Source organism: Vombatus ursinus, unplaced genomic scaffold (assembly GCF_900497805.2).
Source record: "Vombatus ursinus unplaced genomic scaffold, bare-nosed wombat genome assembly UNPS02014973.1, whole genome shotgun sequence".
Classification (NCBI taxonomy): domain Eukaryota; kingdom Metazoa; phylum Chordata; class Mammalia; order Diprotodontia; family Vombatidae; genus Vombatus; species Vombatus ursinus.
The window spans coordinates 475,013-619,191 of record NW_020954751.1 but is presented as its reverse complement, the minus strand read 5'-3'; the positions used below and the strand labels follow the sequence as shown (position 1 = coordinate 619,191).

The 144,179-nt window shown below is 38.0% G+C and overlaps 1 protein-coding gene across 3 annotated transcripts; it reads left to right on the top strand.

Moving 5' to 3' along the window:
* The first annotated feature begins 26,441 nt into the window (after positions 1-26,441).
* LOC114030626 (transmembrane protein 65-like) lies at positions 26,442-75,535 on the top strand. Of its 3 annotated transcripts, XM_027845481.1 has the most exons (8): positions 26,442-26,874; positions 52,878-52,973; positions 54,464-54,508; positions 61,072-61,139; positions 65,079-65,133; positions 68,949-68,991; positions 73,068-73,173; positions 74,238-75,535. In XM_027845481.1, exons 1-8 carry the CDS (start codon positions 26,556-26,558, stop codon positions 74,337-74,339), a joined length of 834 nt encoding a protein of 277 aa, XP_027701282.1. In that variant the 5' UTR covers positions 26,442-26,555; the 3' UTR covers positions 74,340-75,535. The 3 variants fall into 3 exon arrangements, with proteins under 3 accessions (XP_027701282.1, XP_027701284.1, XP_027701283.1); XM_027845482.1 differs by lacking the exon at positions 52,878-52,973 and having other exon boundaries at positions 26,444-26,874; XM_027845483.1 differs by lacking the exons at positions 52,878-52,973; positions 54,464-54,508 and having other exon boundaries at positions 26,443-26,874.
* The last annotated feature ends 68,644 nt before the right edge of the window (positions 75,536-144,179 follow it).

Genomic DNA, 144,179 nt, shown 5'->3' with positions numbered 1-144,179 from the left:
CAAGACAGACAGAGAGCCAAGGAGCAAGAGCATTCCAGGCAGGTGCTCTTCTAGTCTTTCCCTCATTTTTTAAAATAAAGTTGTTTGTACCTCCAGCTTGATATGCAAATTATGTGATACAATTAAAACCATCTTGAGTTGTCACATCAAAGCTCAAGTGCATTCTAATTTCTTATCTTTATATCTCAAATAGTTTCAGACTTTTTTAGTTCACTCTCTTAGACCATCTGGTGTAGTTTTAATGGTAATCTATCTAGTTAGATGGAATCAGAGATAGTGGAATGCCAGGACCCAAAGAGCATTTGTTAATGGCCTAAAGTCAACTTGGAGGGAGGCTTCTCCTCAAATGCTCCAGAGATCTTGGTTCAGCTGGCTATTTAACATTTTTATCAGTGATTTGAATAAAGCTATAGACACTTAAACAATTTGCAAAGAACACATGATTGAGAGGAATACCTAACAGGGTATGCTTTAGGAATTTGCTCAGCTAGAGTTGAGCCAAGTCTAATGAAATGAAACATAATTTGAATAAATGTAAATTCTTACATTTGGATTCAAACAGAATACCATACAATACAAGAAGGGAAAAGCTTGGCCAGAGACTTTAGTGCACTTCAAGCTCTCCAGCGTGTCCTCCGTTCAATCTTTTCTCCACCCAGCTGCCCAACTGACATTCTTATAACACAGATCTAACCATATCACTGCTGCCTCCTGCTCAAAAAATCTTTGGGGGCTCCCTGTTGCCCCTGGGATGAACTATAGAGACCTCAACCTAGCATGAAAAGCCCTTTATACTCTGGTTCCCACCTATCTTTCCAATCATCTTTAATATTACTCCCCTTCTTGTGCTTTCTGTCCATGACCTTCCATCTCATGCTTTATACATATGGTCCTCCATGACTGCACAGCCGGCCCTCTCCCCTCCATCACATAGAATCCCTAGCATCCTTCAAAGCATAGCTCAGGTGCTTCTTCCTACATGAGACCTTCCCTGAACCCTCCAGTTATTAGCAATCTCTAGTAATTGGACTTCATTTTTTTTATTATTTTATATAATATGTATTTACTTGCGTATATATTGTATCCCCACTTTACAACTCAGGAAACTGAAGCAGAGGTTAAGTGACTCACCCAGGGTCACATAAGCTAGTAAGTGTCTGAGGCTGGATTTGAACTGAGGTCTTCCTAACTCAGGTTCAGAGTGATGACCAGGGGGCTTCTAGCTGTCTAGATTATGGACCTGATTATGCCTGTCTTATTATTACTAGCATGTACTATTGCAATCCTGTCGGTTGGTCTACCTGCCACAAGTCTCTCCCCACTTCAGTCCGTCCTCTACTCAGTTGTCAAAGTGATCTTCCTGAAGCACAGGGCACCCAGAGGAGGGCTTTGACTTCTCATCACATGAGGATGAATGGAAGGAGTTTAGTCTGGAGAAGAGGAGACCAGGATCAAGTGGGACCCGGTAAGTATCTCCAAATATTTGAAGGTATGTCAGGTGGAGGAGGAATTAGGCAGTGCAAAGTAGTAGACAGTGTTAAACTTGGAGTCATGAAATCTGGAGTATGAATCCTGGCTCTGCACTGAAATGTGTGTCCTTGGGCAAATCACTTAACCTCTCCTGGCCTCAGTTTCCTCATCTGTAAAATGGGTGGCTTGGACCAGCTTCCCTCAGAGGTCCTTTCTAACTCTAGATCTGTAATCCTCTTTGACTACAGCGGGCAGAACCAGTAGTGATTTGTGGGAGTTGCAAAGAAGTAAATTTAATTTTACTATTAGGAATAGCTTCCTAATAGACATGTCCGATTATTGAAGCCTTTCCTGACTCCCCCCGCCCCGCCCCAGCTAGAAGGCCAGCTTGGCCTCCCAAATCACCTTGTATTTAACTACTCTGTAGATATTTGTACTTGCTCTCTGGACTTTGTCCCCATTTCCCAGATGCTTTCTTACCGTGAAAGTGCCATCACCACCTAGGGGTTGGTCACCCTGGAAGTTCCAACAGCACTGTCAGGATCCCCATGGCAAGACCATCCCTCTCCTTTTCCTATTAGGAGATGCCCTGCTTTCCAGAGGCAAGGCCCAGCAAGCAAGCTGTGTCCTGAGCTTGGCATAACAATAATCCTTTGTGGCTTGCCCTCTGCATGAACTCAGCCACAGCAAAATTCCAGAATTATTTCACACCAGCACCAGGTGATCCCTGATCTTGGACAAGCACCTGTAGTACCCATGTTCCGGTCACGAAGTCCTGCCATGAATCAAACTTGTTTCATTGTTGCTGTTACCCCTCCATTGTCAGGGCTACAGCTCACTGCATGGCCATTGGTGTAAGTATTGAGATTTGTCCACATTAAAGTGGGTCACCTAACTGGGGGGTAGTGTGGAAATAGGGGCTGACACATAGTTTCCTTCCTCCAGCAGAATAAAGAAAACTTTTTACTTATAACCACTGTTAGTTATTTGGTTTTATTTTATTTTATTTTTAGAGTTAACTCTGGTTTAGATAACCTGTGTGAGCTTTCTCTCTGTCCCTCACTCTCTCTCTGTCTCTCTCTCACTCTCTCTCTCTGTCTCTGTCTCTGTCTCTCTCTGTCTCTCTCACTCTCTGTCTCTGTCTCTCTGTCTCTCTGTCTCTCTCTCTCTGTCTCTCTCACTCTCTCTCTGTCTCTCTCTCTCTCTCTCTGTCTCTCTCTCTTTCTCTTTTAGCATAACAGCAGTTGCAGAGCTGCTGTGGCTCTTTGGTCGTTTGGTCAGAGTTGACAGCACCTGGACCCTGGAAGTTCGGTCAGTACCTAGGGACTTCTCACTCTTCACCCTTGCAGTCTTATTCTCCCATTGATGAGTTCCTCCCCAAGCCTCCATTTGGGTAATGCAAAGTCCTCTCCTTGGTTGTAACTCTCTGGACTTTGAAATCATGCTCCTGCATGGGTCCGTTCACCCCACTGGCCCTGCATTTCAGGTCATTTTTATATTTTGTCTACCCCATTAGAATATCATCTCCTTGAGAACAGAGATTGTCTCTCTTTGTTTGTTTTTGCATCCCCAGAGCTCAGCACAGTGCCTGGCCCAGACTAAGTGCTGCCTGCCAATTATCTGTTGCCGTGAGGGACTCTTTAATTCTTTATACTCAGTGTCCCCAGCACTAAGCGTATTGCCTGGCACACAATAGGCACTTAATAAATGCTTGTTGATTGATTGATTGACGTGTTCCAATCTTCAAGTAAAGAATGACCCCTTGATTATATTATGGTAGGGATTCCTTTCAGGTATGAGTTGTTCTAATTCATCAGCTAGGAAGAGAGTTAAAAGAGATAAGTGAAAAATCCAGGGAAAAAAGAGAATCCAAGAGGAAGACATTCTCAGTCATGCCAAATGTTACAGAGAGGTCAAGAAGAATGAAGATTGAGGACATTGGGTTTTTTTTTTTTGAAACAATTAAGAGCTAGTTGGTGGAAGGCAACATAGTACAGTTGGAAGAAACTCTGGCTCTGGAGCTACAGCACCTGCATTCAATTCCTTCCTTTGATCCTTACTACCTGTGTCCTAGGGTAAGTCATTCAACGCCTCCGGGCCTCAGTTTCCTCATCTGTAAAATGAGGGGCTTGCACTAGATGGCTTCTGAAATTCCATAGGATCTTATGGATAATCTTAGGAGAGCTCTCCCTAATATCACTCCCATCTACTTTTCTAGTCTTTTTTCATATTACTTCCCTTCACACATGGTCTGGCAGACACACTGGCCAGCTAGCTATTCCCCATATCGACCATTCTTTCTGCCATTGTCTCTTTGCATAGGTGGTTATATTACATAAAATCCCTAGCTTCCCTCAAAGCAGAGCTTAGATACTACTTCCTACAGGAGGCCTTTCCTGATTGCCCCAGGTGTTAGTAATGTCTCCTTGAAATTCCTTTGTATGACATTGTATACACTTTATACTTACTTATGTATGTGTTGCATGCTACCCCTTCCCTTCCCCCATATACTTTCATTGAGGGCAGGAACTATTTCTATTTTTGTCTTTGCATCTATATCCAGAGCTTAGCAGAGGGTCTTGCAATAGTGGGCATTAAGTAAATATTTGTTGAATTGAATTGCAAGTCATTTTACCTTTTCAGTTTACCAGTCACAAAATGGGAGAATTAGATTAGATGGTTTTCAAGGTCTCTTCTGGGTCTAATTCTCCTAGTTTTAATGAAATCCAAAGCTTCCGATTTGATTTTGTAGAAAAGTCACTTTTAAGGGACAATGAGTTCTATTAGCAAAAATGCTTTAGTCATCCAACTGAAAGAAAAAAAAAAAAATCAATAGTTTTTGCTAATGCCCTGACAAAAGCCAATATCTGCATGGGTGTTTATTATACCAGTATCCAGTGACCCCAGGTCTTTCTCAGTAAGGACTCATAGCTGCCAAAACACAGATTATTTTTTCTCTGAGTTCATCCCCTTTCATCACAATGATTTTTTATTTAATCTATTTGCTTATTATCATTTTCACAGCAAATGCAATACTGGAGTTAAGATATATGAAAAGGACTTTTGTTTTATTTTAGTTAACTTTAGTATTAAAGGAAACACTCTTGGTGCATTGGAAAGAGTAGTGAGCAGTCATAAAAATTTTCTCTGTGAAGCATCTCTCATACCTCCCCTTCTTGCCTCTGATATTGCCGTCACCATGGTGCAGGCCCTCATCACCTCACCCCTGGACTGTTGCAGTAGCCTGTGGCTTGGTCCCTACCGAAAGTCTCACCACTCCAGCCCATCCTCCATTCAGTTGTCATGTTCATCCTCCTGAAGTTCAGATCACTCCTTTATTCAATAAACTTTAGTGGCTGCCTATTAACCTCCAGGAGAAAATATAAGCTCCTCCTACTGTCCAAAGCCCTTTATAAACTTTCTCCTCCTTTGCAGTCTTCTTATACCTTACACCTTCGCCGCCCCCAAACTCCAACATACTCTTCAATCCAATGGACAATGGTCTTCTGACTGTTCCTCAAAAAGAATACTCATCTCTATCCTCCAAGTATTTTACCTGCCTATGCCCCATATCTGGAATGCTATCTCTCCTCATCTCCAACTCCTCCCTCCCTGGGTTCCTTTGAGTCCTAGCTAGAATCCTACTTTCTGCAAGTTGCCTTTCCTGATCTCTCTTAATTCTAGGGCCTTCCTTCTTTTAATTATCTCCAATTTATCTTGTATACATATTTTGTTTGCAATTAATTTGTTTTCATGTTATCTCCCCCGTTAGATTGTGAACTCATTAAGAGTAGAGACTGTCTTTTGTCTTTCATTGTATCCCCAGTGCTTGATTTTGGTTTGTTTTTCCTTTTTGGTTTGTTTTTTTTTTTTGTTGTTGTTGTTTTAGGCAATTGGGGTTAAGTGACTTGCCCAGGGTCACACAGTTAGTAAGTGTCAAGTGTTTGGTCTGAGGCCGGATTTGAACTCAGGTCCTCCTGACTTTAGGGCTGCTGCTCTATCCACTGCACCACCTAGCTTCCCCCTCCCCAGTGCTTGGTAACAGTGCCTGCCACATAGTGTTTAATAAATGTTTATTGACTGACTAAATCACTCTTGTCCTGGCTCTGTATGAGGCCTTAAGTAAGTCACAATCTCTTTTGGCTTCAGATTTATCATTTGAAAAATTGAGGTGAAAATACTTACTTACTACCTTGTGGTAAGGATCAGATGAATCATGTATGTGAAGTGCTTTGTAAATGTAAAGTAATTATATGAGGTAAGTTATCATTACAAAGTCCTATTCCCATGTCTCATCATGGTATTGGGGGTGAGCCTAAATTATGGAAGGCTTTGCCAGTAGAGGACCAGGTCTGGTATTTTCTACTATGTAGGAAAGCTTTGAATATGTATGACCCTAGAAATAGGCTGAGTCTTTTCTCTGAAGTGTAGCTAAATGCAGAGATGCTCATCACCAATAGAGGGGGCCACTCGATGATGAATTCTTTGTCTATGGTAATCTGTGAAAGAAAGACAAATAACCTCAGTCTTGTTCAGTCTCATTTTTGCCTCTGTAATGATAGTGGCAAAATGGTGAACACAGGGCTAAGAATCACACAGCTTTTAGAATATCTATAATAATGAACTTAGCTATTAGTTTAGTGTATGTGAGATCCTCGTTCAATGACCAATAATTGGTCAATCAACATATATTAAGTACTTGCTATGTGCTAGGCACTATGCTAAGCAGCAAGTGAACATTCTCCTTAGGGAACAGAATCACATCAATCTTGACTTTCTCACTATAGATGAAATCAGAAGACAAAAGAACGTTGCAGCTAAATATCTCACAGGTTTTCCTTGTGGACGTAAACAAATCAATTGGTGAAGTTGGTTTTATTGTGCATCCACAAGCAAAATGAAACACCATTTCATGGCACATTTGGTCATCTTGTGCCCATGACACATGTGTGGTACTCCTTCTGGGAGCTACTCCCTCAACCTGAACTTGAAGGTTGGGTACTCTCTCCTGTGGGGTGCAGAAAGACCATCCCACATCCAAAATATTCTGTGGGTCTGTACTCCTAAAATTATAGTCCATGAGCATCCACCAGTGCATTTACCTTTAATAGCCATCCAGTTGATATAATTAGCTCAAAGCAAAGGTATTTACAGTAATAGCATAGCATAAACAATAGAAACCAAATGTACCTCCCCCCGTAAACCCGATGTGTACTCTCTGATAAATTTGTATACTCTGGGGGAGAAGAATAGACACACGAAGAATTCACTAGTAGGGAGGCACACACATGGGAAACATGGTTAAATGGAACTGGAATGCTAATCACTAGTGGCTAACAAAGTGGGGAAATTATACCTGAAAGAGGGCCCATTTCAATTGTATCAGGGGAAAAATATCCTGTAACCCCTTAAGAATAGCTTACACCCCTGAAAAGTCAATGCATCCAGCCTCACTGTGGTGGGTTAAGTCCAGATAGAGTACTAATAATAAGATAATGAATTTTGGGCTGTAAAAGACCTTAGAGGCCAATCCAATCCCTTCATTTTGTAGATAAGGAAACTGAGGTTAAGAGAAGTTAAGTGATTTGTCCAAGGTCACGCAGGTAGTATCTGAAAGGCAGGGTTTGAACTTAGATCTTCCTGACTCTAAGCCCAGCTATTATACCAGCAGTGGATACACTGATGGTGCCTGCCTTTGCTGGGCTTCAATTTCTTCCTCTCTAAAAGAAGGGAGATGGACCACATGATTTCTAAAGTCCCTATTTTCATACTGAAAATGCTACAATAAGCAATTGATATGTACACAATTAAGCATTTATGTATATGTGTATACAATTAATATACTATACCAGTATCAGAGGGTACTATGCTTGGTACTGTTACATCTCATAGAACAACAATTTCCATCAGTCAGAACACTGATTTTTTCTGGAGATCACAAATTGGAAAATTCTGGTTAGATGGTTGGTTGACAGAGTTCTACAGTGGCAGGAACATTTAAGAGTCAAAAGACTGAGGTCTGCGTCTTGTCTCAGCCACTTACTAGATATGTGACCTTAGGCATGTCAATTTACTTCAGTTTATATGAGTATAATAATGCATCCAGATCTAGCTTCAAGGATTGTTGGGTGAAGCAAATGAGAAAATACAGGTGAGGTGCTTTGTAACTTGTGTTATATATATGGAAGTTATCATTTTACCCATTGCCACTTCTATTTTGCCTCAAGTAATATACTGTTCAGACATATAATGATTCTTGTACATTCAAAGGCCCCAGAGGCAATAGCAAGGGGAGAAATTATTCAGGCTGCTTAAGAAGGGCAATGATATGAAAAAAATTCAAGCAGGAAATTAAGTCATTACTTGTGAAGCTATTCTATCAACAGGTAATTTATCCAGAGAAGTTGTCACTAGTGCTCTCCAGAGGAAAATTTGATTTAGTGTTTTGAAATTAATTCAGGGGATTAGCCTCCATAACTTATCGCCCAGGTGAAAAATCAATATTTCCTAGAAGAACCTTAATACAATGTTACTGTAACATGGAAGGCACCCTATATTCTAGGAATGCTATGTCAGTGGTTCAAAGGCTCTGGCCAGTCCTGTCAAGGTGCAAAATCTTTAAGTATGGATCTTGTGACAGTTAATATGTCTGTAATTTAAGAATCAGCCTAGCCAGATTTGGAGAAGTTCATCACTGAAGGCTGGCCATCAGTGGGCAATACTGAGGGATGAGTCATGAAGACCATTTACTATGGCATAGAGATATGGGTTTGGATTCTGGCTCCACCACATACTAGTTGTGTGGCCTTGAACAAGTCACCTCACTTCTCTGAGCCTCACTTTCCTCATCTGCAAAATGAGGGCAATCATCCTTGGAAAAGCGGGGATGTTTAGCCTGGAGAAGATAAGACTCAGGAGGAATATTACAGTTATTTCCAAGTATTTGAAGAGCTGTAACATGGAAGGGGGATTAGACTTACTCTGTTTGTCCCTAGAAGACAAAGAGTAATGGGTGGAAACTGCAAAGATATAAATTTAGGCCTGGTGTCGGGAAAAACTTCCTCCTTAAAGCAGAATGGGCTTTTTTGGAGATCATGGTTTTCCCTCATCAGAGGTCTTCCACCAGAGAGCAGATGATCACTTATTGGGCATGTTGTTGTGAGGGTTTGTTTTGGAGAATGAGTCAGATCTGGTGGCTGTTGGATTGTCTCATTCTTTCTATTTGTGTTCCCAGCAGCTAGCACAATGTCTGTATAAGGTACTTAATAAATACTTATTGCTTCATTGTTGATTCATTCTAACTTTGAAATTCTAATTCTGTTGCCTTGGCTACTTCAGGATTGTTGAGAGGCTCATATTAGGTGATACATGTAAAAGGCTTTGAATCAAAAAGTGCTATATGGATGTCATTATTATAATAAATATAATAATAATAACAATGATGATGATGATGATGATGTTGGGGGGTAGGGAATAGGGGAATTTAAGCAAGTTAGGGAAGACAGGCATTTTCTTTCGTGGATATAGTAGGTTCACTCCAAAATTAGCAGTCTTTGTGTGTCTCTTGCCCTTGGGAATATGGGGCAGTCATAAAGCTGAGAGATGAGAAGTGGGTATCAGAGAAAAAGAAAATTAGCTAGGAAAATAGTTTCATGTTAGAGAAAATAACTGAGTCACTTATTTGATATTACTTGCTATCTCCCTTTCATTTCAGGGGTAAAACATGGTTTTGATTAGTCTATGTCTGGTTAGCTTTCACAGTACAAGCAGACCTTGAAATTCATGTTGTAAAGTGGATTGTATTTTCCCAAAGAGAAAGATGTTCCTGACCAAGGACCTGGCACCAAACAAATCAACGACTGACCTCATTTCTTTTCACTTCAATGGATCCTTGATCTCACTGATGTAACTATTCCTTCCATAGGTACAGATTGTGATCCATACATGCTTTCTTATTCTGTATGATTTTTGCCCATGTACATGGACAAGAATATGTGACAAAAGCATTCATTAGGTTTATAATAATGATGACATTTGTATAGTACTTTATGATTATAATACTTTTGATGTAAACCATCTAATTCAAGGCTCACTTCAACCCTATGAGGAAGCAAGGTATGTATTACCCCCATTTTATAGGTGAAGAAACTGAGGCTCAAAAAATTAAAATGACTTGCCCAAGAATGCATTATAAAAGCAAAAATATAACCATAGACTTCTATGATCAATTAAGTTGCCATGCCATCCTAGAATTTAGAAGGGCTTTTGGGATATAACTTTAATCGATCAGGCTAGAAAAGTTTAAACTGAAGCTATCTTATTTTCTTCATAAATTTCCTGGAGCTAGCAGAGTGATTCATTTCAGTAATGTCTGACTCTTTGTGACCCCATTTGGGATTTTCTTGGCAAAGATATTGGAGCGGTTTGCCATTTCCTAGGTGGCATAGTGGATAGAATGCTGAGCCTGAAATCAAGAAGATGAGTTCAGATTTGACCTCAGACTTACTAGCCTGCATGACCCTTGGCAAGTCACTTAACCCTGTTTGCCTCAGTTTCCCCATCTGTAAAATAAATTGGAGAAGAAAATGACAAACCACTGCAGTATCTTTGTCAATGGGACCACAAAGAATTAGACATGATTCAACAACAACAACAAACAGAGCCATTCAAAACAACTGCATTAATTTTATAGAGTCTTGGAAAAAAATTAGCCAACACAGCACCTGAATATTGGAAAGCCTCAGTTAGGATTACAGTTGTGATGGCTTGGGAAGGCAGATGATTTTCTTAACTCAGTACTTTATCTCCTTTCTACCCCTGAGCTTTTTTTTTTTTATTTTTTTAGGCAATTGGGGTTAAGTGACTTGCCCAGGGTCACACAGCTAGTAAATGTCAAGTGTTTGGTCTACCTTGCCACCTAGCTGCCCCTATGAGCTTCTGAAAAGATAAAGAGAGACCGAAGAGAAAGGCAACATGGGGTAGTTTATAAAGCACTGGACTTGGTGTTAGAGTACCTGTGTCCCAGTCTCAACTCTTCAATAATTACTCTATGGAGTTTAGGCAAATGACAAATTCTCTAAACCTAAGCTTTCTCAGGTATTAAATGGGAAGAATAATACTTATAATATAATTATATATGTTATATACATTATATATACATTATATAATAATACTACTTTAGAGAGTTGTGGAACAAATGAGTATGGAAATGTAAAACATTTTTTAAACCTTAAAATGCTATGTGAATTATATAAACGTAAACACATCATTATAAAAAAAAGCATGTAGAGGCGTGGGGGGGGGGGGGGGGTAGGGTAGGAAAGGGCAATTGTGCGGCTTTTTCTCAGTGATGGTAGCAGTAGAAAAACACTGCCTTGGAATCAGGAGAGCTGGATCCCTTCCCGGCATAGAGCAAGGCTTTCTCATTTTTCTGGCAAGATCATTGCTGACTACTGATACTTTCTAGCTATTTGTATGGTGGTGTCAGGAAGAAGAAGGAGTCCTCTCCCTCCCATAGCTCTAGCCAGAGTATTGGATTCATGTCACTAATTTCATTATATTTGTCATCATGCAAGTCCCTCTTGGCCTAGAGAAGATGTGATCCACAACTAAGTCATATGTCCTAGATCAAGGAGGTAGCCCTTTTGTTTGGAATAGATTTGGACCTTGTCTGTGGCCCCTCCCCTTCCTTCCAAAATGACTTCCTGATTGACAGAACCTGAAATGAAGGTGGAATGTGGCCTCATCCTTGGGAGAAGCTGAGGAGTGACCTTGGATCCTAGCTGGAAGGAAGCTAGGAACTTGTCACCTAGTTTGACTGAAAGTGGGAGTTAGGGCTTAGCACAGATCTGAAGTATTTGCTCTTGACCCCTTTGCTCTCTGTTTTTCTGGCTGCTGACAGGAGAGTGTCCCTCCAGTATTGCTTCAGTTTTATCTTTTTTTTTCTTTTCTGTTCCCTTCTGGCTGGTAGTGGGAGAAACAGCCCCTGGGATTTTTCTCTGGGCCTTTTCTCTCCTGGATGGTCACAAAAAGAGGGAGCAGCAAAGCTTGACTTTGCCCTCTGTCCTGGATCTACTTCAAACTTTGCATCACTTTCTCTCCTTTTTTCCCCTGCCCCCTCTCCTCAACTTCCCCCTTTCATTTTCTATAACGTTTTAGAATGTCTGCGTGGATTTGCCCAACTAGGTCTGGTAAAGGAATAATTCTTTGACTTTTATCTTTAAGATTATTGCTAGGGATTCCATTTTCATTATATAGAAATCATTTGGATAGATTTGCAGGATTGTTAGGCTGATAATTTCAATTCATAGATCATATACGTGGCAGTTCTGTTTTGTCAACCAGACAGGAACTGGCCTCTAACCTGTGAGTGGCCAGAGCCGAACAAAGCAGGCCAGAGACAGAAGGGTCAGCAGTTAAACAGAAATTTAATTTCAAAGTAAGGAAAAAAGACTTACAAGCATGGACACATATACCAGAGCCCCGCCCCTATTGGGGAGACTGAGGCAGTATGGGGAGATCTCAATTGTTATAGCCCCGACAGTGAGAGGTAACAGTAACAATGAGACAAGTTTGATGCATAGCAGGGCTTCATGACTGGAACATACATACTACAGGTGCTTGTCCAAGCTCAGAGACCACCTGAGGCTGATGTGAAACAATACTGGGATTTTGCTGTGCCTGAGAGCATCCAGAGGGTGAGTGAAAAGGATTGTTGTTATGCCAAGCTCAAAGCACAGACTGCTTGCTGGACCGTAGCCATGGAAAACAGGGTGTCTCCTAATATCTTGACAACTTACATTAGATTTGTATGCTTCTTACTGATTTGGTGACTTCCCCTATAGTCTGTGTGCTGAGAGTTCCCATGAAATCTCTTTCTTGAGCAAAACTGGGGCTTGTGGGAGCAGAGAGGCTTCATTGGAAAGAATACTGTCTGTGGGGTCAGAGGGTCTGGGTTCAAAGACTACCTCTAATCAGTGCTTAGTATTGTATGACCTCAGGCATGTCACTTACCCTTTGTGCCCATCATCTGTTACATACACCATTGGACTAGAGAACCTTTGTCATGCTTCCAGGAAACTCTAGATCTGTGATTTTGTCTGATTTTATGACCCCAGAAGTGACAGCCTCCAACATATCTGGGGGAATAGAAGGCTTATTAATTACCGGTGGAAGTTGGGGGTTAGCATTTGAGCAGGCTCATTAATAAAGGGACAAAGTCTTCAAACCTGTTCCTTATCTATAAAATGGGGATAATGATTCTTATACTATCTCACAGGGTTATTATGTATAAAGTTCTTTGTAAGTTTTAAAATGTTATCTAAATGTGCATTTTAACTTTTTATGAGATGCATTTATGGTGGCTTTTTTTTTTTTCACCAGCTTACAGTGGTTCCTCTTTATTCCACTTCCACTGTCCAATGTGAGTCACTGCCCGGCTCCCGGCAGTGGGAGCTTCATATGAATGGGTAAAAAGCTTCCAGAAGAAGAGAACAATGTAACTCTGCTAAAATAGTGTCATCCATGTGAAAGACTCTAGGATGCTGCTTCTGGGAGAATGTAGGACTAGAGCCTTCTACAGTAGCCCTCCACATGGTTAGGAGCAGCCTTTTTCCATTGCCTGCTTAGAAGTACAAGTTTCCTCGAAGGACTTGAGTCAGCACCAGCTGAGACCTTTGTGGTATTCCTATCAGAGGAAGGAGGTGACTCCTTCACCAATATCATGTAAAAAGGGGAGTGAAGCTTACAGCTGCCTCCTTTCTCTATAGACCCACTCCCCCCAGGTCATGAGGCTCCTAAATTTGGCCTTTTCATTTATTCTTTTCCATTCTAGGCATAGGGAATGGAATCTCTGAACTGGCCCAGGAACTCGGGGCATGGTTATCTCGTAGTCCAGGAACCAAGGCTAGCTGTTTCAGCCAGAACAGCAGCAAGGCTCTGAGGAGCAAGAGTTCTAGGACTCTAGTTCAGCAGATACCATTGCTTATGCTGACTTTGGACATGAACTTGGTGGGACTAATGCTATGAAGAAATTGAGCTATGAACCTCATATCATGCAGCCCCTCTGTTACTCCTTCCCCCAAAGCAGTTAGGTGGTACAGTGGATAAAGTACTGGACTTGGACACCAGAAGATCTAAGATCAAATCCTGTCTCAGACACTTACTACTTGTATTATCCTGGGCATCACTTAACCTATTGACCTCAGTTTTTGCATCTATAAAAATGGGGATAATAATAGACCTTAACTCCTAGGATTGTGAAGATCAGAAATATTTAAAAATCATATTGCAAACTTTAAAAGTGCCATATAAATGCTGTTATTATTATATAGGGAGATTATACTCCAAGGTGTTGGGAGAAATTTCTGTCCATTTGTTCTTACTCTATGTGAACATGAGACCAGAGTGTTAGTCTGGGCCCTTACAAATGAGAACATAGCTAGGGGAGTGGGGTGGCTTGAGCTGATGGCAGTGAAGAGACTTCCCAACCCCTTCAAGGTACCTGAGAACCCTGGGGTGTGGGGGGTGTTGTAAAATGTAACAGACCTGAGAGTGACCCAGAGGGAGGCCAGTCAACCATGTACAACAGTATAGTTACTTAGTATGCAACTTTGAATGAATGAGTGGACTCAGGGCACATGAAGTAGCAAAAAGTAGGGACTGCCTGTTCTCTAAGATGAATTTTCTGTTGTTTGTCATTATCCAGGAACAGTGATGGAGCCACACAGTTGGATTTTCCTTTCTTGCTGTAGAATTTATCTGGATGCTTCAGTGTTTTAAGGTATTTTGACCACACATTATACTTGCTTATTTGAAAAATCACCACTGTTCATTTCATGATCTTGGGGCAGATACAGTAGTAATCACACCCTTGGCACTGCACACTGCTGAAGATGTGTGTGTGTAGGGGCTGGGGGTTGTGACTTTATGCAGATTCTGAGAAAGATTCTAATCGGAACTTTTGAGTTATGCTGAACAATTCTGTCTACTCTGTGGTAAGATCAAGGTGACTGATATTTCTTGGTTTCTTCTGATTATGGTTCTAGATAAACTGTCTACTTGCATCTGCTTTGTGGAAAGCTATGCTCAGAATGCTTCTTGGAATTTTTCTGCTCCAAATGTGTATATGTAAGAAGCCTGTCATTTTTACTTAGACGATCTCATGCTTTTGATGCAAGCACAGCCAAGAGAATGGAGGACTCAGAAGGATATACCTGTCCCTGACCTTTTGATAATATCATCATCAGTGTCCAACTATTTGCTGTAAGGTTTATTGTATATGGTTCTTTTAAGAGTATTAGCAGTTTGAGGCAGGGTCCACTTCAGGAGACACACAAAACTCTGAGGAACTGAAAACATAGATACCAGAAAGTCGTGCAGGTAATGATCCTTACCAGAACCACATTGTTCTGCAATATTGAGCACTTAACTGACTTTTTTCCTGTCCTTCCTTGTTAACACAGTTCATTATCAGTAGAGGGGCCACTTTAGGAATACCACTCCAGAAGCTCTGCTTTTTAAAACTGGCTATAGGCAAACAGTCACAGAAGGGAAGGGAGTAAAATGTCATTGTTGGAATTATCACAACAGCTGTGGCCTTCTTGCCCCCACAGAACAACTGCCCTAACTTTGAGACTGGAAACAGTAGAGACAGATTTTAGGTACTATTAATGGAAAGGTAGTATGTTGGAAAGATCCACAAGAGTCAGGAGATCTGGGTTGTAGTCCCAGCTCTGCTATTTACCAGTTGTATTGGCTTGGTTAAGTCATTGAGCCTTTTTGAGACTTGGTTTCCTAATTGGTTAAAAGAAGGGTTGGACCACATGACTTGTGAGGTTTTTTTCAAGTTCTTATATTCTTTGATTTTATGTTTCACTTTTGTCTTTGTATTTCCAAAGGTTAGCACAGTGCCTGGTAAGGCTGTAGGTGCTTAATAAATGTTGTTGGTTGATTGATTCAAAGCTGATTCTGCAATTGCTCTCCATGTGATTACTATAAAATGTTCTAAAACCAAATGATTTGAAATGACATACAGCTATTTTGACTTGCTTCTTATGAAGTTCATACTATATCTGACGTAGTCAGCATTTAACACTTATACAAATATCTTTACATGTATCTCATTTGAGCCTCACAACGGCATTATGAAGTGGGTGCAATTATTATTCCAATATTATAGATGAAAAAACTGAGGTTAAGAGACTTACCTATGGTTATACAACAAGTCAGGGTCTGAGGCAGGATCCATACTCAGATCTTCCTGTTGCCAGGCTGATTACTTGATTCACCATATACTGCCTGTGTACTTTATTTTTTGAAAGAGAACTATTGCATATATTCTTTAATTTCCTGTCATTTGTGATTTGAATATAGCTAAAGAAGAGATCAATTTAAATTATGCCAAAAAAGTCAAAAGGAAACCAGTCATCCTGTTACATGTTTTGTGTATTTATTTCAAAATCTTGAAATACCTATTAGATACTTTAAGCCCTACATGATGTCATACATCTAAATTAATGCCAGCTAAAAGATATAGTGTTTGATGGGCCCTTAAGATTTTGACCTCCTGAAGAGAACATTTATGTCTCTGTAAGCCATAGGTGCCAGGTTTACTATTAATCATCCCTTTGTCTCTGGATGCAGTATTTACTTAAATGGATTATATACCTCATTTTAATTAGCTCACATTCATGAACCAAAATGAAAAGCAGTATGTAAATGCTCTAAATGATAGTGTATATGATGAAAATGTTTCTGATGTATTTATTCGATTTTTCTTTTAAAAACTGAAATCTCTTTACTGATAGCTTGTTTTTTCACCACATTTATTTTTGAATACATCTCTTCCCTGTTACTCCATCCAACAAATCATCATCTGTAACAAAGAATAAAAAAAGAAAGAGGTAAAAAAGTTCATTGGGACTAACCAATACATGAGCCAAGTCTGAGAAAATGTGGCATATTTCCTTCTTGTGGCCTGCCCCGCCTCTGCCCTTGCCCCCACCTCTGCAATGAAGGGAAAGAGGTACATCTTCTCAATTGCCAAGCTTGATCTCATCTTCCAAATGTCATTCTTGTGCATCTTCCTTCCCTGTGAGGCTGGAGTTCCCGGTAATATTTTCATCCATGGGATTCTACCTAGATTTCCTCCAAATCCTTTGACTTCACCTTTCCCAAAATCTAGGGTGCATGTCAGACTATGGTGAATTTCTTTTCATCCTATCTGCCCATGTGCAGTTTCCTACACTTCTCTAGAGAAGGAGGGATGAAGTAGAAGCCCCCTGGGGAAAACTTATTAGGGAGTGAGGAAACTGCATCTATTTGTGTATGGGACAGAGAATGATTTTACTATTTGATTGTCTAGGTTATTATTTACATTGATAAACTATCTTAAATACTTTAAAAATGTATATATGTGCCTCTTTTATGGTCTGATAATAGTTTGTATTGGATGGGGGTTTGGGCCTTGATTTGCAACCTAACTATTCAAAATAGCCTCAATGATCTTAGGAAAGTAGCAAAGGGCCCTTCAGCAATAAGTCTTGGAAATGTGAGTACCAGTTGCTACAAAAGAATGAATATTCCAGATCCAAGCTGTTCAATGAAGAAAGGGGCTGCATTGGGAAGTAGTGAATTTCTTTGTCACTGGAGGCATTAAGGGCAAAATTATATCATATAGGGGATTCATGTATTAGGCAGGGATTTGGATTAGATACCAGCCAAGTTTTTTCTCAATTCATTGTTTCTAAGTGAATCCTAGGTTGGACCTCAAAAGATAGATCACCCAGAAAACACAAAAGAGTTATTGTCCTACACACCTCACTAGGTTTTTGTAAGTGTATCTTCTTCCTGCCCAACCCTCTGGACAGTCTGTGACATTGTGTACATGTAGGGAGATGTGACTCTTGATTGGCTGAGAGACTTCTGGGAGAGAGAAGCTTGTGAAGGAAGGAGAAATGGCATGTTGAATGGCAAACAAGAGGCCCATGGGACTTCCAGTTTGTGGGGAAAAACTAGCACCACAACATGTCTTATGATTCCCAGCACCTGAACCTCCACAGACCACTAAGAGGGAACCCATTGAGTGACATGGTCCTCTCCCAAGGTGAGCTGAGATTTCATCTCACTTGAGGTCCAATAACACAGTAACTCTTGTATATTCAGTTGTCTAAACCAATCTGTTTGGTTTTCCTGGTTGATTTGATAAATGTGTTTGCTTAATCTCTTTAATCATCTTTTGTGCAACAAGGATGTAGTGGGAGGAAAATTCACTTTAGAACCTGCATCTGAAAGACCTATTATGATGTTTTCTTTAATGAAACCAGTGTGGTCAGCAAATTTGAAGTCAAGGAACCTGTATTTGAATCCTGCCACAGCCATCTACTACCTAAGTAGTAAGTGGGTAAGTAAGTGATAAGTAAGTGGGTAAGAAATTTAATCTCTCTAGGACTCAGTGCTCATCAACAAAGTGAAGGGAGATTGAACTAAACAATATCTAAAGTACCTACTAGCTCAAAGTCTATGATTCCATGATCCCAAATACTATATAGCCAGTACATGTCCAAATTTGTGTAATGAAGCTACTCATGAAAGACTTTTAAAAAAAGGGTGTAAGTTTTGAGCTGTGTTTGGAAAGTTAAAGGGAGAGAAATCATTCTAGTCATGGAGAATGACAAAGGTGAGAGATGGAAAAATATTAGAAGTAAAGATATGTTCAGATGATAAGGCTCACATAGCAGATTTGGTTGACTAGAGTAGAAATTGGATTAAGAAGTGTATCAAGTATGGGGTTGTTTTTTGTGAACTTTGGGGGTCATCTCCTGTGTTGAGTTGGATTAATTTGACTTTTGAGGTTTCCATGAACCCTGTTAGTATTGGTTAAATTTCCTTATTTGTCTTTGGATAGGAAGGGAAAATTGGCTAAATAATTACTGGTAATACAGGTGGAGCATGAAAAACTTGAGTGAGCTTGCCTTTGGAAGAATGTACTAATGAGCTTGAGCTAGAGCCCTGGTGGATGAATTCCTATACTGTAAATTCTATGAAAGTGGGGATCCTGTTTTATCTAAACTTGACGTCCAGATAACTTTATCAGGCGAGAATACATATGTTGAATCAAGGAAAAGGCATTAAGCTAGATAGGACAGGTCCTTTATCAATTGGAAGGAATGCAAACCACTGAATGAATAATAATATCTAGCATTTATATACTGCTTTAAGGTTTTCAATGCAACTTAACATATGTTATCTCATTTGATTGTTCTAACCACTACCCTGTGAGGTAAGTGCTATTATTAACCCCATTTCATAGATGAGGAAACTGAGGTTGAAACAGATTGCCAAGGGTCACAAAGTTTAAGGCTGATTTGAATTCGGTTCTTCCTGACTCCAAGTCCAGCACTCTATCTGCTGTGCCATCTAGCTGCCTTTATGAAATGAAGTGTCGGGAAGTATAGAGATTAGCTCACTCATGCCTCTGGAGGTTCTTGATAAAATAGCCACAAATCAGTTTAGAAGCCTCCATTCCAGTGGCTGGTCAGACTGAGGAGAGCAGGTTCAGCCAAGCAAAGTCTCTGTCTCCTCCCTGCCCTCTTGATCAGAGTATGACCTTGTGACTTTAAAGGTCAGAGGATTCTAGACTTCCTTTATGCAGCCTAGTTGGTTGATTGGTTTCCTTCGTTCTCGAAGAGGACCAAAATGACATCACTGTGCTATGGTCAAATTTCAGTGTGTCCAACTGTGGCTGATCAGACCAATATGAGCTTGGAATGCTGTACCATAGGTTGGGCACAAATAGTCTGTGTGAACATTTGGGGTGGATTCTCTAAATTTGTGTATCCTGCATTTCCTTTGAGTTGTTTCAATTCTGCTTTGCTCATAGAAGACAGCACCTTCTCTGATGTGGGCATGCCATACTGAGCGACACTGTGCCAGTGTCTCCCATTTCACACAATCAGTTCCAAAGTTCTTAAGAGAGACCTTAAGAGTGTCCTTGTATCGCTTCTTCTGACCACCATGTGAGTGCTCGACCTGTGTGAGCTCTCCATAAAGTAGTCTTTTTGGCAAGCATACTGTTTTAGCATATGTTTTGCATTTGAACAGTGTCGTCAGCCCATGGGAATTGTGCTCTCTGAAGCAGAGACCACCACACCATCCATATGTGGGACCATTGCTTTCAATGCTGTGGATGAGTTCACTTCCCTTGGCAGTGTGCTTTCCTGGGATGTACACATTGATGATGAGGTTGACACCAGAGCTAGCTCAGTGTTTGGGAGGCTCTGAAGGAAAGTATGGGAGAGAAGAGGTATTGGACTGACTACCAAACTGAAGGTTGACAGAGCCGTTGTGCTGACCTCATGTTGTATGCCTGTGAAACCTGGACAGTACACCAGCGCCATGCCAGGAAACTGAATCGCTTCCATTTGAATGGTCTTAGGAAGATTCTGAAGATCACCTGCAAGATGAGATACCAGGCACCGAGGTCCTTTCTCGAACTAAACTGCCAAGCATTTAAACTCTGCTTCAGAGAACGCGACCACTCCGATAGGCATCCTAGTAGTACCCCTGGGATAGCAGTGGCTGATGGCAACTAGACATACAAAGGAAAGTCGGCGTCAGTACTCTAAAAGAAGCCCTGCAGAAAACTAGACCATATTGAAGATTACACAAAAGGAGACAAAAGATTTCCATACACCAGGGACTATGAATCACCTCTTTGCCACATATGCTGTCTAAATTCAAGTGCACTTTCTTCTGGACTCTAGATATGCATGAGCACTTTACAGATGGGGAAATTTGGGTCCAAAAACATAAAATGATTTGCATGAGGTCATCCTACTTGACTTTCCTCCAATTGTTATCGTTTCCCAAGCCTAGAGAATGGTTTAAAGCAACAGCAATAGGAATAGCAATACAGTTTTTCTGCTCCAGGCAGAGCACTGGATTTGGAGTCAAGAGAGTTTTGAATCCTGGGCTTTGGCACATAACAGCTATGTGACTGTGGACTTAATCTTTCTGAGACGCCATTTCCTCACCTGTAAAATAGGAATTTTTTTATTTTTTATTTTTTATTTGTTTTTAGGGCAGCTAGGTGGTGAAGTGGATAGAATACTGGCCCTGGAGTCAAGAAGACTTGAGTTGAAATCAGGCTCAGACACTCACTAGCTATGTGACCCTAGGTAAGTCACTGAACCCTGTTTGTCTCAGTTTCTTCTTCTGTAAAATGAGCTAGAGAAGGAAATGGCAAACAACTGCAGTATCTTTGCCAAGAAAACCCCAAATGGGATCATTAAGAGTCCCACACAACTGAAATGACCAAACAACAATAAAATAGGATTATTCTTAGAAATGGTAGGCGCTTGGAGAGCATCAAATACGTCACAAAAAAATGAAATAGATTACATTTGGACAGGAAAAGACTTGCTATTAATGTGAGATGACTGAATCTGCTATCTGTGTATAGTTAGATCATTGATTTTTCAAAGATAAGATCAGAACTAGTAAAAAAATGTGAGAGATATACAGCATCATAGAAAAACCTAAATCTTGCATTATTTTTAAAAATTGATGATAAAAAATGAGAAATGGACAAAAGAAATCACATTGGCAGCAATAATTTTCTATAATGGTTTAACCAATTTACATAAATTGATTGCCACAACAAAGAGACTAAAAGAGTCTAGAAAGAGCCTTAGTCAGAAAACATCTGACTTGCTTACCAAATGGAGAGAGATGGTTGCCAAAGGCAACACCAAGTTAGAAAATAAACTTGTATGTAGAATCTTACAAAGAAGGTTGATGGATGATTATGAGCAATACTATCTCATAAAGCAGAGAAGAAGGCAGTAGAGGCTAAAACCAGTTTAAATAAAACTTGGCAAGACAGTAGTTTAATCAAAACCATCCCAAGGGCATTTAAGGACAAAAATATAAAGAGGACAATGAAGAGGAGATATGTGTTAGATGAAAGATAAATTTGGGGGCATTATGAGGGACCAAAAAGCAAAGTATCTGAAGGGATCCAAATCAAACAATATTGGACCTAATTAGTACCAAAAACATGACTAAGAGAACACCATTGACCTGCTGTCCCATCTGTGTAAAATATTTATGAGAAATATCTATATATCAATTGAAGGCATCCTTGAGGAGGGTATTTAGGTATTTATTAAGGAATAAACAGTCTTTTACAAGCGATATTCAACAAATAGGCCACATCTTTATCATTTCATAATTGGCTGGAAGACATAGAGGATGCACTGTCCCACTGTGTTTATTGTTTGTTGATAATGAAAAATTGGAAGACAAATACATCTGCTGCACATTTAGATACAGAGTGGCCTGGATAGGCCTCTGGTGCTTTGGCAGTATCATCCTAAGCCTCAAATGTGGCAACCCTAATCCATGCAAAGGGATGCAATGGTTCAGTCCAGAAAAGTGAAACATCACTTTTTAGGCTTTTTCTTTTTTTTTGGGTGAGGTAGTTAGGGTTAAGTGACTTGCCCAGTGTCAACACAGCTAGGAATTGTCAAGTGTCTAAGGCCAGATTTGAACTCAGGTCTTCCTGACTTCAGGAAGTGGAGTGCTCTATCCACTGCACCACCTAGTTGTCCCTCCCCCACCCTTTGTTTTAAGAAATCACCTCTTACCCATCTAAGAAAATCATTCAAGATTTCTCGAAAGATATAACAACAGAAATAACCTTGTTTGACAAATCTCTGATCAGAAATATCAGGTGATGCATCAAACAAGGAAATGGATGCTCTCCAAAAGATCAATGATGAAGCCCTACACATGCTTTTATTTATAGGTGACAGTGTGCTGACTGCATCAATCTCAGGAACACTTCAGAGGCTTCTGGAATAGATATGTAATCACTCAATAGAATTTGGTTTGACCATCCACACAAGAAAAAAAGTGGACAAAGAACGTCTTTCCCAGAATATACTACCCTTTCCTATAGAGCAAGCTGGCCTAGCTGACATAGTGGGGCACCCTGAGGGAGTGACATAAGGCAGCATGTGCCAGTCAAGCCAAACCACTACCATCACCTTGACCACCATTTCAATTTGGACCTTGATTTAGACAACTTAAGACCCTGAACCCAAGAGGTTTGGGCACAGCAGTATACCCTAAACCACTAGACCTGATTTTAGCCCAGCTCCTGGAGTCATCATTAAGGGGGAGAAATCATTGTTTAGAAGGGGCTATCTTTCTCAACAGCACCAGTTACAGGCACTGACTAACTCTCATAAGATAAGCTCTGGTAGAGATGAAGCCCTGGTAGAGGAAATAACTATATGATCTGGCTAATATGGAAATATGTTTTTTGTGACTTCACATATATAATCACTATCTAGTTGCTTGCTTTCTCACAGAACAGGGAGGGGTGGGATGAAAGGAGGGAGAGAATTTGGAATTCAAAATTTTTAAAGATCAATGTTAAAAATTTTTTATATGTATGTAATTGGGAAATACTTAATGAAATAAAATATATTGAAAAAGAAAGGAAACTATGATCAGAAGAGAAGATAGCTAAGCTGGTCTCATGGAAGAAGATAAGGGATGATAGATAGACAGAGAAAGGGCTCCACTGGAATCCTTACAATGTAAGGAAAAGTGAGGAAGGCCTCCAGAATGTTAGATGGACATTCTCTGGTAGACTGATGCATATGGAGGAGTCACGCTCCAAACCAATGAGATCATAGGTCCATTTGAATGTTTAATCCTTGGACTATCTACTAAACATGCCTTTCCTGATTAAAGTGCTCCCCTCCTGTATTAGAATGCAATTCTCTGAGGGCAAGTACTGTTTCAATCTTCAGTTTGGCTCTCCAGTACCTAGTATAGGGACTGGCACATAGTAGGTGCTTAAAATTATGCCTGAATTGAATTCTTGTGATTAAAGTGCATTGCAAACCGTAAAGAACTATAGGAATGAGAGTTATTTACATTTGTCCTTATTTATCACCACAAAAAATCCAGCATCTAGGTGGTATAGTAGATAGAGTGCTGGGTATGGAATCAGGAGAAAAGACCTGAATTCAGATTTGGCCAGCTGTAAATTACTTAAAGCCGGGTAAGTCACTTAACCTGTCCGCCTCACTTTCTTCAACTATAAAATGGGGATAATAATTGCATCTACTTCTCAGAGCTGTTGTGAAGATAAAATGAGATAATTTGGTACACAGTATTTAATAAATGTTTGTTCCTGTCTCCTTATTAAAAAAGGCCTGAACTGTGAGTTATTTACATTACTCACAGCTAGTGAGTGTTGTGTGTCTGAGGCCACATTTGAACTCAGGTCCTCTTGACTCCAAGGCCAGAGCTCTATCCATTGTGCCACCTAGCTGCCCCCATTCAGTTTTTTTTTTTTTCACCTAACCTCTTTGAGCCTGTTTCCTCAGCTGTAAAACAGGAATGCTAATAATACCTCTAGTACCTATCTCATGGGGTTGTTGTGAAAATCAAATGAGGTAAGAAAGTGCTTTGCAAACCTTAAAGTGCTATAGAATTGTCAGGGTGTTTTGTTTTGTTTTTGTAATGGGGGTTGATCAAGGGAACTCTGAACCATCTGATGAATTCCCTTCTTCAGCCCTAAATTAAGAGAATGAGATTCAAAGGCATTATGGCCTTTGTAGGAAGGGGGCATTTCCCATGGGGTAAGCTGTTTGCCCTAGACCCTGGCTGAGAGACTTGAGCCCTAGCATACTAAGATGGATATTTCTGGAGTATCTTAAAGTTTGGGAAGTATCTCAGTTCAGTCTTACAAAAACTGGATAAGTACTACCGGCATTGTAACTGCCACTCCCTCCACCCCAACAGAGGTGAGGAAACTGGAGCTCAAAGAGGTTTACTTAACCTCCCTACTAGACTAGCACAAGGTCACACAATTAGTTGTGCCAGAGACGACAGATTGGAATCCAAGTCTAGCATGGATTGTATCCATTTTGCTATGTTGACCCTAAGCATAAGTAAGGGAAAATATTAAAATGGCTAGCATATAAAAGATTCAATGACACAACAGCAAACATAAGAATTCTGGGAAGCAAAATTGTAAAAGCTTAAATGGAAAACAGTTAAGTTGGTACAGAGTTATCAAGAATGAGATTGCAACAAATCTCAATAGCCCTGCATTTTGGCCAGAACTGACAAGCAGCTTAAAAAGGAATGACAGTTGAGTTCTAGGCTTTTCACTCATATCCAGGATAAGGATGATCATTATCAGAGGCATGACTTTAAACACATATGGCAGTGAGGGTCCAACCTAGGCAAAACTGTAGGGTAGGCGTTTTTGTTTAGAGCCCATTCACAACTCTCTTTCTGTATGCTGGTACCCTTCTCCTGGTGCTGACTTTCCCCTTCAATCCCAGGACCTCCAGGCTGCTCACTTGGATTATAAATGTGGAGCTAGAGAGGTCCTTAGACACCATCTTGTTCAATCCTCTCCTTTCATAAATGAAGAAACTGAATTCCAGGGGAAGTTAAGTGACCTGTCCAAGATCTTTGCCCAGAGCTCTCACAGTTCCCCCTTAAGCCTATTTCCTTCTTCCAAATTATCCTCTCCAACTGTCTCTAACCCCTCCCCAACACTGCCATTCCCACTGTACATCTCCTGAAGAAACTAAGTCACATTAAAGTTCAAATGTCTTAATCCTCTCAGGGGTATATGAAATTTTATACCCAGCTTGTTAAGGCAAAGCAATCTATCTTCAACAGTGCAATTTCAGAGGGGATATTTTTGGACAGAAGCTTGTCCTGTCCTCCGACTTATGCACAACCTTCAGAGAAGTATTAGAAATATGTATTTCTCTGTTTCCTTAGCTTTGAAAAGTTAGGGTCATAAAGCAGACAGCTATAGAAAGAAAAAAGCCTGCTTGTAAGAATTTGCTCGTTTGTGGGCCCATCGTGTGTCCTGCAGCTGTCTGTAGACTTTGGGGAACTGACTGAGGATTCCTGCTCCCAAACATTCCTCCAGGAAGGGTGGGGGGAGAATATGGTGTGGGCTGAGCCTCGCCCTCTTTGGAAGCATCCCGGGTGCCAGGGAGTGGTTAGACCTGCCCAGCCTCGCCCTGCTGACTTTGCAATGGACCGGGCTGCCAAGCAGGGGTGGGTGTCCAGGATGGGGTTGCACCAGAGGCCTGGCCGGGGCTCTACAGCCGCGGTGCAAAGCCACGGTCACCTGGGACAGCACTTGTACCGCCCGACCCCGCACTCTGGCCGGAGGTGGTGACAAGGCCGCACGCGGGCCGGGGCATTTCAGGACGATCCCCATTTTTAGGTATCCTCCCCCCCGCCGCGCACCTAGGGCAGCTGCTCCGGCCGGGCCGGGCAAAAGGCCCGAAGCCCTTTCTCCCCATTCCAGCCGCTTCGGGCGGGGGAGGGCGTCCTTCCGCAGCCCAGTCTCCTTGAGCTCCCGTGGGCCCTAGAGGCGCCTCGCGCCCCTCTGCCGGGGCTGCGCGCGCGCCCCTGGGGGGGGTAGGAGGAGGGAGAGAGGCAAAGAGCGTGCGCGACGGCAGAAGGGGGCGAGCGAGGCCCGGACGGGACCGGACCTGAGCGGCGGCAGGGCGCCTGCGCGGTAACGCCCTCCTCCGCTGCCCGCCCCTCTACTCCACTGTCCCAAAGCAGCCTCGGAGGGCGGCGGCTGCGGCGGCCCGGTGGAGTCGGCGCGGGTCCCTTGAAGACGTGGAGCCGCGTTGACTGAACGCTGAAATCTGGGAGGACGAGGAGGAGGAGCCGCGGCGGCGGGAGGGCGGTGTGCGGCTGACTCATCCCTCCCCGCGGCAGAGGAGACAGACAGACGGACACACACGCACAAATATACACACCGAACCGCCCTCCCGGCTCCGCTTAGCCCGCGCGCCCCGGCTCCGGTAGGGTCTGCTCGCCGCCGCGCCCGCCCGCAGACAAAAGTTGTGCCCGGAGGAGGAGCCGCCGCCCGCCGGTCCCGGGAGTGGATGGTGCCCGGCGCTCCGGCCGCCCGTCAGGAGGGCATCGGGGCGGGGTCGGGCTGAGCCCGGGTTGGAGTTCCTCCCCCGCGGCTCTCTCCCTCGGCCTCGCTCCTGACCCCCCTCCTATCCCCCAGCATGTCCCGGCTGTTGCTGCCCCTGCTGAGGAGCCGGACTGCGCACAGCCTGCGGCCCCTGCCGGACTGTCGCCCGCGCGGCTCGGCGGGGGCCCCGGCGCCGCTCCTCCGGCCGCCTCCCGCCTTGGCCGCCGCGGCCCCCGCCTGGGCCGCCGCGCCGCGCCCCTCCCGGGGGCTGGGCACCCACCCCAAGCGCGAGCCCATGGAGGCGCTGAACACGGCGCAGGGCGCCCGCGACTTCATCTACAGCCTGCACTCCACCGAGAGGAGCTGCCTGCTAAAGGAACTGCACCGCTTCGAGTCCATAGCCATAGCCCAAGGTAAGGGGCTGGAGCCGAGGGTCGGGGCGGCGCGCCCCCCGCCTCTCGGGCCCCGCCTTGGCCAGCCGCTTGTGTGCCGCCCGTGCGCCCGCTTCTCGCAGCTCCCGGGGCGGCGGGCGCGTCGCGGTCGGTGCCCCCTGCCCCTCCCGGGCCAGTGAGATAAGTGTGAAACCTGCCAGGCTGCGAGGGGCGTGACCGCCGGGATGCTCCCAGCTCCAGCCTGGGAGCCTCTGCCTTCCCGGGCCCTGGAACTCGGCCCGGCTTGGGAGTTTCTTTTTGGGGGGAGGGGGGCTGCTTTTCCCTCTCACCTCTCCAAACTCTGAACTTCAGCCCTTCCTCTTATTAGGGTAGGGTGTGTGGCAAGTCAGTCTTTTCCAGTTAGTGCTACCAAGTGCATGTACATTCTTGTAGACACTTAGCCCTTTTCAAGAAGTGGGGCATTGACCTAGCGTTTAAAGATATTCTCAGCCGCTTGTTTTTTTACAGTGCAACATATGTCAGTTTAAGCGGCTCAATGAAATGTTTGCTTTGAATGGATAGAAGGCAGCTCGTATGGATTTGGTTATGCACAAATTAAGCACCTATGTAAGCAACAATTTTCCGGAAGGGGGAAGAAAAAGTCAATAAATCAGAAGTTTCTTTGTATGGATTAGTGTTAGTACTAGTGCTCAGGAAAACCATAGCAGCCCAAATAAGTAAGTTGAAATAAATGACCCCAAACTCAAGTTAAGATTTTCTCTAAAATGGTGGCATATGCAGCGTTTATTTCATAGTTTGAGCTTAGGAAAAAAAAATCCAGGAAACTGAAATGATGACAGTGATGGGCAGCAGAGGCTGAGATGAATCAGTTTTTCAAAATGTTACTTAAACAGGAGAGAAGGAAGTGTTAATCCAAGAATATTAAATAGATATTAACTAAAATGTGTATCTTTTCCCCAGTAAAAATAGCACGTTTTTATTTGAGCAGTTCACACTTTAGGACACATTGATTTGGGATAGGGACTCTTTGCTGAAACCATTACAAAAGTATGACCCTGGCTCATTTGCAGAATGTTGTCTACCTTAACCAGGTGATACTAAATTGTTTTTACATGGTTTACCTGTGCTACTGCTCCTGGAATTTCACAGTTGTGCTTTTTACCTGCTTTTTTAGTGCAGGAATTTATAGTAGCTTGGGATCCCAGATGCTGTTTACATTCACCTGCATTGTACTATGGGTAACACCCTAAACTTAAATTATTAAACATTTAGAGCAACGTAATGCTGTGTGAGACCATTTAATTGTGTGCATGTGTGTATCTGGAATTTGTGTTACTATATAGAGACACACAGACTGAGCATTTTCAGTCATCAGCACATCAGATGTTTGCTATAAATCCTAATAGTTATGGCCATATTGTGGAATGCTATTTTTCTAAATTTCCTCCATAAACTCACATGAGGCCGTGGTTCTTTCCTGACTTCTAAGCAACCACTCTAAAACATTTATTCTGTGTATTTGCTTTGGAAATTAAGTCTGTTTTGAGATTGATGTAAGGGTCTTTGGATATAATTGTATGGCAACTCTTGAAAAACACTTTTTGCACAACTGAAAAGTTTATTTCTGTATTAAGAGTTTATAGGGAGACTCACATTTGAATGTGAGGACAGAAACTCTTATATTCATCCCCCATGGTGCCTTGCTGGTAGTGATGCTCAATAAATATTTGTTCGAATAGGACTGAACAATATACACAATGTTAATAATAAATGTAGTTCTTTTGCATAAAGGGCCTAAAACTTGCAGAGAGTGAGTTGTTGAGTTAACACCTATTTTGTATGGCCAATTCTGTGGATTTTTACTAAAATTAGTAATCAACATTGGACTTACAGAGAAATATTGGTAAGAATATAGGAAATGCAGTGTGGTAGGCAATGAAGTACAGTAAACTCTTGTGAAGAACCTCAGAAGCTAAATAGTGCTGTTTAATCAAGAAACTTTGCAGATGTTTATAATAATCACCGAGGATTCAATTATGTTCAGTGTAGTTTGTGTTCCATATTTTGTTGCATTCTAATCCAAATTGACAATTTGGTATAGCCTATTTAAATAGGATATTCAATTTATCATATTCACTAACTCTTATTGCTGCAGGAGAGTTTATATCTAAAATATGTATAGCTCATCCTGAATTACCTAATTCACACTGAAAAATGTTCTGTTTTTCTTTTATTTTTGACTTAGCAATCAGAACACTGAAATGCTGATCCTAGTTCTAGCTGTATAAATCCTCTCTTAAATATTTTAAGTATTGTAAGCTTGACTGCTAATAAAATAGGTTCATGTTTAGGATGGGCCCTTCATGAGTTTAGAAATCCTCCGTGTCCTTGAAAAGGAGACTTACATAGCTAAATGATGTACAGTAGAAGTGATGAGGAAGCATTACAGAAAGTAGAAATCATCACTGGTCAAGCTTCGCTATATGGTCTTCTGGAGAAATTTGAGTGTTTCTACTTAGTCATTTCATCTGTATATCAGCCATCCTATTGAGATAAAGCTTAAGAATCAATTTTCTTGTGAGTAAAGCAAAAAAAAAATTTTTTTTGTCTTTTGTATTTCTTTATGTAGTTCAAATTTGTTTACACATTGTGCCTTAAATAGTAAATAGTTTGAAAATTTGGGAATGTAATTTAGTTACTCAAAATTTATACAATACTATTTAATATATATTTTCTATTCTAGGAGATTTTCCCATTTTCTTAAATCTCTTGAATGTTGTGATATGTTCAGGCAGATTACTTAATATAATTCGGATATATACCTGTTTGATTTTAGTGCATAATTTTGTAAATAGATTTTGCTTTTAGTAGAAAAGCAAGGAATTCTATCTAAATGATAATTTGTGGTAAAAAAAAAATCTCTGAGAGTAAACATTTCTCCAAAAACTTTCATTTAATTTAGCTTAATAGTTGAAAATCAAAGGCAGAAAATGTAAAAAACTAGAATTCTTTAATGAGGTGAAGATATTGGGCAGTAATGGCTATTGCACAAACACATGCTTTGTGATCATATGTGACACTGAATTATTGACTTTTGGGTAGGTGCTAAATTGGGATCAGTGCTCTAGAATCAGTGTGGGTGAAATACTGAGGTACAAGAACACCAGACTTTTGGACCCTAGGAGGAATAGAGGGTGGCCAGGAAGACATCAGGATGATTTGAAAATGATTTTCATCTTTCCTGTTGTTACTACTCCCTGTTGTCTTGAGGTAGATCAAGGAGGTAGTGTTTTTCCAAAAGCCAGTTTTGGCTTGACCTTTTCTTGATTAGTCTTCCAGGCAACAATATAGTTTGAGAAGAGTATTATACCATAAAAGCCTCACGAGACATCTAGTTCAATATTTGCCTGAATATAAGCCTTCTCTACAGCATCCCTGATGCTAGTCATCCAGCCTTTTTCTTGAAGATCTCTAGTGCTAGTTGATAAGTTACAAATTTAAATGGAGTTGTTACAAGGTGATCTTTTCATTGCTTCCTCGATCACCCTGACATTTTCCTAATCTGAGCCGTATGAGTTTAGTTACTAAGTTGACGCATTTTGCCAGAGATAATCTATTTCTTTTCTGAGATACTCTGCTGGCTCTGTTTTTGGCAGTTTGATGTTTTGATTGCACAGCTGACATTATTGAAATAGCTTTTAGATATTTATCTTGTAGTATTAAAACTGCTGAATACATTCATACTGCTAATTAGAATTGTTTCTTCAGATGCTTCTGTAAATTTTGTCAAGATTCAGCTTTCATAGTATGGCAATTCAGTTTTCCAATTTATCCTGTGTATAGCTTGTTTGTACATAGTTTGTATGTTGTCTCCCTGTGAGCCTGTGAGCTCTTTGAGAGCAGGGCCTCTCTTTTACCTTTTTTTGTATCCCTGCTGTTTAGCACAGTTCCTGGCACATAGTAGATGCTTATAAATATTTATTGATTGACTGTTCATTTACAATTTTTAAAATTGTAAATAGCTGAAAAAATTGTAAAATGTTATCATTCATAAAGGATTTTATTTATGAGTTTGTCAATCCAGTAAGAATATCTTTATAGTTTTTTTTCTATAAAAGGCTTCTGTATAGGTGAAAGGGGTATGTTTGGCATTGGTTTTCTAATTTTCCCTTTTAACTCATACTTAAATATTTTATTACTTAAATAGAGGTTTAGACAACTGATAACTTATGAAGAGGTTACACACAGTAAGGGTACTGTGATTGGGTTATGATGGTTTCTTGGTTGATAAGGGTACAGGTATTAGGGAGAGATCTAGGTGTAAAAGCATTATTAAAACTTATTTCCATTGGGCATTTTTTCAAGTGCTTTCCCATTCATTATGATCTTTTATCCTCACAAAACTCTTATGAGATAGGTCCCTGAGACCCAAAAGTTAAATGGCTTGCCCAAATTATGTCTAGTCCCTTGCAAGCAAGTGACAGGCTAGGACTAGAATCTAAATCAACTTTGTCTCCGGTCCATGTGCTATTTTTATATTATACCACAAGGCCTTTTACTTTCTGCTATTTTATATAGAAGTATAGGAAAGTATGGTTCTACCAAATAAGGTGCCTGCTTCCTTGGAAACTGCCACTGACTCCCTGTATGTCTATCACCTAGGATCCTTTTCCAGCTCTAAATCTATGATTTGTTCCGTTTTTATGGCCTTCCCAGATCCCAAGTGACCAGGTAATAGGAAGGTCTCTTTGGGTCTCTAAAGTCAACTTCTATAGTCTCCTACCACTACCAACATCAGTCACTTTTCCTTGATACTGGTCATATAGGTACCCAGCTAAAGGCTGAATGTGTTAGTGGGGAAAAAAATATGAGACAGTCCTTCCTTTCACGTGACTTATACTGTGTCTGGAACTAGGAGACAGAGGTTAAACCAAACCTTATATACTAGATATACTTTCAGTTAATCAACAACGGCTTATTGATTACTACCTATGGTTCAGGCACTATACTAGGTGTTGGGGACAAAAGTACAAAGAATGAAACAGTCTCCACTTGCAAGAAACTTACATTCTAACGGAGAGAGATAGGTACATATATAAACATATACAGTACAAATATAAAGTTAATACAGGTAGCTGAATACAAGGTAGTATGGAAGGCAGGGCACTAGCTTTTGGAGGTGGGAGAGGTTATGGAAAAGTTTTCGCTTCATGCTTAAGATGGTGCTTAAGCTGCTTCTTAAAGGAGGTGGTGGAGGTTAGGAACCCATGCATTCCAAACCTGTGAGAAGACCAAGTGGTGCTTTTTTGGGGGGGGGGGGAAGAGTGGAGGTGAGGGTTTAGGTGTCACAGTGGCTTTTTCAGCCATTGTTTCCACTGAAGGGGAAGGGTCCTAGAGTAAGACACACTGTTTGCTGACTCAGCTGTAGTCTTAATTTGTCCTTTCTATTCTCCTATCTATATGGGCTCTTTGGATACTATTTACTACGTATAAAAATAGCTGACCAAATAAACCATAAAGTGCTTGATCTTATTTCATCTTTCATAAAAAGTAACTCTTCTGCAGAAAGGGTTAATTCACCCTTTGGGAGGAGTAGTAAAAGGAAGGCAGGGGGGAAGGGTGCCTCTTCTGGCAGTTTTTTTCCTCAGGCCAGTGTTGAATTTGGGTCACTGCAAGGATGATGGGGCCTTATTATCTTATTCCATTTATCCCAAACAGTGGCCCTGTCCTTTCTATGATTCTTCTCTCTCTTTTTTTTTTTTTTTTTTTAGGCAGTTGGGGTTAAGTGACTTGCCCAGGGTCACACAGCTAGTAAATGTCAAGTGTTTGGTCTGAGGCCAGATTTGAACTCGGTCCTCCTGACTTCGGTGCTCTAACCACTGTGCCACCTCGCTGCCCCAGAAGATTTTATATTTGATGCTGGAGGTAATTGAGAGCAATTAAAGTTTATTGAATAGGGAAATGGCATAGTCAGACCTGGGAAAGATCATCTTGAGAGCTGAGTGGTGGATGGACTGAAGTGGAAAGAGTCTTGAGGTTGGAGGACCAATTGGAAGGCCATTGGAATAGTGTAGGCATGAGCTGAAGAGGACTTAGACCAGTGTGGTCAGTGCTGTGTCAGAGGAGAGAAGGGGGTGTATATGAGAGATATTGCAAAGGCAGAAATGACAGGATTCAGCAATAGATTGAATATGTAGGTTGAATGAAAGTTGAGCCTGGGTGCCTGGAGAATGGTGTTGTCGACAGCAATGTGGAAGTTAGGAAGAAGGGAAAGGTTTTTTTGGGAGGGAGTAATGAGTTTTTTGGGTAAATAATAAGTTTTGCGTTTATAAGTTTAAGATGTTTATGGGTCATCCAATTTGGGATATCCACTATGTCATTTTAGTGCAAGATGGGTAAAATTTGGATTCAGTCAAAAGACCACACTTGAGGATTTAGAAGGCCACGAGTTCTCCACAGCTGGGCTAGACAAATAGATCTGAGAAGCATCTGTATAGAATTGATAATTCCATGGGAGTTGAGAATCCATGGGAACTGATGAGATCTCCAAACCAGACAGTGTAGAGGGAGAAGAGAAGAGGGCCCAGAACAGAACTTTAGGAGATACCCATCGTTAGAGGATGTGACCTAGATGACGATCCAGGAAAGGAGCCTGAGAAGGAAAAATAAGGAAGTATGGTTTTAGAGCCAGCCATACTGTTTGTTAGTTAACAAGCATTATTTGAGGTCTTCTTTACTGGTTTGTCTTCCTCTTTTCACTGCTGGAAGTGGATGTTCCTTAAACTGTCTTTAGCTCTCATTTCTTTCTCAATTCTTTTTCCTTGGCAGTCTTATGGCTTTAGTTATCACTTCTTTGTGTAGAATGTTTACATTCTCCTCATATACATATATCAAACCCCATTTCATCACCTAAGTTCCAGTGCTGCTAGACATGTTCACCTGCATTTCCAGTCAGCACCTCAGCCTTAGCTTTTGCCTGGACTCCATTGGAGGCAGGAAAGTCAAAAAAGAGATAAAACCATTATTTAGGAGAGTAGGAATGATAATAATAGATGACAAAAAGAAAGAATAAGTACTTATAATATGGTTCAGTTTTCTTGCCCAAGGAAAACAGTCTTTGGATTGGGAAAGAGTGAATGGTAATTGGGGAGCTGAAACCAAAGATAAATGTGGAGATGGTAAGAGAGTGCTTAGTGCTGTTAATTAAAGATCCCAGATCTCAGTATTGAAAGAATTGGTACCTGTGATTGGTGAGCTGCTATTAGTGATTTATGAAAACTCATGGATAATGGCAAATGTTCTTCAGGATAGTGCTTTACACCTAGCAGGTGCTTAATATATGTTTTTAAAAAATGATTAGACATGGATAAATACTCCAGTTTGAGGGAAAAGGTTGAGACTTTCATGCTGTGGATTGGTGAGCTTATCTTGCTTGGATTCCTGGAAGCAGAATATATTATTAAAGGAATTATTTCTGGGGAAACGGGGGTATTTTTTTTAAATAAATAATTTAACCCTTTGGTTCATATATTTTAGTGTTGTTTAACTAGACAGTAAACTTATTAAAGGCAGGTACCCTTTGTTATATATTGTATTTTTAGAACTCTGATGTGGTTCTCAATATCCTTTGGTTATTTTTGTCTCTTTCATTTCCTCTCATTGATCATTTCCAAATCAGTTAGCAAGTCTTGTTGATTCTACCTCCATAACATCTATTGCATCTATTTCCCTCCTATCTGTACCCACTGCTAGTACTGTGGTAGAGGCTCTCATTGGTACTTCCTTTGACTGTTGTAATAGTCCTTACAGGTTCTCCCAGCTCTCAACTCCTTTACCTCCTTCTCCCCATTTATGGTCCATTTTTCTACCACTGTCAGAGTAATTTTTCTTATTCATAGATTTGTAGATCTATCTGGTCATGTCTTTTCTCTGCTCATACATCTTTAGCGATGCCATATTGCCACAAAGAAAAGTTTAGACTTTCGGAAAGCCTCAAATTCAAGACCCTGTAGAATCTGGTGCCAACCCACTTTTTTTTTTTTTTTAACTTTTCTACTTAATAGTATTTTATTTTTTCCCAATTACATGTAAAAATAGTTTTCAGCATTCATTTTTATAAGATTTTGAGTTCCAAATTTTTCTGCCTCCCTCCCTCCCCCACCCCCCTCCCCAAGAAAGCAAGCAATCTGATATAGGTTATATATGTACAATCATATTAATCATATTTCCACATTACTCATGTTGTGAAAGAATAATCAGAACAAAGGGAGAAACCACTAGAAAGAAAAAAATCCCTGAAAATAGTATTCTTTGATCTGCATTCGGACTCCATAGTTTTTTCTCTGGATGTGGATAGCACCAACCCACTTTTCCAGCTTTTTTTTCATATTATCCTCTGGATGCCCTTTAATTCCAGCCCAACTGGACTATTCTTTACCCCTTGAACACACATAAATGCACTTATTTGTGTCTCCATACCTTTGCATACTCTGTTACCTATACCTGGATTGCCCTCACTCCCCTATTTTCACTTGTTGAATTCCAGGGCAAAAAAAATGCTACTTCTTTGATATCTTCTCATCTCTTCTCTGTCTGCCTCTCTCCCTCATTCTCTTCAGTTCAAAAACCTTTATTATGTTTCTGCTATATGGAAGGCATTTGTGTGCATTACGGACAAAAATATAAATAAAAGTGAAACAGTCTTAGTTCTCAACTGAGAAAATACAACATATAGACCAAAAAAATAAATATGAGATAATTTGAGGGGGCAGAGACTAATAGCTGTAGGAAGTAGGTATGTTTTCATGGGAGAACTGGAACCTAAGATGGAACATGAAAGAAGATAAGGATTCTGAAAGGTGGGAATAAGGAAAGAGCATGTTCCAGGAATGCACACGGAGAGGGGAGATGGAATGGTTGTTAAAGATGTTCTTCAGACTCTGCATAATTGAGGGCATATCTGATCTCATTGATGTAAGTTTCCCTCATAATAGAGCTGTTGTTCAGTCATGTTCAACTCTTGGTGACTCCCTTTGGGATTTTCTTGGCAAAGATAGTGGAGTGGTTTGTCATTTCCTTCTCCAGCTCATTTTACAGATGAGGAAACTGAGACAGGTTTGAGTGGCTTGCCCAGGGTCTCACAACTAGTAGGTGTCTGAGATCGGATTTGAACTCAGGTCTTCATTCCTACAGGGCTCTATCCACTGCACCACCTAGCTGCCCCTCATATAGAAATGCTGATATCTTATTTATTTATTTTAATGGAGTAAAGGAACAGAAAAAAAAAATCATGAATGGTATTATTATCTAGGAAAGGTGGTAAAGGACATAACTACTAAGTCATACACACCAATTTCTCAGCCTTATGAAATCTTTCAAAGGTAATTGACCTCGGTGAAATTATGATAAGAAAAGAAAGAGGTAGGCTTTTACAAATGACAGAACAGAAGCCTACACTGTCTCAGTTGCATGGCTAACTGAAAGGTGTAGAGAATATACAGTTCTGCTTTGTTGTGTTTTGATTTTTTGTGTAATTTAATTCATTACAAGTATGTAGCCTTAAAGCCTTCCTCAAATGCAAGGAGTGTCTTCTGCATATGTTAAGGTCATATGTAAGATTCCTTAATAAATGCTGCCAGAGAGAGCTGTTCAACTTCATGGGTTCTTAGCCTGGGGTCTGTGAACATATTTAAAGAAATATTTTGATAATTGTGTTTCAGTCTACTTGGTTCCTTTGTCGTTCTATGTATTTTATTTTATACATTTAAAAATTTATTCTGAGAAGAGATGCATAGACTTCACCAGATTGCCAAAGGGGTCCAATGACACAGAAAAGTTAAGAATCCCTGATTAACATATTATATAGAAGTGATCACCACATTTGTAGAGGATGTTTTGCACAGAATTCAAATGCAAGTCATATGCCCCAAAAATGGTGAAGTCTGTTACATTTCTGTTTGCAGATGACATTTTCCTGATTGCATTAAGCCCCAGAACAGTATTGGGCTTTGTTAGTGAGACTGGGTCTCCTCAGTAGATAAGTCTAACAACCCATATAGGAAAAAAAAACAAAAATCAAATGGATCACAAATCTCTACTGTCTAGATTATGATGTGCGCTTGGATGACTAGTTTATTGAATTAGTTCATAAGACTTCATTAACATTTTTTTTCCTTTAACCTCTTAGGGCATTTATCATATAATATTGCATATTATAGCTGTATTTTTTAGTTTCTTATGCCCTCTTAGACTTTGCTCTCCATGTGAACAGAGGCTTTGTTGTATCTAAACTTTACATGTACCCCCAGGTCTAGATATCACCCAAGGGCATGGTGTAGTAGTGGGTTGTATCCCTGATGAATCCTCATATCATTGGTTGAAGATGTATATGAGCTAATTTAGCAGTACTAATTTAGTAATTTAGCAGGATTCCGTTCCTGAGCCTTGTGAGTGGTATTGTCCCTTTTTGACAGCCACTGTTTGTCAGACACTTTAGTTTACTGAGCTGTTTAGATGAAACCTATCTTTGTTTTGAGGGGGGAGAAAGTCCATTCCTTTTTTACCTTTTCCCAAATATGAATATGTGTGGACAAAAATACGCATACTATGTTTTTAAAAAGATAGTATTTCTTTTTCTGAGTGTATTTGGTGTATTACATTTATTATTTTACTGCTAACAAGTAATGGTAATTCAGAGTAAAGGCAAATATTATGTGGCATATAAAAACTATTTGTTTTGAAAATATTTTTAGCATACAGATATCCCAAACCTGAGATTGCTCTTATGCAGCGAGTGAAGCAAGCGACATCAACTGAATCCCCTAATAGTTTTGGTATAGTAAACTTTTAATATTTAAGTTTGGCAGATGTTTGTGTATGGCAAAGCACAGTCTGACAGTTTTGTGCTTGTTTGGAAGAGAATGCTTTGGTAATGATAAAAAAGTTTGCATTTTGGTTTGTTTCCATTTTTAGATGTTTAATATTTACAATGTGTGTATATTGAGCTTTCATTTTAATTATCTAACTCATTTTGTGGATGATTGAAAAGCATAGTGCTTTTGCTGTTGCATGTTTCAATAATCTAAAGAGTCTACTTAGTTAAACAATCAAAACTATAAAAATTAGGTATACTTGGACTATGTTAAAACAGCAAAATTTTCAGGAAGAGAAACATTCATAAAAGCAACATCAAGAAATTGTTTATGCACCCATTATCAATGTAATGGGAAAAATAGAGCCTGAAAGAATTATGTTAAGGATATAATAAAAAATAATTAGTGTGATTTCATGAACAAAAAGGGCTAATTTAGCACAGTAAGCAAAATGCATAAGAAAGTCTTTTAATAGTTCAAGGAGTTAAACATTCAGAAAACTAAACTAACATTTAGGTGCAAATTTAACAGTGACCTAGGAGCTTAAAAATAAAGTTGGGCCTTAAGAAAAAAAAAAAGGCCAAGTAAAATTGAGATTAAAATGGAAAGTATAACTTCTGTGCTTAAATACTTTTCCCTAATGGGTTATTATTATTATTTTTTTTTACAACAGATATATCATTTCTTGGAAGCCTATTTATATGAGAAAGACTAATATTTTCAATATCTTTGTCCTTTATAATTGATTCTCCTACTCCTCACTGGAACTTTTTCTTCCTCAGACTTCTGTAATACTGTCTTCCCATTCTCTTAGCAAAAGATCCAGCCTCATGCTATACTGTGAAACCAGAAGCCACTTGCTTTGAGCCTTCTTTTCATCTAAAAACTCTTTTATGTTCTCTGTTTTCTCCTTTATTGTATTCTCTGAGTTTACTCTTCTCTTTCCATTATTAGTGCCTCTAAACCATTCCCTTCTATTTCCTCTGCTAGACTGCTTCCAAAATCATATCCTCCACCTAATCTTTAAGTTCTTCTTACTTGCTACTTATTTCTTGTTGCAGTCAGGAAACTGTACAGGTTTTCTTACTCTTAAATAAGCAAGTGAAAAATCCACTTTCATTTGACCTCCTGCTATTACCTCAAGCCACTAGCCAATGTCTCTCCTTTCACAGCCAGGATCCCTGGAGAAAGCTGTCTGTATTTTTTGCCTTTCAGTTCTTCTCTTTTTCACTTAGCTCTTTGCAGTCTGGCTTCTGACTTCATTTTTCAACTGAAATTGCTATCTTAAAAATTACCATTGATTTCTTAATTGCCAAATCTGAGGACTTTTTTTTTTTAATCTGCATCTTTCTTAACTTTGCAATATTTGACATTCTTTGCCACCCTCACCTCTTGGATACCATCTCCTCCCTCAATTTTTGTGACACTATTCTGTCTTGGTTCTCCTTCTACTTATATGACCTCTCCTCAGTTTCTTTGCTAGATCATTATACATATCCTGCCCTGTAAAAATGGACATCCTCCCAACCTTTGTCTTGGGTCTTCTTTTCTCTCTTTAGGCTCTCTCTCGGTGATCTTATCAACAACACTCGCTGGTTCAATAGTCATCTCTATGCAGATCTTTTCCAAATTTGTCAATCTGGCCCTGGTCTCTCTCCTGAGCTTTAGTCCTGCAATGCTTTAACTGGATGTCCAGTAGACATCTAAAACTCAACAGCTCCCATTATTCCCAACATATTTCATGGTTATACTTCAAATCCCTCTCTCTTCTAAACTTCTTTATTTATGTTGAGGGTACCATCACCTTTTTAGTAATCAGGTTCAGAACCTTGGAGGCCTCTTTGACTCTTTACCCTCATTCATCCACATTTCTAAGAATGCCAAAGTTTGATCATCTCTACCATCTGTTCCTTTCTTTCCACTCACACCATGAACACCCTAGTTCAGGCCCTTATTTCCTTTGTCTTGGACTTTGACAATATCCTTCCTGCTTGGTCTCCAGATCTCAAGTCTCTCACTCCTCAAATCCATTCAACACATGGGAGCCAAAATGATATTCTTAATATAGGTACGGCTAGTGGGCAGCTATGTGGCACAGTGGATAGGGTAGTGAGCCTGGCATCAGAAAGACTCATCTTCCTGAATTCAAATGTGGCCTCAGACATCTATTAGCTGTATGACTCTGGGCAAGGCACTTAACCCTGTTTGCCTTAGTTTCCTCATTTGTAAAATGAGTTGGAAAAGGAAATGGCAAGCCACTCCAGTATCTTTGCTAAGAAAACACCAAATGTCATTGAGAATCAGACACAACTAAACAACATCGTGACTGTGTCATTCCCTTCTTAGTGAACTCTAGTGACTCTCTATTACCTCTCAGATCATATACAAACTACTCTGGCATTTAAAGTCCTTTTCAACCTGACTGATTATACAATACTCTCATTTATTTATGGTTCAGCCAAACCAACTCATTTCCCTGAGTTCAGATCTGGCCTAGCTGTGTGATCCTGGGCAAGTCACTTCACCTTGTTTGCTTCTATTTCCTCATCTGTAAAATGAGCTGGAGAAGGAAATGGCAAACTACTGCAGTATATTTCCCAAGGAAACCCCAAATGGGGCCACGAAGAGGTGGATACGACTGAAACGATTGAACAACAACAAAACTGGCCTAACTGATTTTTCTCATAGATAATGTTCCCTCTCCAGTGTCTGTGCCTTTGTACAAATCATCTATCCTCTGTGCCTGAATTTAGCCCCTCACCTCCATCTTTTAGAATCTCCTAGCTCATCCTTTCAAACTCAATTCAGTTGTCACCTTCTACATGAGCCCTTGCCTGATTTCTCCCCTTCTTGTGCTGCTAGTTTCTTCCCTGTAAAGGAAAGCACGACTTTTCTGTTCATTTTATATTTGTGTTGTTTCCCCTTATAGAATCTAAGCTCTGTGAGGACAGGGATTGTTTTGTTTTCATCTTTGTATCCCAAATGTTTCACATCACCTAATAACATTTTTTTTTGATTGTAGGTCAGTAGGAGTTTTGTTGACCTAGGTTAAAAAAACAGTAAAACTATTTACAGGTGGTTTTTTTTTTTTAAGGATCTTTAAAAAGTGAAAAGGTAAAGTCTAGTTGCAAAAATAGAGTTACATAAGGTATAGTAGATTTCTTCAAAATATTCTGTTTAATTTTTGCATATAATACACTATATTTTTTCTAGTACCAATATAATACTAAATGATTTTTATGATCACATAAATTAAGTGGAATATATAAGTTGTATTTTAGTGCTAATGATTCCTTTTTAAGGCATTTGAATTGTTTTGTGATGAATTAGACTTCATATTTCTGTGGAGTCAGAATGTAGGAATCCTCATTGTTTACAGAAGAGGATTACAGTTTTACCTTATTCAAATGACTGAATTGTAGCAAAGTCTTTGATATACATTATATATATATATATAATATGTATAATAGATTTTTTTCAAAAAAGCCTTTGAATAAGCTTACACTTATTCCATCAAGTGTTGAGATCCCTTTATAATTTAAGCAAAACAAAACATACTGATGTTAGAAATACTTAAAGGAAAAGAGTTCATTGATCATGAAGTTTTGAACTTCAGTTCTTCCTGCTTATGCAGCAATTTCTATCCATAACTTTGTATTTTCATTAAACTTTATGTCTAGACAATGTTGTTTTGGGATATGCATTGTCCAATCTATCCAGTACAATTCAACAAACATTTATTAAGGGCCTGGCACTGCGCTAAGTGCTAGGGATACAATAATTAAAAGAAAGACAGTCCCTGCCCTCAAGGAACTCACAATCTGGTAGAAACAACACACAAAATGAGGCAGGAAAGCAGAGTGGAGGACGTGGGGGAGAGAGCCTGCGGTAACTGGTGAGGGGGCAGCAGCAGCATCTTGTTTGGTGGAGTTGAAACCAGGCAGAGCAGCCAGTACAGAGTGGCGAGAGACTTTTATCACTTAAGACATCATACAAATGAATTATGAGTTTTCATCTTTTGGACCAGTTGCTGGTACTTAAGGAAGCTTCCCAGTTATCATCTGATGTCTAGTTAATGGGTGATTAATTCCTTTTTTGGAAAGAAAGGATAAATTACAAAAAAGGATAAACTACATCTTAGTCCACTATTATTATGATGTGATATTGGTATATTTATGTTGTTTAAAAAATTGAACTATTGCTATTTTAATTTCCTAGCTTTGTTCTTGAGGTGAAAATATTAAAAGAGCAGTGATAGATTTCCTCTCTTAGTCTGTCTCATCTCTTATTCTTCTATTTTAGTCAAGCTGTATGGTTCTTTCTCATTCTTAATCATTGTATAGTACACTCTTCTCATGCACCTGGGACAACCAAATATCCTTCATTCTTCCACCCCAAGAACTTTAAGGATATTTTTCTTAAATTATTCCTGATTTATTTTAGGAAGAGCATTGTAAAAAGTGTGACTGTTTCTTCCTGTTATAAAACGGAACATAATATCCTACTCTGCCCCCATTATTTAATTTTGATAATTTTTGTTTAATATATTCTTAATGAATAGAATGGGAGTTTGAATAATTTGGATAATCAAGATGGTAATTTATCAGGCTCTGTGACCTCCATCAATGCCACTTAATTAAAGTCTACCTGCTTTCCATATCCCATGCCACACCCCCCCTCCCCCAGAATAGAACAATGGCCTCACAAGTATACTGATTACGTTCAGAGCCCCAGCTCTGTGGCTGATAAGGGAAAAGGGTAGTGTGGTGGATTGGGCTCATGACTGCACTGAAATGTCTGTACAGGGTAGGAATTCATAGTGCTGTCAACCCCCCCCCCCCCCAAAAAAAAGCTTTGGGGGAGATTAGGTACAGTAGCAAGCAATGCTGTTGTGGCTCCTTCCCTCAGTCACCCTTTACAATTTATTAAGCATCTATTATGAACTAACCCTTAGGTGCACCATGTGTGCCTCCCCCCCCTCCACTCCCCATCAAATCCATTAACATGTTGGTGATATGGGGTAGATAAATATTTCCTTCATGTTAAAATAGGAGTAGAGGTTTGAAATGGTATGACACAGATGTAAATCCTTTACTCACTAATCTAGGTACCTAGGTTATAACCAGCTTACTCAGAGCCTCAAAAGGTTGCTTCCTGTTGTGAACTCAGCTTCTGCACATAGATCTCTGGTTCTAATTAAGCTCTTTTGGATTTTGGCACCATAGGGAAATCTAAGTTCCTGATTTCCTGACCTGTCCAGTCTTTGGTTTTATACTTCCTTAGCTCCTATTCCAGTTTTTTCCAGGAGGTAGGGATTGTTTTGCCCCTATTCACTACCAGCAGGTCCAAGCCACCTGTGAGGAATTCAACATTTGCCAGTATAGGTGGTGAGGAAGTCTCTGTAGTGCGAGGTTGCTTGCTAATTTACAATAAGGTTAGAGTGCATACGGATAATGAGGTGCCAGAATATTTGTTTAAAAGTTACTAAAAAGATTTGGAGAAGTATTTTCACTAACATTTCTATATTTATAATCCGTTTTTGAGAGAGGTTTTTGATGTCTTTTTATTATTTTTCTGCCTTTTAAAATTTCTCATTTCATTCATTTATGCGTGTTTTCTTGCAATTTTAATTTCCATTTGTTAAAACTTGGTTGTATAAGCTACTTCTGCATGTCTGTGTTTTTACTTGGAAGTTCATTCAATTATATTTCTTGATTTATGTTTTAGTAATGTGCTTTTTCATTTTATCCTTTAATATCCTTTTGTTGTTGTGGGTCAGAGAATATACACAGTTTGGTAACTCTCTGGGTGTGATTTCAGATTGTTTTCCAGAATGGCTGGATCAGTTCACAAGCTTCACCAACAGTGCAATTGTTTTCTTCTTTTTTTCATCTTTGCCAGTCTGACCTCAGAGTTGCTTTGCTTTGTATTTCTCTAATCATTGGTGATTGGGAGCATTTTTCATATGCTTGTATGAAAACGTCTTAAAAGACTTTAAACTCTGATCAACTCTACAATAAATTGCTGATCCAAAAGAATGAAGATAAAACACAAGTATGCACTGTGTGGCATGTTCCTCCTGGCAGAAGGGTGAGAAACCTAAAATGTAAAATGAGATGTACATTTTTGGACATAGCTAATGTGAAAATTTGTTGTACCTCAGCATATATCTATGGACATCTAATCCCTCCACCCTTCATTTCTTTCTTGCACTTTGCTGCATTCTCCCATGCCCATCTTGACCCTTTGGTGAACCAGTTCAATTCTACTCTGTCTTCTCTCAAGTTCTTTGCCCCTTTATATCACCCATCCTGCCTTGCCAAGCTTGTGCCCTTAGTCACTCTGATTGCCTTTTCTCCTTTACGTGAGCTACTGAATGAAAGCACAAAACTACTGACTGGATTCATTACAGATTTATGTTACATAATGTCAACTGGGTCCTCACTGAAGAAGGCAATCCTTTTGTACCTCCCTAATTGACTCACTAGGGCAGCTACTTGGTGCAGTGCATAGAGTGCTGGGCCTGGAGTCAGGAAGACCTGAGTTTAAATTCAACCTCAGACACTTATTAGCTGTATGACCCTGGGCATGTCACTTTAATCTGTTTGCCTCATTTTCCTCATCTGTAAAATGAGCTGACTTGTTATCCAGGTTTTACCCTTGACTCCTCACTTTTGTCCTCTTTATTCAAGTCCTGTCATTTCTACCTTCAAAATCTCTCTCCTATATATTCCCTTCTTTCATCTGATACTGCCATTGCCCTGGTGTAGGCCTTTATTGCCTTGTACCTGAACTATTGAAATAGTTCACTGGTTGGTCTCCTTGCCTTAAGTCTTTCCTACTACAGTCCATCTTCCACTCAGCTGTCAAATTGATCTTTCTAAAATCCAAGTTCCACACACAAAGCAATTCAGATTTTGAAGAGATAAGAAGAGGTTCCTTACTACACTGGAGCCATAGATTTTGCTGTTATCATCTATTTCCTAGTGAAATGTTAATTAGCTGGTTTAATAACATTAAAGTGCTCTAATCCTTCAAATTGAGGGTTCTACTTTGAATGGGATAGCCAAAGAAAACTGAAATATTCTCTGGGCTACCAAAACAATCTCCCAGAACATTTCCAAAATCCATCTCCCTATTTAATTAGCTGCAGCGACTTCCAAATGTAAAATCCTCAGCTTGGCTTTTAAAGCCTGACCCCTTCCTACTTTTCCACTTTTCTTATCTCTTAGACCTCTCCATCTACTTTGTGATCCACTGACATTGGCCTCTTGGCTGTGCCATGTGCTCGACGCTCCCATCTCTTGACTGAATGGAAATTTTCACTGGCTGTCTACTGTGCCTGGACCTTTCTCCCTCATCTTCATCTCTTAATTTTCCAGGCTTCCTTCACACGTCATTTAAAATCCCACCCTCTGCAAGAAGCCTTTCCTAGTTCGCCTTAATGCTACTGCCTTCCCATTGCTGATTGTTTCCCATTTATTCTGTGTAGATATCTTGTTTGTACATAGTTATTTAAATTTACATGCTGTGTCCCCTGTTAGCCTGTGAGCTCCTTGAGAGCAGAACTGTCTTTATATTTCTTTGAGTGTATTTGGTGCCTTGTATATAGTAGGTATGTTTAATGAATGTTTGTTGACTTGACTACTGAAGGATTTGTTTTTCATGTTTGTTTTTTTAAATTTGCTCAGTTGGATTGGAACCCAAGAGGAGTAAGAGGAACAGATTAATAAAAATACTTGTTATTTGAAAATTTTAAAAATCGTTAAAGGGAAACTTTCAAGGTGTATACTGGATTCATTATGCATTTAGCCTAGTTCTGTCTCTTGTACCAAAAGTGGTGAAACCTTTATACTTGGTGCCAGCTCTGGCTTTTAAATTGATCTCATTTGGCCTTCAGGGAGATTGTTTTGGTAGCCCAGAGTATATTTCAGTTTTCTTTGGCTATCCCCATTCAAAGTAGAACCCTAAATTTGAAGGATTAGAGCACTTTAATGTTATTAAACCAGCTAATTAACATTTCACTAGGAAATAGATGATATGGTATAACAAAATATGGCTCCAGTGTAGTGAGGAACCTCTTCTTATCTCTTCAAAATCTGAATTGCTTTGTGTGTATTTTTCTAGCATTCTTTTTATCTCTTTCCTTGTGTTGCTTCTTTGTTTTTCCTTTTCTCCCCCTCTCATTTTATTGGATTACTGGAACAAAAGAAATATGAAAATAGAAAGATATATTGTATGTAAGGGTATATGTGTATGAGAGATTAGAAAGTTTTCCCTTAAATTGAGTTTAAATCTGCTTCACTGCGTCTTCTATTCTTTGTTCCTACCTACCCATGCCATTCCGCCATTTGTGTTCTGAATCCACTACATTTTGCTATCTCATATCACTCCTTTTTGTCCATAGGAATAGCTTGAGAAAGTTGCTTTCCTGAAATCCAGGTGAAGTGTGTCTATTTTATTCTGTCTCTTGATCTACTAGTTTAGTTAGCCTGTCAAAAAATTGAAATGACCTTGGTCTGATATGATTTATTTTGATGAATCTATGCTGGCTTTTAATCATTACTGCTTCTCTAAGTGTTCACAAACTGTCCCCTTTATTAGTGTATTCTAAAATTTTGCCGGTAGTTAAAAGTGTAATTCTCTGGTTTTCAGTTTGAAGACTTTACCTTTTTACCTTTTTTTTTAAAAACTGAATATGGTGACTTTATTGATGGTGCACAATATAGGACTCTAGGCTTCTCCCCCCCCCCCCGACTATAGGGGTGCTTTGGGGCGAAGATGTGAATGGGACATAGGATCTCCATTATAGGAACATATGTTAGGGATGTGGGCTTCCCATTTGTGGAACTCCTTTTTTTTGACTGGGGATGAAGATCCATGGCTTTCCGCTTGACTTCTTGGAGGCCATGTAGATCATGAGGTTCAGTATAAATACAGTTGCTGTAGCTATACTCATTGTTATACCAGGAAATGAGCTTGACAAAATGGCAAAATTGTAACATGTTTCTTTTTCCACTACTGAAGCATTTTTACTCTTCCCCAGAGTATTTGAAGAATCGTACATGGAAGCTCAGCAATCACATCTACAGATTATTTTAGTTCCCCAGGATATAGTGTATCTGGCCTTGGCAACTTGAACTTATTGAAGGTGGTGTTTATTTATCTTTGTTTTTTATTCCCTTTTAAACATTCTCTTCCCTCTCTACCCCTTTCCCCATCCCATTCCAAATATTTCCTCAGCAGGAAAACAAAAAAACAACTCAGGAACAATATAAGACCTTATGAGTTCAACCTTTTCACTCTCCTACCCTTGTCATCCCATCTACTCTGAGCACTGGACCTATGACTTTGGTCTTCCTCTTGACCATAATGTGCCTAAAACAAACAAACAAACAAACAAAACCAAATCATCCTCTTTCATGATTTAGGCATTTGTTCCCAACCTTGGATTATCCTGGGTTTTAGGACTCTTGGGATTTCTTACATGACTGTGCTATTCTTGTATATTTGACTTCAATTCCTTGCCCTTGCTTCTGTGTTCAATACATGTCTTTTTTTATTTTTAATTTTTAAAAATTTTTTTATTTTTAGGCAGTTGGGGTTAAGTGACTTGCCTAGGGTCACACAGCTAGTAAGTGTCAAGTGTTTGATCTGAGGTCGGATTTGAACTCAGGTCCTCCTGATTTCAGGGCTGGTGCTTGATCCACTGCGCCACTTAGCTGCCCCCACTATACATGTCTTTTTAAAAGTTGAGTTGGTTAATAAGTTTCCAGTGAAGTCACACAGATTTCTTTTCCTCCTCATTGAAATAATTTTTTCTTATATAGGATTTTATTCTTGAGTAACTCTGTTGGATAGCCATTCACTCTAATATATCAGTCCTTTGGATCCTACCTATCCTTTAAGTGGATCTTTTTGAAATTTGATTTCTAATATGTCAGATTTTGCATAGATTTTCTTCATTATGAGCTCAGTAGTGAGTAGTAATTTACCTCCAAGATTCCTATAATTTCTACATCATCAGTCAGTTCCTCTTTGTTGATCAGGATCATATCCAGAATAGCAGTTCCTTGTTTCTTCCTCTGCCTTTTTAAGGATGAAGTTATAATTAAGTGAAGTTCAGAATTCCTTAGCCCATCTGCTTTTAGGGAGGGAAAAGGAAGGTGAACAAGCATTTTAAAGCATTTACCATGTGCCAGGTACTGTCTACTCACTTTACAAATATCTCATTTGATCCTCACAAGAACCTGGGGAGGTAGTTTCTCTTTATTATCTTCATTTTACAGATGAGGAAACTGATGCAGACAGAGTTTAAGTGACTTGCTCAGGGTCACATAGCTGGTAAGTGTCTCAGGCCAGATTTTAACTCAGTTCTTCTGGACTTGAGTCCTAGCACTCTACTGTGCCACCTTGCTGCCTAGGTAGAGAGAAAAACATTCTCCAGATAATTGAAGTTCCCTAGCACTGCCACTTCTTGCTTCTCTGCTATGTTTATTTTGTTTCTCAAACTTCTCATTGATTTTTTTCTCTCCAGATGAGGAAATTCAGTTCAACTAATCTTTTATGAAGTACCTGCTATCCACAAGATAACACACAAGGTCCTGGGGATGTAAAAATAAAATTTGTTTGCTGCCCTCAGTTTGCTTACATCCTACTTTGGGGTATTGGAAGGAGATTGTTTGGTATATGAAATAAGCATGATACCATATAGTATATGATGGAGGCAAAGGAAGAGATCTTGACAAAATGTTTGAAATTTAAGGAGGAGAACATATTCACCTGTGGGATCAGGATAGATTTCCTATTCAAGACAATCCCTTTTAAGCTGAGCCTTTAAGACTAGCTGAGCCTTTAAGATAAATTGAGCCTTTAAGAGATAATCTGAAAGGCAAAAATGAGGAAGGAGTACTTTTTTGGCATGGGGGCCATGATGGAATGTATGAAGTGGATGATGTGAGTTTTGGAAACACCACCTACTTCAATCTGGAAAGACTATGAAATACAAAAAGAAGAATAATGTGAAGCAAAGTTGGAAAGTTAGGTTGGCACATCTAGTCCAATCCCCTCATTCTGTTGATTGTTGAAGTCTTTAAATGCCAGGATAAAGAGTTTGCCTATTAGAGCCATTTCCTGTTGTGCTGACAAAGGCTTTTGAACAGACTAGACTGTCTTTTAGGAAGATTATTTTGGCTAGGATGTGAAAAATGATCTCGATATGGGGAGAGGTTGAAGACAGGAAATAGGAAGCTGGTGTAGTAGTCGAAACAGTAATAATGAAGGCCAGAATGGGGTGGTGGCAGCATGAGTAGAGAGAAGGGAATGGATATATAGTGATTCTGGAGAATTAGTAGGATTTAGCATCAGTAGGATATGGGGGTGAGAGTGAAGGAAAAGTCAGTAATGATGCCAAAGTGACCTTAGGGCCATTGTAAGAGGGGCAGGTTTAGAAAAGAAGATGAATGCAGAATGCAGAGTTGCTATAGGAGTACACAAGTGGAAATATCTAGTAGGCAGATGGAAATGTAGGACTGAAGTGCGGAGGGAGAATGAAAGTGGATACATAGATTTAAAAGACATCTTTTTTCTTCCTTGTATGGTTCTATTTGCTTCATAACTACTTTTCAAATGTAGCTACATTGCTACTTTAAACTATTGATTTAGAAGTGATATAGAAATGTATAGAAGTGATTGAACTGAAAAGAACAAAATTAGATGAGGCATACTCAGTCTTGCGTGGAAGGAAGATGACTGTAAAGGAACTATTAAGTGGGTTGGAGGATCAGGATGGGGAAGTTTTAGAAGCCCAGGGTAAACTTCAGAGAGGCTTAGTGACTTGAGGTTACTTAGCTAGTGAGTGGTAGAACCTAAGTCTTTTGTCTCCAAGTCCTTTGCTCTTTCCACTCTTTCTTTAAAAAGCTAATATATGCTCATATTTAAAGAGTTCAAATATAGAAAAGGTAATTAAATTATTTTATGTATCTCCAAAGGGTAAAGCTAGGACAAATGGGGAGAAGTTAAAAAGACAGGTTTTGATTTGATAAAAAGAGTTTACCTATCTGGCTGTCTGGCAATCTCTGCTTCACAAAGGAATGAACTTCCCATTGTTGGATTAATTGCTTGTATTTTACATGTTGCTATCCAGTTACGAAGTACTTTGGCTATCAATAGCCTGGTGAGATGGTAAGTAATAGTAATAGTCCTGTTTTAGAGAGAAGGTGATTGAGACTCTGACAAGTAAAGTCACTCTTAAGGAAGCCTCTTAGCTGATGAAATTGTAGAACTAGCAATCAAATTTCCGTATTCTTGGTTACTACTACTACTACTACTACTACTACTACTACTATTACTACTACTACTAGCTAGTATTTATATAGCTCTTTAAGGTTTGCAAAGTGTTTTAAATCCCATTTTCTCCACATAACAACCTTGGGAGGTAGGTGCTATTATTATTACAATTTTGTAGAAGAGGAAACTAAGGCTGAAAGAGGTTAGTGATTTGCCCAGGATCACACATTAAGTGAGGTAAGATTTTAATTTGGATTTTCCTGATTCCAAGTCCAGCACTCCAGTCAGGGTTCCATCTAGTGGCCTAAGCACAGGTTGTCTGAATATATGTCAGGGATGTTGCTGAAGACATTGCAGAATAGGAAGAGACTTCCGGCCAGCTGACCCCTGAAGTTCCCTTCAGTCCCAAAGGTTGAAGAGGAATTTAGAGTTCATTTAGTCCAAAGCCTTTATTTTACAGCTAATAAAACTGAAGCCCAAGTGATTTGGCCAAAGTCACACAGTTGGTAGTAAACAGCAGAGCCAAGATTCTGTGATTCCAAATCTAGTGTTCTTTCTCTATACCTCACTAATCCTCTGTATTGAATACAAAGCATTATTTAATGAAGTGTGTCTTTTAAATAGATTATCTGTTCTCTGATTTCTAATGTTAATTTCACACCATCTGCATCAATAGAGGGAGTTTCCACACTTGGTGTTCTCTACACTAATGAAACCACAAATCTGGCCCCCAAAAGTTTCATTTTGAATATAATATAGTTCTAGTGTGACACTGTTACTGAATTACCTGCATATTTTTCTCTGCACCTCCTTATTTGGAGAAGAAAATTAAGAAATATGTTTTTCATTAAGTCTTTTCTCCCCCTCTTCCCCTTCCTCTTCTTTCTTCTAACACAGTTACTTTTCTGCTTTGAAACAGCTACTGAGCTGCCAGCAAAAAGGCTTATTAAAGCAGAAAATACTTTGTTTCTCTAGGGCATGCGGGAGCTTAAATTGAAGCGACATGCCTTTGAAGGAAGTTGGGATAGAGAATCGATCATAAATATTTGTTCCGCTAACCTGGCCTGGCAGCTTCTCACCTTATCTTTGTCTTTCTCTCACCTTCTTTGGACTTTTCCCCTTCCTCCCTGCCTCAGTATGCTTCATTTCTTTCCTGTGTCCTCCTTCTCCTGCCCCTCCCCTAACCTTACCTCTCCTGCAGGTGAATGTAAGCTTCTTGAGGGCTGGGGCTGTTTTGTTTTCATCTTTTTATCTTTAGTGTGTAGCACCATACCTCCCCTATAGTAGGCACTCTACCAGTGCTTTGTAAATTGAATTGAATAGGAAGACTTAAATAATATTATCATGCAATTGCTTGAGTCTTTTTTCCTGAGAGTAAAGGCTCTTGAAGAAACTTGAAAGAAAAGAAGTCATTACCTTTTAGTCACTTACATATCATATTCCCCATTTCTCTCTCTCTCTCTCCCTCTCCCCCCCCCACTTCTCTTTTTGTTGAAGTTCTGCCACTGATTACTATAGATAAATCTGCTCTTTAGAAAACAGAGATGAGAGTTAATGAATGTTCTTCCAGAGAGAGGTGGACTAGGATCCCTATTCACATATAACTTAGTTCCTTATTGCCCCACACCCCCTTTATAGTAGAAGTACCAAGGAGAAATTGTTTAAGTATAGTGTTAGTAGTATAAAAAGATCAAAGACAGGAAAAATAAAGAAGTACTAGATCCTAAAACTCTCAGTGTATAATATATTTTAGAACTGAGCCCCTCTAAAGTTAGTATTTGTTTATTATCTTCTTTACTCCTGTGTACAAAAATCACTTTAGTTTTTCTTGGATCCATTTCAGCATAGATTACATCTGTGACTGGTCTGTCTTTAGGCCATAGTATAGAATTCTAGTACTTGTTTAATCTCTAAGTAACACTTATTTCTGTTGTGGGTTGTATGTTTTCCAGTTTTTGAAATGGAAGATAAAATCAGTTAGGGTTGGTTATCAACTAGGAATTAAGTAAAATATTCTGAAGGTTTTTTTTTCTCTTATTTGTTAAAACAAACAAAACATTCAGCATACACAGGATAGTTTATGTATAGTATTCAAATCTTCAAAACTTAACAATGTAAATTGTTATTTTTAAAAAGTTATACTTATGGATTCAACTCTAATAGCTTACTTTAAATGCCTTGTTGGGCCTGTAGATAAGCTTAGTTCTTGAAGGCTGTGCCTATAGACCACTAACTCTGTGGACTGTATCAAACAAAAAGACTTCTGGAACATGTCAGTGACAGGTCCACACAGTTTGTAAAGGCTTTGCACCAGATTGACTGCAGGGTGTTGAATTCTTTGGTCTCAAAGACGCTCTACTAAGTTGTAGCAGTTTTGCAATTGGAGGTAGGACCCACACTGATGAAATCACAAATCCTTGAAATATCTTTGAATTTATTCTAACTAAATTTCTTCCACTTAATTAGAACTCATCATTCTGCTTGCTTACTATTTCTCAGCAAGTACTTTAGACAAGAGACAGAATCTATTCTAAATCATGGCTTTGTTTCACCTGTATGCCATTTCACCTTTGCTTTATCTTCCTTGCAGTATTTATTCCCCCACCCCCACCCCATCTTTGATTTTCCTATTGCCTTTGTTTCTCAGATCTTTATGTGTAGTGGGAAAGAAGAAAAATAATTATTGGAGTGACGTCTCTTTACTACTACACATTTATTCATAAACCTGTCCCTTACACCTTCTTTTCACACAGTGTAGAACACATTAATGTGTTTGTTCAATATTCAGGCAGTTTGAAGAGATGGAAGCCAGGGGCGCCATATAATTCTTATTCCACTGGGAAGGTCGTGCTTATTGAATTTTAGGTATTCCAAGAAGTTCCAGTCAACTGACAAGGACCTCTCCTCACAGTGTCAGAACTGTGGTGATGATGAGAGTAATGCAACTAACAGATAGTGCTGGTATGTAACCCCTTATTTTGCATGTTTATTTTACCAGAAAGCTATATGGACTACAGGGGTAAATTATATTTTGAAAAACATATCAGAAGAAGTATTTGCATGTCTTGAAAGTAGGTTGTGGTGTACTGGTAAAAGAGAACTTGTAGGGAATAAAATCTTGTTTAATTCCAAATTCTGTGATGTCCAGTGTATTTCTAACATTAAAAATTATATTTCTAGTTTGGTTTCCAACTAATTTGGTAGCAAGTTGACTATTGGTGAATCTCTTTGTACCTTCTTATGCGTAGTGATATTCTTATTCTTAGCGAAGTATGAAGCCATAAATGTTATATTGCTTCTTTATTGTGCCTTGTAATATGTAATATATAATATCTATCCTATTTAATTTTTACTTGAATTCTTTAAAATCTGGCCTTATCTGAAACTAAGTGACTATATTAGAAAGATCTTAGCCCAACTAGTATCTTTTCTGTTTATGATGTTTTTTATTACATTGTAATAGATCTACTTTAAAACAGAGTTGAATCTTTAAAAGAAGATCATGAATTTAACACAGTTCTTTCATGTTTGTTCTAAGATCATTCTTTTTCTTGTTGGTAGATGGATAATATGGTTTTTATCTATCATTGTATAACTGTTTTGAACTTATAGCTGGTGAGATCATTACTTCTTTCAGAGTAGACAGGTTGCTGCTTTGCTGGTATAGAGTAATCATGTAGTTTTTATATTTGATGATAATATTTTAAACATTCCAGCTTTTATCAAAAGGAATTTTTTTATAATTTTCAAATATGTTTTTGTAAACTAGCATATTTGTGCTGTTACTAGAAATGTTAATTAGCACTTGTAACTTTTTCAGCTCTTTGAACAAAGCTATTTTGTTCCTTATTGTCCATAAACGATTCTTTTGGTTTCATCAAGGTAAAAAAATAAAAGAAAAAAACCAAGGCATAGGGCACAGATCTAGGAATGTTACTGCTGTTATAAATTATTTTAAATATATTCCATGGCTGTTTTTAAGGTTACCTCAAAGATCTGTGTTCTTTTTTCATAAATGAAAGGTTCTTTTTTTAGAAATGTATGAAAAATTGCAGGATAGCTTTTAATGTAGACATATATTTTATAAATCATTAATATCTTCAGATCTAATATAATTGTGAATAGTTTGTGGTGTATCTGACACTAATTGATCAACACGGCTTCTTCATATTGTAGGTGACCTCAATAATTAACCAAAGGTCATAGAACAGGGTAGATCTGGGATTATTCTTATTTACTAGCCCTGTGAAATTATCATTGTCATTCTGGTAATAATAATTGTCTTTAAATAATATATGTAGCTGGTTAAGTGAAATGTAGCATAAAAGTAAATTCAGATTTTTTCATCTTTTGTAAATTCCTGTTATTAAAAAGAAAATGTTTCATACAACATTGAAATCAGAAATGTATGAAAAAGTAACTAATTGCATCATATGCTTTTTCCCCCATAGAAAAATTGGAGGCCCCACCACCTTCCCAGGGACAGCTGAGATATGGTAATAGTTCTATAAATGTTGAATGTGTATCTTTTAGATTTTGATGGTTTTATTTAGTAGTAGAAGGAATTTTAGTGAATTAAATATATACTATGTATATCATATGTATGTACTTATGGGATATGTACTGATTGTACTGATGGACAAGGTCTGTAATCCTTGTTAAGAAATATCACAATACTGTGGAGCATTTTATTGATAAAACTTGAGTTTAAAATATTTCAAGTATAATAACTATCCTTTGGAAGGGAAAAAAAAACTGCTTTGGTGGTAGAGAGTTTTTCAGTTCCCTAGGAAAAGTATTTATTTGCTCTTTTGGTTAATAGATCCATCTTTTAACGAGTTAGGAATCATAGGACTTGAGAATATGAACTGTAATGATAGGTAGACTGTTCTTTGATGGGTATTGCTTCCCCCAAGCACTAGTAAAGAGAGTGTTGGAGTGAGCTCAGAGCATTAAGGAAAGCCTCCCAGCACAACAAGCTTATGAGTCAAAGTATATTATTGTATGGAAAATATTGAAGAGTTGGTTTTAGGAAGGTGGGAACTGGGATTTAAATCTCGACATTAGGCTCATAGTTGCCTTGGGAAAGATGCTTATTTCAAGTTTGATAACGAATTTAGAAAGGTTAAAATTTTGAGTTAAATATTGAATATTGCTATAACAGCAACTATTACTGAATTATTGAATGGCTGTTTTTCCAAGGGATATTAAAGCACTTCTTATGACTTATGAAATCCATTTATTACTAGACTAAATAAAAGGGTTAATGGAGTGCAATACTTTGAAACGTAGACATTCCGTTTCACAGTTCTGTGCTTTTGCATAGGCAGTCCCCTTTGCCTGGAATGTTCTCCTTCCTCACCTTTGCCTAGTAGAATTTCTATTTTTCTTAAAGGAATAGTTTAGGTGTTATTTCAGTTTGTCAACAAATAAGCATTTATTAAGTGCCTATGATGTGCCAAGGCACTGTGCTAAGCACCAGGGACACAAAGGGAGGCAAAAGACAGTCCCTGCCCTCCAGGAGCTCACATTCTAAAGGGAGAGACAACAAGCAAACAAATATGTGCAAACCAGCCATATACAGGATAAATGGGAAATAGTTAAGTGAGGAGGCACTGGAATTAAAAGGGGGGTAGGAAAGTTCCTGTAAAAAGGTGGGATTTTATCAACAGCATTGTGTGATGATCAACTATGAATGACCCTCACTTCTCAGCAATAAAATTATCCAAGACAAGTACAAAGGACTCCTCGAAGGAAAATGCTATTTGTATCCAGATAAAGAACTGATGGACTCAGTGCAGATTAAAGCATATTTTTTTCACTTACTTTATACATTCTTGTGGGTTTTTTTTCTTTTGATCTGTTTCTTCTTTCATAGCTGTGACTAATATGGAAATATTTTTACATGATAGCACATGTGTAAACTACATCAAACTTGCCTACCATTTTCAGAAGAGGAGAGGGGAGAGAGAAAAATTTGAAACTTAGAGTCTTATAAAAATGAGTGCTAAAAATTTTCTTGACATGTATCTGGGGAAAAATAAAATACTATTAAAAAAAGAAAGTGGGATTTTAGTTAGGATTTGAAGGAAGCCAGGATGAGGGAGAGCATGGTAGGCATTGGAAGACAGCCAGAAAAAAGTGCCTGGAGCCAAGAGATGGAATACCTTGTTTGTGGAATAGAAAGGAAACCAATGTCACTGGATTAAAGAGTATGTGTTGGGAAGTAAAGTGTAAGAAGACTGGAAAGGTAGGAGGGACTAGGTTAAGGTTATGGAGAACTCTTAATGCCAAAAAGAGGATTTTGTATTTAGGAGCCACTGGAGTTTATTAGGAGGATGATGTGGCTGGACCTGCACTTTAGGAAAATTACTTTGGTAGCTGAATGAAGGATGGGTTGGAGTGGGGAGAGACTTGTGGCAGGTATACACACTGGTAGGCTATGTGGTATTATAGTCCAAGTATGAGGTGATGAAGGCCTGCACCAGCGTCAGAGGAGAGAAATGTAGCAAAGGTGATTTCAACAGGCCTTGGCAACAGATTGGATTGGGGCTGGGTGAGAAATAGTGAGGAGTTGAGGATGTCCTCTACATTGTAAGCTGAGAGTCTGGGAGGATTGTGGTACTCCTGACAAGTAATAGGAACATTTAGAAGTAGAGAGGGTTTAGGGGGGAATGATAAGGAGTTCAGTTGGACATGTTGAATTTAAGATGTCTATTGGACATGAAGTTTGAGATTTCTGAAAGGCGTTGGAGATAGGAGATTGGAGGTCAGTAGAAAGTTTGGGGCAAGAGGGGTAGATTTGAGAATCGTCAGCATAGAGATGGTAATTAAATTCATGGGAGATGATGAGATCACCAAGTAAAGTAGCATAGAGGGAGAAGAGAAGAGGGTTCAAGATGGAACCTGGGGATAGGGGGACAACTATAGTGAGATAATGTTGTTTGGATGATGACCCAGCAAAGGAAATTGAGAAGGAGCAGTGGTGAAGAGGTTTACCCACAATTCCCAGAAAAATCTTAAAACTTTTAGATTGCTTGTAGACTCACTTATCTCTTTGACGAAAGGAACCTGGTTTCAGTTTTGTTTACCAGTCCCAGGAAACCCTTAAAGTTTTAGAAACTGCCCTTTGAAAGCAAACTTCCCCTTCCAGCTCCCTTCATTATCTATTCTCATTGTCTGTTCAAATCACTCAGACATTCCAAATGGAAATTCTCACCTGGACCCTTTTCCAAAGGGTCCACCTCCCCCATCAACTGGCTTTCCCATTGTTTTGCCTTCCTGGCCATTCCCACCCTTAATCCTAGCTAGGCGCCAGTGTTCCTTTTGCCGCAGCTTGCTGGCCACCCCCATCCAGATCTCCCTAGACCCCTCCTCCCCTCACCCCAAACTGCTTGGCCACTCCTTGGACCCCTCCTCCCGTCACTCCAAACTGGATGGCTCCTCCCTCAGTCTGTACTTAAGGCTCACCTTTCCCCCATTCTGATGCTGAGCTGTTCTCAAGCTTAGAAGCTGAGACCCCTCATGCCCGCCCTGATGGGCGTCACCTGACCTGACCACCCTAGGCCCAGCCCCCACTCATACTCTGAGTTTTCTAGACTGCCTCATGCTGCTCTTTCTTGTGAGCATCACCTGACCACCTTGAACCCCATTTAGATCACTGATGTTTGGGGTTCCTTTGGAGTCTGGCCTATGTGCTTATCTTTAATAAACTTTCTCTGGCTGCAAGAAGATCTGAGTTGAATTCATTCAGGCAGATCCGCGCCGTGATTTGGGCTTTTTTCTACGATCTTGGGGTGCCTCTGTGCATCTAAGAGCACCCCAAAACCCCCCCTTCAGTGGGACAGGTAGCAGGAGAACCAGGAGAGAGATTCCTTTCTATCAAAGGCTTTTTTTGATTCCCTCCCCCCACCCCAGGAGCTAGTGCTCTCTGCTCCCCCCTTCCCAGTTTACTTTGTATATACTCTTTTCTGTATTTTGTATGTACTTAATGGTATACAAGTTGTCTTCACACCCTTCCCTTCCCTTCCCTTCAAGTTTGAAGGCAGGATTTTTTTTTCCTTTAGCATCTAATTCTGTTTTAACACATAATAGATGCTCAATAAATGACAATTGAAATGAGTAAGATATGATAATGGCGATTCTAATTCTTTTTTCCCCTTTCCTTATCTCTCTTTCCTGTTCTTCCATAAAGTATTGTTTACCAAAATGAGTAACTACCTTCTTTTTGCAGGTAGTAAGGAAGTACTTTCCCCAAACATTTTGTATTTTATCTTATTTTGCATTATTAATAAAACTTAAACTTCTATTAAAGGACAACTACCTTGATTAGTAAATATAAAGATATTGTACAGTTAAGATTTCAAAGCCACCCTATGCTATTTTGCTTTTTCTTGATAACTATTTTTAGGTGGAGGGTAATTCTGATTCCATTTTAAAATAAATCTTAACTTACTGATCCTTTCTTAAACATTTAAAAAATAGATTTTTATTGATATCTTTTTTAATATTATCTTAATTTTTTTTTCCTGTCTACCCTTCTCCCCTCTCCCAGAGAGACATCCTTTATACCAAAAAATATTTTCATTAAATGTTAAGATATGTATATGTAACTATTATAACTCTATCTTGGAGATTCAGATTAAAGCACAAATTATAAAATATCCTATGTAAAGCAGTTTCACCTATCCATAAATTTCATAGTTACCTCATGTGGGCCTCATCTCTCCATATAACGAGATCTTTTTCATGAAACGTTTGGGGATTTTAGTACTTGCTTTGGTACTGCTGATATAGTTAGTATAGTGTATTGGTGTTTAATTGTCAATAACTAAACTAATTTATTTTGTTCTTTTTATAAGAATTGTAGTTCTTATAAAGTTCTTAAGTTCATCTGTCAGTCTCTTTTTCTGTCCTCCTTTCCAAACCTGTCACTCATTTCTAGCCCGACTCTATACTTCTTCTCTGCTCCTCTCAACTCTTCCTCCTGTCTCCAAAAAGGTTCAGTTGAAGAAACTATAGAAATAGGAACAATGGGCTTAAGTTTCATAGTAACAAACTTAGATTTGAAATAAAGAAAAACTTCTAAGAATTAGAGTTGGCCTCAAAGTGGAATAGGCCGCCTTCTTAGGAAATGGCTTCCTTCTTGTTGGAGATTTCGGACAGAGGTCTCCTGACCACTTTTCTGATGTGTTGTAGGATGTCTTCTCTTTTTTTCGATAATAATTTGGACTAGATGGGCTCTGAGTTTTCTTCTAGCTTTGAATTCAGTGATTTTGAGTATTCCCATTTATAACATGGATTCCTTAAAATGTTAATACTGAAATATTGAGTCTAGTTAAGGAAGATGAATGATTAATGGATCAAAGCTGGGTTAATTTATAGTTCTGTAATTGAAAGAGTCTCTTCTACTGCTTTGAAGTTTGCTATGTTGTTTATTAAATTTTTATCATCTCTGTCAGCTTTTAGTATAACTAAACATACTGCTTAACTAAGGTATATTTTCCTGTCATTTCTACCATAAGCAGATCATGAGAAGTAGAACATGAAAAGAAATTATAGTTAGGTTATGATTCACTGTTTTTTTCCTCGTCCTTAAAATCCTTGGTAGTGGCCGTGAGTAAGAAGTTCTTTTTACCATTTGCGTTTAGCCAAAAAAGATTTTCTTTTTTTGCTACAAAGCTTACCACAGTGAGAGCTGACATATAGGATTCTGTTAAACTTGAGTTAACAGGAGTTAACAAGAGTCCTAAGAGCATTAAAACATACCACATAACTCCTTTGGCTATCTTTTGGCTTTGCTTTGTAAGGTAAGGGTTTTTACAGTAATTTTATGAAATGTCATTAGTTGAACCCATATACTAACTGCTCCTTGTCATATGCTATCATGTAAAATTTGTTTCAGTGGGGTACTGTTGACAGTTTTCCCTTGATGTTAATCTTTAGGAAAAACAACAAATTAAGACATTGTGAATTTAGAGGGGTTTTTTCCACTTTATTGATCAGAGAGCCCCAATATAACTGCTGTTATTATTTTTGTAAATTGAATAGTACAAACTTCTGTAGAATATTAGAAAGATAGGTATGGCACAGTAGACAAAGCACACTATCAGATATTTAAAATTCTATTCCTGACACTTATTAGCTATGTGATCTCAGACAAGTCACCTCATTTCCCTATACCTCAGTTTCCTCAATTGTAAAATGAAGGGATTTAGAATAGATAACTTCTGAGGCCACTTCTTGAGTGATTTTGTGATCAACCTCTATGTGGGTATTTGTTTACACTGGATAGGCCTCAAAACCAGCTTCAGATTAAGGTGACATCTGGATAGTTGCTACCTTTGGGTAGGGATCCTATTGCTTTCCCTTTAAATACAATAGTAGTTGCTATAGTTACATGAACTAAGTTTCTGGGTATTGATAATAAGTTGAGAGAAAAATTACATATTTGGAAGGTCAATGTTTATGACTTGTGTGAAGTTACCAGTTTCTCTTGATATTTTGAATACTGTCCTTTGTTTATCAGAATCATTTTACTTGGGTTTACTGATTTCGTGGGTTATCATTCATTACTAAAGCTTACATTTTTTTCCTAATTTTGAAATAAGTTTAATTATATCTTTATGTATGAGAGAAACAGGTTACTCCTAGTAGCATTGTGACCAGGTCAAACATGGAAAAGTTATTTATCTATTTGTTATTTTTATTTCTTCTATAAGTGTGTACCTGTTATGTTTCTATCAGTATAAAACACACAATCATAGTAAACAAATCTTTTTTACATATTATATATATACAATGTTTAGAAGAGTTTGGAGCTTTAGTATTGTTTGTGCCTGTTAGGCACCATGACTATAAATATTTATTAACTACTGTTTCATTCTGGAAATGACAGAAATATTGTATTAAACATAAACTCCATGAGTTTCAAAGACTTTTGGAAGACTTGACCATATGTTTTTCTTTTTTTTTTTTTTCCTTTTTTTGTGCTAAAGTTGTGGCAGCCTTAAACTATATAAGGTATTTATTGCTTTTCTGTTTTTTTGATGTTTTTCAGTATTCATCCACAATGCATTACCTTTCGTAGGGTTTGGCTTTTTGGATAATGCAATTATGATTGTTGCAGTAAGTTCCTTTTTTTCCCCCCCACTTCTTATTTAGTAAAGGAATTAATATGATCTTAAACATTTTCTTGTTCATTCATTTATGAAGTTTTAATTTATGTATTGAAAATATATTATTTTGCTTATTATATTTCTTAAAAACTGTTTACCTTAGTTAAATTTTAAGAAATGATTCAGAGGAAACATTTCACAATGTAATGTGCAGCATTGATTATATCATCAATTTGGATTGATTAGGTTTATATTTTCAATTGCTTCTTTTGTGATTCAAACTTATTTTGAATAGAAAAAACTACAAATGTGTATATGTATATACTGTGCACATATGTACATACATTTGCATATATATGCATAAATATACATATTTTCTGATGTTCTTTAGAGATATATACAGATAATTCTTAGTTTACAAAACAGGTTTGTATTTTAAAAATTTGTACATTTTCCCTTAAAGCATTTTACATGACCTTACTTGACCTCATTTGACTTTCGTAACAACTCTTGAGGTACTACAAATATTATCCCCATTTTACAGATGAGGAACTGGAGATTCAAGGAAATTAAGTGGCTTAACCCATAGTCATACAGCTAGTAAGTACCAGAGGTAGTATTTGAGCCCTGGTCTCTCCAGTGCTTCAGTTAGCATTCTTTCTACCATAAAAAACTATCTCTGAAAGTTAATAGGAGGAAGAAGTTGTAGTTTGGGGATTGATTAGCATTTGTTAAAAAAAAATGAACAGAAATGAACGTAGTAGTAGAGAATTAAAAGAAATTAAAGAAAATTAAAAAAAGAAAAGAAAATATCTTCTTTACTTTTGAGAGAGGAAGAAGGGAGTGAATTAAATCTTTCAGTTCCCTAAGGTATAATTAAACATATTAAATAGTATTGCTAGTATTAATACAGTTTAGCTGTAGTGTTTTGTACTTTCAATCCTCCTTATCTAAAGAGATTAATATGTTTCATAATTGTGACTTCTCATTGTTAATAGTAATCCAAGGAAGAAATTGAGAGTTTACCAGAAAAAAATCTAGACAAACTGGAGACCCTAGAAGATTGCAATAGGATACATGAGGTGTAGCAATGGATTTGATCCCTAAAACATAATTTTAAAAAGTCTAGTCATTTGAAAATAATGCCTATTTGATATTTAGCTGCTTACATTTATATATTAGAACAGAATTTACTATGTAGTGTTGATTGCTTTTATGTGTCTGAGTATAGCTTGTTATATTATGTAGTTAGTACACTATAATATTGAAATAGTTAATAGATCATATATAATTATAATAAATATATCCATGGTGAATAGTTGATTACAAAATTAACTTAATATGCACATATATATGGCAGATCATAAGGATTTATGCTTTTGTGGCAAATCACATTATGGCTTCATTATTTTATTTGAAGCACTTTCTTTTTATTTTTTTGGTGAGGCAGTCGAGATTAAGTGACTTGCTCAGGGTCGTACAGGTAGCGAGTATCATGTGTCTGAAGCCGGACTTGAACTCAGGTCCTCCTGCCTCCAGGGCCAGTGCTCTATCCACTATGCCACCTAGCTGCCCCCATTATTTTATTTTAAGTAAATTTCCTGATCATCTTATTTGTCAGCGTAAATGTTTATTAAAAAACATACTCTGAAGCCAAAGATAAATTTTTTGGGATTATTTAACATTTCAGATTATCTATTACATTGTTTCTATAAATATGAGAATTGACTGAATTTATAAGCCCCAGACAGATTCCCTATAGTAATAGTGCTTCATTGATTGAATTATGTTTACATATTTAATACTGTGATATTAGTCTCCAGTTTTTATTACATAATACCATAGTGAAAAAGTAAAGAAACACCTTATTATTTTGCATAGTACAAGGAGGACATTTAGAAAGTAACTAACTTGAAAGAAGATTCATCTCCTAAATAGTAACAGCTAAAACTAATACAGAACATCCTGCATAGTTTCTCCTCAGACCAAAAAAGAAAAGCCATTATTGGGGAATTCTTGCAGCAATAAACAAAAATGAGGTGGTCTTGTTTTATCTTACTGTTACCTTGTAGTGCTGCTGTGCATTGAATGTCAATTCCTTGGATTAAATGTGTTATAGAAATAAAAGAATTTACAGGATTCTTAATTTTCTCCTCCCCTGTTTCACTGGGCACTTGAGGTCCCTTAACTGCCTGGGTTAAATTCCTTACCATTTGCTTCCCCAGCAATGTTCATGGCAGAATTCCTAGTCAGAAGTCTGCAAATGTCACTGAACTAGGATCTGACCTGTATGGTGTAAAGCTTTGGCTCATACAGAGACAGTCTCTTTCTTACATCATTTTTATATATACTTAGTATTGCATCATATTTCATCCAATTTTGTTACAATGGATATTAGCAAAACTTTGAAATACTTGAATATAATTTAAGTTGGGTTTAAACAGTGATCTAGCAGCTATATTTAAATTGTCCCCAAAACTGTCTTTTGCTTTATCTGGGAATTTTCCACCTCTATTTTTTGCTATTTAGAAGACAAATAAGTCTCTTATGTGAAACTGAGTTAGCAGCTACTTGAAAAATAATTTTTATTTACATTTTCGCCTCCGACTTCACTGTTATACCTGCCCTTTCATTCCTCTCAAAAGAAGCAATAAATATTTTTTATATTGCTGAAGCTGCTAGTTATTTCGCTTTTATATTAGTACCCAAGTTACTTTTCATTTCTAGCAGATTAAAATACTTAGCATCATTCATTTTGTTTTGCTTGTATTTTCCTTTTTTCTTTTCTGAATTTATTTCTTTGAAAATTCACTTTGGTTACCACTTTGTAATTAAAAGTACCTGGTAGGCTTTTTACACATCAGCTTGTTTGGGGCACATATATAGCAAGTATTAGATATTATAGTGGTAAAACAAAGACGTCCCATAGGAAAAAATGAAACAAAACAAACTTTAAGATAATTTAAATCTTCATCTTTCAACTGTGTGAAAAATTCCTGACAGGTAACTCCATATTCCCTTATATCAAAGAGTGTAATATTTCTCAGAAACACGATTAGAGGTTTCCAAATCTTCTATACGTTCTCAGACAAGAGTGTAAAAGACTTGAGAGGTCAGTCATCTTGACTGAAGTGTAGCAGAGTGATTAGATTGGAAAATGAAAACCTGGGATTTACTTCCCAGTTCTACATAATCAATTCCAATTGAATAATTTAATATATTATTGCCCCAGTTCCCTCATCTCTAAAATGGAGGTAGTAATATCTAATTTCTTTCTCAGGGGAGTAATGAAAAGTCTATATAATACTTTTGAATTCCTTAGATTAAATGTGTTATAGAAATAAAAAGGGACTTTGTCTTATGCAATAGATTTATTGGCCCAAATACTGCTAATTCTCTTTGTAAATGAGTCATCTAAACTCAAATTGTATGAAGCTTTATAAATGAATTATTAAAAGTATTAATATTAAAGAATAATTTGGAGGGCCCTCTAATTCTAGGGGTCCCTAGGAAATGAATGTCTTCTTTTTTAGTCTTTTAGTAGAAAGTAAATTAATAAAAAGGTCACCATTCAGTATTAAAATTATATATGAGCAAGTATTCTCTTAGTTCAAGCATCTTCTAAAATGTCTTTCTCTGTAAAATATGCTTGATTTTGTTCAATATCTATAGTAATGTATATTCCTTTTTTCCCTCCACAAAAAACAAAACCTAACTTTAAAATATCTTCTAAGGTTACCTCTGCTATATACTTTATGTAATATGAAACTGTATGTTAGAAATCTCTGATATAAGAATTTTTTGATGTTATTATGGTATAATATGTAATACTGGAATAAGAAGATAATCAGTATATCTATTTCAGTATAAAGTTTTGTAGTTTTCTATGTTTTATTTTTAAACTTCATTTTAAAATATTAAAAATGTCTTTCCTATTTTTCATTTTTAGGGAACCCAAATAGAGTTGTCTATTGGAATTATTTTGGGGATTTCAACTATGGCAGGCAAGTAATATAAATAAAAGATCTTTCTATTACTGTTTATGCGCTAAAAGTTTTTTCCCCCAAAATTCTTATTGAGGAAGATAATTTGTTCTAATAGATTTTGCCTTTGAAGTGTCTTTTAAAATAGAAATTATTTATTGTCTCCCATTTTGTATTTATGTAGCACCTTTCTGAGGAGCTCAAAACATTTTGTTATATTTTGCTCCTGGGCAATATATTTACTCCCATTGAGCATTCCCTTTGACTTGCATAGATTGTACCGTCAATGGCTCTCTATTACTTACTGAATAAAAATATATAAGTGGTAGAACTATGATTTAAACTGAAGTCTTCTGACTACATGTCTATAGTCTTTCTGCTATATCACACTTAATTTGCAATTAGGTAGAAAATTAGAGAGGCAAAAGAGAAAAAGTACCGTAAGATATGATTTTCTTCCCTTAACACAACCTTTCCATTTTTGATGGTGAGATTTATGGTTGCTATGTTTTTTACATTGAAGGCAGATGATGAAAATTCAGTTCAACAAATTAAATTCAGTTCAACAAAATCAGTTTCTACTGTGCATGAAACCAGCCTTACAGTGTGGAAGAATGGGTTTAAATCTTGTCTCTGATACATACTGGCTGTGTAACCATGGGAAAGTCATTAAAATTTTCAGTGCCCTAGGAAAAAACTCTTGAAGAATATGTTATGACTAGGTTGCAAGTCTTCATTAGTGGAGTTTCTAGAACTTTTCTATACAAATCTGGACCTCGAAAAAAGTACAAGATACTCTGCTAGGTGATTGAGATACAAAAACAAATACAACACAGACACTATTCTTAAAGTCATTAAAATCCAATTTATGGAAAAAAACATACAAATTTTGATTTGAGAGAATATGATCAGGATAGAGAAGAGGTTCAGTGTATTATGAGAAGATTTTATTCAGTAAGTAATAGAGAGCCATTGAAGGTCTTTGATTAGAGGAATGACTGGAATGGTCCACTAAGAAGATTACTTTGAAAGTGGTATGAAGGAGTAAATTGGATAAAGGGTAGACTGGAACTAGAAAAATTATTTAATAGTCTACTGAGTAGGCAGTAAGGGATGAAGACTTGAATTAGGATGATTGCAGTGATGATGGAAAGAAAGGGATAGAGGAGGAAGATAATAAAAAGATTTGACAGGACATGACAATTGACTGGTTATATGGGGCGAAGGAGAAGGAAGAATTGGAAATGCCTGAGGTTTTGGTCTTGGATGATTGGAAGAGTAGTGATGTACATAGGATCATAGATGTGGAATGGGAAAGATCTGGATGATTGGAACAGTAGTGATATACATAGGATCATAGATCTGGAATGGGAAACAACCTCACAGGCCATTTAGTCCAATTTCCTCATTTACACATGAGGAAACTGAGTCGCAGGGAGGTTAAATGACTTTCGCAAAGTCAGACCGATAATAGTATGTCGGAGGCAAGATTTGAACCTGTATCCTCAGATTTCCGAGTTGGTCCCTTTCTCACTTTACTATGGTAATATTGACTGGAATTGAAAAGTTGAGTAGGGAGAAGAATTTGGGGAGAGATGGAGTTCAGTTTTGAACATTATGGACTTGCCATGTTATAGCATATCTAGAAGACAATTAGAAGTATAGCACCGGAACTCTAGACAGAGATTGAAGGTAAAAGAATTTAAATTTGAGAGTCGTTTCCATAGAGGTAATATGTTGAAGCCATGGGAGTAAATGAGGTCACCAAATGAGAGAGAAGTGAGAGGGAAGAAGGGCCAAGGACAAAGCTGTACAATTTCAGATATGGAAGGCATCTACCTCAGAGGCAGTCTAGACATGTGCTTCTCTAAGAATGCTCTCTAACATAGCTGGCATGGAGCTCTCCAGCCTCTCAAAGACTTAGGTCTGGGATACAAATAGAAATATGTACACTTTTCTTGAGTTACTTAAAATCTAACTGAGGAAGAAACACATATATAAATAATTTTGACGTGGGGGAGAATGTGATTGGTATAGTGGAGGGGTTCATACCGTGTACTATGAGATGCATCTATTAAGTTATTAATAGGGAATCACTGGAGATTTAAATTTTGCACTATAGTACAATAAAAGAAGCTTTGCCTCTGGAGTCAGAAGATCTGGGTTCAAATCCTCCCTCTGATGTTTGCTTTTTGGTGACATTGGTTGAGTAGTAACCTTCCTTGGGCCTCAGTTTGCTTACCTGTATAATGAGGAGGTTGCACTAGATGGTTTCTGAGATCCCTTCCCGTTCTACAATTAGGATCCTTTGTATACCACCACCACCCTTCCAGTAATTTAGGGTCAAAACCTGAGTCATTTTCAACTCTCTCTGTTCCTTCACCTTGCATAAGCAGAAATACAATACGGGGAAAGAGAAACCTCTTGAGCTTATCCTTCCCACTTTTGTATGGCTGTGCCTAGGAAGTTGTTTTTTTTGTTTTTTTTTTTGTTTTTTTTTAACCAACAGCAAAGCTCAACCTGCTTTTCTGTTACTTCTATCCATTGCTCCTACTTTTACCTTCTGGGGCCAGGCAAAACAAGTCTAATCTCTTTTACATGTAACTGGTCTTATACTTAAAGACAGCTATCATGGTGTATACAATTTTTCTCTTCTTCAGGCTCAATGTCCCTAGTTTCTTCAGCTGACACTTGCATGACATGATCTCCAGTTCTTGTTCCACCTTACAGTATCCTTCCTAAAATATGGCACCCAGAAATAAACAATACTGCACAAATGGACTGACCAGTGGAGAGTGGGACAGAACTGCCAACTCCCTCATTCTGGGATCATAGGATTATAGATTTCGAATTTGAAGGGACTTTAGGGTCATCTAGTTCAACTTCTTACTTAACAGATGAGAAACTGAGGGAGTCTGAGTAACATGCCCAGGGCCATATAAACTAGTAAGTGGGTCACGGGAGATTTGAACTTAGATCTTACTGACTCCAAGTCCAGCCCTCAATTCACTGCATCATGTTGCCTCTGTGTAGTGATTTAAGGTTTGCAAAGTGCTTTACATGTGATGATCAAACGCGATGGTATAATATACTTATTAGGTAAATACTGCAATTATCATTATCCTTTTTTTTTCAGATGAGATTGACACTCAGATGTTAAGTGATTTAAACAAATATACTATGCCTCTGAAGGCACATTTGCATGGTATTCAAAAAGCTGATTGATGCTTTTTGGCTGCCTTGTCACGCACTGTTGACTCCTTGAACTTGTGCTCTGGTACCATCCCTGTATCCCCTATCTTTTTTAGACCAACAGCTGCCTATCTCTCCCTCCTAAATCCTTTAAGTTTTATTTTTTTTAACCCAAGTATAGAATTTCGTATTTATCCCTATTCCATTTCTTCTTAGTTAGTTTTGCCCAATCATTCTAGCCTATAATATTTTTGGATCCTGTTAGTTCTGCCTCCCAGCTTCTTGTCATCTGCAGATTTGACAAGTATATCTTCTTTGTCTTTATTGGAGTTTTAGACACATGTTATATAGCACATGATCAAGGAAATTTTCCCTAGGATGTCCACTGGCACCTCCCTACGAGTTGACATCAGTTGCTAGAATTAAAAAAAAAATGCTAATTGTTGGAGGTAGAACAATATGTCCTCTGTGAAATTGTTTTTGCTTTTTAATTTGGGGGTGCTATTTCTATCTTGGTCAGTTATTCTGTGGTCATAAGTTCACATAGTTTGGGAAATATGTTAATGTTAGAGTCTCTGAATTATGATTTTTTGGTAAGCATTTTTCTAATTTTACTTTTCAAATAATTTTTTCTAATCCTTTAGCTGCTGCTTTGGGAAATCTTGTTTCAGATTTAGCTGGACTTGGGTAAGTTTTGTGTTTTTAAAACTTGAAACATTTGCAAGAATGTACATTTTATTTTTAACTGAGATTTTCAGAACTAAGGCTTTATGATGATCAGAAAACTTTATAACATAACATAATAATGTAGCTGTCATTCACTTAATACTTTAAGGTTTGCAAGGCACTTTATTTACATTCTCCTCACAGCCTCCATGTGAGGTGCAGGCATGGTAGATGAGGCCATTGAGGTTTTAGGGGGTTAAGAGACTTGCCTATAGTTGTATAGCTAATAAATGTCAGGGCAAAATTAGAAAAGTCATTTTGTCATTCCCTGTAAATCTTAGATGAGCTGCTGGCAAAGAGGCATTTGCAGACTAGCTCTTCAAGGAGTAAAAACTAGATGAGACCTTAGAGGCCATCGCCCATCATAAGTGACTTGTACAAGGTCTTACAGGTGATAAATAAGCCCAGTCCCTCTTGCTCTGCACTCTGCTAGGTTGGACTGAGGGTCATCTAAGTTGTCACATTCTGTAATGATATGGTAGGTGATTCTGACTTACTCTGTCCCCACTGTTGATGCTTTTGGATGTGTTGAGTAAAGTCAGCCAAACCAAGAGAGAATTTTTTGAAATAATTCAAATCACTCATCTTTTATTAAATGCCATTATGTGCCGACCACTGCATTTAGGTGCTGGAGGAGAAACAAAGCTTACGTAAGAAGTGATCTCTCCCTGCATGGATCTTATAATCTAGTAGTATTTAATTCTCTTTTACATTTATAAAATCATCTCTGAATTAGAATGCAGCATGGCATGGATTTGATATCTTTTACATTTCAGAATCTTTGGTTTTCTTTTCTGATTCTGTTAGGCATTCTCAAATCATGAGGGCTTCAGTTTTCTTTGAATGTTCTTTTATGTATTCTTAATGCCTTCCATATGCCAAGTGGTGAAGGCTTTATATCATTAATTGTCATATATTTTAAACATAAAACACTGCAAAACCTGTTTAAAATATTTTTGGAATTAATGAAATTTTGCTAAGGTAGTAGAGAGTTGCTCATATAAATTAATTCTGTTGTTTTTGCAAGATTAAAAAAATTTACAAGGTATAATTTCAAAGTTGTAGCCAGTACTTCAAGGCCATTTAAAAAAAGTGTGCCTTAAAATTGTAAAATTACTTTCATCTCATCTCCTTCTATTTTCTTGGGGAACTTGCACCTTTCATAACCCTCTCTCTTCCTAGTCGGCTGACTACTCAAATGTTTAAAAATGTGCCTGGATCTCCTGAATCCCTAAAAAACCTTTAATTGACCCTACCTTCCCCTAACTACCATCCTTTCTCTTTTCTTTCACAGCCAAACTCTTAAAAAAACTGTTTGTGCTCATTTTAAAATGACGTTTAAATAGTTTTAAAACATTTTAAAATCAATTCTTGGTTCCTTGCAGTTTTTTTGGCCTTATTGCTCAATTAGTTATCAAACCAGGAAATAGACATCTTTCATCTACTTGATCTTTCCTTGTGGATGGTCAGACTCACCACTTTTGAATGCTGACAAGACTTTTCCAAGAGATTGTCAACACTTTGGTGTTTGCCATGAAAAGTACAATGCCATCCATAAACATCCTGACCTCTCCACTCGGTACTTTTTCTTCACTCTATACTTTGCACTAGATCTTGTCTGTCACAATGTCAGACACCTTTGGCAAGGATGCATCTCTGTTCATATGTCTTACCTGATCAATGAATTAAGCAACAATCATTTATCAAGCACCTACTGTGTGTCAGACACAAGATATGAAACAATACCTACTTGAAAGGAGCTTACACTCTAAGGGTGGTTGATCAGGATTATCTCTTTTAAGGGTTCTTGAACAATTTTGATGTGTGGATGGGAGAAACCTTGTAAGACAGTATATACTGTAGTGTTTTGTTCTACCTAACCCTATGCTTTTTCATAATCAATAAACAAGACTTTTGTGAAATTGCAAAGATCTTTTAATGACTTCAAGCTTCTCATGAAGATAAGGGCCTGTCTTTTCAATGTCAATCTTCTGTAGACATTGCTCTAAGGCAGCAAAACAAAGAATCAACCAACAAATATTTATTAAGCATCTATTATGAACTAAGGCACTGTGCTAAGTGCTGAGGATACAATGACCAAAGTGAACCATGCAGTCCTTGTCCTCAAGGAGTTTATGTTCTAATGGAATACAACAGTCTCCAAAAATATATTGCAAAGAGGGCAATAGAGGATAATGTGGTGGAGATGATTAGGCTACAACACGTAATCAATGAGGAATGTTGATGAACATCATTAAAAAATGTTGCAAGAATGTGGATTAGTTATGTGATGAAATCAAGCGATTATAGATGGACATCCAGAATACTCAAACTCTACTGTATTTAGCTTGTTTGTACATAGTTATTTGCATGTTGTCTCCCCCATTAGATTGTGAGCTCCCTGAAGGCAGGGACTTTAATAAATGTTTATTGAGGCACTAACCCTACTATCAAAATGTCAAGAGAAAGTGAGGAAAATTGCCAGCTTATGTGATTGACTCCCTTTGGCAAACTTATGGAAGAATGTGGGCAGAAGTAACACAGGATGGGCAGGAATGGATAGGTTTTGCTCTGTATGGTTGGAGGCAATGTCTAAATTTATGACATCATAAATGTGTCAGCTAGACATTAGGGATACAAAGAGAGAAATTACATTCCCTGCGCCCAAGGCACTTGTATTCTGTCTGTAAAGAGAAAACTTAAATGAAACTGTTCTTTCCACATTTACCAGTGATGTATTAATTGTTTGAAGTGATGATCCTTTTTAGTTCTCATTTATCCTCCACCTCTCTGCAGGATTTGGCTTTCTTGACTGTCTCCTTCCAGACACTCTTTCCTCCCGGGATTTCCTTGACACTGCTCTCCTCTGGATCTGTTCCCACCTGTCTTGTTATTTTTTCTCAATGTTCTTTGTTAGGACCATCATTGTCTCATTCCCTGTACGTAGGTGTGCCTCAGGACTCTATCCTGGGTCTTCTCTTCTTTCTCCATACTTCTCTTTTGGGGGTTTCATCAGCTCCTATGGGTTTAGTTGTCAACTCTTTCCAGACTTTGCAGATCCACATGTCCACTCTCAGTCCTTCCTGAATCATCAGCCCTTTACTTCTACCTGTCTATTAGATATTTCCAACTAATGAAACATGTTGAAAACAGAACTTAGACTCTTCCTTCACTCACACCACCAACGTTCCCAATTTTTTCTCACTTGCCTAGGTCTGTTGAGTGTACCACCTTCCTTTTAATTGTTCAGGCTCACAGTAGTGGAGTCATCGTGGAGTCTGTCTTACCACATGTTTCCTTCTCCCTCATTCAGGCCCTCATCATCTCTTTCCTCTCCTAGTACGATGACCCACCTAATTGGTCTCCCTCTCTTCAGCCTTTCCCTTCTTCCATCTATCCTTCACACAGCTGCAAAAGGATGTTTGGATATTTCTAAAGCGCAAGCCTGACCAGATGTGTCCTCTGTGCAGGAACCTCCAGGGGCACCCTCTTACCTCGAGATAACCCTTTACAGTGTGGCTGTAAACTTTTTTTCAAGGCTTTTGGATATTACTTTCCTTCATGTACTTTGTATTACAACTAAACTGGCCTCTTTGCTGTTCTTTGTATCCACATTTTGTCTATCATCTGCCTGCTTTTGCTTAGGCCACCTAATTCTGATATACACTCTCTTCTCACCTCTACCTCATAGAATCGATATTTCTTTAAAGCTCAGCTAAAGTGCTGATAACCTAAATTCCTTTCGCTTATAGTATTCTTCCTCCCCCTCCCTAATTCCTTTGTAAATATTTTGTATTTTTTTCAGTGTATAGTAAGTGCTGTTTCCTTCCAATAGACTATAATAAGCTCCTTGAAAGAAGGGATTGGTATATAGCAGGTGCTGAATAAATGCTTGTTCAGTTTTATTATTTTTGATTGGAAGAAAGATTGAAGGGTTTTATGCCTCAGAAAATTAATCATTGTATCAAAAAAAGTTACATTATATACATTATATAAAAATACATTATAGCCACTTAACTTATTTGTTTGTTTTTAAGTCTTGCAGGCTATGTTGAAGCTTTAGCTTCCAGGTTAGGCCTGTCAATTCCTGATCTCACACCCAAGCAAGTTGATATGTGGCAAACACGCCTTAGTGCGCACTTGGTAAGCATTTTTGTAAGCACTTGGTAAGATTGTAATAACATTGTAATTTGTAATGTGATTGAATCCTGTGAGCAATTCCAGAAGACAGATTTGATTTTTAGCAGTATTTAAACCTTTTTTTGGGGAAAACTCACTAATTGACTCAACTAATAAGAAAATTAATGATTTTATGTTCTTAATTTCTTTCATCTTTGAGATTTTCCTCAAAGAATAGTAAATATTGATTTTTAAATCATTTTTAGTTTTTGTTGGTATCTTTTGTTTTTATATTACTTTCATTCCTAAATATATTTCTCCCTATCCCTTACCCAGCAAAATATTCCTTATAACAAAGAGTAGAGGAGGAGAAAAGATATGTCAGCAAAGTGCATTATATATGTATGTGTGTATAACCAAGTCTGATAATATATGCAGTGTTCAACACTCATATTCCCCCTTGTCTGTGAAGAAGGAAGGGAAGTACATTTTCTCTTTCTTGTTCTGGACCAACCTTGGTTATCCTAACTATTCATTGTTTAATTTTATTTTTATTTTCTTTCCATTTGTATTGTTGTAGTCATTGTAATATACTAACTTTAAAAAATTACAGATTTTAATGGAATTCAGTGAATAAAGTAATAAGCTTAATTCAATAATATGTTGATAGGAAATGAACCAAATGTGAAAATAAGAAAAATCTTATCCAGTATGCATTGATGTTTACATTTAGGGATAAACTCAGCAGTTTGTTAGAGTTTTGTCACCGAAATTAAATACCATGTTTACTTGATCAGGATTTCTGAGCACAGTATTTTGTGGGGCAGAGGAGGGGCATCACCTCCCTTAAGCTGAAATAGTGCTTTTGGCTCCCGACAGCATCTCTGAGGACTTAGGGAGAAATGAGACTGTCAGAAGAGAGAATGTGGCTTCTATCAGAAGAAATACTAAGCCTGAATTTATAATATATTTCAATTACTTTTCTAATTACATAGATAGTGAAGTAAGCAAATCTCTTTCAGGAATAAAGTAACTTTTAAAAAAGTGATACTAAATATTTTATTTTTTGTTCTTCTTTGTTTCCTTAGGGCAAAGCTGTTGGAGTGACTATTGGTTGCATTTTAGGAATGTTTCCTTTGTTGTTCTTTAGAGGAGAAGAAGAAGAAAAAAAACTGGAAGAAAAAAATTAACTGTTTTAGAATCTCTTTAGAAAGATGTAAAATAATGTACCTCACTTATTAAGTATGCTGTCACAATATTTAGGAATTAAGACAGTAACTATGTATAGATATGGGAACAAGCAATTAAGCATGTTTTATTAAAACACTAACTTATTGTGACTTGGTGTTCTTAGCACATCTTTTTATAAAAAATGGCTTCTTAATTTCATATAAATTATTGAAATGCCTTTTCAGTAGTGGCAATCAACATTTTTATTTTCCACTTTTATTTTTCATATGTTATATATAGCAAGGCTATTATGTTATTCCAAGTCTTTGATGTACTGTATAGAATTGGATTTGCTTTTGTTATTAACTACATATACTTGCATGAAAACATCCTCTTATTCATGGCTGTTTCAAATCAGCTTTGAATTTTTCCCATATACAAAAACTATTGGTCATTTTGCTAAAGGTTTTTAATTCCATCATTGTTCTTGTCCCTAGTATCAGTTTGGGCCTGATTTGAGATAATGAATTTCCATTCGTGCACAGTACTTCTCTTTCCTTGTTGACTCATTCAGTCATTGTGGAATTGAGCTGTTTGTTTTAAGTGTTACTGGATATTTTTTTTTTCATTTTCTTTGATCTTTTTGAGTCTTAAGAGCCAGAAGTTAATGAGCATATCTTCCCACTTACAGAAAATACCCCACATTATAAAATGTACTTTCTACTTCATTTTTTTTTGCTTTTTTTTTACCTTAAAACTCCCAATTTTGAGTAATTGTGTTCTGTTTTGAGTTCATAGAAAAGAAAAACTAATAATTTTTGGTATGTTTTATGGGGGAAATTATCACAAAATTAAGCATGGTGTTCTGTTTTTATAGTTAAGAGAACAGAGGGAGAGAAAAATGGAAATTGTATGTGAGAGTTGAAAATTAAGGATACGTGAATTCTATAGACAAGAAAAAATTAAGAGAAGAAATTGGAACCTAAGAAGGCTTGTGGTACAAATAGTGAAGTTGAACAGAACTGGAAAGGTTCTCGTGCTCTGCTGAGGAAGAGGGTTTTTCAAAAATTTCATCTTTATCCATAAGATTTCCATTGCTGAAATATCTAAATTATGCTAATACTTGAGATGTCAACATGTGTGTCTTTTTTATCGATGAACTTGCTTTCTGGAAAAAAAAATATTTTGTGGGCAAAACTAGCCTTTGTGGGTTTTTTTTTTTTTTTTTTTTTTTACTGTATAGTCAAAATTGATGAGGAACCTTTTTTTTTTGCCTTGTTTTTCTGTTTTTTTTTGTTTTTTTTTGTTTTTTTGGTGAGGCAATTGGGGTTAAGTGGCTTATGTCTGAGGTCGTGTTTTTCTGTTGTTCTGAATAGAAGTTGCTCATTTCTGTTCTTTTATATCTCATTGAAATTTAATTGTGAATGAGATTTAATTTTCTCAATCTTTATAGCTTTTCAGAATAGGTACTATTAATTACATAATTATAAATGGGTATTAGTTAAGCCAATTTCCTACCTTGTATGGTGTTTTAAAAATGTTATGGGGAGAATTGTCAGGTAGGAATTTTATTTTGGCTATTCAAGGTTGTTACGCTGCTGCTTTGGCTTTTAAAACTTGTAGAATGACTGTAATATTTACAGCCATAATATGTTAAAGCTATTTTTGCAGTTGGCATTTGTTTACTTATAACAGCCCATTTTAAAAATGAAGAGCTAAACTGTCACATAAAAGAATTAGTTATAAATTCTCTCAACCACTTTCACATGTTCAGTGCCATTCTTTAATTACAGGTGAAGAGAGGAAAAGAAGCAGAAACAGTAACCTAAAAAAGTTACAGGATGCAAAAATAGGGAAATATAGAGAAAGTGTAATTTTTATGATGCAGAAGTAATTTGACACTGTCATTTACCTTGTACAGAATTATAGGACTTGAGGCCTTTCCAAAAATTGTGGTTTATATTGTTTGCCCATTCAGGAATTACCAGGCCAATGCCAAATTATGTTGGACTGTTTGATATATGAGTACTGTGGTGTGTTATTTTAAATGAAGACTTATTTAAATAAATGTTTTAAATACTTTAGACGCTGTTGTGTATAACCAGTCCCACCTATTTTCATACAAATATTTCAGTGTGGTGCTTGCATTTTATTTTTTAAACTTATTATCTCAAAATGCCTACTGTTGTCCAGAAAAGGCTTTGTGGTATTTTTTTCCCTTCTCAAATTAATGCAGTCTTAACAAAATCTGATCTTGACATCAATTTTTTTTCCTGTAAGAGCTTGAATGCAACATTCTTGACATAATTTATCATTTCAGAATGTGAAGTAAATAAATTCCTAATTTGAGACTAAATTGGATAATTCAAATAATGAACTATTGTTAAAGTAAATGAAATGCCTGTACCCTTACCAAAGGTTTTTGTCACTCACAATCATAATTCTAAGTATGGTGCTTTGTACAAAGTAGTTTCTCAGTTTGGCTTCCCAAGATCATGTCTTCATATGAGCTTTTTTAATTCTTGGAGTCTGTCATGGTATTTTCTTACCATTAAAAATGGAGCCTTCATTTCTCATGTTAATTATTTATTAATGTTTGAACACTGAAACAATAATGGAGCCAAGAATAGTATTAACTGCCATAACAGTATTCATTTAAGTCATAACATGTCCATGTATTAGTTTTTGTTTAACTTGTGGATGCATGTAAATTGAGTGTATTTTGTTGTTACTGTATGCTTAACTACAACTGTTTTTTTTTAACTGAGATAAATTGAACTAAACATATTTTAAGAATTTGAAAATGTAGTTTTGATTTTGAAATTTTAAATGGACACAGTTATCTCCAGGTAGTGAAAATCTTTAGACTTATAGGAAATTTAAGGTAATACATGCTTATTGCAGAAAGTTACGTAACCATCTCTGTGGAATCTGTGTTTTTTGTTACGGCATAGGTAAGGGAGAAATAATCCTACTCTGATGATCTTGGTCTTTATTAGAAAAAAAATGAAGGATTCAAAGGTACTTGAAAATTATTAGAATCCCAACTGATTTTTAAAAATTTGCTTAAATAAAGTACACTCTCCCACTAACTATTTTTGCTGCAAATCTCTCTCAGATGAACTGTTTCCCTTCCTAAGAGTATAATGAACAGAATTTGACTTTTTTTTAAATAATGCTTCAGATTTTCCTTTCAGAACACTCATCACCAATATATTGTGTTATAGGAAGTGATGCTCTTAAGGTTTATTGAGATTTGCGGGGCTATGTGACCCTACAATAAATGTCCCTGGATAGCTATGCTTTTTTTTTTTTTTTAAGGCAGTTGGGGTTAAGTGACTTGCCTAGGGTCACACAGCTAGTAAGTGTCAAGTGTTTGGTCTGAGGCCAGATTTGAACTCAGGTCCTCCTGACTTCAGGGTCAGTGCTCTATGTACTGTGCCACTTAGCTGCCCCCAGCTATGCTTTTTGAGTTCTTGTTGTCTGCTTTTTATGATTTCTCCTGTTTCTTCTCTAACAATTAATCTGTAAGCTATCATATAGATTTTTTTTAATGTCTGAACTTGTGATTTCATTTGTTAGAGAATGCCAGTGAGAAAATTCCCTTTGCCAATGTACATTGGCAACTGTTCTGGTATTTGTCTTAAAAGAGTTTTCTCAAGCACTAAAAGATTAAGTGAATTGCCCAGGGTCACAAAAACAGTATTTGTCAGAGACAGAATTTGAACCCAGATCTTCTTGACTGAGGCTAGTTTTCTGTTTATTGTATAGAAAAATGCTTTGCTGCTTTTTGTTTTATAGAATGAGTGAAACTTAAAGTTGAAGGACCTTAGGGATAATCTAGGGGCAGGGAACTTGTGCCTTGAGGACACATGTGGCCTTCTAGGTCCTCGAGTGTGGCCCTTTGACTTAGTCCAAACTTCACAGAACAAATCCCCTTAATAAATGGATTTGTTCCTTAAAACTTGGACTCAGTCAAAAAGCCTCACTCAAGGACCTAGAGGGCCACATGTGACCTTGAGGCAGGTTCTCCACCCCTGATAGTTCAGTGTTTAACTTTAAGTCTGTTATGTAGCATCCTGGACAAATGACTATCTAGCCTCTTCTTAAAGACTTCTAATGGTGGAGAACTTAATATTTCTTAAGATAGCCCATTTTATTTTTAGGTTATGAATGAAGTTATGTTGAGACAAAATCTTTACCACTCTAGTTTCTACCTAGTACTCTAATCCAAGAAAACAGGCAGAATTCATATGGCAATTTGACAAATATTTGAAGACTGTAATTACATCTTCCCCAAGTCTTATTTTATAGGTTAGACATCTCTCATTTCTTAAACTGATCCTCTTCCTGACTTGGCTTTGAGTCATCCTTGATAATCAGGTCATGATCATCTAGATGTGTTCTAGTACGTCAATGTCCTTCCTCTATCTGTAGCCTTCAAATCTGAGTATAGTATTCCATATGTGGTCTGACCAGGGAAGAGTACTGTGAGATTATCATGTCCCTCATTTGGGACATTATAACATTATTAATGGCTCATGGAATTTTGTTTATCTACCTCTGTTAATTCCTGGCCATCCTTTCACGCACACCTCAGAATTTGCAGTTCGCCATGAACTGTGGGCCTAGAAATCAGATAACCAACACTGTAATTAATTGTCTTTAAGTGTTCAGTGGGCTTTGAGTGAGAGTCCTTGAGGTTCTTGTATAAATAAGTGAATGTTTTAGTGTGTAGGCTCCTAAGCAGCTAAAGCTTATGTCCCAGAGTCCCGACCCCCTCCCCCAAATATTGCTTGGTTCTTTTTGCTTCAGTTTTCTCATCTGTAAAATGAGGGACTGACTTAGGTCATAGACTTTATATAAAGAACACATAAAGAACAATTATCTGTAATACTTAGAAGTGTCTTTTTAGTCATTACCATTGGTGATTTCTGAACAAGATTATAAAATATGACTGAATCTTAGGAATATACCTTGAAGTAAAAAAAAAAATTGCTTATCATAATTTTTAGTGCCTTCACCCGCAAGCAAACTTCCCCCCCCCCCCCTTTCCCCTGGCTTCATTCCTTTGTGACAGAGTAGGGAACTTGATGGCATGGATAGCACACTTACCAAATTTGCTGATGATACAAAACTAGGAAGGATTGCCAACAGGGATGAATGAGCCAGGATCCAAAAAGATCTTGGCAGGCTAAATGATTGGGCTGCATCCAGTAAGGTGAAATTTATTGAGAGTAACTGTACTTTCTTAAACTTGAAGGTTAAAAAAAAATTCACAGGTACAGATTGGAAGCATGTGTCCAGCTAGCATTTAGTGTGAAAAAGATTGAGAATTTCAGTGGATTACAAACTCAGTGAGCCTATGATAAGGCAGCCAAAAGTTAATAAAAAAGCCTAAGTTAATGAGATCTAAGGCTGCATAGAGAGGCATGGTGTCTATGACTAGAGAGGTTATCATATTGCTGAGTTTTGCTTGGTTCAGACCACATCTGAAGGGTTTAATTTCTGTTGTAGGCATTCCATTAAGAAGGGCATTCACTGATAAACTAGAAAACTTCCAGAAGATGGCAGTCAGAATGGGAAAGTACCTTGAGATCATGCCATGTGGGAATTAGGGGAAATAATGGGGGATCTTTAGCCTAAAGAACAAATTTAAGGGCCTGTGAGAGGATCTGAAGGCTTATCACTTGGAAGATAGATTATATTTGTTTTACTTGCCACCAGAGGGAAGTAAGAGCAAGGATGGCCCAAAAGTTACAGAAATGGAGATTTTGGCCTAATGGAACAGACTTCTAATAAATAAAGCTATCCAAAAGTAGAATGGGCTGCTTGAGGAGGAGGAGGTGTTCAAGAAATGGCTGGGTATTCTCTTGCCAGGTATGAGATGGGGGGATTCTTGTCCAGGTATAAGCTGAACTTAATGGCTTCTGAGGTACTTTGCAACTTGGGGATTCATTGAAAAAATGAAATGTTTTAGAACTAAGTATTATGGATGGACAAATAATGTCAAGGGTATGATTAAAAAAAACCAGCACTTTGTCATCGTGTGCCTTTTGACTCAGTTTGACAAAACAGTCCTGCTCTCATGCAATTTACATTCTACTAACTACATAGCTGATTAACTGGGCAAGAAATTTACATAGAAGAGAGGCAGAACAAACAAAAAACCCATATTAAACCTTTCAAACAAGTTTTTTTTTGTTTTTTGTTTTTTGTTTTTTTAGCTAGGCAATGGGGTTAAGTGACTTGCCCAGGGTCACGCAGCTAGTAAGTGTTATGTGTCTGAGGCTGGATTTGAACTCGGGTCCTCCTGAATCCAGGGCCGGTGCTCTCTCTCAAACAAATTTTAAAAAAAGAAGCCTAACACTTTTCCGAATTCATATAAAGCAGACAAATTCCAGGAAAAAATTATAAGGATGAAAAAAAAACACCTTTCCGAATTCATATAAAGCAGACAAATTCCAGGAAAAAATTATAAGGATGAAGTAAATACTGAAAGCTATAAAAAATGTTTCCTTTGTCTCCAAACTAATATTTTCCATTAAAATGGGCCCTCTTTAATGGATGTCAAAAAACTTGTGGGTTGAGAATGGTAAGTATGGCATTTTGGTAATCTAAAACGCTCATTTGGTGGCCATTTCTAAAATGCAACCCTTTTAATGGAGGTTATTTACAATGGAAACTTTTAAATGGGGAGCTTTGTATTACAATTTAAGCATGAGTCATAATTTATTATTCTAAAAAGTTTGTTGAAATAAATGTTTTTAAATAAACATGTCAGAACTTATCCAAATGACTGTTATCCTTTAAAGTAACTACCTTAGGAGGTTTGCGCTTATTCCAGTTTGTCTCATTGTTGAAAACACTTTGGGAATATCTCTTTTTTGGAACCGCTCTCAGAATCAGTTTTCCGAATTGTACAAGAGGACTAATTTGTTTATAGCACACACTTTTTGATCCAAAGTTTGGTCACATGTTTTATTTAGCACTATGAGCATGCTTTAATTTGGGCTGACTTTAGTCTTGGGGCTTCTCATTAAAAATTTGTGTTTGTATCATGCCCAGTTATCTGTCGTATTCTCTTTTGGCTTGTGCTTCCAACCTAGGATTCCTCTGGAAACTTCAAAATTTAACATAACAACATATCTCCACGAATAAAACATTTTGCAAAAGGAAATTCTCCCACAGATAGGTTCACTTTGGCCTTGCATTTGGCTGTGACTTGCTCCATGGACCCCACAAACATAAAAAGATTCCTGTACCAGTATCTGAACTCTTCAGGAGAGCAGGACTGTCAGAAACTACTTTCTACAATAATCACATTTAGGGATAGTGATCAGCCCCTAGACATTACCTTTACCTTACTTAAAGCAAGTGGTAAGATACCATGCCCTGATGTATTGGGTGAGAACACTTTTCATCTTTCACTCTGTGAACAAGGTGTGAACACATTTCCTTAGGTGTGATCAGAAGACTATTCAGATTGGATGAGACACTTGGTCATGCTCTCTGGGACCTGTAAAAGAACAGGAAGCTTGTTGGAATTAGATTCAAACTTCTGGTAGCAGAGAGAGGTGGGTTGTCCAGCTAAACTGCTGGAAAAGTGGGGAGGGTTGTGAGACAAAGGTAGAAACAGAAACCTAGGCTAGCCTCAGTCTTGGTGTCCTCCCTTCTGCACCCTCCTTAGCCAGAGGAGCTTTGTGAACTTTGAAGCATCTGGGTGATTTGGACTTTTTTCTCAGTGTACTACTGATAGGATCAGCATTAGGAACTAAGGACAAACTAGACAGATGCAGGGCTCTACAAAGACCCCAGTAGAAAAGCTGTGCCATACCTCAGTGGACTATCTTGGGGATTCCAGCAAAAGAAAGTATAGGGGAAGTGAGGTACTCCTTTACCATGTGTGCTTTCTGAGCTTTAATACATATATATGCATATATATAACGTGGGTGTATATATGTTGAATTTCAACTTATTACATATAGCCCTTCTCTATCGAAGTTGTTTTGGAGCCTGTCTGATGTCCAGTGTATTAGCTATCCTTCCTAGCTTTGTATCATTTGCAAATTTGATGAGCATAACATCTGTGCCTTTATCCAAGTCATTGATAAATATGTTAAATAGCACAGGGCCAAGCACGATTCCCTGGGATACTCCTCTGGAGACCACCTGACATGTTGACAATTAACCATTAATAACTACTCCTTGAGATTAGTCATTCAATCAGTTTGGTATCCATCAGAGTATATTATAGTCTAATCCATATCTCTCCATTTTTCCCAAAAGAATAGTATCAGATACTTTATCAAAAGTTTTGCTAACATCCAGTCAAACTATTTCCACAACATTCCCCTTCTCTACTGGTTTAATAATCTTGTCCATAAAGCAAAATCTGTTCTTGATGAAGCCCGTCTATCTCTTTGCAATCACTGCTTCCTTTTCTAGATGTCACTGAGTGACGTTGCCTCTGACAAACTGAAACCTGGGAAAGACGTTCGCTTAAAAGAGCAAGGTCTCCCACTGCTTCTGAGGCCATCTCCAGTCTTCTGATCTATAACTTGCCACCAGACCCAGATGGCTCCAGAGGAGAGAGTGAGGCTGGTGACTTTGCACAGCCCTGCCTCACTTAAATCCAATTCACTTGCAAGTCTTGATATTACCTTCCCAATGTCATGATGTTGTGGTCCTCTTCAAGAACAAAGGACAAATAGCAACAACAATAAAGAACAACTATGATCATTTATTGATTTTGTCAACAATTGAAGTCAAGCTCACAGGACAAGTTTTTAGATTCCTCTTTCTTAATTTCTTTTCTTTCTTTTCTTTTCTTCCTTTCTTCCTTCCTTTCTTTCTTCCTTCCTTTCTTTTTTTTTCTTCTGTCTCTCCCCCCCTTCCATCCTTCCTTCCAAAATTGGGAACCACATTTACCCTTCTCCAATGTTGTGGTACCTCTGCCAATTTTTGGGATCCCTCAAATATCATTGACATTGATAATAACATACACTGGCATTTTTTCTTTCTATTCTCTTTTCTTCGTGATGATAAGCTTAAAAAAAGCAGCTGCCATTTTTGCTTATATTTCCTGGCTTTTTGTTGTTGTTGTTGTTGTTGTTGTTGTTGTTGCTGTCATCCAACTTATGGACCAACAGTGAGTTATACCATTCATATCTTGCCCCCTTATCATATCTCCTATCTTGCCCTGCCAAACCTCAACCCTGAACTACTTCCAACATCTGCTGTCATTGATCATAATTACATATTGCCAAAAGAAACTCAAGAAACCATGCTGACTAGATCAATTGTAAATTTTTGTTACATAATCTCAACTGTATTCTCCCTATAGCAAGGTAAGACTTTACACTTCTTTAATTGAATCATTATCTCACTCGACACAAAAGCTTTTCCATTTTCATTCCTCTTCAAACCTGCTATCGCTTCTTTTTCCCCATGTTCTCAGCTGAGAACCTTGCCCCATGTTTTACTGAAAATATTGAGCCGATTCTGCCTTCCTCTTCAAATCACTTCACTTTTGTCTATCTTCACCTTCACCCTTGTCTCACATGATGAGACAGCCCCTTTCTTTGACAGTACAAGCCCCTCTACATACACAAATGATCCCATTCCATCCCTGTCTTCTCCAGCATTTTCACTTTCACACTTCAATTCTCCTTCTTTACTGGCTGCTTCACTGCTGCTTGCAAACATGCCCATCTCTTCCCCCTCCTCAAAAAAACAAAAGCGAAAACAAAAAACAAATCCTCACTGGATCCACCTGTTCCTCCTAGCTATAATCCTGTCTCTTCTATGGCTAAACTCAATAAAGCCATCTACAATAGGTGCCTCTACTTTCTTTTCTCTCATTTTCTTCTTAGCTCTCTGCAGTCTGTCTTCTGACTTGATTCAACCAAAACTTCTCTCTCCAACATTACTATGATTATTTAAAAGCTAAATCTAATGACCCAGAAAATGCCCAGAGATAGAGTATATTGTGTGAGGAACAAGGAGTCCAGTGTCATTGGATCAAAGAGTATGTGGAGCATGTAAGGAATATGAAGACTGGAAAGATGGAGGCAGGGCTAGGTTATGAAGGGCTTTGAATGCCAAACAGAGGATTTAAAATGTGATCCTGGAGGTTATAGGTAGCCAGTGGAGTTTATTGAGTAGCATGGCTGGTCATTCATTCTAGAAAAATGGCTTTGGAGAATGAGTGGAGGATAGATTGAAGTGGGAAGAGATGTAGAGTAGGCAGACCAACCAGCAGGCTATTGCAGTGGGACAAGGGTGAGGAAATGAGGACCTGTACCAGGGTGGTAGTGGTATCAGAGGAGAGATAGAGGTGTAGTCAAGGCAAAATTGGCAGGTTTTGGCAATAGATTGGGTATGGGAGTGGAGGAAGGGTGAGATTGTGAGAAGGTTGAAGGTGGCACCTTGGTTGCGAACAGTGGGGTGAGGTGACTGGTGTTGCCCTCGACAGTAATAGGGAATTTTTCAAGTGGGGAAAGTTTGGGTGGAAACATAATGAATTCATTTTTGGTCTAGTTGAGTTTAAGATGTCTACAGGATATCCAGTTCAAGGTGCTTATTAGTCAGTTGGAGATTCAAGACTGGAGATCATCAGAGAGGTTAGATTGGAAAGGTAGATTTAAGAATCTGCATAGAGATAGTGATTAAATCCATGGGAGCTGATGATATCACCAAGTGAAACAGTATAAAGAAAGAAGAGGGGCCAGGACAGAGCCCCGTGGGACACTGATAATATGTGGCTATGACCTGGATGAAGATCCAGCAAAGGAGACTGAGAAAGCAGGATCAGACAGATAAGAGGAGAACCAGGAGAGGCCCTGAAAACCTAGAGAGGAGAGGCTATTAAGGAGAAGAGGGTGATTGACAACATCAAAGGCTGCAGAGAGGTGAAGAAGGATAAGTATTGAAAAACGAAATTTGTATTTGGCATTTAAGAGAGCACTGGTAACTTTGAAGATTGTAGCTTCGGTTGAATGATGAGATCAGAAGCCAAACTGTAGAGTTAGGAGAGGAAGTGGAGGCACTTAGTGTAGATGGCCTTCTCAAGGAGTTAGCCACAAAAGGCAGGAGAGATATTGAATGATAGTTAATAGGGATGGAAGGATCAAGTGAGATTTGTTTTTAGGATGAAGGAGACATGAGCAAATTTGTAGGCTATAGGGAGGCAGCCAGTAGACAGAAAGAGATTGAAGGTAAGTGAGAAAATGGGGACAGTAGAGGGAGCAGTCTGCTGGAAGACATGGGATGGATTGGTATCACTTGTGTATATAGAGGGTTCGACTTTGAGAAGTGCCACGTCTCATCATGTGAAACAAGGGTGGGAAGGGATAGGGATTTATATAGTGCCTACTACGTGCCAGGCTCTGTGCTAAATTTTCCTAAATATTATCTCATTTGATCCTCACAACAATCCTGGAAGGTAGGTGCTATTATTATCTCCATTTTACAACTGAGGAAACTGAAGCAAACAGAGGTTAAGTGACTTGCCCAGGATCACAAGGCTAGTTAAGTGTCTAAAGCCAGATTTGAATTACTCAGGTGTTCTGATGCTGGAGCCAGCACTCTACTCATTGTGTCCCAAGCTGCTCCATCACCCAAGGAACAAGGAGTAGATAGAGGCAGAAAATACCTGGGTGATGTGAGATAAGGAGGAGAGGACAAGAGGGAGCTTTTCTTGGAATTACGGCTAAAGTTAATGAATGCTCTCAGTGAATAGCCTCAGTTTTTTTTTGCCGTAAAATATGAGGCAAGGTTCTCAGTTGAGAGAGTGGTTAAGGAAAATGCATGACAGATTTGAGGAGGGATGAAAAGGTTTAAAAGAGTCTCTGTAGAGTGTGATAATGAGTTAGTTATAGAGGTATAGAAGGATTGCTTAGTAGCAGTGAGAGCCAACTTAAGGGTGTGTTACATAAATTTATAGTGAACTCAGACAAGGTGGGTTGTATGATTTTTTTTTTTTTTTTTACTTTCATTCAGCAGCACGTGTTTAGGAGCAAAAGCCGCTGATGGTGAGAGTAATCTAAAGCTGAAGACTGGTGGGTGAAGATCAGTGATGTGATAAAGAGGCAAGCATCTCAAGAGAAGATGACAATATAGAGTTCAACTGGTTCAGTATGGGGTTGCGATGGGGAAAGGAAGAGAGTGTGGCTAGTGCAGGGGAGATGGTCTGGGAAAGAACTGAGGGGTTGAGGGATTGGAAGACAGCTTGGGTGAAGAGTGAGGTTTGGTATTGGAAGGCTTATGGTGAGGTAAAAATCTAATAAATTGTCATCAGACAAGGAAATTTCAAAGTTCATGAAAGTGGTGGTGCATTTATGGATGTTAGGTTATGGCCATCTTGGTGTGTGGCTGAGGTGGGATTGAGGAGTAAATCATGGGAAATGAGTAAATTGATGAACTGGGAGGTTAGAATGTTTGAGGAAGCATTATATGTATGAAGTCCCCTAGTATGAGGGAAGGAGTTGCAGAGGAGAGAGAGGTTGTGAGCCAGGTAATGAATTCGCTGATCAAAGAAGAGAAGTGTCTTGGAGGTTTGTGGACAATAGCTGCCAAGATTTTGATTAGGTGGTAAATGTGGTTTGTGTGAACCTCAAAGGAGAAGTTGACTAAGTGATGGTGATAGGGAGAGAACCTAGAGGTGGCAGTAGAGAGCAAGGAGTATTGTAACTCTCCCTCCTTGACCAGTGAGTTGGTGGGAATGAATGAAAGTCTAAGCCAGTGTAGGAAAGGGTGGCCAGGGAAATTATGTCATTTGGAGGGAGCCAAGTCTCTGTGAGAGGCAGAAGATGAAAGGTAATGGAAGAGGAAAGGGTTCAAGATGTAGGCAAGTTTCTATGGAGCAAATATTCCAGCCGTGACATTGGAAGGGAGTGAGTTGCTTTTGGTTGGCACTTTGTTGGGGAGGGAGTGGATTGAAAGGAATGGGAATAAGGAAGCAGGCAGTGAAGGATGGGAAATGAGGTTTGGATGATGACTTATGATATTTCTGAATCACTGGAATGGAGAGGGTGTGAAGTTTGTTACTCATTAATGAAAAATTGAGAGTTTTCAAAGTCATTGGTATGATTTTGCTTAGGGAGTAATCTTTTCAAAAACCTGAGCAGTTCAGGTAAGGGAGCAAGAACTTGGAGGAGTATATCAATTATCTTCAGACTGTATATTTGGAATATTATTTGTAATATCCTCAACAGGAAAGATACTGTCAGACCACTCCTTCTTAGTCTCTTTGGCTGGATCTAACTAACGTGTGTGTGTGTGTGTGTGTGTGTGTGTGTGTGTGTGTGTGTATGTGTGTGTCCCATGAATCTCTGCCCTGGGTCCTCTTCTTTTTTCCTTCTATACAATTTCACCTGGTGATTTCATCAGCTCCCATTAATTTAATTATCATCTCTATGCTAGATATTATCAAATCTACCTATCTTGCCTTAACCTTTCTGCTGACCTCTAATCTCACACCTCCAGCTGTCTTTCAGACAACTTGAACTGGATATCCCGTAAACATCTTAAATTCAACATGTTTAGAATGGAATTTATCATTTTTCTGCCAAAACCCTTCTCTTGTTTTAACTTCCCATTCCTATCAAGGGCATCACCATTCTTCCAACTTACCTAGACTCACAACCTAATTGTCATCCTTGATTTCTAACACCCTCTCACCCCCAATTCCAATCAATTGAGAAGAGCTGTCAATTCTACCCTCATTTCTTGTATATGCCCCCTTTTCTCCTTTGACACTGCCACCACCTCATGCCTGGACTATGGTATTAGCCTGCTGGTTAGTCTCCCTCTTTCCAGTCTTTACCTATTCCAATCCATCCTCCAATCAGCTAAAAATGGTTGGTTCTTCCTAAAATCCCAGGTCTGACCATGTCACTTCCCTATTCAGTAAATTCATTTTACTCCCTGTTACCCCTAGGATCAAATATAAGATCCTCTGTTTGGCTTTTCAATCCCTTTATAACCTGGCCCCTTTCTACCTTTCCAGTCTTCTTATTCCTTTCTCTCCTCTAGGTACTCCGATCCAGTGACACTGATCTCTTTGCGGTTGTTTGAACAAGACTTTCCATGTCCTGACTAAACATTTCACTGTCTGTCCCTCCATGTCTAGACTGCTTTTTCTTCTCCTCTCCCCCTCCTGCCTTCCCCAGCTTCCTTCAGGTCCCAACTAAAATCTTACCTTCTGTAAGAAGTCTTTTCCAACCTATCTTAATACCAGAGTCTTCCTTCTAAGATTTACCCTCATTTTATCTTGTATACATCTTATTTATATATAGGTGGTTTCATGTTGTCTCGCCCATTAGACTGTGAACTCCTTGAGAGTAGGCACTGTTTTTTGCCCTTTTTTTGTATCCCTAGGACTTAACACAATGCCTGGCATATAGTAGGTGCTTAATAAATGCTTGTCGACTCACTGAGGATACATATACATATACAAAATAAATACATGGTAATTTTGGTGGAAGGTAGACACTAATAGATGAGGAATCAGGGAAGGTTTCTTATAGAAACTAGAACATGAAACTAGGGATTTTAAGGTAAGGAGGGAGCATCTTCCTAGCATGGAGAGCAGCCTTTCCAGAGGCAAAGAGATAGATGGAGAATGTTGCGCATGAGGAACAGCAAAACAGCCAGTTTGGCTGGATCAGAAACAAGGGAAGGGAAGTAACGTGTAATAAATAAGTCTGGAAATGTAGATCAGGGATACCACTACCCTGCCAGCCACTCAGATATACAACCTCAAAATAATCCTCGGTCCTTTGGTTTCCCTCAATCCATCACCACATCAAATTAGTCCCAAGTCATTTCTGTTCAACCCCTACATTCTCTCCCATCCATTCCCTTATCTCCATTCATACTTTAATTCTGGCCCCTCCCAACCCCGGCCATCACTTCTTGCTTGGACTATTACAGTAAACTCTTTATTGGTCTCCCTGCCTCCAGTTTCTCTAATCTACCTTCCACAAAGATGTCAAATTGATATTTTTAAAGCATAAATCTGGCTCTCTTGCTACCTGACTCAAGAAATTCCAATAGCCCTGAACTGTTTCTAGGATAGAACAGAACACTTTTTTTTCTTTTTTCTTTTTGGCATTTCAAAGCCTTCACAATCTGGCTATACTCTCTTTCCAGGTTTATTATAATTCCTTTCCTTCTCACACTATTTTACAGCTAAATTTTCTTACTTGCTGTTCACTGTATGTGTTACTCTATCTCCCTCCTGTGTGACTTTGTACAGTACATTATCCATGCCTGGAAGGCACTCCCTCATTTCCATCTTGCAGAATCTCTGCCTCCTTTCGGCTCAGCCTAAATGTTGCCACCTGTTTGAGGGTTATCCTGATTTCTCCAATTGCTAGTGCCCTAGCCAAGAAATTCCTTTGTATTTACTTTTTATGTAGTTTTCATTTACCGGTGTTCATGTTCTCCCTAATGGCATGGAAACTCCTTGAGGGCAGGGATGATTCCATTATTATCTTTGTGTCCTCAGTGCCTATCCCAATGTCATCATCATCATCATCATCACTAGCATTTATATAGGACCCTAATGCTTACAAAGTGCTTTATTTATGTTCTCACCTGATCCTCACTACAACCTTATGAGGTAGGTGCTATTGTTATCTTCATTGAGTAGATTAGAAAACTGAGACTGAGAGAGGCCCAAGGTCACACAGTAGGTAAGCATTTAAGGCAGAATTCAAACTCACTTCTTCCTGAGTCATTCCAAGTGCTGTGCTCTATTATCTATGCCACCTTCCTGCTTCAATAGTAAATGCTTATTGAATGAGTGAATGAATAAATGGCAGGCATCTCAACTCTATCAGCCCTTCCCTTTATGTTATATGAGGGTTCATAGTCCTCCATTTTGTGTGACATGATCAATGCAAAACTTAAAAAATTTTATTTTAGAATTAGAAAAATGTTAGAAATCACCAGGTAGACCTAAAAGGATCTTTAAACTAAACCCGAGTCACTTTGGCTCTCCCCAGTTTTTGCGTTCCGTAGTAAGAAGCGCAGAAAAATATACCACACTAAAATTATGCCTTGTTGATAGCAAATAGAGTGACCAGTTTGGTCTTCCTTAGCAATGCCTATTGGGGTATTAATTTCTTGCTAACTAATGGACTTCTTGCAGAAGTTACATTATGAAAAACATTGATATATCAAAATTATAAAGTATCATTTTATTTACAGTAAACTAGTGGCACATAATGGACAATGGATTGATTTTTCTCTTTGAAGCCCATAGCTAATATGGATACACATAGTCTCAAATCATCCAAGCTCTATTATATAGAAAGATCTGCATTTTTTCTTGAACATTAATCCCAAATGTTAATGTATTCTAGATTTTATAAACCTAGGTTTACTGTACATAGTATATATTAAGATTGGTATTGATTGAGCCCTTTAGCTAACTGCTTTGTTGCTTTTGCAAGAAGGTGTCCATTTTTAACATCAGACATTTTAAGCCACTTTTTTTTTTTACTGTTCTGTATATATGTGTGCATTATAATTTTTCAAGATATTGTAAACAGGCTAGATATGTGTGTAGCAGCCAAACTTGCATGGAAATGGGCTATGCGTATAAAATATTCCATCTTGCCTTTGTGTTTTGACATCAATGTACAACAATTATGTCCCCCAAGTTGAGTTTTTTTTTGTTAAGCTGGAAAAGCACTTTTCCATTACAAGATATGCTGATTTATGTTAACATCCAAAATATATCATCTGTGCACAAGCTGAAAAAAAGTGTAGGGGATCCTGACCTAGGGTCAGTGAACTTATTAAGAATATTTTGATAACTTTCTTTCTTTAAAAAATATGTTTGGGGCAGCTAGGTGGCACAGTGGATAGAGCACTGGCCCTGAAGTCAGGAGGACCTGAGTTCAAATCCGACCTCAGACCAAACACTTGACACTTACTAGCTGTGTGACCTTGGACAAGTCACTTAACCCAATTGCCTAAAAAACTAAAAACAACAACAACAACAATAAAACAAAAAAAAACCCCCAAAAGCAACAAAAAACATTTATTTCATTTCCAAATTCTTTCCCTCTCTCCATCCCTCCCCCATCCATTAGAATGCAAGAAATACAATTTCCACATGCAAAGCATTTTCACATTAGACATGTTGTATGTGGGGGCGGAGGGAAGCAAGAAAAATAAAGGAAAAAATATGCTTCAGTCTCTATACAGAGTCCAACAGTTTTCTCTCTGGAGGTGGATAGCATTTTTCATCATGAGTCCTTCATAACTGTCATGCATCATTGTATTGATCAGAATAACTCGATCTTTTCACAATTGATTCCTGTTAAAATATTGCTGTTACAGTTTCCAGTGTTCTCCTAGTTCTCACTTCAATTTGTATCAGTCCACCTAAGTCTTTCTTTAATTAATTTTTTAAAAAATTAATTTATTTATTTTTACGTTTTCAACGTTCACTTCCATAAGATTTTGAGTTTTAAATTTTTCTGCCCCTCTCACTTCTCCCTCCCCAGATGGCATACAATCAGATATAGGCTCTACATATACATTCATATTAAGCGTGTTTTCTCATTAGTCATGATGTAAAGAACAATTAGAACTAATGGGACGAACCACAAGAGTGAAGCAATAAAACAAAACAACAGAGGAAAAGGAGAGCAAATAGTATGGTTCCATCTGCGTTTGGACTCCATATTTCTTTCTCTGGGTGTGGATAGCAATTTCCATCGTGAATCTTTTGGAGCTGTCTTAGATTCTTGCATTGCTTTGAAGAGCCAAGTTTATCAAAGTCAGTCACCCCATAATGTGGCTGTTACTGTGTACGATGTTCTCTTGATTCTGCTCATTTCATTCTGCATCAGTTCATGTAAGTTTTTCCAAGTTTTTTTTGAAGTCTGCCTGCTCATCATTTCTTATAGCACAATAGTATTCCATTACATTCATATACCACAACTTGTTCAGCCATTCCTCAATTGAAGGGCGTCCTCTCAATTTCCAATTCTTGGTCACCACAAAAAAGAAGTACTATAAATATTTTTGTACATGTGCGTCCTTTTCTCATTTGTATGATCTCTTTGGGATACAGACCTAGAAGTGGTATTGCTGGGTCAGTTCACCTAAGTCTTCCCAGATATTTCTGAAACCATCCTGCTCATCATTTTTTTAAATAGCACAATAGTATTCTTTCATAATCATTTGTTCAGCCATTATCCAAATGATGGGCACCCCCCCATTTCCAATTCTTTGACACTGCAAAAAGATCTGCAATAAATTTTTTTTGTACATATGGACCCTTTTCTTTTTCCTTTGATTTCTTTGGGATACAGACATAATAACTATATTACTGGGTCAAAGAGTATGCACAATTTTATAGTTCTTTAGGCATAGTTCCTAATTGTTCTCCAGAATGGTTGGACCAGTTCACAACTCAACTAACACTGCATTAATGTTCCTATTTTTCCACAATCCCTCTAGCATTTGTCATTTTCCTTTTCTGTCATGTTAGTCAATCTGATAGGTGTAAGGTGGTACCTCAGAGTTTTTTGAATTTGAATTTCTCTAATTATTAGTGATTTAGAGAATTTTTGTGCCTGTGACTATTGATGGCTTTGATTTCTTCTTCTGAAAACTACTAGTTTATGTCCACTGACCATTTATCAATTGAGGAATGGCTCTCATTTTTATAAATTTGGTTCAGTGCCCTGTATTTATTATAGCTAGTATTGTTATCGATTATTATTAATTCAGGTAAAATCTGAACCCAAGTCTCCCTAGTCCTGAATCTGGTATTTTATTTTATTCATTTAAATACATTATTTTGAGGAATCCATGAGCTTCACTAGACTACCCCAGGGGTCCATGACACAAAGAAGGTTAAGAATCCCCAATCCCTAATTTAATTTTACAGATAAGAAACGAAACACAGAAAAGTAAGGTCACACAAGAAGAGGGTGCCAGATTCATGATAAGTACCTAGGGATCTCCTGCTTTTGAGAATTTTTCCCCCTTATAAAATTGTAGTTTTGATGTATACTTCCAAATGATGTGACTGTTGGATAAAAATAAATCTCTGGATTGCACCTGAGTTATTCTTATTTGTCTAGGTATTTTTGGAAACAAAGTGAAGACAAATCTCAATCTGTCAAACAAGTTTAGTTAACCCTTTTTCAACTACAAAGAACCTATCTTTTTGCAGTCATGAAGAACATTTGGTTTTTTTTAAACCTTTATTGTTCCTAGATAGTGCTGTGTGAGAGAGAGAGAGAGAGAGAGAGAGAGAGAGAGAGAGAGAGAGAGAGAGACAGAGAGAGAGAGAGAGAGAGAGAGAGAGAGAGAGAGAGAGAGAGAGAGAGAGAGAGAGACAGACTCACAGAAAGACTGAGAGAAATAGGAGAAAATTGAATGGGGATGAAGTTCCTCCATTGGAATAGGGGGACATACAACATACTCCAGCACTTCAACTTATATTGATCAAGGAAAGCAAAAGTAGAATGGAATACTTCAGGAGGTAGTGAGCTCTCTGTCCACAGAGGTCTTCAAGGAGAGGTTAGTTTTTGTAGACTTGTTAGGGGTTTTGGTGGAAGGGATGCATAATTCAGGGAGGGCCTGGACTACATGAACCACAGTGGATGAGTTGGAAGCAACCTATTAGGGATCACCCCGTCCAGCTCTTGCTTGAACAGGTATCTACTTTGATGATAAAACTAGTAGACATTTGTGAGGTGCTTTACATTTTCAAAGTCTTCTTATCTCATTTCATCCTCACAATGATTGCAGGGCTTGGGGTTAGGAAGACCTGAGTTCAAATCTGGCCTTAGACACTTATTTGTTGTGTGACCCTGGTTAATCTCTGACTGCCTCAATTTCCTCATCTGTAAAATGAGTATAATAATAGGTTGTTGTAAGGATACATGGGATAATTAAAAAAAAATTTTAAACTTTGAGGCACTAGATAAATGCTATCATTATCATTATTATTATAATTTGTCATGAGTACTATTTTTAATCTCATTTTACAGATGAGGAAACCAAGACAAAGAGGTTAAGTGACATACTGAGGGTGCAGTGGCTGGAGCACTGGGTCTGATGGCAGGAGAACCTGAGTTTAGATATAGCCTCAGACACTTACTAGCTATGTAACCTTGGGCAAGTCACTTAATTTCTGTTTGCCTCAGTTTCCTCATTTGTAAAATGAGGGTAGTAATATCATCTAACTCCCAGGGTTGTTGTGAAGATAAAATGACATGATATTTATAAAGCACTTTGTAAACTTTTAAGTGCTATAAAAATGATAGAACTATTATTGTCAGCAATTGTTAACTATTACTAATTTGAGTTAAAGTCAAATTTGAACCCAAGTCTCCCTAGCCCTGAGTCTGACATTCTATCTACTATACCTTAGAGGTGGATACAATATACACACTACTGTGATGATTAAAATGTTTTGAGAGACGTAGTTTCTGGGTAATTTAATACTTTTACATTTTCTATTTTTTCATTCTTTTGATTTTATTTGACTCAACCTTGATGTCTCGTAGAGTCATTAGCTTCCACTTTCCCAGTTCTAATTTTTAACGAATTGTTTCCTTCAGTTAGCTTTTGTACCTCCTTCTCCATTTGGCCCATTTTACTTTTTAAGGAGTTCCTCTCTTCAGTGAATTTTTATGCCTCCTTTTCCATTTGGCCAATTCTACTTTTTAAGGAGTTGTTTTCTTCAGTGTGCTCTTTTTCCATTTGGCCAATTGTATTTTTTAAGAACTTGTTTTCTGCAGTCAATTTTTGTCCTTCCTTTTCCGAGATACCGACTCCCTCTTGCATACCTCTCATTTCTTTTCCCCGTTTTTCTTCTGCTTCTCTTATTTGACTTTTAAAATCCTTTTTGAGCTCTTCCAAGAATTTTTCTGGCCTTGAGACCAGTTCCTATTCCCCTCTGAAGTTCTGTGTGTGGATATATTGACAATGTTGTTCTCTTCTGAATTTATGTTTTGATCTTCCCTGTCCCCACAGAAAGAATCTGTGGACATTGTCCATTTCTGCTTTTTGGTCATGATGTTTGCTTATTTCCTGGCTTTTAAAGTTGAGCTCTCTTACTGGAGCTCAGGGGGCACTATCCCAAGCTTCTTGTGGTGGGGGCCGGGGACCTGGTCACTAACTTTTTGTGCTGGGGCCTCAGGTGCTGGCAGCTGGAGGTTGTAGGGGTCTGGCAGCTTACCTGGTGCAGAGGTGGGGTCAGCAATACTGAAGACCTTGGGGTGGGAGTAGGGGCTCTGGCCCCTGGAGGATGCCTGCTTACTCGGGCTGCTCTGAAGCACTGAGAGGTTTGGCTGCTGGAGTCTACCAGTTACCCTGCCTGTACCAAGGCACTTGGGGGTTGTTGTTGGTGCTTGCCTGCTCTACCACCCTGGGGCTCAGGAATTCCTGCTGGTTTGCTGAGGTGGGACTTGCTGCTGGCTTGCTGGGATGCCTCCCATTCTGCACTGCTCCCCTTCCAGAACAGCGAGAGGGACCTTTCCTGTTAATCCCCAAAGCTTCCCAGGCTAAAAGACTGCTACGCCCTGTCTTTCTGCTGGCTCAGCTGTTACAGAGTTTTTCCTGAGATGATATTTTCTGGGTTTTTAGAGGCCAGTAAGGGAGAGTGAGAGCAACTTACTGCTTACTCCCCCATCTTGGCTCCCAGAAGTCCAATTTAATCATTTTACTAATAAGGCCAGCAGGCTACTAATAAAAAGATGGTCATTTGGCCATCTCTCTCAGACTGAAGACCCTTAATGGTGGTGGGGGTCACAGTTTATATGCCCTTCGAAGAGGAGATGTTTCTGAGGGATGCCTCATCACTTCTGATTGGTTAACAAAATAGGAGGTGGTCTATCTTGGGTTATGTGATGGGTCCAGATGTGATCTGATTTGGGCAGAGAACAGTCACAATGGCACCTCTACCATTCTGGGCATCAAGGCTTTGGTTGCATTAGCATTTCAGACTGCCATATCACACTGTTGACTTCCAATACACTGAAGCACCCAGATATTTTAAAAATAATTTTTATTGATACCTTTCATTTAATAATCATTTACATTTCTAAAGCTATTCTTCCCACCTCCACCTCCATTCTGCTCCAAGAGAGCAATCCTTTATAAATAAGAGTAACAAAACAAAGAGAGAAAAAACCAGTTCAGAAAAACTCGTTAACATCTGAAATTATATGCAGTGCTCCACGTCCACAGAGAAGCACAGCATGCCTCTTATATCTGTCCTTTGGGGCCATGCTTGGTCATTACAATTCTGCAGCATTCATTTTGATTATTTTGTTGTTGCTCTTTCCATTTACATTGCTGGAGTCGTTGGGTAGTTTGTTTCCCTGGTTGTATTTCATTTTCTGTCAGTTCATGTAAATATTACTATGCTTTTCTGTATTAATCATACTCATTATTTCTTATAGCACAGGAATATTCCATTACATTTATATACCACAGCTTACTTAGCTGTTCTCCAAACAATGGCCATATATTTTGTTTTTAGTTTTTTTCTTTCTATAAGAAAATGTTATTATAAATTTGTTATTTGTTGCTGTTCGGTTGTGTCCAACTCGTTGTGACCCCATTTGGGGTTTTCTTAGTGGAGACACTGGAATGGTTTGTCATTTCCTTCTCTAGTTCATTTTACAGATGAGAAAACTGAGGCAAATAGAGTTAAGTAACTTGCTCAGGGTCACACAGCTAATAAGTGTCTGAGGCTGGATTTAAACTAAGGTCTTCCTAACTCCAGCCCTTCTATCCACTGCACCACCTAGCTTCCTACTTTTTAGTATATGTAAGGTCTTTTTATGGTCATTGAATACATTGGGATATATTCCCCCCCCACATTCTTTTTTTAATGCAGGTTATTGAGCCGTGTTTCCCTAATTCCACATTTGTATAGGACTTTACATTTATTCTCATCGATTTTTTCCTCAGGCAGCAATTGCATAGTGAAGACCTAAGAGTCAGAAGAATCTGGGTTGAAGTCCCATTTCTGACACATATTGCTTAAGTGACCCTGGGCAGGTCAGTTAACCTTTCATTGCTGCTAGGTAGGGAACTTTCCAAGTCTCTAAGTGAACAAATAGTTGTTGATCTCTATTTGTGGGGAAATCTTCACCTATCCAATCATGTCTGGGCTGAAAAAAAAATGATCTATTTGTTCAGCATATTCTAGCCCATTTTGACTCTTTTAGGGGGAGAGTCCTGTTTTCCCTCATGTTATCTAATTCTCTGTTAAATCATCTGCTAGTTTGATGAGCATAACATCTATGCCTTTATTGAACAGAATAGGACCAAGGCCAGATCCTTGTGTATTTCCTTCCAAGTTAGCATTAATCCATTCATCATTATCTTTTCATTCTGGTTTTCCAACTAATTTTGAGTCAACCTAAGACAACCCGAATCACTGAATTAAACTTATTTCCACTTTCCTCACAAGGATAGCATGAGAAGCTTTGTTAAATGTCTTGCTAAAATCTAAATATATTATGTCTGTGTTAGTTCCCTAATTTACCAATTTAGGATTCCAACTAAAGAAAAAAAACTGCAATTAGTCTGTCATTTCACATTTTTGATAAAAACTTGCTGGCTGTTTGTGACCACTGCTTCCCTTTGAAAGTATTCACAAACCATCTCCCTAATCAGTTTGAGCATTTTCCCAGTAATTAAAATCAAGCTCCCAAACCATTGTTCGACCTCTGAGGTTTTGTCTTGCTCCGAGAATCTATAATTCTAAGAATAGCAACTTGCCACTATTGATGAAACATGATGATAATGACAATAATTTTAATATATCCTACATTTAATAAAAATAATAATAATGATAGCAAGTGTTTATATTACACTTTAAAGTTTATAGCACTTTATAAATATCTCATCTGATCCTCACAACAACCCTAGGAGACAGCTGCTGATTTTCCTGATTTTACATATGAGGAAACTGAAGCAGACAGACCTGAAGAGACTTACCCAGGGTCAAAAGCTAGTGAGTACCTGAGGCCAAATTTAAACTCAGGTCTTTCATATTCCAAGCCCAACCACCTATCTAATGCACTACCAGTAATAATACTCATAAATAACTCACCTTTAATGTAGCATTTCGTAGTTTGCAAAGTGCTCCACAACAATCCTATAATGTAGATAGTGCAAGTAATAAAATCACTATTTTACAGATGTGGAAACTGATTCTCAAAGATGTTAAGTGACTTGCCTGTGATCACATGGCTAGTAGATGGCAGAATCAGAACTGGAACACACATCCCCTAGTATCCAAGTCCAGCACTTTCCCACTTTTACATACATTATCTGGCCCTCACAACAACTTTGGAAGGAAACATAATGAAGATGGGATAGAAGACATGATAGTCATCAATATGCATCAGCATTTACTTCCCTTTATATCTGAAAAGAGAATAGGTTTCAAAATAAAAGTGCTTTCTTTTGTGTTCATCAAAATAGCATCTCTCCCCTGATTCAAATCAACACTAGCTAATTCAGTGATTCAAGGAGCCAAGATTCACATGTGTGGGCGCTCCTTCCACGCCTTAGTATGTAATGTTGCTGAGGCTGAAAAAAAAATCCATTATCTGGTGGGTACTATTCTGGTGAGAAGTTTCTCTAGGTTAATCCTCCGCTGACAGATGTATGTCCAGTGGCTTGGACCGTTCTCGAGGCCTTCCTAGCTTGAGAGCATATCTCTCAGCTGTTTCTCTGCTGGCATAGCCTCTAAGAACTAAGCATCACTTCCATGCTATAGCAGAGACATCAGAATAAAGCCTTAGTGGAGATTTCTAAGGACTTTGGTTTTTTTTTTTTCCAATTTTTTTCAATTTTTTTATTAATAAATTTACTTTTTTTTTAGTTTTCAACATTTATTTCCACAAGATTTTGAGTTCCAAATTTTCACCCCATCTCGCCCTTCCTCCACCCCAAGATGGTATGCATTCTGAATATTCCTTCCCCTAGTCTGCCTTCCCTTCTATCTCTCCCCCCTTCTCTTATCCCCTTCCCCTTCTATTTTCCTGTAGGGCAGGATAGATTTCTGTACCCCATTTCCTGTATTTCTTATTTCCCAGTTGTATGTGAAAACATTTTTTTTAAACATGTGTTTTTAAAACTTTGGGTTCCAAATTTTCTCCCTTCCTCCTCCCCCACCCACCCTCATTGATAAGGCAAGCAACTAAATATAGGTTATATATGTGCAGTTATGTAAAACACTTCTATAGTAGACATGCTGTGAAAAACTATTTCCCTTAGTCCTATCCTGCCCCTCCATTTATTCTATTCTTTCTTTTGACCCTATCCCTTCTCAGAAGTATTTGCTTCTGATTACCCCCTTTCTCAATCTGCCCTCCTCTCTATCATCCCCCTACTTGCTTGTCCCCTTCCCCCCTTATTTTCCTATAGAGTAAGAAAGATTTCCATACCCAATTGTGTATGTTATTCCCGCCTTAAGTCAAATCCTATGAGAATAAGATTCACTCATTCCCTCTCACCTTCTCTGAGGACTTTCTTGAAGGGATGAAAGTTGTTTTAGTAATATCTCAACCAAAAGCGTTTTGTAAATTCCTTAGATTCTCCTCCAGGGGAATGTTGTTGTTCAGTCATTTTTAGTCATGTCTGACTCTCCGTGACCCCATTTAGGGTTTGGTTTGCTCTTTCCTTCTTCAGCTCATTTTATAGATGAGGAAACTGAGACAAAAAGGGTTAAGTGACTTGTCCAGGATCACACAGCTAGTAAGTGTCTGAGGCTGTATTTTAACTCACAAAGGTCAGTATTCCTGACTCTGAGACTGGCACTCTATATACTGCCCACCTAGCTACCCCCATCAAAAGGCTGTCATCCAATGGCTGGCTTATTTTACAGTTAGGCCATATGCTTTGGATTGGATCCTAGCTAAGTGCACATTTGATAATGGCATTCCAATATCAAAAAGCCTCTTCCCACTGGGAGCAGCTAACAAATAGCTAATGTGAGTTTTCCTTCCAATAAAATCCTCACCAGAAGTATTTACTGAGTGGTTTCCAGTAGGTTGTGTGGGTGGGGATACAAAAGAAGGAGGCGGCCCTGCCCTCAAAGAGCTCTCCATCTCTGGGAAGGTCAAGAGACCTGAAGAGCTTACAACATGGCTAATTATGTTGTCATAGTGTCAGAACTGAAAGAAAACTTTGACTATCTAGTCTAAGCCCCTCATTTGACAGAGAAAGAAACTGAGACCCAGAGGTGGAAATGGAACTATTTTAAGTTATAGAGCCAAGGTTCAAAGTTAAAGCTTCAGTCCTAGATTAGTAGTTTCATGTATAGTAATTTTTAATGTATCCATTGCATTTGGTTCCAATAAATTTTTCTCATTGAATGATAAAACCTTCTAGTACTAGTCACTTGAGGTCATTTTTACTTTACCTGTGGCATCTATGGCCAAATAACTGACCTTTGAAATTAAAATATTTTATTACCAAGGAGGAAAGTGTAGCAACTTTAGAGAAAAAAAGGATAGCTCAGGTGAGGTTGGTCACGTGTTGACCAAGACGAGACATGATTCTGTTTCTCTCTTTTTATGATATGTAGTAGAGATGGTATGTAGAACATTTACTTAGTCTTTCGACCTTTTTTCCATTTTGAGGAAGAAATGCATCACTTCCCACAAACTCCCCCCCTCAACAATAACGACAACAAAATCCCACAAAACAAGACACCAAAGTAGGAAAATGCTGGTGAGTGCAGTAGCAATCCTGAACTTCTGACGGCTTGGTAAGAATGATACAACTAGCATTTCTATTGTGCTTTAAGGTTTGTGAAGTGCTTGATGAATGTTATTTGGTCCTCACCACAGCCTTGTGAGGTAGGTGCTGTTATTAGTCCTACTTTATAGATGAGGACACTGAGAATGAGAGAGGGTAAGCAACCTATCCAGGGTTGCACAGCCAGCAGTCATTCAGTATTTGAGGGAGAATTTTAATTCAGGGATTCCTGGCTCTTAGCTAGCATTTATTAAGTGTCTACTGTGTGCCAAACACTGTACTAAGTGCTAGGGATACAAAGAAAGACAAAAGATAGTCCGTGCTCTCAAGAATCTTACAGTTTAATGTAGTGCATCATTTCACAGTTGAAGCGGTGGAAAATATTACATCTTATTTGCTGAAAGTAGATGGAAGCATCTAGCCACTGTTCACATCTCTTCAACTGCTCTAATGAAGATTTTAGTGAATACCCTTAGGTGGATACCTCTGATATGGAATCAGAGGGATTTATTCTCCATAACACATTCTGAAGTCAAATACCAATGATTTTCAGATTTTTCTGGACCACTGCTAACCCTCTAAGAGAGACTACTATTGATCATGGCCACTACTGAAAGTCCTAGCCATCAGGAGATTAAAAATAGGGTCCATTCTGAATCAGGAATCCCCAAGGAGTAATAGCCTTTTAGTATTGCTCCCATCTCTCCATTTTAGGCGTAAAATGGTAGGAAATCATGTGACTGTATAGGATTTTTCTGAATTGGTAAAGACAGAGTTCAGGAAGATGAAACAAGGTTTCTCCATACTTAGATCTCCAAAATAGCACTTCGTTATTTTGTCTGAAGTGTGACTCCATGTCAGACATATTGTAGGAGGGAGATTCAAGCTTTGGGCAGGGGTGTTTCTAGATCAGAGGTTCCCAAACTTATTTGGTGTACTGCCCCCTTTTTAAAAAAAAATTACTCAGCACCCCCCTGAAAAGCTACTTTCTTTTAACCCTTTAATTTTTTTAAAAAAATTTGCATGATTTCAAAAAATATGAAATTTTTTAAAAAAATGACATCTTAAATTTAATAATTTTATTGTAAATTTGGGTTTTTTTCCTGCTTTGAAATTTTGATGATGCCATATTGCATCATATAACCATATAGTATTGTATTGTGAACAAGTCATTACACACACACATATTCCTGCCGATGTATGCTGGATTTCCCAACAATGCCCCTCATGCTCACTGGCCAACACTTGCTTGTTAAGACCTGTTGGTAGACTTGACCACTGATAGGTTATAACTTGCTTTTTGTGTGCAGATAATTACATTATTTGGCAAATAATGGAATCACTATGACTTTAACTCTGTTACACAACAAATGAAACATATACGAATGATTTTTCAAAATTCTCTTCTTTCCTTATGCTTCCATCACCCACTTATTTTTATTCAATGCCCCCCAATTGCACCCAAGGCTACTACCCTCCCCCCACAGTATTGCCCATTTTAGGAACCCATGATTCCCTTAGGTCCCTTTCAGCTGAGTTAGATGCTCAAGGAATTAATGGAATTTGAGAGATTCACTAACCATAGCACATTCTAAAGTTAAATACTAATGATTTTTTAGGTTTTCTGGACCTTTCCTAACCCTCTGTTATCAGGGAATAATCAAAATGTTACTCTTTTTAGGGGCACCATGGTGGTACAGTGGATAGAGCACTGGCCCTCAACTCAGGAGGACCTGGGTTCAAATGTGGCCTCAGACACTTACTAGCTGTGTGACCCTCTGCCTCAGGAAAAAAAAAATGGTTACTGTTGTTGTGTTCTTTAGTTCCTCTTTAAATGGCACATCTGAACAGCTACTCTCAAATTTTGGAGGAAATTATTTCCTTGGATTGAAGAAAGAAGTAAAATTATTCAGTTTATATCCCTGAATTTATAGATTCTTCAGTACTGCTGCTTTTAATGGTTCTTAGTGATGGCTCCAACTCCCAGGAATCACTTAAGAAAGATTCCTTTAGGTACTGAGGGGTGAATTGAATTCTTCATTTGCTAAAATCTTTTTTCCCAGTCCTCTGTGTCAGTGTTTGGAATTGATTTTACTCCTAAAAAAAGTAGATAGAGATTACTCCCATCTTCTCTCTAGAGAGTGTAAGTAAGCATTGAAATATGATTTTGTTGCTGATGAAAAAATAATAGATGAAGCCATTTGAGTACTACAAGAAGGGCATGTCAGTTAAAAGGAAGAAAAACTCTAATATAAGATGGTTTTGGAAAAGTAGGTGACTTCTATAGTTTGAGTAAGGGCAGAACTGGAGGATAGAGAAGGATATAGTTGCAGAGTATAAAAGAAAACACTTGAAAATGTGATGTAACCTTTTTGTATGAGGGGGGAAGCACTTAAAAATATGATATAACCAGTTTGCATGAAGTGGGAAGCATTATATTTCCCAAAATTCCTAGGCTTTGAGAGTGTCCTTTGGGAGCAGTTTCCAAGACTCCATTTCTTAGGAGATTTTGTGCTTGTGGTAATGGTTGGTTGTATCATTAAGCTTTCTCATATCTACTTCTGGAACTATGAAGGACCTGAGAAACTCATCTATTAGTGTGAGAGTTGGGAAAAGGATCCTCAAAGTTTATGGACTACATTTTTAAAAAGAGGATTAGAATAGGAGAAAAAGTGTAGCCACTGACTTTAGATATCTTTTTCAATGATTTTTGTTAACAAAGTGTTGAGGGGAGATATATTGGGTGACAGCTATCAGGAGTCTAGTTAGTAGTAACTAGTGAGGTTTTTTTTTTTTTTTTAAAAGATGGTAGAGACTTACCCAGAAGGAGCAGAGCCAACAAATAGGGGGAAATTGAAGATTAGAGAGAGGAGGAATCATAATGAGACAAATCTGCTAGAGCAAATTGAGGGAATGGCATCAAGGGTAAACAGTGAGAAGGGCTACCTCTTCACCAGAGAATGGAATAACTGAGGAAATTATGAAAAACGAAGACAAGGATTTGTAAGATGAGAAGGAGCAGAGAAGAGGCAGCTGTCAGTGAATGGCCTCAATTTTCTCTAATGAAAATGAAGCAAGGTCCTCAGTGTATAGATGTCATCATGTTAATCCTTTGATTAAAATCCTTCATCAACTCCTATGACCTATCAAGCATAGTTTGAATTCTTCACTTGCCATCTCAGGCCCTTTACAATCTGGTGCCAAATTGTAGATTGATTCAGCCTTTCCCATCTTAAATCATACTACTTCCCTTCGCGTGCTCATTTAGTCACACTATGTCTCTTGCCATCCATCCCTTTCCTGCCTAATGCCATTGCTCATGCTGTTTTTTATGTGTAGAATACTTTCTCTTCCTTCCTCAATAACCTTCCTATCAGGTGAATTCTTTTCTGTGCTCTAAACTCCAACTCAAAGAACACCCCACCTCAATGAAACCTTTCCTGATTCCCCATCAGTAATTCAATTCAATTCTTTTGATTCAATAGGTGTTTACTAAGTGCCAACTATGTGAAATGGTCTTACCACTTCTGATCTCACATAGCACTTTGATTATACCTCTTGTACATAAGTGTGTATATGTATGTATGTGTATATATAAGGTATGTATACATGCAAATATATGATATGCATTTATATTTATATATTATATTTACATAATACAATAATATATGATAAATATAATACATTTATATATTATTTTGTGTGTGCCATTTCCCTATGAGACTGCAAGCTCCATGAAGGCAGAAGCTTATCTTTCTTGACCTTTCTTTCAATTTAATAATATTGACCACCCTCTCTCCTAGATTTTCTCTCTTTTATGGGTTTCCTGACACTGTTTCCTTTTGGTTCTCCTTTTCAGCTTCCTTTACTGTATCATTATCCATGTTATGTCTCCTGACTCTTGGGATTACCACAAAGCTCAGTCTTGGACCCTTCTCTATCTCTGTATGTCTGTCTCTGTCTCTGTCTGTCTCTGCCACTCTGTCTCTCTCTCTGTCTCTGTCTCTTTTTCTGAAATCTTCATCTCCCATGCATTCAATTATCATTTTTATACAGATGACCCCCAAGATCCATCTCTCCAACCATACTTTCTACTGAGTTTTGATTCTGAATCACTGGCTGCCTATTAGGCATTTTTGACTGGATGTCCTGCAGGCATCTATATGCCTTAGTATATTCAAAAACAGAACTCATCATCTCTCCCCTAAAACTCATCCTTCTTCCTAACAATTTTATTTCTGTCAAGGATGCCACCATATTTTCAGTTACTGAGGTTTACAATCTTGGAGCTATCTCTCAATTGTCTGTAGAATAAAATACAAATTCATTTGTGCGTTTGGCATTTAAAGTCTTTTATAATCTGGCTCCAGACTTTCTTTCTGGATATTACACTTTGTTTCCCTTTACATATTTTACATTCCCACCCATTCGGCCCACTTGCTCTTTCTTGCATCTCCCAGCTCTGTGCCTTTGCCTAGATTCTCTCCCATCCTTGGAATGTACTGGCCAGGAGACTCCTCGCCTCTTGAGGAAAAGCGAACAGTGGGTTGCATTCCCTGTAGTAGTGAATTGTGCCAGAGATTTCTTGCTTTGCTTTAAAAATTAAGAATTCCTTGTGTAAAAAAAGAACCAGCAAAACATCTCTACCACCAAATAAGAAAAAAGTTCTCCATTGCATCAGAAAAGGGCTCCAGTTTGAAAATTTAAATTATTCATGCTTCATGAACAAATTTGAATTTTTATCTTCATTTCTCAGTAGAGTGAAAGGAATGGATATTATTAGGAAAAATAATTAGGTTAAGTATAATTAAATAACATGACTCCATCACAATTATAAAATATAATTAAATGATGGGGATGGCAAAGTAAATGGAGCGTATCTCTCAATGAGCAGATGTGGTTGATACATATACCATATTGGTCTAGAAATAGCCTGACTTTGCCCCTCAAATTTGATCTCAGCCCAAACCTATTGTTATGCTTTTAGGAAGATAGTGACAATTGGAAACAGAACAATGAAAAGAGCCTTGATAATAAAAAATGAATAAAACATTACTTTAAAAAATATATTATTTATTTTTAATGTTCTTTTCTTTTTGAATTTTGAGTTCCAAATTCTCTCCCTTCCTCCCACCCTTCCCCCAACCATTGAGAAGGCAACTAATATGCTATCAAATATGCATGTGAAGTAATGCAAAACATATTTCCATATTAGCCAAATCACTAAAAAAAAAAAAAACCCAACCAAAAACAAAGGAAACAAGAAATTTATACTTCAGTTTGTACTCAGAGTTCATCAGTTCTCTCTCTGGAGGCGGACAGCATTTTTCCGTCATGAGTCCTTTGGATTTGCCTTGGGTCATTGATTAGAGTAGCTAGGTCTTTCACAGTTGATCATCTTTACAACATTGCTATTACTGAGCACATTGATCTCCTTGTTCTCATTTCACTTTGCATCAGTTCATGTATGTCTTCCCATAAAACATTTATTTTAAAGGGAAAAAAATCTTTAGCAGACCCATTAGAGTACATGTTAAGCATGGTAATTGTATATAAATATTTCAGTGTATAGCTATATATGAATATATAACATATACATATATGTACACATGTAATAATGTATATATATGTATATGCATATATTTAAAGTGATCCCATTTTATGAGCCTGGTCTATATTTAGGGTAGTTTCTGCATAGGCCAATAAGACATATCATATTTTGAGGAGTAGAGTAAGTATCAATGTTAAACATAAAAATGGAGAAAGCTCTGAATTGAAAGAAGAGGACCACATAAACAGATTAATGGAGCACTTTCTACAATGTTCTTTTGAAAGTGATTGAATATTTTAGATTCTGAATCTTAAAGTCAGTCATTCAATAAATTCACAAACACCAATTAAGTACCTGCTATGGAACTGTGCTAAGCATCAGGGATACAAAGATGAAAGCTACAGAGTCCCTGCTGAAACATATGTATGTAAATATATATATGTAGAGAGAGAGAGACAGAGACAGAGAGACAGAGAGAGACAGAGACATGTGAGACAGAGACAGAGTCAGAGAGGAGAGATAGAAAGAATATACTCAGAATCGATTAATGGTAGTTTGTAGAGGTAGGGCACTAGCAGCTGGGGGGTAAGGAAGAGCTTCGTAAGCTGAGTTTTGAATGAAATCAGGGATTCCAAGAGGTAGTGATTAGGAAGGAATACATCTAGGCAGAAGTACACTCAGTGTAAAGACAGAATGATGGAAAATGGAATAATATTGAGGAGAAATAGTAAAAATAGGCCAATTTTGCTGGATTGCTAACTTCATAGAGGGGAATAAGCCTGGAAATATAGGAAAAGGCCAGATTGTGAAGAGATTTAAATGCCAAATAGAAGTTTATATTTGATCCCAAAGGTAATAGGAGCCACTTACGGCTGCAAGAAGCTGTAGCATGCACATCAGCCACACCCTGGTAAAATCATCTTGGCACAAAGGCTTGAGAGTAACCAATAGGCCTCAAACCCATCAGTGAGGTAGAAGGATGCCTACCCCAAGCATGTGAAGACTTCCTCTGGTGGAATGGGTGAATTAGAATAATTTGTTCCAACGGCCATGAAGGCAACTAAAGCAGGCACTGTGAAATGCTTAAAGCAGAGATTCTCAAACTTATTTGGCCTATTGCCCCCTTTTCAAGAAAAAATTAATTAGTGTCCCCCTGGAAATCTGCTTTCTTTCACCCTTTATTGTTTTTTTAATTTGCATAATTTTAAAATGTATAAAATATTTTTGAAAAAATTATGCATCTTAGACTTAACAATTTATTGTAAATTTGTGGTTTTTTTCTGCATTGAAATTTTAGTGACTCAGTATTGTGTCATGTAACCATATAATATCATATTGTAAACAAGTCATCTCACACACACATATTCCTGCCGATGCAATGCTGGACTTCCTGGCAATGTGCGATTTGTTTCCCTGCCAACATTTGCTTGTTTGTTTTTTTTTTTTTCACTTACATTATCAGATTTATTGTCATATAGTTGGACAAAAATAGTTTCCAATTATTGCTTTAATTTCCTTTTCATTTTATTTATTTATTTTTATTTTTTTTGTTTTCAACATTTACTTCCACAAGATTTTGAGTTCCAAATTTTCACCCCATCTTGCCCCTCCCCCCACCCCAAGATGGCATGCATTCTGAATACCCCTTCCCCTAGTCTGCCTTCCCTTCTATCTCTCCCCACCTTCTCTTATCCCCTTCCCCTTCTATTTTCCTGTAGGGCAGGATGGATTTCTGTACCCCATTTCCTGTACTTCTTATTTCCCAGTTGCATGTGAAAACATTTTTGTTATACATGTGTTTTTAAAACTTTGGGTTCCAAATTTTCTCCCTTCCTCCCTCCCCACCCACCCTCATTGATAAGGCAAGCAACTAAATATAGGTAATATATGTGCAGTTATGCAAAACACTTCCATAGTAGACATGCTGTGAAAACTCCCTTAATCCTATCTTGCCCCCCCATTTATTCTATTCTTTCTTTTGACCCTGTCCCTCCTCACAAGTATTTGCTTCTGATTACTCCGTTTCCCAATCTGCCTTCCTCTCTATCATTCCCCTACTCTGTTGTCCCCTTCCCCCCTATTTTCCTGTAGGGTAAGACAGATTTCCACACCCAATTGAGTGTGTATGTTATTCCCTCCTTAAGTCAAATCCTATGAGAATAAGATTCACTCATTCCCTCTCACCTTCCAATATTTTCTTGTTAAGACCTTTTGGCGGGCTTGACCACTGATAGGTTATAATTTGCATTTTGTGTGTTTATTTGAAAAATAGTGTAATCACTATGACTTTAACTCAGTTCCACAACAGATGAAACATATATTAATGGTTTTTCAAAATTTTCTTATCTTCTCTTCTTTCCTTATGCTTCCACTGCACCCTTATTTTTATTCAATGTCCCCCAATTATACCCAAGGCTACTATCACCCCCCTGGATCATTCCAGTGCTCCTGAGGGGGTGGTATTGCCCACTTTGGGAACCTATGGCTTAAAGCTTGGTCAGACATCAAAGATGCCTAAATCATTCACTGCATGTTGGGTGATTGCCAGTTGACTTTTGTCTTGCCGTTGGACTTTGATGACTTTGGAAGACAGTCTTCTGGCTGACAACTTTGTACGATAGCTTCACTTAAATCCAGTTTATGCAAGAGTCAAGATATCACCCAGTAGTATCATTGGTCCTCTTCCAAAATAAAGGATGAACAACAACAACAACAATAGGAGCCCATGGAGTTCGTTGAGTAGAGGTACAGTCAGCTCTGCTATAATGTGCGCTTCCAAAACTTGAGTTTATTCCAGCAAAATTGAAGCTTTGTGGTTTTTACTGTGCGATTTTGCATAGCTTTTGGGGAACAAAGATGTATCATTTTAGCAGAACTGATTAAACATAGTTAGCCCTTTGCTTCAGGAAAAATGACAATGGAAGCTATATCTAGAATGGATTGGAATCAGAAACTTAGCCTAGGGCAACCAATTAGGAGGCTGTAATAATAGTCCAGGTAAGAAGTGATAGGGCAAACTTTGGAGTCATATAACCAATAATATGGAAGAGTAGCCACTTTCCCATTTCCTATAAACTTACAAAAAGAGGAATTATGTAGATGTAGAATAATTACAGCTAAATACACGGGACAATAAAAAAGAGAACCTCAAGTAAGGGTAATAAGAATGTGGAGTTGAATGTTGGCAGTGTGCGTAGGAGAAGGGAATGTTTTCCAAGAAATGTTGTAGAGATATATGCATGTGAAGATCGACTCTATCCCAATAAAACAGAGCAAGTAGGAAACTTATAATGTATTCTCAGAGCACAAGTGCATTCTTGAAGCATCGTGGTATAGTGGAAAGAATACTATGTTCAAGTCAGGAATGAGCTGGGTTGGAATCTTGTCTCTGACATTTACTACTAAAATGCCTTGTGACCTTAGTAAAGTTACTTAACTCTTCTGAGCTTCAGTCTCCTCATTTGGAAAATGACAATAACAGTACCTGCCTCATAGGATTGTTAATCAGATAATATACATAAGACGTTTGGTAAGTGCTATTGTAATGTGAACTACAAGACATTTAGCTGGCTAATTATCCTCAGGATTTTATTAGTAATTTTTATTTTTAATCAATTTTGTTTTAGCTTTAAAAAAAAAAACATAATATGGGGAGTTCAGGAATACTCCAGTTAGTGCTTACCACTGCCTGACACATACTAAATGTTCAATAAATGTTTGTCGACTGATTGACTCTCAGAATCACAGACCCAGAAAGGACCTTGTTAACCTTAAAGAACAATCTGAGCAGGAATTTTTACAGTATATTGGATAATTGGTCCTGTAGTCTCTGCTCAAAGATGTAATGTTCTCTCTTTCCCTCAATCCCCTTCCTGTAAGTCTTTTTCAGGCCTAAATCCCTGGTTGCTTCAACTGATTCTCATATGTCATGATTTCAAGATCTTTCACTCTCCTCCAGACAAAGACTCATTCTGTCAACAAGAATTTATTAAGAGTAGAGGTGGGAATATAAATACAAGCAAAAAAAAAAAAAAAAAGGCAGTCCCTGCCCTCAAGGAGTTTACATTCTAGTGGGGAAGACAGCACATTACATGAAGCTGAAAGGGTGTGGGGAGAAGGTACCCTATGTGAGGCATGATGGAGAAGTTCTGGGAGGCGTCATCCAATCAGAGGGAGGTGGGAGGGGAAGGAATAAGAATTTATTAAGAACCTACTATTAAGAACTTAGCACTAAAGTGCTAAGCACTTTACAATTATTATCTCATTTGAACCTCACAATAACCCTGCAAAATAGGTATTTTTATCCCAATATTATAGTTGAGGAAAGAGGCAGAGAGAGGTTAAGTGCCTTGCCTAGAGTCACACAGCTATTAAGTATCTGAGCTCAAACTTGAACTCAGGTCTGTCCTAACTCCAGATCCAGAGCTTTATTCACTGTCCACCTGGGAGGGGGGAAGGGAGGGTACTTTGGAGGTGTGAATTTCAGGGCTGAAAGTGATCTTCCATGATGAAAAGGTTATGGGAATATGGTGGAGAAATTTAGTAGAATACAGCCTCAGTCAATAGATGACAGGCTGTAACCATGGTGGAGGATGGGGGTATGGGGTGTTGGGGAGCAGGTCTGACCTCCTGGGAGAGGTGGAAGGCAAGGGCTGCCCTGTGATCTCAGTCAAGGCAGGGTGGAATGAATCTAATTTGCCTCATCCCCTGAGGTGTGGCCTTGGGTCATACACCATCTTCTCAATGTTCTTCCTAAAATATGACACTCAGAACTGAAGACAATACTCCAGAGGTGTTCTAACCAAGGAGGGGTTTAGTGAGACTATCACAGAGCATCCTAAGATGACATTAGCATTTTCCTTGGCTTCCATATAATACCATTATCAGATGGTAAAATAACAATTCTTAGGCAGACTCCTTTCTAGCCAGGAAAGTGTGGGAATTGAGTGAAGTGACTCCATCTTGTGACTCAATTCTGGACTCAATTCTAGCTCCCTTTGTATTCAGTTATGGGTCTGGTCCAATTTCTGTCTTGTGAGAAAACTTTATTGTATTGTTTGAACCTAGCTCTGCATAGCTGGGAGGCTGGACCACCTCTACCTGCTGCTTAGAGACCCTTAACTAAGTACCCAGGATATACTGACCAGAAGCCCAGTCGATCCAAAGATTGATGCAAGGAGTTTTCTCACAATTATATATCTCAGGCAAACCATGTATCTTATCTGAAAACTGGTCCCATACTGATCAGTTATTGTGTTCATGTTTCTTTGATTGAATACAGACATTTTTGGGAGTGGGACATCTCTTTTTCTGATTTCTGGGAATTGTACCTGTTTGCTCTCCCTATCCAGACTTGGAAAGTCCCCAGTGTTTCCTCCAATTAGAAATCAAATCACCTAATTTTGTATCCTGGTTAAGTATTTTATTTTAATTAGTTGGTCTTATTTATTGTTTTTAATCTTTAATCAAATTTATTATTTGTATTTTAATTATATAAATAATATATAATTACTTATAAATTTTATAATTTAAAATTTTTTATTTATAAATAATAAATTAATAAAATTTTAATTCTTTTTAATCTTTAATAAAAATCTGTTTCATTCTGTATTCAGGGTCTTTGGACTGACTGGGGAGTCCATTGACCCATTTATTTTTACTGTTTTTCTAACAAATCATATATCTCAAATTGTTTCCTTAATTATTATCCACCACAGAAAAAAGGGAGGGCAGAGGAACTTATGTCTGAGAAGATGGCTGTTGATGGTGTGTATGGAGAGCCTGGATGATGATAATGATCATAACAACTAACATTTATATAATGCTTGATATGTGCCAGCCATTGTGCCTTTAAGCCCTTAGCAATTATTATCTCATTTGATCCTCACAACAACCCTGGGAGATAGGTGCTATTATTAGCCCAATTTTACAGATGAGGAAACTAAGGCAAACAGAAGTCAAGTGACTTGCTCAGTGTCACACAGCTAGTAAGTGTTTGAGGTTACATTTGAACTCAGGTCTTCCCGATTTCAGCCCTGGCACTCCATCCACTGTGCCACCTTGCTGCCACAAGCCTGGAGACTGCAAAATCATTGAAACCTACTAAAGTTTCTGGAGTAATCTGAACCATTCATATGACCATTCATTTCAAACTTAGCACTGGATTTCTTCAGTTTTTATTATGTAAATGTAAATTGCCAGAGCGAGCTAGAGTTCTTAGCCCAAAGTAGTAAATATGACCTCCCATCAGGCATCAGCATAAATTGGTGGGAAGTGACTTACTTCTTCAATATGGCAGTAAGCTCTGTTCATCATATTAAAAAGGCACTTATTAAGTAGAAGAGTCATGAATGTAGCATTACTTGTACATCAAAGAGATGCTCATTCCCCATAAACCTAAAAGGGAAGCATGGTGGGAAAGCAATTGGTTGAGGGCTAAAGAAGGAAAACAGGTGATGATGTGGTATGTGTGACCAGCTGGTGGACCACCATGAAGAGTTTGATGATGTATCTGTGACACAGATCATAAAACAGGCAGAGAAGCAGGCTCCATGGGATTGGAAGAGGCAACTTTTAAAGTATCCTGCCTGCTTTAAAGGGCAGCTTGGTGGCACAGTGGATAGAGTGCCAGGCCTGTAGACAGGAAGACTCGTCTCCCTGAGTTCAAATCTGGATTCAGACACGTATTAGCTGTGTGACCCTGGGCAAGTCACTTCACCCTGTTTAACTCGGTTTCTTCATCTGTAAAAAGAGCCGGGGAAGGAAACCACTCTAGTATCTTTGCCAAGAAAACCCCAAATGGGCTCACGAAGAGTCAGACATAGCTGAACAACAACACACATGAGTGTGTTAAAAGCTAAACTGCTTAAATCAGATCGGCAGATAAATCCTTAGTTTGCCTTACTGATAGTTTTGTTCTTCACTAATCAGCAGGAATAACAAGGAAAACCTTTTTCAGGGTCTGATTTTAACTGATCAGAAAGAAAGGCGTGGTGGTGCAGAATTCATCCTTGTAAAGCAATAAACTTGCTTTCATTGAGTTTGGGATTAGTAAGAAAGGGAATACCTAACATAATCTTAAATAAGATTCGAGAGAAGGAAAGGACCTCAGAGCCCATCGATCCAATTCCCTCATTTTATAGATGTGTAACCTGAGGCCCCAGGAATTTAAGTGACTTGCTTAAAGCCACACATGTACCCAGGCTTGAAGAGTGAATTTCAAAGACTTCATAGATAAAGATAGCTTGGATCCCATAGCCTGAGACCCTGACTTGTCTCAATGAGACAGAGGATTCTCAAGAATGTAATTCTAATTAGAGGACCACAATTGATTTCAATAAGGAAGAAAAGGGGAAGTGTCTAAAAAGACCAATGTGTCTGACTACACAAGGAAGTCATTAATGTCTTCAGAATATGAAAGGATGTGTACAGAAGATGAAAAGTAGGGAAGGCAACTAAAGACAAATACAAAAAAAAAATTGCAGAGATTCTCCAAGAATAGTGTTGAGAATTTGATGGTCAGTATGAATTGGTGACAAATACTCAAGAAATTTTTAAAAAGACTTTTAAAAAGCCATATTAAGGGCAAAAAGATCAAAGAAAGGATAGAAACTTTGCTTATTGTGGATGGGAAGATGATAATACATGAAGGAGAGAATGCAGAATTACCCAACCAGTCTTCTGCTTATTTTCTCCACCAAGGAGAATGATCTTCACAATGGGAAGGAAAGAACAAAAATGGTTAACAGAGAGTTGGAATTGAAATAAGCAAGAGAGTACCTCGTTTCTCTCAATGAATTCAGGACATCTGGCCTAGATAGACTAACCCTGCTGTCAAGGTTTTTTGAGGAATCTGGCAAATCAAACAGGTACCATGGGACCGGAGATAGGCAAAGATTGTCCTGATTTTAAGAAGGGAGAAGACTTATTCTTCATACTAGAGGCCAGTAACAAGCTGAAATAATTTCAGAGAAGGGAAACCAAAATAATGAAGGGACTGAAAATGAAACAGCAGGATCATCTGAAGAAATTGGGGTTGATTGGATTAGAAAAAGAATGAAACAGCAGGATCATCTGAAGAAATTGGGGTTGATTGGATTAGAAAAAGAAAGTCTTAGATGGCTCATGATAGCTATTTTCAAGGGCTATTATGTGGAAAAATGACTAGACTCCTGCTTGGCCCCATAGGGAAGAACTAAGGTAGAAATTAGAGGGAAATAGTTTTTGATTCAACACAAAACCCAGATGGGTGACCTCAAGGGTTAATGACTTAGCTCCTTTCACTGTTTTGATGCAGAGAAACTAATTAGGAGATTATTGGGAGTCCATGAAAGAGGTGATGAGAATTTGAACTAGGATGAAAGCTGTGTGACAAATGAGAGGTGGATGGATGAGTCAGATGTTCTGGAGACCTGGAGTAAAGGAAAAAAAAGTAGGGAATGATGAGATGAAGGTGTTTTGAGATGAAAAAAGGGGGACAAAAGGGAGCTCCTGGCAAATGTAGAAGCATTGCCTTGCAGCATGAGGGCTCAGTTGAGATTAGCTACTACATAGATTTATAGTATATGCAGTCGTCTTGGTTAAATGACTTTGACCAACTCTTTTCAGCAGGATGAATGTGGAGGAGGCAGATGTTGGGAGTGATCCAGGGCTGAGGTTTGGCAAGAGATGTGTGATGATAGGACAAGGGGGTGAGGGATTTCAGAATGGAAGATAGTGTAGAGTTGAAGTGATTGAGGCCAGGAAAAGATGAAAATGAAGTCAAAGTAGAAGTGGTAGAGCGAGAGTGCTGAGGGGGTGGAGAAATGGAGTCATGGTGAAGGCAAAGGTTAAGTTTAAGAGGGAGTGAGGAATAATGAGAAATGAAGTGAGAGGAGGCTATAATCATATAGAGGGGTTCTTAACCTGGGATCCACATAAGTTTCATGGGGTCTGTGAACTTTAATGAGAAAAATTTACATCTTTATTTTCACTAACCTCTAATGGAAATTTAGAATTTACTCCAATTATTTAAAAACATTATTCTGAGAAAGGGTCCAAAGGCTTCACCAGACTGCCACAGAGGGCCATGATACAAAACCAGTTAAGAACTGGTATAGACGACAGGGATATGAGTTTTTGATCGTGGAAGTGGAACATGTGAGTGATAGAGGAAAGAAAAGAGAATGAATATTTATTGTCACTACTATGTGCCAGGCAGTGTGCTAAATGCTTTATAAATATTATCTCATGTGATCCTCACAATAATCTTGGGAGGTAGGTCCTACTTTTAATCTCTATTTTACAATTGAGGAGAGAGAGAGAGAGAGAGAGAGAGAGAGAGAGAGAGAGAGAGAAATGGGGAGAGAGAAATGGAGAGAGAGAGATTAAATAACTTGTCCAGGTTCACATAGTTAATAATTATCAGAGGATGGATTTGAACTCATGTCTTCCTGATTCAAGACCCAGCACTCTGTCCACTGTAACTCTAAGCTAATAGAGAGATTTAAGATATGACTGTCTCTGTGCAATGATGCCATAGAGGTCATGAAATCTGAGGAGACTGAGGAACTGGGAAATTAAGATGTTTGAGAGAGCATCAACATATAGGTGGAGATCTAGCACACTCCAGTTCCAATAAAAATATCATAAGCACAGTACAGAGTGTTAAGAGAGATGTGGGGGGCAGCTAGGTGGTGCAGTGGATGGAATACTGGCCCTGGATTCTGGAGGACCTGAGTTCAAATCCGACCACAGACACATAACACTTACTAGCTGTGTGACCCTGGGCAAGTCACTTAACTCCCTAGCCGCACCCCTCCCCCCCAAAAAAGAGATGTGAGCAGAGATATCCCATTGGAAGAATAGGGAAGTTGTCCTGAGAAATAACCTTTGAATATAGCCTTGAAGAGTGAGTAGGATTGTAATAGTAATGGGAACAACTGTATTATGTACTGATTATCTGATTGTGGATTTTCTAGTCTAGGGGTAAAATATATTGAATTCTCTACGTGGAATAGACCTTAGTGGTGTGATGATTAGCAAGCCTAAGTTGGTTTTTAATTAAAAAAAATAGAAAAGTAGACCTAAAAATGGAAAAGAAAACAACCTCTCTGAGTCCATTTCTTTATCTATAAAATGGGATAATATTTGCATTTCCTGATTTGAAAGGTGGTTGTGGGGAAATTGCTTTGGAAACCTTCAGTTGCTATGTAAGTGTTTATTGTTATTATTGTTACCTAGTCAATCCCCCAATTCTGCCCTGAAGAAACAGGACTAGACAGGTAAAGAGTCCTATCGATGGTCACACAGCTCATTAGTATGGCAGAGACAGTACTAGTACTATTCTTGATTAGGCTTTTTTCTTTTTTTGTTTCTGCTTTTCTCTTGTGTTTGTGGACCATTCAGGCAAAGGCTCAAAGCACTGAAATAATTATGATTTTGACCATATGTGCTGTGGTTGCCTGGCAATGGCTAAATAAAACTGTGGTGAAAATGACCATTGCAGAGCTTCTCCAGGATCAAGTGCTAAGATCCATCTGGTACCCTTACCTCAAATCACTTAGTCATTTTCTGTAGGGATCCTTTTGGAAGCTGGTGAAGCTGCTGGAGGCAGCCTTGGACCAATGCTTTTCAATCCTATGTTGACAAGGGAGAACATTCTGGCCCTGCTCTGACTTTGCAGCCTGAGGGTATGCAAGCAGCTTTATAAGACTTGGGTTTCCAGTGGCTTTAATTGATGCTGAAATTAAAAAAAATGATGCTCAAGTTAAGGCAGAAGTGGCATATGTATTGTCAATGGGCATCTGCATTAGTGAGTGAATGTGGATGTAGGTGCAAAATGGACTTCAGGATTAGGTGACCTGGGTTTGAGTCCGGGCCCCACCATTGGTTTGTTTTGTGATCTACATCTATAAACACTGTCTAGCTCATAAGGGTTATTATAGGGATCAAATGAGATAATAGATATCAAGTGCTTTGAGAAACCTTAACTAACCTCCCTCTTGGTAATGAATGACCTTCTCCTTTAGATATTACATAGCATTTTGCTAACATTTCTCCTATAGATTGATGATGTAATGTGTATTTTACTGACCTATGTTTGTATCTTGTCCCCTTACCAGGCTGTGAGCTTCATGAGAGCATAGTCTATGTCTAATTTTTTAAAATAAATTTTTATTTAAATCTTCTGATTTAAATCACCCACATTTCACAGTATATCCTTCTTCTTTCCCTTTCCCAAAGAGCCATTCCTTATAACCAGGAATATAAATGAGAATGCAAAATATTTTAGCAGAACTAACCCACACATAAAAAAATCTGATGTTATATACAGTGTATATTGCATATCCATAATCCCTTGCCTCTGCAAAAAAGGTAGGTAGGTACCTTTTCATATTTCATCTTTGATTTCAACCTTAGTCTCATGGCATTCATTTTTTGTTTTTAGCATTGTTTCTTATCTATCCATCTACATTGTTGGGGTCATTGTTTATATTGTTTTCCTGATTGAACTTATTTCACTTTGCATCGGATCACATAAGTGCTTTCATGCTTCTCTGTATTCATCATATTAATTTTTTCTTACTGTGCAAAAATATTTAGAATCATATAGCACAACTTGTTTATATTCATGTACTATAACTGGCTATTCTCCATTTCATAGGCATATATTTTATTTACAAACTTTTGCTACTACAAAAAATGCTGATATAAATATTTGGGTGTATGTGAGGCTTTCCCTGCCCCCTCCTCCCATTATTAACATCCTTTGGGTATACATGTATATCTAGCAGTAGGATTTCTGGGTCAAAGGGTATGAACATTTTAGTTATTTTCTTTGTTTGATTCCAAATTGTTTTCTCAAACAATAGATTTTCCACAAGGACTGCATCAATTCCTAGAAGACATTAAGCAAGAGATAAAAAATGAAATAAGAACTCTGGAAAAAAGAATTAGAAAAATAAATAGCCTAGAAGAGAAAGTAGTAAATCTCACCCAAGTAACAAACACTGTGAAAACTAGAATAGAGCAAGCAGGAATCAGTGACTTTATGAGACATCAAGAAATAGTAGAACAAAATCAAAAGATTGAAAAAAGAAGAAAATGTGTGATATTGGATATAAAAAATGACTGAGCTGGAAAACAGATCACAGAGAGACAATTTAAGAATCATCTTACACCATGAAAATCATGATTTTTAAAAAGCCCAGATACTATATTTCAAGATATCATAAATGAGAACTGTTATTTTTCTAGGGTCTATTAGAATTAGCAGGCAAAACAAAGGCAGAAAGAATCTACACATAACCTCCTGAAAGAAACCCCAAAAGGCAAAGACCCAGTAATATCATATTCAAATTCCAGATCTTCCATGTCGAAGAGAAATACTGTAAACATTCATAAAGAGGTAGTTTAGGTATCAAGGGACCCAAGCATCACTCAAATCTTAGCAGGTCTACTATAAACAGGAGGAGATCTTAGAATACAATATTACAGAGGCAACATATAGGCTTGCATCTAAAAATAACTTGCCCTTCAAAGCTGAGTATAATCCTATAAAGAAAAACTGACCTTTAGTGGCATAGAGGACTTCCAGAATTTCTGATGGAAAGGTCAGTGCTAAGTAGGAACTTTGAAATATGAGTCAAGAGAAACCCAGAAAGGCAAATGTATTTGAGCAATTGAAAGGTAGGGACTGTATAATGATGCAGTGCTAACATTCTGATAGGATGAAGAGAAAATTATCTCTTTAAAAACCTTAATGTCTTCAAATAGTCTTGAAAGAGTTAAATAAGAAAGTTCACCTGGGGGTGGATTGATTCTGTTCTGGTGATTTTAAGAAAGAAAAAAGAAGAGAGGGTAAACAGAATACATTAGTGTAGGACAGAGAAAGAAGCAGGTAGAACTTGCTATTGGGGTGTGTGACAAGAGTATACAAGTATGGAGGAAAGGGTGAAGAAAATGGGTATTGCATGAACCCCTTTCTTATCTGAAATTTATAAAGAAGGGTTGAACACACACACAAATAGTTTAGTAGAAATATATCAAATTAAATAGGGAAACAAATAGGGATGGAGGTTAGGGTGGGGTTTTGAGGGAAGACAATTTCAAGGAGGGAATAGTTTCAAGCAAAACAGACTTCTTCATCCTAAAAGGAGGGAGAGGTGGGAATTAAAATGAAATAAAAAAGAGAATTATAATCCAAATGGAAAGTGGTTGAATAAAGTATGTATATAAATGTAATAGAATATTATTGTACCTTAAAAATGAATCCTGAGTAGTATTAATTGATGCAAAGTGAAGAGAGCAGAACCAGATGAATAATTTATATAAAGACAAGAAAAAGAAATTTGAAAGACTTAAGAACTCTAATTAATGCAATGATCAACCATGTCTCTAGCATTTCTATGATGAAGCACAATACCTACTGCCTGACAGAGAGGCGTTGGTCTTAAGATGCATAAAAAGATATACATTTTGGACATGGTCACTGTGTGGATTCATTTGGCTTGGCTATGCTTATTTGTTACAAAGGTTGTTTTTCTCTCATTTTTTAATTGGGGTAGTAGTTGAGGGGAAATGGGTGTTTAACAATTAAAATGTACAAAAAAGAGAGGCATTGAAACAATTTTAAACATAGATAGAAGGAAGGAAAAAAAGGAAATAAACATTTATTAAGTACCTCCTATGTGCCAGGAGCTATGCTAAGTATTTTACAAATATTATTTTATTTAGTCCTCACAATAACCCTGGAAGGAAGGTGCTAAAGCAGGACTGTTTTAAAAGTAATATGTGGAATTCATTTTATACTTACATTTTTAAAGCAAGTGATATCAAATGAAGATTCATGGTATCATAAGTGATACTCCTTGTATTCTTTTGTTTACACAGAAAGGCTTCTTTTGGTATTTAAGTTCAGAATAAAAAAAATTAAAATTGGTTTTCTGAATTGTTGGACCAATTCATAGCTCCACTAATTGTATTTTTCTATTTTTCCACCTTCAACATTGACTATTTACATAGTGTACATCTTTGCCACCACTATGGGTGAAAGATGAAACCTCAGAGTTGTTTTGACCTGACTTTCTAGTTATTTAGAAATTTCTAGTTACTTTAGTTATTTGGAGAAATATGATGATGGCCTCAATTAGGGTATTGGCTCTGTGTGTGTGAGTGGAGAGAAGGGTATTGATCCAAGAGATGTAGTGGAGGTGGAAATAGTGAAGTCTTTGACGCTGACCAAGTCTGGAGGCAGCTAGGTGGCACAGCAGATCGAGTGCTGGGCTTAGAGTTAGGAAGACCTGAATTCAAATCCAGCCTCAGACACTTACTAGCTCTGGGACCCTGCGCAAGTCACTTAATATCTGTCTGCCTCAGTTAATTAACTTATTTTTAGTTTTCAACCTTCACTTCCGTAAGTTTTTGAGTTTTAAATTTTCTGCCCCTCCCTCTCTGCTTCCCTTCCTAATACGGTGGGCAATCTGATATAAGCTCTACATATACATTCATATTAAACATATTTTCACATTAGTTATGTTGTAAAGAAGAATTAGAACCAATTGGAAGTACCACAAGAAAGAAGAAACAAAACAAAAGAAAAGAAGAGCAAATAGTATGCTTCGATCTGCATTCAAACTCCATAGTTTTCAAACATAAAATGGGGGTAATAATAGCACCTAACTCTTATGGTCATTGTGAGAATCAAATGAGATAACCTACATAAGGAACTTCGCAAACCTTAAAGAGCAATATAAATGCTAGCTAGCCATTAGAGTAATTTGTACACGTTACATGCTTAAATTTTTGCTGAATGAATGCATGAATTTGAGGTTTAGTCTGCCATTCATGTTTGCTGAGTATTTTATATGCTAAAAACACAGTAGGCATTAGTTGTTTGGTGATACTCATGAACTCTCAGTTGTTCATGGTAACGAAAGAAATGGGTTCATAGTTTAACCTTTTTTTCCACCAAGTTCTTTTACAAATTATTATAATTATTTTTAGAATCTGCTGCCAAATTTTATTTAAGTTTCTACTTTTCTTGATATCCTTTCTTACATAATATCTATAAAGCACTTAGCACAATGCTTGATATATAATAGGTACTTAATAAATTCTTATTCCCTTCCTCTTCCTGTCTCCACTTTGTTTGTTAATGAGCAGTGAAATGGCCCATGGGAAATTCAGTTCAACAAAGCAAGAATTTATTAAATGTCTACAGTGTACTGTGTCACTGTGGGGAATGAAAAGATTCATAATGGGTACAGAAGGAGCTTATAATAGATATTTAATAAATGCTTGTTGAATTGAATAGATTGTTAGCAATGATTACTTCTGTGTGGCAAGTGGTATAAAACAAAGACTAGAAAGATTTCGAGCTAGTTGTGTAGTGAGATGGACAGCCTGTGTGCTGCATTGGTGCCAATGGGATAGTAAAAGAATCAGAGGAAAGTCTCTACTATGTTGGGAAAGCACTTTATGGATAATCTGTGGAAAGATATGGACAAGATTTGCAAAGAATGAAAGATTACAGAAAGGTTGCAATATCTGAATTTGTGGAGGAAATATCCATACTAATGAGATCACAGAGACATTGAAATAAATGGACCACATAAGATGCTAGGGAAGATAGAAATATTAGAAAGATTGAGTTTTTATTCTTTTGGAGCTTACAACCAAGTCATAGAGGTTAGGCAGGTGGATAAATATTGAAAAAAGCACACAGGTGCATAGGAGAAAATATAAACCCATTCTAGGAGAAAGATCCTGGGGGGATTGGGAAAAGTATCATAGCAGAGATGGCATCTGAGCTGAGCTTTGGAGGATAAGAAGAATTTCAACAGCAGGGATAGGAAAACAACAGGAAAATTAAATCCAGGAAAAATTTGTATGGACCGGTGCTGAGTGAAGAGAGCAGAACCAGGAGCACATTGTACACAGTTACAGCCACATTGTGTGACGACTGACTTTGATAGACTTAGCTTTTCTTAGCAATGCAAAATATTATCCATATCCAGAGAAAGAACTGTGGAGTTTGAATGCGGATAGAAGCATACTATTTGCTCTTTTTTTCTTCTGTTTTGTTTCTTGTGGTTCCTGCCATTGGCATTAATTCTTCTTTACAACATGACTAATATGAAAATATGTTTAATATGAAAATATGTATATGTATAGCCTATATCAGATTGCATGCTGTCTTGGGGAGGGAAGCAGGAAGGGAGGGGGAGAAAATTTAAAACTCAAAAGGTTATGGAAGTGAAAGTTGAAAACTAAAAATAAACTAATAAAATTTAAAAAATTAAAAAAATAAAATAAATCTAGGAATAGGACACAGTGTGAGCAAATACAGGGAGACTAGGAAAGTTGGACTGAATTTGAGTAACAATGAATAGTACAATTTGAGGAACATAGTGTGGGCGTGTGATCAGCCTGAGCAGAGTTGGAATCATGCATGGAGAGGCCTTGAGTGTCAAGATTAAGGACTTTATTCAGTGAACCACAGAAGGTTTTGACTAATTGCAGTATGCATTAGGATGATTAAGAAAGCATCAGAAGGGAGAAAAATAGAATCAAGGATGTGGATAATTCATGAACTGCATGATAAACACCTGAAGAATCACAAGAAGATTGTTTCTGAGGATCAGAGAATTTTATAGCTGAAGTGTTTTTAGACTCCATCTCATCCCATCCTCTAAATTTGTGAAAGGAACTGCTGAGGCTTACTCAAGGCCACATAGATAATTCATATGCAATTCCTTCTTCCTAATATGTTTATATATCTTAGATATCAAACCTTTATTCGAGAAATTTGATGCAAATATTTGTTCCCAGGCTACCATTTCCCTTCTTATCCTAGGTGCATTTATTTTGTTTGTGCAGAAGCTTTTCAATTTACTGTCTGGTTCACACTGTTTTCCAAGTCTGGAGTCTCCCAGTTTCCATATCTGCTTCACTTAAAATGATACATTTGTGAAAAACTTCTTAACAATGACTGAATTCTAAATCGGCTACCATTTTTTATTGCCTATTCCTCATTGATAATACAGTCTGCTCCCAGGAGAAGGGATGTGGTTTTCTAAAGCAATGCTTGCTAAAAGGTTTCTTAAAGACATTTCCCTTCGTCAGTTTACTACAAGAGGACAGATGACAATGGATTAGCTAAATTAAACTTAAAAATTTTTTTTGAATTATAGATGCATGCAAAATGTTCAAATAAGAATTTCAAACAGTACTTTGACAGGGAGACCAAAGACATGTTGTGCTCCTTTAGTTTATAGCTGGGAAAGTCTCTGCCATTGACAACCTAGTGATGTGCTGATCTCAAAAATGAGATGGTTTAATGTAAATGAAAAGGACTTTCTATATGTGAAAGTCAAAGTTAAACCATGCTGAGCCCTGAAAACTAAGATCTGAGCATTGACACAGAGCCAGATATCAATTTTGCTTCCATGGCAACTGTCCCCTCCTTTCCACTCTCACTATAATCACCCTAATTTAGGCTCACATTTCCTTTTGCCTGGGCTACTATAATAGGTTCCTAAGTACTGCCCCAACTCCATTCTATCCCTCTCCAATCTATCCTATGCATTACTGCCCCAGTAATCTTAGCACATTATTTCTATGCTAAAGAAACAAAAAAACATCAAGACTTCCCTGTTGTCTACTGAATAAAATATAAACTCTGGATTCTGACATTCAAGGCCTACTTAATATATTCTCAATTTACCTTTCCAGACTTATTTCATATTACTCCCTTCTATATACTCTAAGTTCTAAGCGAGACTATGCTCTGAATCTATTCCCATTCTGTCCCATTCTGCTTCTAAGAATGAAGTCCTACCTTCTTTGGATGTTGAAATTTATCCCTTCTTTAAAGATCCAACTCTCTGATGCCACTTTCTCCATGAAGATTTTCCTAGATCTTCTCTTAATGCCCCCCTCCAAGGAAGACAGAAATTAAGTAAGTCCCTATATTCAAGAAAGTTTTTTTTTGGTGGGAATAGAAAGAACATGAAGACAAGGAAATATGAAGTATTTTCAAAATAAAACAGGCATCTATTTATATATATATGTATAAACACACACATACACATACATATAGAGAGAGAGACAGAGAGAGAGAGAGAAAGAGAGAGAGAGATACAGCCAGACAAACAAAGACAGAGACAGAGTTAATAACTAGGCAGTATCAGGAAAGGTCTCGTGTAGGTCAGAGGGGATTCTCTGAGGCTGAGGTGAAGGAGGAGGGCATTCCACATGTCGGCCATTGCCTGTGCAAAGGCAAAGAGGAGATACAATTCCATGTATTAAGACTAGCTAGTCAGGCCAGTGTATTGGAACCAATATTGTAGAATGGCATTAGACTAGAAAAGTAAGTAGGGGCCATAATTAAGTTTTAGATGCTAGGCTGAGAATTCTATATTTTAATCCTAGAGGCAATAGTGAGCCACTGACGTGTTTTGAGAGAAGGTGGAGTAGAGCTGACATGCTCATTGCAGCAATTTAGGAATATTGATTTGTCAACTATGTGAAGTATGGAATAGAGATGGGAAAAGACTGAAAGCAGGGAGACCGATTAGGAGGCTGCTGCCACAGACCAGGAGAGAGGTAGTGGTGACCTAAGCAAGACTGGAAGCAATGCAGTGCTGATAAATATTTTAACATGTGGCTCTTTGAAAAAAAATTATGTACAACATACTTTTTTTCTTTTTAAAAATTTATTTTTAATATATGGAATAAAATAATCACTTCCATAAGATAGTACAATGAAAAAGATGATTGCACATGAAACTTCAAATCTACTGTGCACAATTTGCTATTACTTTCAAATATACAACAAAATTATCATGTAAATTTCTTTTTTCTTCCTTCCCCCCACCCTGCCCTAACACACTTTTGAGTTCAATCTGTATTATTAACATTTTCTCCATCTATTTCTTAAGTCTATTTAATCAATATAACAATGAACCAAGTCCTGATTTGTAGCATCTGCTCATTTCTGAGGTGTAAACACTTGCTCTGAACATTTAGCAATCAGCTGGTAAGAGGAGGCCCCAGCACACTCCTGGGTAGAGGCTATCTGTGGGGAAATTTTTCTACTGTAACCCTAGTCCCAAAGCCCATTGACATAGGACTCTTTTCTCTTGGTAAAGGTAAATATCCTGCCCTGTGTGAGGGCAGGGGTGGAGTTGGTGAGAATGAGAGAGCTCTTTATTCTTCTTCCTGATTTCTTCAAGTCACTTTGAGTCCTGCAGTCCCTCCAGAAGCTTCTCACTTCCAGCTTTGAGAAAGAATATGAAGGAGGCTAACCCTACTGTAGGGGTTTGAGGGATTCCTGGTCTGGGATGCTCTGGGATGATATATCTAGCCTTATCTAGGGCAGAGACCATACCTCATTCATCTCTATGTATCCAAGTATCTAGCACGGATCTTTGCAGATAGCAAATGTTCATAAAGGTTCATTGAGTTTATTGTTATGAATCAAATGGAAAAGGAATGATACAATGTATTCCAGTCAATAAAGAAGAGGTATTGTCTAGGTGAAGAATTCCCCTAGGATGCATCCCCTATGTGGGAAGTGAGGGTGGAAGTATGCTCTTTGAGAAACCCTCTGTGAAGCATGTTCCCAAAAAGGGCAGAGTTCTTATTTAAGTAATCTCAAGGATCCATGATTTCATTGTTTGTACTCCCTCCACTGGCATAGTTTTCAACTCTTCTATAACTTAATATATAAACTTCAAGAGCTATTATAGCCAAAAAATTCATCCCCTTTCTACCAACCTGATGATGAGTCTCTTGGAACTTAACTAGGCTAGTATTCATTCAGCAGACTTCAACATCACTCCTCAACTGCCTTCTCCTTTATCCCCCATAGCCCTCTTCTCTCATGAATGAATTCTTCTCTCAACCTTCATTTTGATGAAGGGTCCAGATCAGCCATTCTTCATTCTCTGGACTTCTGCATCACACATTCTCACATACACACACACACACATACTTTTCAACTCCTTTTGTGTTCTATATTCCTCCATTAAAATAAAAGCTCCATGAGGGTAGGATTCTCTTTTGATTAGCTTGTATTTGTATCCCTAGTACTTACCACATTGCTTGGCACATAATAAGTGCTTAATAAATGCTTGTTGACTTGCCTTGACTCTTGGATGATGGAAATACAATCTATTATTGGGCCCATCCATTGGGCTTTCCAGCTTGTCCATACTACCAGAATTTGCCCTACTCTGGTGTAGTCTTTAAGAACCCAGAGTCGTCTTTACAATATGATGAGGCATCAGAAGAGGACTTTCATAGGTCACTAGATTTAAAATCATAGGACCTGGGTAAAAATCCTGGCTCAGTCACTTACTATCTGTGTGACCTCAGACAAATCACTTTATCTGTCTGGGCTTCATTTTTCTCACATGTGAAATGAGAGCTTTAGACTAGATGGTCTCTAAAAATCCCTCTAGCACTTAATCTATAATCTTAAGGACAATTAAAAAGAAATCTATGATACTAGTGTAGTAGGACCTGTTAGTCATGATGAGGAAACACCCTCTACATTTCAGGTGAGCACCTGACCTTCCTGTCTTAGGGAGTTGCCTAGAGCACTGAACTTAAGTGAATTGTCCAGGGTCACACAGATGATATATGTCAGAGGTAGTATTTGAATCCAGGTCTTACTAGCTCTCAAGCTAGCTGCTTATACACTCTACAATTTACTAATACTGTTTCTGCTATTACTATTACTACTACTAGTACTAGTATTACTACTATTGTTACTATTACCACTACCACCACTACCACCATTGCTTCTACTACTATTACCACTGCTACTACCACCACCACCACTGCTACTACTACCATTACCACTGCCACTACCACCACTACCACCAACACTGCTGCTACTAACACTACCACTACTACCACTATCACCATCACTACCATCACCTCCACCACCACCACCATCACTACCACTACCACCACCACCTCCATCACTACCATCATTGCCACTATGACTACCACTATCACCATGACCATGACCATAACCCCCACCCCCACTAGCCTTAATAATAGCAATTCATTTCAACTTTATTGGTAAAGTACACGAGTTACAACAACACTGTTGTGAGGTAGATAGAATAAGTATTATCATCCTCATTTAACAGATGAAGAAACTGAGAATCTGAGAGGTAAAGTGATTTACCTGTGTCATACAAGTAGTAAGTGCCAGAGTTAGGGTTCAAATACAGTTCTCCTGATTTCTGATCCAGGTCTTCATTAAATTGTGCTACTTGACTGAAAAAAAAATCCATGTAGGTATTTATTTAGTGGTATAGTGGAAAGAACAATGCCTTTTTTCCCTTACAGGTAACATTTTGATCCAGAAAATCAAATGTCTTTTTTTTTTTTAGTAAATAATAAGCATAAAGAAGTCTTGTGTTCTCTGTACCTTTCAGGAAAATTATGTGGCTATAAAGATGTGTTTGTTGTGGAATATTATTTTTGAAAGCCTTATTTTGCCTATTCCCTACTCATACCTTCATCAAGCATAGCTTATACTCATAAAGATTTCATGTGCAGGGCTTTTAAAGACCCTAAGCTTCCCCTTGAAACAAAAGCCCATCTGTTGAATATCAGTATTTTTCCGGTGATGCTTTAGCGCCACGAGTCATAGAATTCTATAACCTCCAAAGAATTAAAATTGTGGGTTACTAAGAGGGCCATGGAGATGCCTATGATGGTGAGTCAGGCTGGTGTCATGGCCCTGGAGTCAGGATGACTTGGGATCAAATCTAACTACTGACACTTTATGATTGTATGACCCTGGACAATGTCATTTAATCTCTCAGTGCCCCAGGCTACTCATTAAGTCTTTTTTCTTCCAATTAGTTGGGTTATTTTTTCACTTTTGAAAAAATACATTATTTATTTATTTTTAATATTCTTTTCTTTTTAAATGTATCCCTTCCACCCCTTCCACCTCATCCCACCCACTGAGAAGACAACCAATATGATAACAATTATACATTTGAAATGATGTAAAACATTTCCATAATAGTCATATTGAAAAAAAGCAAAAAAACAAAACAAAACAAAGTGAGAAAGTTATACTTCAATTCACACTCAGAGTTCATCAGTTTTCTCTCTGGAGGTAGATAGCATTTTTTCATCATGAGTCCTTTGGAACTGTCTTGGATCATTGTATTTATCAGAGTAGCCAAATCTTTCATAGTTGATCATGATTACAACATTGCTGTTACTGTGCACAATGATCTCCCAATTTTTCTCACTTCACTTTGCATCAATTCATATAGGTCTTGTCATGTTTTTTTGAAACTACTCCCCTAGTCATTTCTTATAGCACAATAGTACTCTTTCACAATCATATGCCACAACTTGTTGAGCCATTCCCCAATTGCTGAATATCCCTTTGATTTCCAATTTTTTGCCACCACAAAAAGAGATGATATAAGTTTTTTTTGTACATATAGGTTTTTTTTTCCTTTTTCTTTGATCTCTTTGGGTTATAGACCTAGTAGTGATATTGCTGGGTCAAAGAGTATGCACAGTTTTATAGCCCTTTGGGCATAGTTCCAAATTGTTTTCCAGAATGACTGGACCAGTTTACTACTCTACCAACAGTTCATTAGTGTATCTATTTGTCCTCATTCCCTTTGTAATGTCTAACAGATATGAAGTGGTACCTCAGAATTGTTTTAATTTGCATTTCTCTTATCAATGGAAATTCAGAACATTTTTTTCCATATGACTATAGATAGCTTTGGTATTTTCTTCTGAAAACTGCCTGTTTATATCCTTCGACCATTTATCAATTGGGGAATGGCTCTTATTTTTATAAATTCAACTCAGTTCTCTATATATTTGAGAAATGGGGCCTTTATCAAGAAACTTGCTGTATACTTTTTTTAAATCTTATTTCATTATCTATGGTACCTTTTAGCAAAATGTAATTTCCCTTCATTCATGCAAATGGAAGGAATCAGGCAATGAAGAGAGATTTAAACCCTGCTAAAATGTTCATATTTAGCTGATCCACAAAACTCTTTCCTGGCTGATAAAGAAAGAATAGGGATTAGGGGGAAAATCCATATTATAGATTTAGAGATTGAAAGGACATCAGAGAAGCCATCTAATAAGTCTTATGTATCTTATATATGAAGTAATGAAGAAAATGCATCCAAGAGAGGTTGTTAGTCAATAAACATTTATTAAGCACTTACTGTGTTATAGGCACAGGGTTACAAAGAAAGGCATAATACAGTTCCTACCCACAAGGAGCTAGAAATATAATGTATAAGATTATATTCAAACAACTATGTATATATAAGTTATATACAGGATAAACTAGAGATAATCAATAGAGGGAAGGCATTAGAATTAAGGGAGAGCAGGAAAGGCTTCTTATGGAACTTGGCATTTTAGTTGGGACTTGAAGGAAGCTAGGGACTTTTCCAAGGTCATGTAGATAGTAAGTTTCAGAGGTGGGATTTAAAAGCTTATGCTCTCATTTGAGAGGTAGACAACACAATGTCTCTTCTCCCAAGCTGTGTTTTATTTATTCTCTGAGTTATTGATTGGTTAACAATAATAGATTCCAAGTGAAAATTATCCAAAGCCTACAAAGAAAAGAATTAGCATGGTCTAGTGGAAAGACTTGATTAAGGACAACTAATTTCAACTTGATAACTTCAACAACTAATGCATGATGACCATGAACAAGTCAATTAGTCCTCATTGTTTCTTTAGTTCATCCATCTTTAAAATGGGCCTGGTAACTTTTCAAACATTTTGCTGTTGTTGAGTCATTTCAGTCGTGTACAACTCTTCATGACCCCCATCTAGAGTTTTCTTGCAAAGATACTAGAGTGGGTTGCCATTTCCTTCTCCATACATAACTCACACCTTTTCAAACATACTTCATAGGAATTCTATGAGAATAAAATGAAATAATTCATGTAAAATTGCATTGAAAGTAAAATGAAATGTTATTGTTATCTGCCCTTGCATTAATTCAATACTTCTAAGCCTTATGATTTTGTTGTTGTGTCTACAGGTATCATGACTTTTTGTGGTAAAAAAATTCATCACTTGGTGGCTAGTACTCTATTGATGAGCCTCTCTGAATGTAGGTGTGCTGTTCCAAGGTCAGCAGACAAATGTTCCATTAACCTGCTCTTCCTCAAAACTGTTCTACCTTGGTAGGATACACTGGAGCTTATGTTACCCTAGAATAGCGTCTGACAACATAAGGTTACCTCTCAGTAATGATGAGGCATAAGAAGAGGTTGCTTGTGGAGGTTTGCTTGCATTCCTGATAAAACAATAGTAGTCTATAATTTATGAGCATTACTTGATTATAAGAATTGCATGGCACAGATGGTTTACCGAGGAAGGTCTCACAACATTCCCTAGAGACATCTAAAAAGGGGGCATTATTGACGACATGATAACCTAACTGATAGCCCAGCTTCTAGTTCTATGTTCAGTTCACTTAGATGATTTAAGAGGCTGGTAATGAGAAGACTGATAATGAGGTTAAAAGAGTTAGATGATTGAATGCAGGAATTTTTTTAATCCTCAGCAACTGATTAAATCCTTTTCTTGTTGACAGTGACAGATTGCTGAAGGGAAATGAGCTTCAATCCTGCTTACTATTGGACGGCTGTTCACATCTCCAAACTAACCCTTACTGTTATCACAAATGGAACTTGGTCCTCCCCTTTTCCCATTGCCATCACTCCACTCTGGCCTCTACGTGGCTGAAATCTCTGCCAAGAGACCGAATATCAATTGGTCTGTGCAGACTGAGTGATGCTCTGATCACCTGGAGATTTAGATGCACTGGCAAGGCACCAAAGAGAGAGACTTGGCATAATTACACATGATAGAAGATGTTGATCAAAGGGCAACTGGGCTCACACTGCATATATACTCTGAAATCTAGAGCAAAAGCACTTTGGTTATTTCCAAGGAGGGAACTGTCCAAAGTCCTCAGTACTTTAGCACCTTTGTTGGTCAAGCTAGTCAATTCTTAACTCATCTTTCACATCACTGCCTGAATAGTCTTTATTACTATGGAATAGATCATCTTACTCTGCTCCAAAGTCTCTAGTACCTCTCTATTGTATGTGGAGTATAGTTCAGATTCTGCTTCCTTGCATTCAAGGCCATCTCCAATCTGGCTATCATCTACCTACATTTCCAAATGTGTATCTTATTATGTCCTTTCACATCCTCTCTACTCCACCCAAACTGGACTCTGGTTTCTTGGAACCCAGCACAGAATACTATGGTTTGGCCAATGTAATATGACTAATTAACTCCTTAGTTTGTTTATTATAGACTTATTAATTCAGTCTAAGATTTTACTGGCTTTTCTGGCTTTCATGTCATATTTCTGTAAAAGGGAATCAATCCCAAGAGATCTGAACATGGAGAGAGATCAGGAAGTAAAAATGGAGAATGGTCTTGGGTCCCTGGGTGAGGAGCTTCCTATTCATCTAAAGAGCCTTATGTGTCAAGCATTGTACTAAATGTTTCATAAATATTATCTCATTTTATCCTCACAATAACTGAGTGAGATAGGTACTATTATTATCCTCTTTTAACAGTTGAAGAAACTGGCAGACAAATGTTAAGTGATCTGCACAGGGTCACACAACTAGTAAGTCTCTGAGGCCAGATGTGAACTCAGGTCCTTCTGACTGCAGGCATAGTGCACAATACATTGTGTCATCTAGATTCCTTAAATTTAATAACCTACTTCAGGTAACTGTTTCAGAAAATTTTAAGTGTTTGTCCTATTGTCAGATGTTGTTGTAGTCTCTATGTTGCTTTTAGCCTCTAGGAATATCCAAAGCAAAGACCTGTATGAGCAAAGAATATGAAATTATTAATGATCCTCCAGGCTATTTAGGTAGTACTGATAATTATAAGGTAGAATATTTGACCATAAGTCATTTCTGGCTGAGTGGCATGTAGAGTGTGTTGGTGAGTGAGGGGGATGTCTACCCCAAACATGTGAATAGAATAGGGTAGATGAGGACATTATGTTCCAGTGGCCATGAAGATGGCTAAAGCAGGGGTTATGTAGTGCTTAGAGCTTGGTTAGCCATCTGAGATGCCAAGATCATGCACTATATCCAGGGTCATCACTGGTCATCTTGACTTTTATCTTGCCACTGGACTTCAATGACTCTGGAAAGAGAGTGAGGCTGACTTTGTGCAACGCTGCCACATTTAAATCCAGTTCACTCACAAGCCAAGACATCATGATGTGATGGCATTGGTCCTCTTCGAAAATGAAAGATGAACAAGATAGACAATAGTGGTGAGTGAACAACACAGTGTGGGTGAGTGAGGAAGTTGGCGTGGTGAATAAGGAAGTGAATGTGGGTGAATAAGGAAGTTACTGTGGGTGAGTCATGGTATGCTCAGGTAAAGAGGACCTAATATTACTCCAGCATGTGTGGGGAGCCCCAGTAGCTTTTGAATAACTCTTGATTTGTATAATTTCTTTGGATGGTGGTGATTTGATGGGAAGAGACTTGTTTCTTTAGCAAACGCAAGGTTATTCTCTTTCTGAGGAAAATCCAAACCAAAGCGCAGTTATGAGTTTTGAAAACTATATAGGTCCTTGCAAGGAAACTTGGATTTACTAGAGGAGGAAGTCACTATATAAGACTATATTGACTATTTAGGATGTACTGGGAGTAATTTATATTTTGTATTTTTTAAAGAGGTGAAGCAAAGGGTGTCCTTTAGCTGATATGCATTTTTACCTTTAGGGTTTACAGTGGAACTGGAGAAACAGACACAAGAGCTATAGTCCGAAGTTTCCCGGAGGAAACCCTGGATAGAGGCAGAGCAAGACAAAGATGTAGATTTCATGAAGGTAGCCCTCTAAGACTGACCTTGATCTGTGAAAACCCAGAGCCTATGGTGGGACGGAGGAATAAATGCTCACATCCAACTCTCAGTTATAGTGTACATGTCATCTAAGATAGCATTCCTCAAAATCATAGAATCTTACAATTGGAAAGCACTTCAGAAATCATTCATCCCCGCCCATTCCCTAACCCAATCTCCACTTCAATATTTCCACAGTCTAATTCTGGAATACACATTTTAGAAGGGCCATTTATCGTAGTCATTCACGTTTATATAGCCCATGAAGATTTATAATCCTGCGTGAGAAGTCTGGTAAATTTGTGTTTTCTTCTCAGATCTGCCACCCACTGCTGGGTGATGATAGACGAATCACTTAAACTCCTCTATTCCTCCATTTGTTCCTGAAATGAGGGTAAACTTCAGCATTCAACCTTTCAGCTACTCTATTGGCATACTTTGGGTGATTTCCTTGAAGCCCACACATAGGCTAAAAGAAATAAGAAAAAAATCTCAGCCAGCCAATTCAGGGAAAGTTACAGAGAAGCAGATTTGGGCTTGAGAAGGAAATTATTTCCTGATAATTAGAGCTATATCCAAAAAAGTAGAGTGGACTTCTGTGCAGAGGTGTGGATAGATATTAGATTGTAAGCTACTTGAGGGCAGGGACTACTTTTTTATTTCTTTTGTAGCCCTAGTACTTAGCACAGTACCTGGCAATAGCAGGCACTTAATAAATGCTCAATGTCTGTTGACTTGCTAGATTGGGATGAATAGTAAATCTTTTATCCATGGAGCTTTACAAGCATAAATTTTACCATTCGTTAGGAATGTCTTAGAAGAGATTTTTGCTCAGATAATCCTTTTACATGAATCTTTTCCTGTTTTCCCCAACTACTGGTGTGCTTCCTCACTAACCATCTTATTTTTATTTTCTGTTTAATCTGTACATAAATGTTGTATTTACTTATATGAGTACATGTTATCTCCCTCAAGAGAAGGTAAGCTCCTTAAGAGCAGAGATTTGTCTACATGTTATATATTATTATTAAATATATATTTATATATTGTCATATTTGTCTTTATATCCCCAGGGCGTGGTACGTAAAATTCTTGCTTGGAGATTGCTTCAGTGGACCCAGGGACAGAGTTTAAAAAGAACCCACCAAAGGACACATGAAAACTCTGGGCAGATGTAAAACCCCCAGCACTCAGCTGTTGCCCAGCAGGATCTTAAAGATCACAGCCATCTAAGCTCCCTTTACTATGACCTAGGCAGTGGTAAAAAGTTTGCCAGCTGGCAAAACATCTGGAGCTTAATAGGATGTTCAGTCTACTTAGAAGTTAGATGAAAAACATTTTAAAAAGTAGTACCAGGCTGTGGACATCCTGCCCATTCTGGGAAAGGGGGCAGGGCTAAATTTTCATGGCCCATTTATTGAGCTGTGTGTCCTCCAGGACAATACAAGGGACAAATGTCCAGGAGCAGTCTAGTGAGTTTTCTCATTTGTCAAGGCAAGAAGCATCAATTAGCATTGGCAGAGGGAAGGAAATGTAGAATTAATTGTGCAAATTTTAGTAGATGGCAACTTCTGGATGGAGTGGGAACTGGAGAGAAGCCAGATTCTTATTTAAAAATTCCTCTTTCATGACCAAGTTCCTCTTTTCAGCAACAGCTTTCAAGAGGAATTATTTTACTACCTAGTTCTCTCTGATGGGGTGTGGAAACCCCCTTCCTCTTCAACAAAATAAGAGGAAAAGTTTACAACTCAATTTTAAGTAGGGTTTTATGCTGTGGTCAGCTGGAGAAAATGAAGCCATATGGGAAGCCATATGGGAGCAGCAGCCCAACCAAAATGGTGTATAGAGTGGGGCACACCACAGAAAAGTGATTTCCCTCTACTCTTCTCTTGTTCTTTGGTCAAAATATGTGAATTTTCACCAAAAAGATTCAGACCTTTGGTTCTGAATAACTGTTCACATTTATAAAGTGTTTTTAGCATTTGGACCTCACAAGAACTCAGTGAAGTAGGTGTTACTGTCATCGTCAATTTGTAGCTGAAGAAACTGAGTCTTAGAGAGGCTATGATCTGCCCATTGTATATAAGAAGTGTTATTAAGGTGAGATCCAGATCCATGTATTTCTGACACTATTCTAGGACTTTTCTCTGGATTTATCACACTGCTCTTCATATTGTGACATGGTGTTTAATTAAGAATTTTTCTTAGCCATCCTGGCATCCAAAGTAAGACTCAATTATTTAGTTTGTGCCTCCTTTTTGTACTTAAGAACTTTGTATTATAGTTACCTGTGTAACATATCTTATGGCCCTCCTAGGTTACATGCTTCATAAAGGCACAAGCTATGTGTTACCATCTCACCTGGCCCCTAGCACAATGTACTGCCCATGATAGGCATTTGAAAAAAATGTTTGCTGAGTTTTCATTTGAAATCAGCTATGGACTAGAATTTTTGGAGCTCATCGTGACCTCAAAATTAAGAGTTGGAAGGGTCTTTAGAGATCATTTACTCTATTCCCTGGGGGAAGCATGAATGTTATCTATAATATACTTGTTTTGTGGTTCCTCAGCCTTTGCCTAAAGAGCATTTTTCTTTCTTTTTTTAATTAATTTATTTTGAATTATCAGCAATCACTTCCATGAGCTTTTGAGTTTTAAATTTTTCTCCTCCTCCCTTCCCACCTCCCTCCCCAAGATGGCATACAATCTGATATAGGCTATACAGATACATTCCTATTAAACATATTTTCACATTAGTGATGTTGTAAGTAAGAATCAGAACCAATAGGAGGAACCACCAGAAAAAGGAAACAAAACACAATAGAAGAAAAATAAATAGCAAATAGCAAATAGTATGCTTCGATCTGCATTCAAACTCCATAGTTCTTTCTTTGGATGTGGATAGCATTTTCCATCACAAGGCGTTTGGAGATGTCTTAGATCCTTGTATTGCTGAGAAGGGTTAAGATTATCAATATTAGTCATCGTACAACGTGGCTGTTATTGTTCTCCTGGTTCTCCTCACTTCGCTCAGCATCAGACCATACAAGTCTTTTCAGGTTTTTCTAGTCAGCCTGTTCATCATTTCTTATAGCACAATAGTATTCCATTACATTCATATACCCCAACGTATTCAGCCATTCCCCAACTGATGGGCATCCTCTAAATTTCCAATTCTTTGTCTAGGCTTTTTTTTGATCATGACTTTTAGGAAGTCTAATAGTTCTTAATTTTTTTCTCCTTGATCAGTTTTCTAGGTCAGTTGTTTTTCCAGTGAGATACTTCATATTTTCTTGTATTTTTTGATGATTTTGATTTTGTTTTATGTTTCTTGATGTCTCATGGAGTTATTAACTTCCACTTCCAATTCTAATTTTTAAGGAATTATTTTCTTCAGTGAGTTTTTTTTAATCTCCTTTTCCAATTGGCTAATTCTTCTTATAAGAAGTTCTTCTCTTTAGTGAATTTTTGTATATATTTTTCCATGTAGTCAATTCTGCTTTTTAAGGAGTTCTTTTTAGTAGATTTTGTATCTCTTTTACCAGTTAGTCTGTTCTGTTTCTTAATATGTTATTTTTGTCAGCATTTTTTTTTGTGCCTCCTTTACCAAGCTGTTCTCTTTTTTTGTGATTTTTTTGTATCACTCATATCTTTTCCCATTTTTTCCTCTACCTGTCTTATTTGATTTTTAAAATCCTTTTTGAGCACTTCCAGGGCCTAAGACCAATTCACATTTTGCTTTGAGGCTTTGTTTATAGCTGCTTTAATTTCATTGTCTTCTTCTGAGTTGGTGTTTTGATCTTCCCTGTTGCCGTAGTAACTTTTGATGGTCATTTTTTGGGGGTTTTTTTGGTTGGTTGCTCATTTTTCCAGCCTATTTCTCTACTTTTAACTTCATGTTAAAGTTGAGCTGTACTCCTGAGGTGGAGGAGACACTGTCCCAAGCTTCGGGTTTTTCATTCTATGGTTTTCAGAGCTAGTTCTGGGGGGTCTGTAAATTTTCAGTTCTTCCAAGGTGGTGTGATCTAAGGAGAGGTGTGGTCACTACTCTCCTGGCCTATGCTCTGGTCTATGAGTGACTACAAGCACTCTTTTCAGGTACCTTTCTCCACTAGTGCTCCTCTTTGTCTTGGTACTGTGACCCAGAACCATGTATGGGCAATGCAACAGAGTCCTGCTCCCAGTGCCAGCAAAGGGTCCTCTGTATTCCCCTTCTGATCAGTTGTCCTACTTACTTACCATCTGTGTGTTGAGAGCCCTGGAAGCTTCCACCATGATCTATTGACCCACAAGTAGATTGTGCTCCACTCTCTCTCCAGTGAGGCAGACCTTTCCTGTTGCCATTCTAAGTTGTCTTGGGCTAGAAAATTGTTTCATCCCATCCTTTTGTTGGTTTTGCTGTTCCAGGTGCTATTTTAATGTTTTTAGAGGGGAATGTGGGAGTGCTCAGGTGAGTCCCTTCCTTTATCCTCCATCTTGCCTTGATACGTTTTTAAAACATTCTGATAAAGGGTCAGTAGGCTTCACTAGACTGCCAAAGGGATCCATGATACAAGAAAAGTTAAGAACACTCATTCTAGACCATCTCACTTTTTGATCTCATCAGTTCTTTTTGGTTCAATTGTCATCTCTATTCAGAGGATTCCAAGATCTAGACATCTAGACCTAACCTTTCTTCTAAGCTCTATCCTCACTTCACCAACTGCCTTTTGGACATGTTGACTTCGGGATGTCTATGGGGCATCCATTGTAAGATGTCCAAAACAGAACTCATTATCTTTTTCCTCCAAACCCTCCACCTTTTCTGAAGTTCCTTATTTTATTTAAAGACACTACCACTCTCCTAGTCGATCAGGCTTACAACATCAGTGTCATTCTCAACTCTTCTCTCTCACACTCATTCTATACATTTAATCTATTACTAAGTCTTATCATTTCTACTTTCACTATGTCTCACATATATTCCATTCTGTCCACTCACATATTGTCTAAATTGTGAAATCAGTGTGGATAGGTTAGTTCCTTAGTACATAGACCTGTACAGTCACAGATGGACAATGATCAGAGCCCAGAATTAGATAGAAGGAGAAATTATCATCTCTTCAATTATCTCAGCCAACTTCCTGGTACAAAAACCCATTTAAAAATTGTTCTCTGGATACTTTATGGTTGGAAATTATGAGCACTCTAACTTCTGAGGAATCATGTTTGAAAGTTACCCATAGGGAAATGATAAGGTATATGGTGTCCATAGATAGCCACAACACATCCCCAACAATGACTTCCATGAATGGAGCAAAATAAGAGTCCTCAAGGTTGCATAATGGAAAAGGTAGGAGGGAGTCAAGCATGAGGGAAGGATTGCAAATGGATGGTGTTATACTGTGTCCACAAAATATTAAAAGAACCAGTTGTAGATATGCAGTGCCCTGAAAGATGGGGCACTGTAGCTTAGCCAGAACATTGATAAACTGGAGAGCTTATTAACTCAGAGGAGTGTGATCAGGATGATGAGGGCCTTGATTTCATATCATATAATCAGTTGCATCATATGGATTAGTTGAATGAATGAATAAATTAATATAAAAGCAAGACAAAAATAAATAAGAAACCTGCTGCTTCCTTTTATTTTTATTTTATTTTTAGCTTCAAATTCTCTCCCTCCTTCTTCTCCACCCTTCCTCCACTAAGAAGGCAAGAAAAACAAAACCTATTACATATATAAATGTACATATATGTATATAGATATAGGTTTTGCACAACTATATTTTGCATGACTACATATATGTTTACATGTATATATAACACACATGTATATATAGTCATATACAATAAATTCCCTCATTAGTCATGTTCAAAAATAATAATGGAGAAGAAAAAAGGAAGAAAGCAAAATGTGCTTCATTTTGTACTTTGAGTCTATCAGCTCTCTATCTGGAGGTGGATAGCATGTTTTATCAAGAGTCCTTTGGAATTGTGGTTAATCATTATGTTGATCAGAGCTCCTAAATGGATGATTATTGTTAATTAATTTAAATTATTGATTATGTTGTTAATATAATTTGTTAATATTAATTATTATAACTAGCCACTTTATTATATACTTATTAATTCTGTAATAAATGATCAACATTATTAAATATCAACAAATGTTCTTAATAAAATTGATTATCTTTACAATATATTTGGTATTGTATAAATTATTTCCCCATTTCTTCTCACTTCCCTTTGTATCAGTTCATATAAGCCTCAGGTTTTTCTGAAACCACCCCTTTTACAATTTCTTACAGCACAAAAAGTTCCTGTTTTAAAGCTAACATTCTAATGAGAGAAGGCAGTATGAAAAGAGGAATTAGAAGAAGTAGAAATGGTGGCATGGTTTTGAAATTGTCAGGAGGTGCTGTGGAGGCTTGATTCTGGGTGAGATAAGGTGAAAGCTTATTTACCCAAGCTCAAGGTCCCACCCATAGCGCAAATAGCCTGGAGAGGGGTTTTTTTAGCATTGAAAAGAGAGACTTTAGGGCAGGGGAGAGGAGGAAGGCAGTTAAAAAACTGAGCTCAAGTGTTTGAAGGATTGTCATGGAGAAAAGGAGTTATACTTGTTCTCTTTCCCTCCTGGGAGGAGACCCAAGAGTAGTGATAAGAAGTTGTAAAGAGGCAAATGTAAGCTTCACGTCAGGAACTGCTTCTAATAATTAGAGTTATCTACAACTAGATTGGGCTGCTTTGGTAGCCAGTGATCTCTGCCTACCCTTACCCTCCAAAGAAAGTCTTCAAATAGAATCTGAACGACACATGTTGGATGTATTCTAATGGGGATTCTGTTTGGGGTTAGATTGGATTGTATCACTGCTGAGGTTTCTTCCAATTCTAAAATTCTGTAATCCTGAGGTTCCCCATGTGAACAGAATCACAGATAGTTTAGGTATCAGTGTACAAAAAGACATGGAGAAGACTCGTCTAAGATGAGAAGGGATAAAATGTTAGGATTTTTTATTAGCAGAGGGTGTCCCTCTATTCATGAGAACAGATCCATCCAAATATCAGCATATATTCATTTTGTTCTCCAGGCTTCTTTCATTCTGGATTGGAAACCTCAATTGCATAGCATTTCTTTCTCTTCTAATACATTTCGTATTTTTGTGTGTAGGGAGTGATTCCTCTCATGGTGTCATTTAAATAAAGAGTAAAGCTGGTCACTGAACATTTTTCTTAAAGCCTTTGCTGGAAAAAAAGGAGAGCTGTCCCATTAGACTATTGTTTACTGCCCATGCCTGACTACTAGCACTTCCCAGCTGTGAGGTTTCATTTATAATGAGCCATTGTGCATGTTTAAGGTGATATAGTACTATGGTAAATTTTGTTTGTTCTCATGCTGCATGGATGGGTATCACAATAGCAGAGACCTGTTCCAAATGCAGTTAGTTAGAGGCAGGCAAGGATGATGGACTTCCCAGCATCTTCAGGTTTGACTCAGGTCCTCAGTGCTTAGGTTGCTAGGGAACTGAGCAAACAGTGCATCTGTCAGCGAAAAGGGCTTTCTGAGGTCAGACAATACACCGTTTTTGTTAATGACCTCAAAAAGCAGTTGTTTCCAGGGAGCCTGGAAGCACCCAGATTGCCTGCTTGGGGCCAGGTAAAGAGTTTGAGTCAGTTTTGTTCTCTAAGCATACGTGGGTGGTTTGTGTGGATGCTTACTTTGACTTGTCCTAGATCTCCTATCTCTTTTCCCATCTCCATTTATTTAAAGAAAAGGGCCAGATTCATTCACACACTTTCTGGCCTCTGTCGTTTCCCCATGGCTTTCTCCAGTGCTTCAGAGGCTTTTCTCAAATCAAACTTAACTTGAATTGCCTGCTAATGCCCCCAGTGTAGATTTTCCCAGGCCAAACCTCTTGCTGCTTTGTGCTATGAGTTAGGCCTCCTGGGTTACATAGTCCACAATATTACTTCCTGCCACAAGATTGAATCTTTAGAAAGGGCCTTGACCAGACTAATCCCATGCCTTCCTCATTTGACTTCTTTCTTGTCAAATGATATTCTATCTGAACTCATTTAACATACTCCTTTATCTCATATTCTCCCTATCCCAGTGATTCTGAACCTCTGTCACTACACAAACCCCATTTCACATTCCCAGCCACTCATTCTCTTACTGCCTACTCTCCAAATGTCCCACTTCAGATCCACCAAACTCTTCCACTGTGCTCTCTGGAATGCCTTCTTCAAAATTAATAAACTTGCTTTCATCTTCAACTTTGCCAGTCTCACTCCTTCTGTCTTCTAGCTCTTACTGAGTTCCTTTCTGAGGACATGGCATCCATGACCACCCTTTCCAGTACTGGTTGCACTTTCCTTCATATTCTCCCACCCCTCAATCCCAACTCACTGGTTGCAATGGGTCAGTCAGAATATTCTTTTCTCTTCACTGACACTTCCAGATTCTCCTTCAGACTCGCCACTCAGCAATCTCTCCTCTTTTGTTATTCATTTAATCCAAATTTATCACCCAATAAAGATGCTAGTAGCTGTTATCTAGTAACCCCCAGGATATTCTCCTTTCTTCTTTCATGTGTTTAATATTCATAATCTTTCTACCACAACTCCTATCCTTATACTAGGGGACTTCAACATATATACACAAACACCTTAACTTCCCAATTCTTCAATATACTCATTTCTCAAGGCCTTCTCCTAGACTGTACCTCAGCTATCTACAGATATGCTCATACCCTTGATTTTGCCCTCATCTACCAGTATTTTCCATTGAAGCTTCCATATTCATAAACTTTAAAATTCCTTTACCAGATCATAATCTCTTATCGTTCCATCATTCCCACTACCTCTTGACCTCTTAACCCTGTTCTTCATCATAGTGACCTCCAATCCTCCCACACCTCAGGTCTTTCCCATGTTATCACCCTTGTACTCTCCTTCTTTCTATACGTGGACCCCTTGGTAAATCAGTTCAATTCTACTCTATCATTTATATTTGTTCCTGGGACAAGACATTCCATCTCTTGACTACATTTGCTTACTATTTCTCATTCTTAAAATATTCTCCCTCCTTACCTCCACATCCTGGTAACCCTGGTTTCCTTCAAAATTTAGCTCAAATCTCACCTTCTGCAAGAGGCCTTTTTTGGGGGGGGGATGGCTCCCCCTCTCTCCCACTGTTTTCCCTTTGAGATTAACTCCCATTTATGTTGTCTCCCACATTAGAATGTGAGATGCTTGAAGGGAAGGGTCAGGTTGTTGCCTTGTTTGTAATCCTATGGCTTAGCACTGTGCGGAGCATATAGTAAACACTTAATAAATACTTATTGACTAACTGTTCCTAGTTCTGCCCTCTGGGGCAGATCAATACCAATGTCTTATCCACAAGAAAGCCCTTTATGCACAAATATCTGTATGACCTTGGAGAAGTCATTTCCCCTTCATATGCAAAATGAAGGGTTTAATCTAATTGTCCTCTATTATTCTCAGAATCTATTTATTAACCACTTGCTATATGCCAAGCACTATGCTAAACATTTGGAGGGTAAAAGAAAAAAAGATGTAGTCCCCATCTTTAAGAGCTAATGGATATTTTAGATGCCAATTCTTTGAAGGAATCAGAAAAGAGAGCAGTCAGAGTAGATGGAGTTTACTTGTCATTGTCCACACTAACCAGACACAGAGCCTACTTCTGAAAGGATGGGGGAATGAATGACTATGTTATAAAACCAGTGAGGGTATGATAGAAAGAAGATTGAATTTGAATTAGAAGACCTGTTTTGAATTTTACCTCTGCCAATTTACTGATTTTGTGATATGGGATAAATTCTATGTGTTGTGAGGGCCTCACTCTCCTTCTACATAAAATTAAGGAAATATTACCTACCCCTGTCAACTGCACAAGTTGTCCGTGATAATCAAATAAAATAATATTTTTAAAATGTTCCATAAGCAGCTGGGTGATACAGTGGTTAGAGTGTAGGACTCGGAGTTAGAAAGTCCTAAGTTCAAATCCAGCCTCAGACACTATCTGGGTAACTCTGGGCAAATCACTTAGATACTTTGTGCCTCAGTTTCCCCATCTGTAAAGTGGGAATAACAAAGTACCCACCTCTCAGGGCTGTTGCAAGGCTAAAAATGAAATAATATTTGTAAAGGACTTTGGAAACTTAAAATTATTATAGAAATAAGTTATTATTATTATTATTATTATTAAATATGAACTATTCACTTTGGTTGATTGTCAAAGGGGCAGGTGATTTGAAGTTTTCTAGGATCCTAGACCTACAGCTAGAAGAAACCCTGGAAGTATCTAGTCAAAACTCTTTGTTTTTCAGAAGACACTGATGCCAAGAAAGCTTGAATAATTTGTCCAAGGTCTCGGAGTAAGTAACAGAGTTGGAATTTGTATTCAGGGCTTGTGACTCCAAGTTCAATGCTTTTCCCACTGAACTCTTTCCCTTATGCTACACTGCCTCCCTTGAGAAAGGATGAGACCTGTAAAGTGCCCTCTTTGAATAGACACACATTCTTGTTAGGTAATTTGATGATCTTTGCCAGTCCTGCAGGAAAATAAAGTCCCCACACTGGTTACAGAAGAGTGACACCGGAAGTCTCCTTCCAACATTAACCT

Bases quoted from the DNA above. Each gene is read 5' to 3' on its own strand.
- LOC114030626 (XM_027845481.1), top strand. From the start codon at position 26,556: ATGTCCCGGCTGTTGCTGCCCCTGCTGAGGAGCCGGACTGCGCACAGC. The intron at 68,992-73,067 runs GTAAGTTTTGTG...TTTGTTTTTAAG, and splicing joins TCAGATTTAGCTGGACTTGG to TCTTGCAGGCTATGTTGAAG. The intron at 73,174-74,237 runs GTAAGCATTTTT...TTGTTTCCTTAG, and splicing joins CACGCCTTAGTGCGCACTTG to GGCAAAGCTGTTGGAGTGAC.